This window comes from Pongo pygmaeus, chromosome 3 (genome assembly GCF_028885625.2).
Source record: "Pongo pygmaeus isolate AG05252 chromosome 3, NHGRI_mPonPyg2-v2.0_pri, whole genome shotgun sequence".
Classification (NCBI taxonomy): domain Eukaryota; kingdom Metazoa; phylum Chordata; class Mammalia; order Primates; family Hominidae; genus Pongo; species Pongo pygmaeus.
This window is the reverse complement of record NC_072376.2, coordinates 127,446,764-127,590,942: the sequence shown is the minus strand read 5'-3', so window position 1 is coordinate 127,590,942 and position 144,179 is coordinate 127,446,764. Positions and strand designations below refer to the sequence as shown.

Sequence of the window (144,179 nt, the reverse complement as noted above, 5' to 3'; positions counted from 1 at the left end):
CTGCCCTTCTGGGTGCAGCTGAAGCCACCCTCCCAGGCGCAAGACCCTGGCATCTCTGCAGCCTGAACCCTTAGGGGCTCCAATAAGGACACCCCTAATCCTCCGAGCAGGGTCGTGGGTGTCTGCTCCCGCTGCCTGGCCTCTCTCCACTCCTGGCGTGTGCTCCAATCTCAGAGCAGGGGTTGGGGCCGAGCCCTAGGGGCCATGAATGGCAGTGGGAGGCAGACTGATTCTTGGATGGAAAAAGGGACTGATTCCTGAGTGGAAAAGGATGGGTCCCCAGTAAGGCCCCACCTTCAGGCCTGGGAGGGCCTGAAGGGTGGGGGCAGGCTGCCAGTCCCATGGACTGGAGTGGGGGCTCGTGGTGCCTCTTCCCGCCAGCCCGTGGCCGCGCATGGATGAATCCACAGGCACTTCCTCCCCTCTGAGGTCCATAAAAGCTCTGGACTCAGCCAGAGCACAGGAGAGGATGGCCAGAGAAGAAAAGGGCAGAGAGAGAATGGAACAACCAGTTGCAGAGAGGAGCTACCCTCTCTGCTGAGAGCTGCAGAGATGACCTGAGGGCAGAGAGGAGCCACCCTCTCCCGGGCCTCCTCTCTACTGAGAGCTGCAGACATCGGGATGACCAGCGAGCAGAGAGAAGCCACCCTCTCCAGGGCCTTCTCTTTGCTGAGAACCGAACACTGGGTGAAGGACCTGCCTACAGAAGGGAGCTACCCACTGCCACTGCGCGTCTCCTCTTAGCTGTTCGAACACTCAATAAAGCTCATCTTCCTCTTGTTCATTCTTCACTTATCTTTGTACCTCATTCTTCCTGGATGCAGGCAAAGGTGCCACAGCCACAGAGGCTTCTGGCCAGAAAATCCACACCCCAAAGAGATCCTGTAACAGTAGTAATCATAAATATTCTCAGTGCATTTTTTATTTCCTTCCATAATTAATCTAAACTGGAAATTTTTTTCAGTGTTTTGTTTTTAGTAGAAGAAAGCCATAAGATGATTAAATGTTTGTATCTTTATCTAAACTTCATCATTCATGTCTCTATTATTTTACCATTTTCTGTTATATTACTTCCTGCCTTAGTTTGTGCCACTATGAGAAAATACCTGTAACTGGTAATATATTCTCACAGTTCTGGGAGGCTGAAAAGTCGAAGATCGAGGTGCTGGAATTTGGTGTCCGATGATAGCTGCTCTCTGCTCCCATGATGGTGCCTTGTTGCTGTGTCCTCCAGAGTGGATAACACTGTGTCCTCACATGGCAGAAGGGAGGAGGGCAAAAGGGCCAAATGTTGTGTGAAGCCTCTTTTATGAGGGTCTTAATTCCATTCATGACAGTGGAATGTAGATAACCTAATCACTTCCTAAAAGCCCACCTTTTAATACTATCACATTGGGAACACCTGAATTTTAGAGGAGACACATTCAAACCATAGCATCCCACTTTCTCTGTTTCCTTCCACCAGAAAAAGAAAGGTGAAGATAAGCGTCAACTGCAAGAAAAATGGTTGCAGAAAATTTTGATGGAAGTATCATCATCGATGTTATCCCTATGAAAAGGAACATTTCATTTTTGTAGTCTTAGTATCAGGAAGTTATGGAACTAATTGTAGAGAGTCTTCTGCTATAACATAGGGATTAAAAGCCAGATTCCTAAAGTTAGACTCCTTGGGTTAAAAATCCCTGCTCTGTCCAGGCGTGGTGGCTCACGCCTGTAATATCAGCACTTTGGGTGGCCGAGGCAGGTGGATCACCTGAGGCCAGGAATTTGAGACCAGCCTGACCAACAAGGTGAAACCCCATCTCTACTAAAAATAAAAATACAAAAATTAGCCGGGTGTGGTGGCAGGCGCCTGTAGTCTCAGGCTGTCTACTTGGGAGGCTGAGACAGGAAAATTGCTTGAACCCGGGAGGCGAAGGTTGCAGTGAGCCAAGATTGCACCACTGCACTCCAGCCTGGACAACAGAGGGAGACTCCAAAAAAAAAAAAAAAAAAAAAACCCTGCTCCATCACATCACTTACTATATGTTATCATACAAGTAATATAGGCTTTCTGTTAACTCAGTTTCCTTGTCTACAAATTGTAGCTGATACACATAACTTCCTCATATAAAGTAAATTCATATAAAGTCCTTCGAGAGATGCTTAGATATCCTAAGCACTCAATAAGTAATAGCCAATCTTTTCAGTTTACATGTTTGAAATCATTCCTTCATCTTCTCCATGACCTTACTCAGTCCACTCAAGTAAGCCTTTGGCCAGGTCTCCCACTGGAATAGCCCTTGCCACTCTCGCCAGTGAACTCCTTCTTGCCACAGCTAATGATCTAATGATAATTACTTTTCTTTATTTATCTTACTTTTTTCTTTTTTTTTTTTGAGACAGGGTCACACTCTGTTACCCAGTCCGGAGTGCAGTGACATGATCTTGGCTCACTGCAATCTCTGACTCCAGGGCTAAAGTGATCCTTCCACCTCAGCCTCCCAAGTAACTGGGACCACAGGCACTCATTACCACGCCAGGCTAATTTTTGTGGGGTTTTTGGTAGAGATGGGGTTTTGCCACATTGCCCAGGTTGGTCTCAAATTCCTGGGCTCAAGGGATCTTCCCACTTCAGCCTCTCAAAGTGCTGGGATTACAGGCATGAGCCACCACGCTCAGCTGATATTTTCTTAGCACACATCTTACTAGATCTCTAAGCAGATAAACCATGTGACATGGTTAGTACTTTCTTTTCTATCTTACGTCTACTTCATTAGCCCTTCCTTCACAGTCTGTTTCTTGCTGCATCCCATCCTCTCAACCTCTAGATCTCAGAATGCTCCTATGCTCAGGCCTTGAACTTCTCCCCCTTTACTCACTACAAAGTGACCTCATCCACATCCAGGGCTTTAAATACCATCTAGATGCTGAGGATTCCCAAATTTACACTCTAGCACTAAACTCATGTGAACTGCAAACAAATGTGTCCAGCTCCTACTCACCTCTTGACTTGGCTGTCTAATTGCAACTCTAAACATATTATATCTAGAACTGAACTTGATATTTTACACAGGTGCACACACACCTCACTCACACAAACATATGCTTTTTCATCTTATTAAATAAATGACAACCTTATATTAACAGTTACTTAGAATCACACTGAACCCCTCAATCTTATTGCCCACAGCTCATTTATCTACAAATCCTACCAACTCTACCTTTAAGAGATACTCAGAATTTCAATACTTCTCACCGTGTTTATCATTCCTCCCCAATCCAAATCCTATCATCTCTCATATGATGTATTCAGGTAGCTTCAGGACTAGTGTCCTGGTTTTCAATTTTGTCATTTCTATGGCTTATCCTCCACACACAGCTAGAGTAATCCTTGAAGAAGGAAATCAGGCCATGTCCCCTTTCTGCTGTAAATGTGTAATGCCTTTGTATCTCAGACAATAAAGGCCACAATTCCTAATATGGCCTGAAGACTGTCCCCAATCTGCCTTTGTTAACCTCTAACCTTATTTCTTCATATTTTCCGTATTGTTTGTTGGACTCTAACTGCTCTTATTATTCTTTGAAAACAGCAACTGCTGGGCACAGTGGCTCAAGCCTGTAATCCCAATACTTTGGGAGGCTGAGGCAGGTGGATCACAAGGTCAGGAGTTCGAGACCATCCTGGCTAACACAATGAAACTCCGTCTCTACTAAAAATACAAAAATTAGCCCGGCATGGTGGCAGGCACCTGTAGTCCCAGCTACTCAAGAGGCTGAGGCAGGAGAATCGTTTGAACCTGGGAGGCAGAGGTGAGCCTCCCAGTGAGCCGAGATGGCGCCACTACACTCCAGCCTGGGCGACAGAGCGAGATTCTGTCTCAAAAAAAAAAAAAAGAATGAAAGAAAACAGCAACTACACCTCTGCACTGGGGCCTTTGCAGTGGTGTTTCTTTACTTGGAATGTTCTTCCCCAACCTATCCTCAGGCACCTCATTTTCTTCATGTCTCTGCCCAAACAACACCTTATGTGAGTGGCATTTGTGTCTCCCTGCAAGACATAGTACCTCCAGTCATGCCCATAATACTGCAGCCTCACTGTTCTGCTTTATTTTTCTACAGAACACACCACTATTTCATACAGTATATTATATATCCAGTGCATTGTCTGTATTTCAACATATACTAAAATGCAAGCAGCTTCTAAGAAGAAACTTCATTTCTCTTTTGATTGCTCTATTCCCAACATGTTCAGTGATGTTGGGCACATTGTAGGTGGTCAATAAATATTTTCAGATGAATTTGTAATATTAATCCAGATTTCATGTATATTTGCAAATATTTTCTACAGTTTATTTTATCTTAAATTTATTTTAGATTCAAGGGGTACATATAAATATTTCTTACCTGGGTAATACTGTGTGATGCTGAGGTTTAGGGTACAAATGATCCTATTACCCAGATACTGAGCAAAGTACCTAACAGCTTTTTTAAACTTGTCCCCTCCCATAGCCCCACTTCTGGTAGTCCCCAGTTTCTATTGTTACCATCTTTATGTCCATAAGCACGCAATATTTACCTCCCACTGATAAAGTGAGAACACAGTATTTGGTTTTCTGTTCCTGTGTTAATTCACTTAGTACAATGGCCTCTAGCTACACTCATGTTGCTGCAAAGGACATGATTTCATTCTTTTTTATGGTTGCATAGTATTCCATTGTATCTATGTACCATATTTTCTTTATACAGTCCACTGTTGATGGGTACCTAGGTTGATTCCATGTCTTTGCTATTGTGAATAGTGCTCTGATGAACATGCAAGTGTATGTGTCTTTTTGATAGAACAATTTGTTTCTTTTGGATTTATACCCCGTAATGAGATTGATCAATCAAATGGTAGTTCAACACTTAGTTATTTGAGAAATCTCCAAACTGCTCTCTACAGTGGTTGGACTAATTTACATTCCCACCAACAGTGTTTAAGTGTTCCCTTTTCTCTGCAGCCTTGCCAATGTCTGTTGTTTTTTGACTTTTTAAGAAGGACCATTCTGACTGGTATAAGATGGTATCTCATTATGGTTTTGATTTGCATTTCTCAGATGAATAGTGATGTGGAGCATTTTTCATATATTTGCAGGCCACTTGTATGTCTTATTTTGAGAAGTATCTGTTCATGTCTTTTACCTAGTTTATAATGGAGTTATTTCTATTTTGCTTATTCATTTAAATTCCTTAAAGATTTTAGATTTTAGATCTTTGTCAGATACACAGTTTGTAAAAATTTTCTGTCAGTCTATAGGTTGCCTGTTTGTTAATAATTTCATTTGCTGTGCAGAAGCTCTCTAGTTTAATTAGGTCTCACTTGTCAATTTGTGCTTTTGCTACAATTTGCTTTTAAAGTCTTACTCAATTTCTTTTCCCAAGGCAGATGTCCAGAATGGCCTTTCCTGTGTTTTCCTCTAGGATTTTTATAGTTTGAGGTCTTACATTTAAATCTGCAATCCATCTTGAGTTAATTTTTGTGTATGGTGAATGGTAGGGATCTAGTTTCATTCTTCTGCATTGGCTAACCAGTGTACCCAGTACCATTTATTGAATAAAGAGTCTTTTACCTATTACTTATTTTTGTTGAACTTGTCGAAGATCAGATGGCTGTAGGTATGCTGCTTGATTTTCTGGGTTGTCTATTCTGTACCACTAGTCTATGTGTCAGTTTTGGTACCAGTATCAACCTGTTTTGGTTACTGTTGTTTTATAGTACAGTTTGAAGTTGGATAATGAGATGCCCCTGGCTTTGTTCTTTTTACTTAGGATTGCTTTGGCTATTTTGGACTCTTTTTCTGTTCCATATGAATTTTTGAATAGTTATTTCTAGTTTTGTTTAAAAATGACCTTGGCAATTTGATAGGAATAGCATTGAATCTGTAGATTGCCCCTGGCCATATGGCCATTTTAACAATATTGATTCTTCCAACCATGAACATGGAATATTTTTCCATTTGTTTGTGTCATCTATGATTTCTTTCAGCAGTGTTTTGTAGTTCTCCTTGTAGAGATCTTTCACATTCTTAGTTATATGTATTCCTAAATATTTTGGGTTTTTTTGTGTGTGTGGCTATTGCAAATTAAATTGGGTTTTTTATTTGGCTCTCAGCTTGAATGATATTGATGTATAGAAATGCTATTGATTTTTATTCATTGATTTTGTATCCTGAAACTTCACAGAAGTCATTTATCAGTTCCAAAGCCTTTTGTCAGAGTCTTTAGGATTTTCTAGGTATAGAATGATAACATCCACAAAGAGATAGTTTGACTTCGTTTCTTATTTGTATAGCTTTTATTTCTTTCTCTTACCTGATAGCTCTAGCTAGCACCTTGAGTACTACGTTGAATAGGAGTGGTGAAAGTGAGTATGTTGTCTTGTTCCAGTTCTCAAGGGGAATGCTTCCACTTTTTGCCTATTTAGTATGATGTTGGCTGTGGGTTTGGCCATTATGGCTCTTATTATTGTGAGGTATGTTCCTTTGATGCCTCATTTGTTGAGTTTTTTTTCTTGAAGGAATGTTGGATTTTACTGAAAGTATGTCTGTTGAGGGGGTGATGTGGTGAATAACATTTATTCATTTGTGTATTTGAAACAAGCCTTGCAACCCAGGAATAAAGCCTACTTGATTTTAGTGAATTAACTTCTTGCTAAGCTGCTGGATTAAGTTTGCTGGTATTTTATTGAGGATTTTTGCATTACGTTTATCTGAGATATTGTCCTGTAGTTCTCTTTTTTGATGTATCTTTGCCAGATTTTCATAGTAGAATGATGCTGCCTTTGTAGAATGAGTTAGCAAGGGATTGTCGCTTTTCCTCAATTTTTTAAAGTAGTTTCAGTAGGATTGGTCCCAGCTTTTCTCTGTATATCTGGTAGAATTCAGTTAGGAGTCCCTCTGGTCCAGGGTTCTTTGTTTGTTTGTTTCTTTGATATATTTTATATTATTGATTCAATTTTGGAAGTCATTGTTGGTCAGTTCAGGGTTTCAATTTCTTCCTAATACAATATTGAGAGATCATGTTTCCAGGGATTATTAATTTCCTCTAGATTTTCTAGTTTGTGTGCATAAAGGTATTCATAATACCCTTGGAGGATTGTTTGTATTTCTGTGGGTTCCATTGTAATGTTACCTTTGTCATTTCTGACTGTGCGAATTTGGATCTTCTCTCTTTTTTTCGCTGCTAATCTAACATTCTATTGATCTTGTTCAACCTTCCAAATAATCAATCTTTAGCTTCCGTGTTTCTTTGTGTGGATTTTTGAGTCTCAATTTCATTCAGTTCCACTCTGATTTTAGTTACTTCTTTTCTTCTGCTAGTTTTGGGGTTAGTTTGTTCTTTTTTTTTTTTTTTCTGTCTCCTATGGGTGTGATGTTAGGTCATTAATTTGAGAAATTTCTAACTTTTTGAGGTAGGTATCCAGCACTATAAACATTGCTCTTAACACTCCTTTTGCTGCATCATAGGGATTATGGTATATTGTGTTTCTGTTTTCATTTATTTCAAATTCTTTTTTTATTTCTGCCTTAATTTTGTTGTTTACCCAAAAGTCATTCAGGAGCAAGTTGTTTAAATTCCATGTAATTGTATGGTTTTGAGAGATCTATCCATCATGGTCTAACAGCATGGTTAGTATAATTTTAATTTATTGAGATTTTCTTTATGATTGAGCACATGGTTAATCTTGAATTATGTTCAGTGTGCAGATGAGAAGAATGTATATTCTGTAGTTAATGGGTGGGGTGTTCTGTAGATGTCTATTAGCTCCAGTTGATCAAGTGTCAAATTTAAGTTCAGAGTTTCATTGTTAGTTTTCTGCCTTAATGATGTGCCCAATGCTGTCAGTGGGGTATTGCAGTCCACCACTATTATTGTGTAGCATCTAAGTCTTTTTGAAATTCTTTATTCACTTGGTCCAGTCTATTGATAAAGCTTTCAATTGTTTTTTGAAAATCCTTAAGTGAGTTTTTCAGTTTCAGACACTATGATTGCTTTGCTTTGTTTTGTTTTGTTACAGTGTTCATCTCTGCCTTCATTTCCTACTATGCCTTAGAAGTCTCTTTGTGTTTATTTTCAACCTTGCCATAGATCTCATTGAGCTTCCTTGCAATCCATGTCTTGAATTATTTCTGATATTTCTGGGTTTCCATTTTGGTTAGGGAACGAAGGTGGAGAGCTAATGCATTTTTTTACTGGTGTCACTACATTTAAATATTTCATTCTTGTGCTGGTACTTCCTTATCTGGAGACACTGGCACTTCTACTTTTTGCAATTATGTTCATGCAATATTATTTATTTTTCTGTCTTTTCTTATAATGTTATTTTTTTCTTTCCTTTTCCCACTCCCCTCCCCCATTAGGTGGTGCAACTGTAGAGAATGTTGCGTAGGGTCTTCTGGCCTTCTTTCTATAGAACTATGCGTGTCTTTTGGCAGGTTTTATATTGGGCTGTGCAGTCTGACCTACAAGCCACTAGACAGAACTTACAAGTAGGAGCTGGCTGGTGCCAATGTGGCTAGGTATATACTTGATCCTTGTTCACTGGGAGAAGCTCTGTTGCCTCAAGCAATAGAATGATTCATGGAATGCACACAGGTCTGAGCTCCTTGCTCAGTCCCAGGGGCACTGGGGTCACAGTGGACAGGGTTGGATCTGGTAGGCCCACCTAGAGGTCCTCCAATGGCTGGCACAAGCACCAATGCTGAGGGAGAATCCAGTAGAGAGCCACCAAGTACCAAGAGGTGTGCCTAGGTGTAGAGCTGGGAAACCTCCTGCCTCAAGTTTTCTGTGTGGGGATGAGAGTGGCCTAAATTCCTAATCCAGGAGAATGGGCCCTACGGATGCCTGGAGATCTGCCTAGACCTGGAGCAGAGAGGGCGCTGATGTACCAAGGTCTCTGCACAGGGACGGTAAAGTGACCCAGGCTGCTAAAGTAGGTAAGCAGGTGCTCTGAATGCCTGGAGGTATGTCTGGACATGTAGTAAATAGTGACCCCTTGCAACAGGATCTCCATACAGGAGGGGAAGGCTGTTAATGCTGCTGATCCAAGAGAGCTGGTGCTCTGAATGCCTAGAAACTTGCCTTAGTGTGGACTGGAGAGGGTCCCGCTATACCAGGATTTATGTCCCAGAAAGGTGGGGCAGCTCAGGCTGCTGACCCACACAAACAGATGCTCCAAATGCCTGGAGATCTGTCTGGGTGTGGAGTGGAGCTGGCTTTGCTGCACCAAGATCTCTGCACAGGAAGGATAGGGCTACTCAGGCTGCTGAACCAGGTGAACAGGTAATCCGAATGCCTGAAGATCTGCTTGGGTATGGAGTGGAGAGTGTCCCATGGCACCATGATCTCAGGGGAGCAGACTAGAACATCTAGCAATGGCACACACAGTCTAGTTATGGGTCACCAAGCTGCTGGCTGCAAGTCTAACCGCCCAGGAGAAACTGCAGCTATAGCTGCTCGCTTCCTGCCCCAAGCTTGCAACAGAGGCAAGCACAATTCCAGCATCTACTGCTGAGGCGCTTTCCATTGTTCTGGCTTTGGAGGACCCTACCCTACTCCTGAGCAGGCACTTCAATGTCTGCCCTGAGCTTAAAAAGCTTTCATGTCCACACTGCCAGGTTACCAAAGAGTAGCTGACTTCGTATGCACCTGCATTAAAAATTGGCATCCTGTTCCCAGTTTGAGTGTGGGAAAACGCCTACAGCTTTTCCCAGTGTCTTTCCCTCACAGTGTCTCTAAGCCTCTCTGCATGTTAGTTCCAGAGCTTAGGGAAAACAAAGTGCTTTCCCTTGTCCTGGGTTGCCTGGTTCCACAGTGCAAAGATGAGTCATAGATGGAGTCTTTCTGCCTCTCTCATGCACTCGGACTTCACTCACTTTTATCAGCTGGACACCATCACTGGGCCTGTTTGTCGGTATTCTTCTCCCCAGAATCTGGGATGTTGTTTCATGATCCAGTAAATTCTCATTTCCTTCTTGAATTAAAGCTTATAGAGTGGATCTTTATTCACTATCTTCCTACTTCCAGGTGGCTGAGGCACATTAAGAGCCTCTAATCCACTATCTTGGTCCTTTCCCAGTTTCTAATCTTATAGTTTATTTTTGTGAAATTCTATGTCTCTGTGATGTAGCATTTCTAGAAATGCCAGTTCCCCTCTCCAGGTCAATTATCAGTGAAATCCAGAGGGAATACGGGATGTTCTTCAAACAGTATTGAGTTTTTATGTCAACTGCAGCATAAAGTCAGAATCTAGTTTAAAATGTCAGAACAAAGTAACATAAATCGAAGGTACAGGATCGTGGTCTAGACATAGGATCTAGGGATTACAACATGAAAATGCAGAAAAAAATTATAAGAAAAATAATCCATGTACAAACACTGGAAGAGTCTATTAACTCAGGCAAAACAGACTGAGTTTTTCTTTCATGAAGCTATTCTCTATGGCTGGGTAAGCATAGTCATATTTCATAGCATCTAAAGTTACTGCCCAATATCTTCTGTGTAAAAGCTCTGAAAACTTTTGAAATCTAGTGCTTAGTGGAGTATTCTACACATAGTGCACACCTAATGAGTATGCAATAAAGCTGGTGATAAAAACATAGGAGATTTACTACCCCCACCTTATTAAAATGCATGTGAGATTTTTAGCAGGTGAATACTATCAGGAATGTGTTTCTTTAGCAGATAAACGACTTTCCTTGCATTTTTTCTTTCCTGTTGATGTTCAGAGTACTGAATGCCAGCTAAGCAAACAGAGAAAAAAAAATTTACGTCACCTTTCTTGTAAAAAGTTGTAAAATACATACGAAACTAGATGTCAAAGAGGAAAAAGGATTCTGTTTTAAATTCTCCCCAATAGTGACGAGAACCTTTTAACACTGTGCTTATTTAGTTTTTTTATACTCATCATCTCATTTCCTCCAAAGAACACTCAGTAACTCCTTTAACTTGACATGTGTCTTCTTATCTTCACACAAATATTAAAGGTAACCCTGAAATTTCTTTATTGTCTCAAAAGCCCAAAGGACTTTTGGGCAGCTGGGTGTGTTATAACTTACCTATGACCAGCTTTGTCCTGACCACACTTTAAAAATATCCAAACTACTCCTCTACCTCATTAAAATTAAATTATCTATGAATAAATAATTGATAATTATGGTTTTAATATTCTGGTTACGTTTGTCACATATATCATAATATCTAGCAAAGGTAAGTTTAGCTTTATCTAAAGGACAGCGACTGACTTCAGTGTTTATTTTAATGTTAGACGTCTCTACATTCAACGTTTTGCAACCCAACTTTTTCAATCTCACTCAAGATAAAAATAAATTGAACTAACTTGGGGGGCAGAAGGAGCTTTTCCAGCAACTAATCTCATTTATTCTTATTGTCTCTGCATAGTAATTATTAATTCCTCTTTCATTCCAAAAAGTGTTTGGATAATTAATATTCATCCTAACCATACAACTACATCAAAATGTTGATGTTTCTCTAAATACTTTTAAAATGATCTGTTGAAGTTGTTTTCAAAATTAATCATCCAACCTGGCTTATCAGGATATTTTTCATAATTAAATCTCATTTTAGATCAAAATAATATTATAAAACTTTATCACTCATTTAAAAATAAAGTAGCCTAAATCATTTTCAGTTGTTTCTTTTTTTTTTATTTTTTATTTTATTTTATTTTTTATAATATGTTTGCAGCCCAGCCTGGGAAGCTGCAGAGCATGACTGTTCCAGGAAGAGCTATCTACATTTTAAATTGAAGTTTCTTTTTATTGAAGTATAACGGTTCTTTTTTTTTATTATTATTATTATTATTATTATACTTTAGGCTCTATGGCAATAACCAAGCACACTTTTAGAAAAACAAATATTTGTTGCTGAGAATTTCAAAACATGTAGCAACTAAACACAAAAGGAACTACAGCAGTAGTAAAAATAGTAATAGTAGTAATAACAGTCATAGCCACAGTTAAATAGGTACCATATATTATTTAGTATTTTCCAGTTATTGTGTGAATGAATATCATATTTATATATAGATAATCTCGTAGATAGATAGATAATCTTCATATCAATCCTGAAAAGAGTGATATAATCTTCATTTTATAGATGACAAACTGGAACTTGGATCTTGATTATTTTAGGTAACTTGACCAGGTCTCCATACTAGTAAATTGCAAAGCAGAGACTCAAGGCCTCCATTTGAATTCATTCCAAAACTTGTGGTCCTCAACACTGAGCTATACTTCCTCTTTAGTCTCTTATTCCAAGAAGATTATCAAATGTATGGATAAACTTGGTAATTTCTGGGAATACTGGTGATCCAGTATGCCTGGATTATAAGATAATGAAAGGGTGCATGCTATAGAAAAGAAGTTTGTGTCCCTCCAAATTTCATATGTTGAAATACAGTCCCCAGTGTGGTGGTATTTGCATATGGGACTCTGGGAGGTGATTTGGTCATGAGGATGGAGACCTCATAAATGAGATTTGGGACCTTATAAAAGAGACCCTAGAGAAATCCCTTGCCCCTTCCTCCATTTGAAGTTATAGTGAGAAGATGGCCTTCTATGAAAAAGGAAGTGAGCCCCCACTAGACACTCAGTATGTTGGAGCCTTGATCTTGGACTTCTCAGTCTAGCACTGTGAGAAATAATTTTCTGTTGTGTATAAGCTAGCTAGTCTATGGTAATTTTATAGCAGCCTAAAGAGACTAAGACAAGGAAGTATAAGAAAAGCAACATGGGGCTTCCTTATAAAAGATCTCATGAGCCAAATTCAGAAATTTTTATACTATCCTGTATATAATAAGGATTTAATGGAGCTTTTCAAACAGAATAGTGAAAAGATCAAATTATTTTCAGAAACACAAGTTTAGGGGAAGAAAAGGGGTAAAATTAGAGAGATACTAAATACAGTAAGCCTAGTTAGGATGCTAGTTCTAGAAAAAAGATAACAAGATTCTGAATAAAACCACCGATAGAACAAGATGAAAGAAACTTATAAGAGATTTTTAGGAGACAGACAAGGCTTCAGGACTTACTGGCTGAAGTAAACGGAGAGGAATAAGAAGGAAAGGGTGATTTAGGTATGGCTTGGGTTCCTGAACAAAAGGTGGTATTACTGACCAAGAGAATGTGAATCAGTTGCAGGTCAGATCTTTTTGGGGGCAAGATGGTTTTAAAGAGTTGAGTTTAATAATTGTTAAGTTTGTAGTTTTTAGTTTCTATATCAGATTGACAAGGCAAGATTTAAGGGGAAGTCTGGAAGTGCTGTAATAGAAAAGATCATGAATTAAAATAGTTTGAAAACTTGAGTACAACAAGTAATTAAGGCTTAAAGAAGAATGTGAAAATCAGGCTGTGAAATTTAATACCAACCTTCACCTATCTGAACTACTATTTTGTATCAGAGACTTTATAATGATTCTTTGCTGTTCCACTTAGAAGTAGAAAAATGATCTAACTTTTTTCTATTTTACCTGATACAAAATATAGAGGATGACTCAACATCCAGCAGCATTAGTGCATTGACCCTTTAGAGCCAGAAATAGTATGCTTTATGTTGACTTTTGAGTATTACTGTGATTTCTGTTTTATCAGTTTTTAAAGCCATTTTAACATTTCAAATAATAATAGTAACCTTATGACTCTACCATGGCTATCCTTATATTTTTACATTTGTGTGTTATGGTATAGCATCCCCAGAGTAGTAATATTTAGAGTGGGAAAAAACATAGAGCAACTGAGGCTGACTTTTTTTTCTAATCATTTTTTATCTTTTTAAAAATGTTGTTGGGGGGAAAATTAAAGGCTTCTCATGTACTAGCATCAGATGGATTTGATACCAAACATTGTACTCTTTTTCACTTCAGTGCTGCTGATATTCTCTACATATTCAACTGCTGGCAATAGGCAATAGTAGATGCTGGGAAACTGTAATTCCAGGTGTGTGTTTTATGGCTTTATTGTAGTAAGTATATGGCTTAGCTGAGCTAATCTCTCACATTTAAGTTTATGTTTGCTTAAAATGCTGACATTTCAAATAGTCATGTAAAATTTGGAAGTTATAGCTTGTAAGAATTTAATCATAGGTGCAAAAGATAGAGACAACTAGGTCTATTGTCAGGTATCTATTAGTTTATTGATCTTCACAAATACAGAAAAAAATGACAGCTGTAATTTAAAGGTAATCTAAAATAGAACACTTAATAAGAGTTCTGTCCCATGTATTAAGAAAGTATATACTAAAAAAAATGAAAACAGGAACATATAGAGGCCTTAAGTGATAAACTCATAGCATTGTGGTCCACTCTGGTTGTCTTTTTGTAATTAATTCTGATCATATTATCCAGAAATAGATTCAGATGTGTAAACAGAATTGATCTGATAACAATATTATCTTTAAGGCATTTTCAATACAAAGAAAATGAGCTATTTACTTTAAATCTATGTTTCTGTCACTGCATCTACACAGTGTGGTATAATAAAAATAAAACCTGTTGAGAATTCAGTTACTGCAATACATCTGATTCATATTCTTGATTTTCAATTTTGTTAACTATTATGATAGATTTTAAAGTAGAAGATTCTTAAAAATCATACAAGTGAGTCATACATGAGCCAACCCGGTGGAAATTAAGCTTTCTGTGTAAGTTGTGTTCCGTTGTTGATATTGGATCTGAAATAAAACATAATTACATTTTTCCAAATTATTTTCTCTCACATTTGGAATTCATCTGTGGAAACAAAGATTTCTATGCAGTCATAGAAGACCTTAAGAAAAGTGTCGAGAAACTTCTACAAAAGACCAAATTGACTGCATTTTAACAACCTACACTCAGCAAAAGCCTAGGGAAGCCTGAAACTCTACTCTGACGGAATGGAGATAGCACTCAGATCATCGAGTTTGTGAATAATTAATGGATTAGTGTAGAAATAATTAAAATCCCTTCCTAACCTGAGGTGAGTGGGAAGAAAAATCTCCATTATAGCATTTTCTATCTTCTTCCATCAGGGTCATGACATTATTAGAATTTCCATATACTGAAACAGACAGATAATGAGTTCTATTTGTTCTAAAGTTGAATCTGTTTTAATAAGGTTTACTTTTAGACTGTATTTTTGTTCAACACTTATTCAATATATATTATATATGCTTCTTATAAAATATTTCAGTAACTTTGATCACATGAGAGTATTATTTCAATACAATTTATTTTGTTCATTTGGATACCATGTATTGTTTACTCTGTGTGAGGCATGTTAGATACAGGGAAATAAAGTAAATTTCTGCTCTCTATGATTTAACTGTCAAGAAGGGAAGATTGTGCAAATCTTCTATTATTCAATTATGATTGATTGTGCAAATCAATCATAACTGAATAATAGAAATACAATAATAGAGATACATGAAATTTTTAGTTATTCTTGGAAAGGGAATAAATAACTGCCTAGGAATAGAGAAAAGCTCAGTGAGTAGTTAACATTTGAGATGAGTTTTTGAAAGTTAAATAGGAGTTTTCAGGAGAAGAAGTCAGAAAAGGGTGCTCCAAACTGACTATATGGAAGCAATAGAGATATAAAGGAATATGGCCCGTTTATTATTTAGGATAAATGATGAGTGCTGTTACAAGAAGGTTTAGAAATGCGGCCAGGCACAGTGGCTCATGTCTGTAATTACACTTTGGGAGGCTGAGGCAGGAGAATTGCTAGAGCTCAGGAGTTCAAGACCAGCTTGGGCAACAAAGGGAAACCCCATCTCTACAAAATTAGCCAAGCGCGATGGTACATGCCTGTAGTTCCAGCTACTTGGGAGGATGGTACATGCCTGTAGTTCCAGCTACTTGGGAGGATGGTACATGCCTGTAGTTCCAGCTACTTGGGAGGATGGTACATGCCTGTAGTTCCAGCTACTTGGGAGGATGGTACATGCCTGTAGTTCCAGCTACTTGGGAGGATGGTACATGCCTGTAGTTCCAGCTACTTGGAACTAGAGGTGGAAGGATGGCTTGAGCCTGGGAGGCAGAGGTTGCAGTGAGCCAAGATCGTGCCACTTCACTCCAGCCTGGGTGGCAGAGCCAGACCCTGCCTCCAAAAATAAATAAATAAATCAATAAAAATAAATTTAAAAATTAAAAATTAAAAAATTAAAAAAATAGATATGCATATAAGTAAAAACAGAAATTCGCTTCTTGTTTACATAAAATGGTGGTTTTTTTCCACACAATGATTTGGAATTAGGCTCCTTTATTCGTGGGTTTTTCTGTGTCTTCAGGTATGGTTGTTTTCCACATCCTCCCAACAGAAGGGGCAAGATATCTTAAAGGGTCATGTCTACTAGCCCAGAAATGGCACGCTAAACACCTATTTATATTCCACCAGCTAGAACTCAGTCATATGGCCACAATTGACTTCTGAATTACTCACACAGAGTAGACAACACGTGGTTTCCAAATGAACATAGTAAGTTGTACTGAGATACAGTCTCTTGTGACCAAAGTTACTGAAATGTTTTTGTAGGAATGGAATATATATTGAATAAGTGTCAAACAAAAAATACAGTCTAAAAGTAAACTTCTAGGGGAGGTTGGGAACTATAATGTAGCTTAACTACTATGAAAAAAAAAAACTCTCGGTGATTTTTCACAGTTGTCTTTCCTTCTTGCTTATGTCACTACAGTGAAAGTTGTCAAAAGGGCTTTGTTGCTTGCAGTCATTTAAGGATCAGCTTTTTTTCCATATGATGCTTCGACAATATCCTAGGACCTCAAAGCTTCTGCATGATCCTCTACAGTGGCCAGAAGACAAAGGGAGAGAGAATTATTTGAGGGACGATGCCTGAAAGTTGTAGACAACCCCTCCAATCACATCCTGTGAACAGAACTTAGTCATATGACTCCACTAGCCTCTGCTTCCCCCAGCTCCAGCTCCAAGATGGGGAAATCCTTCACCAACTTCATGTGCAAGAAGGACTTTCATCCCACCTCTAAATCTAATATCAAAAAAAATGGAGGGCAGGATAGAAAATATCATATTGTAAGAAGAAATAAGAAGAATTAATGCAACAATATCTTTAAGAACAGGAATCGTACGATAATAGCTTGGTTATGGGATATGAATCTGTAAAGAATGGTCTTAATTTCATGTATGAAGCCCCACCAGGAGTTTAAAAAGTAGACAAAGAGAAAGAAGAAACAGAGGAGACACTGAATACAAATTTGAATGGCAGAAAGGAGCCCTACAAGAAAAATATGCCAAAGATGACATGAACATCCCTGACACTTGGTAGAGTTTCCAAATTAGACCCTGACCCTGTTTTCTGGGAGTAACCCTTCATTTCCCATTATTCTCCACTGGGGATGTTGCCATCCTTTGGGGATGCTCAGCTTTTACAGCTCATTTACTTCTGGAGAAACCTTGATGAACTGAAATGTGTTTAATAGCTTGAACATTCAAAGGTTTTATTTTTTTCTTTGACATTGTCTCATTGGCAACAGAAGTCCCTCAAAATTTTAGTGGGTTTCTGATTTATTTGCTTCAAGTCACTTTCATATGACAGTAACCATACTTGAAGTATTTTTCCAGACCTAGTTTTATCTCTGCTTGCTCATCCTCAAACCTCTTCTCTCAACTTGATAGGGTATCATGATGGCAGCTGGATAGACCTTCATGGAAAGGTACCTTTAATTTGATTTCTAAAATGTGGCTGAGTAAATCACTTCAACTGAAAAGTCTCACTTGAGTCTTCAGTGCTCAAAGCCATTTTCTCAATCTCATCTTTTATGTCTCTTGTTTTGGAGTTCAGAATCAATTGGCTTTCCCACCTTAAAGAAGCCTCTAAATTCCTCCTGTTCCTTTTTGCTACAAATAAACCACTTATTTCTTGTGATCTCTTTCTTGCAATGCCTTTCGAAACTCATCCAATAGCAACTTATACTCATGAATAATGTTCCGTTTTTCAACCTCTCTTCATAGTTAAATGTGTATGCTTGTGGTCTGCCTTTCTAGTTATCATATTTTATTTTTACCCAATATTTTGCCATAGTAAAGGATGGATCTCAACTGTCAGCCTTTTATATCTGCTTCTTTGTAGCTCATTACCCAACCACTCAGCCAATGACACATTCTTTAGGTTTTATTGCAGCAGCAACACCCCTCGATATCTGTGTTAAAGTGGCAGGCTAAAAGTTATTAGAATCAACAACAAAATATCAACGGATTTTCACATACACACGCAAGACATCATTCTTGTTTACATCACAGTACAATGGAAATTGAGGGTGGGGGAGCTGCTTCATGTAATCATTTAGGGATCCAAATGCCTGTGATCTCATGGCTCTATCATCCCTCAGAGGCTCAGAGTCCTCCATTGTATAGTTCACATCTGGCCTGCAGATATTGTATTGTTCACATCTGGCTGCCAGGAAAGAAAGGGAGTGTGGAGAAGTAAGTCGGGCTTTAAGGACTAGGCATGGAAATGGCACGTATCACATCTATGTATGTTCTGCTACCTACACTCAGAAACATAGCCCCACTTAACACAGAGGATTAGATCATACAGTCTAAATGGGTATATGGAGAAAGATAACACAGATATTGTTTACAATTGGCAAGTTTCTGCCACAACAAAAAAGAAAATGGATTTGTGGTAAGCAACTGGCAATGTCTGCATTAGCTCATTTCCAGGATGCTGTATTACTTAGAAGTTGAGCCTTGTGGGTTTTGAACCAATGGAGTTACTACTATAATTCAGACCCATCAACTATGCCTAAGAGTGGAAGGAGATTAAAAAAAAAATAAGTCAAACCATTGAAGGCCTTTTATGCCATGGTAGAGAATTTGCTTTCTATTCTATAGTAACTGAGAATTTTTTGAGATCTCTTCTGTTCACAATAGAGTGAAACAATCAAATTTTTGTTATTAAACTACAGCTCTAGAAATGTAAAAGAAAGAAGGAAACTAACATTAATTGGACATTATTTAGTGCCAAAAATTACCTAGGTTTGATTTCATTTAACTCCAGCAGCAACCTTATAAATTAGATAATTTTATTGTGTCCCATTTCTACAAGTGAGGAAAGTCATAAAGCTTTATCTTTTGTCTTACAATAAGTCTCAAAGCTGATATGCCAACTGAGAAATATCTGATTCCAGAATCCATGTTTTTTTCAATAGATAAGCAGATTAATTGGAGGTGATACTAGAAACATAAAAGCCTTTTAGAAAATTGTCTAATTTTCTAAAATCTCATGCTCATGCAAGTAAAGCATCTCATGCAAGTAAAGAGAGTATGTAATAGGCCAGCAGTGTGAGGACAGAAAAAGCAGCAACCCATTGGGGACATAACTTGAAAGCATAATAGACAAAGCCTGGGCATCTATTGAATGTGAGAGGCAATGGGGAGGGAAGAATTAAGAATGTCTCTAGTCTCTTGTTTAGGAAAAAGGACAGTGAAGAGCAGAAGCACGTTTATCTAGCTGAAAAAAAAGATCTTAAAATAAGAAAGAAGTCAAAGTGGAAATTTTACTACTGTGCTATGAAATTTAAGGAAGATCATTAGCAAATTCTCTAATATCTTCAATGTCTCCAAATTGTCCCTTCACCTTCTTGCTTTAGTAAAAATGCAGATGCCTTCTGTGAACTTCGTTTTCCTTGAAACCCCTAAAGTAAATTCTGATTTTCCGCTCACAGTTCTTGGACCAGTAAATAAAGTAAGTGTCCTTGTTTCTCACAGTGGATCCCAGATCATTTCCCTCCCTCTTCCCTGAAAGAAAAAACAAAAAGCTTTAAATGATTCCATATCTTCAGAGTAGTTCACTACTAGCCCTGCTTATTACTGTCATCTACTGTTACCTGGTGTATTAAGCAGCTTTTGCTGCATAATGCTGCATGACAAACAATCTCAAAACTTAACAGTTTACAAAAACAATCATTTATGTTCCATCTACTGGTCTGTGGATTGGCTTTAGCTGGACGGAAATGAGCTAAACTCATTTGGGCTTAGAACCAGGTTATAGATTAGTTTCAGATCTGCTTCACATGTCTTCACATTCCAAATCCCAGGCTGAATGAGCAGCCACCATCCTAGCATGCAGTTCTCACAACAGAGGTCAGTAGGAGCTCAAGAGGAATGGCTAAATCCTGTAATAGCCTTTAAAGCCTCTGTTCAGAACTAGCACATTTTCACTTATCGCTACATTCCATTGGCCAAAGAAAGTGACATGGCCAAGCCTAATATTTACTAAACAATAATAAAATCTGCCACAGTGGGTCATGACTCCTCATTGATTAAATATTTTATCTCTTGGATCCCCAAAACCCTCTTATGTTGATTTCTTTTATTGTGCATTAATTCCTGGGATACATGTGTAGAATATGCAGGTTTGTTACATAGGTATAAACGTGCCATGGTGGTTTGCTGCACCCATCAACCTGTCATCTACGTTAGGTATTTTTTCTAATGCTATCCCTCCCCTAGACCCCCATCCCCCAACAGGCCCCAATGCGTGATGTTCCCCTCCCTGTGGCCATGTGTTCTCATTGTTCAACTCCCACTCATGAGTGAGAATATGCAGTGTTTGGTTTTCTGTTCCTGTGTTAGTTTGCTGCAAATGATGGTTTCCAGCTTCATCCATGTTCCTGCAAAGGGCATGAACTCATCCTTTTTGTGGCTGCATAGTATTCCATGGTGTATATGTGCCACATTTTCTTTATCCAGCCTGTCATTGATGGGCATCTGGGTTGGTTCCAAGTCTTTGCTATTGTGAACAGTGCTGCAATAAACATATGTGTGCATGTGTCTTTATAGTAGAATGATTTATAATCCTTTGGGTATATACCCAGTAATAGGATTGCTGGGTCAAATGGTATTTCTGGTTCTAGATCCTTGATGTTGATTTTTAAAGTAATGGTATGGGCTTTATAATTATCCTTTCAAAATGATAATTTCAAAACTGAGGTCTATCAGTTTTTCAGACTACTCTCTTCCTTTGGAGTTGGTTCATTCCCATAATCAATCTCTAGACCCACTACAAAATAATAATTTCAATTTCAAGCTTCCTATTCTTCAACAACTTCTTTCTATATACATTTTCTCAGTATACATATATACATGTATACATTTTCTCTCATCTCCTCCCATAATTCCTGTTACTACTTTCAGTATCTTGTGTTGGGCAGAATAATGACCCCCAAAGATGTCAGTGTCCTAATTCCCATTGTTACATGACAAAGGGCAATTTAAATATTAGACAGAATTAAATTTACTAATTAGCAAATCTTAAAATATGAAGATTATCCTGGAATATCCAGATGGGCTCATTGTGTAATCACAAGAGACCTAAATGAGGAAGGCAGAAGAGTAAGAACCAGAGAAAAATATGAACAGACATTGCTGGCTTTGAAGTTGAAAGGGGGCCATGAACAGGGAATGGGGGGAACCACTAGAAACTGGAAAAAGTACAAAAATATATTTTTTCCCTAGAGCTTTCAGAGAGAAACTCAACTTTGTCATCACCTTTATTTTAGCCCAGTGGGACACATTTTGGAGTTCTGACATCCGGGATTGTAAAATAATAAATTTGTATTTTTATAAACTATTACATTTGTAGTAACTTGCTACACAAGCAATAGGAAACTAATAGACATCCTAACTCAAAACTCCTTTAACCCCAGAAAAACAATACTTTGATATTATCACATTTTTACTGTCCCTCACTTTCCTTAGGGCTTCATTTTATTCACGCAATTCATCAGCTTAGATTCTATGGCCAGACATTATAATAACGCCGCTCTGTTGCTTTGTGATACCTCACTCAGTAAAACTGAAAACACTATCAGCCCACTCTAAGTCTGCACTCACATGTCAGAATGTGACAATGACAGTGATTATGCAGAACACAATCACCTTAAATTCATTGCGTCTTTCATCAAGTGGGTCTCCAATACTCTCCAGCTAAAATACTGTATTTCCCTAATTCATTCACTAATCCATGTTCTGAATAACTACTTTATATCTATTTCTCCTCAAAACTCCCACACCCATTCTCCCATTACATTCGGTCAATGACCTTGTTTCATTAAATAAAAGGAAACATCTGAAGGTTACATCCACACTCTCCCACCTTCCCACATGTGTGCCCTGTGTTTTTTCTCCTATTGCTATGGAGGGTATGACTGTGCTTTTAGCTAAAGCCACATCTTTCACTTGTACTCTATGCCTTGTCTTCTTTAACCCACTCAAGGATATCAATCAGGAAGTTCTCCAGTCTCTCTCAAGTCTTAATTTTCTCTCTCTACAACCATTTCACTTCATATATGAACATATCATTTCTTCTGTATTAAAAATATTTACTTGCGCCCCCAGCCTTATCCAAGGCCTCCCATGTCCTTTCTCTTAGCTAAACTTCTTGAAAGTCTTGCCTACAATCATCGTCCTCTATTTCTTATCTCAAATGCCTCCTGCATTCTTTCTTGAACTCATGCCATTATTTTCCTCAAACACTAAAAAACAGTAGGTTTTGTTAAGTCGCCAATGGCCCTGTATTCCAAAGTCCAAAGATAGTTATCAACCTTCATTTTGTTTGACCTATGCATTTGATTCTTCAGATACCTCTTTCTTCTTTAAAGTAATTTTTTCACTTGGATTCCAGGTCACCATGTTTTTCTGGTGTTCCTCTTTTCTCAGGGAGAGCTCCCTCTCTATCTCCTTTGTTGTTTTCATATTCCTAATCCCTAGAGTGTAATGTCTCATATCGAACTCATGGGACTTCTTCTCTATTCATGCTCACTCTCTTAGTGATCTCATCCAATCTCTAAGACACCAAGCTGAGAATTTTCAAATTTACGTGTCTACCCAGGAACTCTCCCCTGAACTCCAGCCTCTTATAGTCAAGACTGTCTACACAACATCACAATTTGGATTTTTAATAATAATTTCAAACAAAATATTCCTCTTGACTCTCCCTTTCCCTGATACAAGCACACACATACATGCACACACCCCCCAAATATGTTTCTTTTGAACTCTTTACATATCACATCTCAATAGTAACTCCACTCTCACGGTTTCTTGGCCAAAACTTTGTGTGGTAATATCAATTCTTCCCTTTTGTTGATATCCATATTCTGTTGTTTCTACTTTCAAAATATGTTCAGATTGTGACCATTTCTCCTTTATGTCTACTGCAATCTCCCTGGTCAGAGCTTGCTTGGACATGGCAGTAACCAACTAACTGTCCTAAGCTTGGCAGCCATCAACTGGCTTCTCATTCTACTCCATGAAAGTCAAAGTCAATGATTTTGACTGCTTCCCCAAAGCCAAGTCTAGCCCATTTGAGCCTTTGTACAAAACATTATAAAGTTCTCCCTCCTCTAGTGAATTCAGCTGCATCTACCTAGCACATGGCAGAATAAGAGTCTTTCCCATCTACCCAATTTATGTTTGTGACTCTTCTCCCATCCCCACCTCACCAGAACTCACTTAGTCTTTTCCTCACTTTACATACATAGCATAGTATTTGTTTTTTTTGTTTTGTTTTGTTTGTTTGTTTGTTTTGGTTATTTTCTCTTCTAGAATGCAAGGCCCATGAGGATATATACGCTTCTCTGTCTTGTTTAATACTCTATTCCTAGTGCCTAAAAAAAAAGTCTGATACATATCAGGTGCTCAATTATGTTTCTTGAACTAATGACTTGAATTAATTGTATTTCCTGAGCAAGAAAACCTAACATAGTTGAAATATAATGAATAAGATCACTCCAAATATTTAGAATGAGAAAACTTTTCCATCAAGACAAGGAAGCACACTGAGAAGGAATAAATATAATAAAATATGTGACTTGATTCCAGCTCCCCAAACTCAAAATAAATCAATTGCTTCATGAGGTAGCATAAATCATGCCAATAATTATTAAAGTCATCAAATTACTTCTAAAATATATTATACAAGGACTGTGTATGTGTTATTGTGTATATGTTTGATGGGGAAGTGAAAAAGGGAAAGAGACACTAACGAATTTAGTTTTGCCTTCAAAGATCAGACACTTTTTGGAATTCATTCCAACTGATAGACTAGCACAAACATTTGGAAAACCTCAGACTAAAGAAAACTTAAAAAAATGCTCAGTTTTATTCTTGTTTATCTTTTCTCTGATTGCTGTGAATTTCTCACAAAGTAGAAAACCACAAGTAGTGGAAATATATGTCAACAGCTCAAAAATCAAAGCAACTAGTGCTCATTTTGAGAAACAAAAAATAACCCCTGCCATATCATTTTCTAAAATCTAAAATTTGAGCTATATTTACTTTACTAAAATTTTATTCCTGTGCATCAGGGGATCTTTCTGGTGCTTAGTTCCTTTTTAGATGGTTACTTCACAGAATATTTTAGTAAATTCACATAGAAAAATCTATGCTTTCAGCCGGGCACGGTGGCTTGTACCTGTAATTCCGGCACTTTGGGAGGCCTAGGTGGGAGGATCACCTGAGGTCGGGAGTTCAAGACCAGCCTGAGCAGCATGGAGAAACCCTCTCTCTACGAAAAATACAAAAATTAGCCAGATATGGTGGCATGTGCCTGTAATCCCAGCTACTCGGGAGGCTGAGGCAGAAGAATTGCTTGAACCCAGGAGGCAGAGGTTGCAGTGAGCTGAGATTGTGCCACTGAACTTTGGCCTGGGTGACAAGAGTGAAACTCCGTCCAAAAAAAGAAAAAAAATCTATGCTTTATGCTTTCACCACATAGGAAGTATCCTGTCTTTTTGAATGTGTTTACAACCTGAATATGTGGAACTTCATGAATCAAAAGGCAAAATTATCCAGTTACACAATGGTATGCATAATTTATCAGATCAGCTTCTTTCTATGGAGATAGTCGTGGATTCTCTGTTCTGTACTGTCAATTCCCAGGTTTGTATTATTGGCCATTGTGTTATTATTTGCTGAAATGAATTTTAAAAGTATGACTTTTTATCCTATGACATTATAGTCCAACTGCAAAAATACCAATTGGCATGAACAGCATGCTCTTGCTGTTTATTCACATAGAACAGCCTGCTCTGGCCAGGTCTTTTCCTTGCCCTTTCCATTTGTCTAACATTTGTCCTCTTCTACTAGCCAACCTGCATAAAATTAATTACTTAGAAATGGCCAAATGATGTTCAGATTATATAGAGAGAAACCCAGTAATTGTTTTTCTACTTAAAATTGTTCATTGGACAAATGCATTAGAAAAGACATTATGGGGATAACTGGCAAAATTTACAAGTGGATAGAGTATTGGAAGACATCAAGAAATTATTATTTTCAGATGTGATAATATTATTTTAGATGTATGTGTTCTTATTTAGATGCACATCAGAAGTACTTGGAGATAAAATGTAATGATGTATGTAATTTATTTCACAATAATTAAGCAAATAAAAATGAAATTATAAAGTGAAAAAGCTATCAGTGTCTGAAATATCACTGATGATTTATATTAACACTTATATTGGCATATATTATTCCTGTTATTTAAAAAATTACTAAGTAGCAGTTATTGAGTGCTTATTACGTGCCAGGCACTCTGGTATTTTATATGCATGATCATATTGAATTATCCAACAAACTTATTTGTTGGGTAATAATATTTCCCTTTTAAAAATGAGAATATTACCTCAGAAAAATTAAGTTATTGTCCAATGTGACAGTGTTTAAAATATCTTACACAGAAGCAAAAATACATTCTGTCAAGATAAGGCAAATTAAAATAATTGTAGAAAAATAAATGAAGAAAATTTAGTAATAGAAAAATAAAGTAGAGCCAATAGTGAGTTTGGCAAGATAATTTAAGGCCTTGAAGTGGTATATACTTGTGAAATAAACACCATAAATTTGATTATAAGTTTATCAGGAAACCACACAAAAAAGAAAGTACTACTAGTTACAAAATTCACAGCATTCTGAAAGTTAAGAAAAAATGTTTAGTAAAAGCCTAATTATCACTGTTTCCAAGATGAGCTCAGAGAACAGTTTCTATTGATTCTGAGGACACAGGTTAATAAATAGAAAAGATCCTTTGGACCAGTGATATTCAAACTTCATTGTTCATAATAATTATCTACCTTTTTGCATTAATAAACTTTTTTAGAGCAGTTTTAGGCTCACAATAAAATGGAACAGAATGTCCATTTTACTTTTTCCAGAATGTCATATAGTTGAAATCATACATTATGTAGCCTTTTCAGTGTGTCTTCTTTCACTTAGTTATATGTATTTAAATTTCCTCTGCATTAATCAAATAATTTTATGTGTAGAATTCCAGGCTTCACTTCATGCTGGAAATTATGCTTTAGTAAGTTTGAGATAAGGCCAAGGAATGTGCATTCCAGAGGATTCTAATACAAAGGTACATTTATCAGTTTTTGAGAAACACTGTTCTAAATGTCCTAATAATAAACACATGATGCTCTTTCCTATAGAGTCAGTCATGCTCATGGCAATATGCCAAATGCAATCAAGCAAAATAAATGATGTGTTACATTTATATGTAATATAATACAGTTTCAGGGCATAATTTTCTGATAATGTGGCTATTTAAAGATAGATTTTAGAGTATCTGGGTGTGGAAACTAGGGCCCAAAGGATAAAATGAGAAGCGCACATGTGCCTTCTGTGGCCAGCACAGTGTTTTACAAACAAATCATATTTGATAAATGCCCTTGGGAATTATTCATGCTCTTGATATATATTTTGTGTGTATATGTACATGTACATGTATGTGTATATGTACATGTACATGTATATGTACATGTATTTGTATATGTATAGAAATACAGACTCATCTACCTTTACTTGAGTGGGCCCCTAAAGGCCTTTGGGCTTGCAACCTCAATTATAGCAATGTTTTTCAGATTGTTCATTGCACACCTGTGGGTTCCACTAAAGACAACAGGGTTCAACAAGAGTCCCTGGAGTAAATCCATTTTATTATTAAATTGTAAATTTACATTTTATTATTAAAATGTAAATAAATCCATTTTATTTACTGGACTGTGTGAAAAGTAAAAAGGTTCTGCTACTTTAAAAGATGTTTGAAAAATATAGATTTAGTTGAAAGAATGGAAGATACAATCTTTATGCAGTCTTCTGTAACTACTGTTTATCTCAACCAAGTTTTTGGTAGCTATTGACAGATAGCAAGGTCAAGAGTATATTCTTAAGAAGGAACTTGCATATAGTCACTTTTACTGTGGGAGTTGAGTGCAGTGCTATATGCTTCAATAGGCAGTTTTCCCTTCTTGTGTCCATGTGTTTTCATTGTTCAGTTCCCACCTATGAGTGAGAACATGCAGTGTTTGGTTTTTTGTCCTTGCGATAGTTTGTGGGGGGAGGGATAGCATTAGGAGATATACCTAATGTTAAATGACGAGTTAATGGGTGCAGCACACCAACATGGCACATGTATACATATGTAACAAGCCTGCACGTCGTGCACATGTACCCTAAAACTTAAAGAAAGTAAAAAATAAATAAATAAATAAAATTAAAATAGGCAGTTTTGCTGGGAGTAGGCTGCCATCCTCTTGTAAAAATTAAGAATCCTGAAAAGGATATGTAGCTGACTAGGTGAGGGCTGCTCACCTCTAAGGTGAGCCAGGTAATACCTATTGGTAAGAATAAAGTTATTATCAAGCAGCAATTCCAAGTATACTCTTACACAGCAACAAGTGAGCAAACAAGCCTTCACAATTCCAAGCTATGAAGCATAACTGCAACTTAAATCATATAAAAATGCCCAATAAGCCATGAATAGTACAAGATGAACCTCCTGCTAACTGCTGCCTGCTAAAAGTTAAATAAAAATCTTGCCCGATATGATAATTTTCATTTTGGAATATTTTAATTGTAGCTCCTCTTTCTGCCAGGAAACAGGCAGTAGGAGCTACTTTCTCTTAAGACCCCCTATTCTGTCCTGGTAATAAAACTAATTCATTTTCATACAAGAAAATGCTTATCTTTCAATTTTCTCTATCTGGGGATATTCACTTAAAGATGTAAAATATTTGTAGAGTGTGTCAAAAAAGCGGGAAGAGAGAGAGAGACTGACCAGGACACATCTCTATTTTCTTTCCTCTGGAAGGCATTAATAGGCTATTCTGATTGACTTCGATTTCCTTAGTAGTGTGTCCGGAATTGGTGGGTTCTTGGTCTCACTGACTTGAAGAATGAAGCCGCGGACCCTCGCGGTGAGTGTTACAGTTCTTAAAGGCGCCGTGTCCAGAGTTTCTGATGTTCAGATGTGTTCGGAGTTTCTTCCTTCTGGTGGGGTTCGTGGTCTCGCTGGCTCAGGAGTGAAACTGCGGACTTTCGCCGTGAGTGTTACAGCTCATAAAGGCTGTGAGGACTGCCAGCACGCTGTCACCTCTCAATAGTACTGTATTACAATGTAAATCTTTATACATTGTTAATCAGTTGATATTAATCAGTGAGATATCATCCTTAATAATCTTTATCCACAGATTTAAAGGCTGAAAAAACATCAATGAAGGCTATAGTCTTGGATTACTATGGAAATGTTTGGCGATAAAGTGATATAAAATGTAACAGAGGTTAGCCCTGGAACAGCAATACATACACACAGCCTATCGTTCCTACAAAATGTTGGCCTGAGATATCCAGAGGTTTACTAAGCAAGAAAAGAGCATATATTTTACATTGAAATCTTAATGGATCCATAACTTGTGTGAAATAAAGAGCTACCTTTTAAAAAACTAGGATGATTTACATTCAGAGTTATACCAAATAAGAAAAATAGTGATAAAAGCAACACAGTTATGAAACATCCTTAAATAGTCATTAAAGAAAGAACACCAGCACCACCAGCACCTCCCCGACGCCGCACATATGAAATGCTACTTGGCTCAATCTTATTGTTTCTACTCAGCTGCTATGTAAGTAACAATCAGAGTGTAGCCAAGAATCTGGCAATTGGTATGTTATACTGAGAAAATTAAATCACTCCCGTGTGAATTTGTATCTGAGCTTCAACAGCTTACTCACCAAGTCTGTGTTTGGATGACACGAATCCTCATCTGTCTTCCTAACTAGATATAGCCACTAAGTTTGGGTTTTTTCCTACAAAACTATTTGTAACTAAATTACATAGTAAACATGTACATTTTTACATTTAATCAGACCCTGAATGATTGCTTCCAGTTTTTATCTTTCTCCGGAGTTTACTAATCTGGTTGGAAGTTTTTCAGCTGCCAAATGTTCGTCAAAAGCAAATACTAAACAAAAATTTCCTAGTTTCCTGGGATATTGAACAGATAAAATGAGTTTAGGTTATTGACTCTCTATAGTGGTGAAAGAAGGGAATCTACCTCAAGTTCCTAGAGTTTTCAGTGGTCTTCACCGAAGAGTAGCAGTAAATCTCAAATACGACCTGAAAGCACTTGTCCCTCTTAGTATTTTCTGTGCCCCATCCCTGTCTTTCTCAATTCAAATCTGTATACAGAGAGACCCAAGATTGTGAAAAAAATGTGCTAATTAAAATTATGCTTAAAACCACCCGAACCCCTTCACCTGTTCTGTCTCAAATAGGTCAGTGTCAATATTTTTTGTTTTTCAAAATAATAGAAGAATATTCTTGCCAAGTGTTTAGCACACCATAGTTATTCAATAACTATGTGTTGATTAATTAAGTTGCTGAATACATGAAAAAATTGCACTTAATCTGATTGTCCACATTCCAGTGTATGCAAGATTTTCTTATATTTTAGGGAAAAAAGACAAATTCATATTCCTAAACTTCACAAAACCCAAAACATTGTTTGAAAAGCAAAAGGCAAAACTAAGAACAAATGAATAAACTCTTTGGTGTAGGTGTTTTTATAAAAAGAAAACAAAAGTGTAAACAGATTTACTAGGGGTATTAAAGCCTCATACATACATTTTGTTTCCAGTTTTATGTTTGTTAGTGATTTCTTTTTTGTTTGTTTTTGTTTTTGTATTTTTCCTGATTCACTTTGTGTTGGAGACTATCTGACATTGGAAGATATAGTCTTTCTGCCATCATAATAGTCAGGTATTCAGTATGAGCTAGATTTATGTTATGGAGTTTAACTCCTGCATCAAACATATAAGGAAATTAAAAATGTAAGAAAGTGATCTGTTCCAGATCACTGAATTTATTCGTAAGAAAATTATTGATTTATTCCACCCTATCAATAGTCTAGTGCTTTCTATTTTTTAATGATTTTTAAACTTTTTAGTAAAACTATTTTTATTAAAACTATTTTTTCCCTTCATGGTTAATAGAGAAGTTTCATTTGATTTAACCTCTTAGTGCAATGACTCTGTGAAATAGTGATATGTTCTGGTAGCATAAATCTATTGTTGCAGAGAATTATATTATAATTTATTTCAAAATTTTCATGCCAGTCACCAATACTGTGTTCACTGCATTGCTCAGGTTTCTTTCCCTTATAAACAACAATCATAATAATAATAACAACAATAATCATAAGCCTATCTTAAACTAACTTAAGTACACAAATGAATGGATTAACTCATGCACCTAATAAAGTCAGATCAGGTGCAGCTGGATCCAGGGAACCAGAGCCATTGAGTCTAAAGCTCCTGTCCTATAACTTTAGCAATCCTAGCAGAATCTGAAAAAATAGCTCCTGCTTGGTTTGTGTTCTGATCCCTGCACTTGTCACTGTGGGCAGGAGATGAATTACTCAGACTAACCAGTCTTGGGTCACATGCAAATCCCTGTCACTGGAGGAAAGAATTTAACCCACCCAAACTACATAGAACCACCCAATAAGCAGGGGCTTCAGTGTCAAAAGAATGAGGAGGTGTGCTGAGTAGGAAAACACACACACGTGCACACACATACATGCACACACAAAGGTGTCTATCCCAGTCCCTTTTCAAATTTTTTCAATATGGGTCAGTCTAAATTATCAAACTTATTTGGGTTTTGAATAAGAATGCAGTCAATATTCCTTGGCAGAATACACATTGTCTTCTGCTGACAGAAAAACTGCAGGCCCGAGGTTCTAATTTCCACTGACATTAATGGCTTTTTAGAAACATTCATTTACACTGGCTATGATTTACTATACCAGCACTAATAGCTCTTTAAGTTTCTTTTAATTGTTAAAACACATCTAATTATGCAATATTAGAAAATCAACCAAATATTGACTCAGCTAAACTCTAAAATATTTTGGGGAAATATCTGCAATAACTGGTTATCTTTACTATGAATAACATATCTTTTATGTTCATTTTAAGGTCTTAAATATAGTTATGTATAAGCAAATGATATTTATTTACTTAGTGATTATATCCTGATGAATTAAGAAACAAGTATTTTCTTGCAGGGAGAAACCTGCAACCAAACAAGCAACTACAACAAAAAGATTACAACTGAAAATTTTTGGCATATTTATACAACTATGTTGAAAATTATAATACTATTTTGAAGGGACGATACAGAGATACAAATTTACATGGCTTAAAATGGAATGAATTCTTCAACGTGAAAGATCTCTTAGAAAGAGCATAAATGATAACTCTTTTTTAGCTCTTCAAAGGAAACAAAATTTAATTTGTCTCTCCATTGGATGTCAGTATTGTACCACTAAAATATCACTGCCAGCTTTACCTTGCCAAAAAAAATGAACTGGACACCTTACTGATGAACTCAAAAGTCAAGCTGTTTTACGTAATTTTACTTACAACTCAATTAGTTATATCATTGTTGCTGCCTGGTGTATATGACTTTGTGATATTCTCTTTCAGCAGCTACAAAGTCCTGTTGGTTCAAAAATGAATGCATTTAAAAAACAACTTGAAAATGTCACTACCACTTTGAATAACCTTCAAAACTGCTTACAGGAGGTCAGTACTCTCTCTAGGTTGGTGTACAAGTGAGGATGATTAATTTTTTAAAAGGATAATAATTCAATTTTAAAAGATACACAGTTACTCACCTTGTGTGCAATAATAGCATATTTGTACATTTTGGAGGTGGTTGGCAGGAAGTTACACAATGATTTCTAAAGCTGCAAAGGGAGGTATATAGCATATCATAATATATTTATTAAGGACTAATGCAAACCACATTGAGTTATAGGAAGGAAAATGTATTCCCCAGTGCTTAGAATGTACTGCACATGAAGAATTCGAATGAGATTGTTTAGTGAGAAGGGGAGGAATTTCCATGCCTACCTCCCCAAACAAATAAATCACTGCTTATATCCTGGGAATGTTTCCAAATAGTCTATGTTTAATGATATAAGGAGTATTTATAACTGAGTTTATATTCACGTGTCTTTTCTGTCTTACTTTTCAAATGTATACTTCAGACTGACGCTGCGAATACCAAATATATGTTCAAGATAGAATACTAGGGTACCAAGGTCAGTTGTCCTTGCATTGTTCCTTTACGTTTTAAGACAACAGCAACATTGCTCCACTGATTGTTTACCTTGTATTCATCCATAAACAGCCCAGAATAATTCATAGAACAGCGTAAGAGTAACTTTGAAATCATCCTTATTCCATTGCAGAAAAAAAAGGATCAGTGGACTAAACAGAATAAAGAAGACTTCCTGTCTTAGATCAGCCATCTGTTCAGGCCATTTCATTGAACACTTTTTTTGTTGTTTTTGTTTCTGAATCAGTGTCTAGTTGCTAATTGATAAATGTTAAAAGCCTCACAAAATATGCGCTTGGAAAAAGTGCTACATTGTAAAAGTGAAGCTGGATTTTCAGAAGTCCTTGCATGGTACATCTGAGATCAAACATATTTAGGAGAGATTTGAACACAATTACATTGAAATGAGAAAAGGAGTAAGTAAAATGTAAAAAAAGCAGATACCTAAACTTGATGACAGGAGGTTTGAATGTCAATTAGTTTATCAGGTGATAAAACATATTAAAAATTATAGCCATTCATTCTACTAATATTCATCAAAGTCAGGATGGGGAAAGCACGCAAAAGTGTAAAACCTAAGCAAGAAGAAAAATGTCGCCCTAAACAAGATAAGGGTCCTGCTGAACATAAAACTTTATTTGACAAAGAAAATATCACCATGATAGAGTGAAGAAAGCATTATATAATAAGCAGTACTGGGATAATTATTTAAAATTTGGGAGCAAATTAATTCAGGTAAATATTTTACATCAAACACAAGTAAATGTAAGTGGATTAAAAGGTAAAGTTTTAAAAATGAGATAGCATACAACTAAAAGAAACTAGACCCAAATATTTACAATATCCTGGAAGAGACAGAGGTGCCTTTGTACATTTGAAAACAAGGGGAGAACTCATAAAGGAAAAGATGGATAAGAAAAAAATTAAACTATCGTGCAAAAACAGTAAAAGGCAAATAATACAGTAGGAGATGTATCTGCCAAAATTTTCAAAGTTTATATACATTCTGAAGACAAATTTTAAATAGCAAAACACATACAGATATCTTTTTCTATTAAAGAAATGAAAATTCAAATCAAAATGAGATACAGACTTCACTTAGCAAACAAGCAAAACAAGAAAAAACAAGTTTACTTCCCAATAATGATGCATGGTAGAAAAACAAGTACTAGTGATATTGTAAACTATTAAGTCTTTTTGGAAAGCAGTTTGGCAATGCCTACCAAAAGTTATAAAGTACTCTTATACTTTCATCAATTCAATTTCATTTCTAGGACTCTAACCTAATAAAACAATGTGAATTTTGCAGAATTAACAAACACAAAGATATTCCTGAAAGCATGTTTTCAAAACAGTCAACAATTATGTTTAGCTGATGTGATTATGCTCCATTTCTGTGTATAAGCACCACACTTGTTCTGATTAGGTGAATTTCGGTAATGTATGAAAATATATTACATGTAGTAATATATGGTAACATATATAGTAATATATAGTAAATATATACATATAGTAATATATGGAAATATATAAGAATATTTAAATGAAACTCAACAGAAAACTTGTGTATATATTTTCCATTTATGATAATCTATCATTATTTATCTTTTTAAATGACTGAATAGACATGACCTTACAATTACTAGCAGCAAATTTTGTTAACCTAGGCTTATTTTATATGCGTTTTAAGCAAAATAACATCACAAACAATGAAGTATGATTTTTGCTAGGTTTTCAGGAGCAGAATTATCTATACTTTTAACAAATCAACTCAGACCTTTAGTCAGCACGTTTCAGTGGCACAAACGTGCTGGAGACTGTTAGGGAAAAGATACCACAAAACAAATTCTATCAATATAAAATTTTATGCTGAGCACATAGTCGGTACTCAGTGAATATTTTTTGAATTAATAAAAATAACTATAACATTTTGATCATGTATGTCAAATACTTTATTGCTCACTTACAGTGTGATTAACACAATAGAGTTTATCTAGTGTAAAGAAAACATATTTCCCCTGAGAAACTATACTAGTTTACTTTGTTATGTACTCTCTTATTTCTCTGTCAGTTTACAGGCTAAGTCAACACAGCAAAGTGCAGGCTAAACATTTAATTTAGTCCATATAGACACAATAATGTAGGTAAATTAGGCTATGACAAATTGAGTCTGGATTTAAACACTAATTAAATTAACTGGATAATTAACAAAATTCCCATTTCACTTGTAATTTGTAAACAGAGTCTTAGAAATACAATTGTGACTTTCCACCTGCTCCTTGGTAGAATTTTGTTCCAAAGAGTAAATAAAGCATATAGATGATCACATAAAAATGAAAGAATGTTTGGATTCAAAGAGAGCCTGGGGTTTAATCCAATATATTCATTCTGAAAATAAGTTTCAGGCTTAATGATATCAAATAATTTGCCCCAATTTCTGCTAGTATATATATGTCTGAAGACAAGCATTGACAGTCTCCAGCATGTTTGTGCTGCTGAAACATGCTGACTAAAGGTCTGAGTTGATTTGTTAAAAGTATAAATAATTTTGCTCCTGAAAACCTAGCAAAAATTAGAATTCATTGCTTGTGATGTTATTTTGCTTAAAACATATATAAAATAAGCCTAGGTCAACAAAATTTGCTGCTACTAAGTATAAGGATATGTCTATTCAGTCATTTAAAAATATAAATAATGATAGATTATCATAAATGGAAAATACATACACAGGTTTTCTCTTGGCTTTCTTTTAAATTTTCTTAAAAGTCCATATATTACTGAAATTCACCTAATCAGAACAAGTGTGGTGCTTATACACAGAAATGGAACATATTCACATCAACTAAACATAATTGCACAAAGAAATATATTTATAATATAAGCTACAGTTTTGAATTTTCTTCTCTACACAAATTTCTCAGAATTAAAATGTAAAAATATTTACTAAAGCTTGTTTATCTCTTTTCTGCCTAACCCTTTGTTCTTAACCATTTTAAGGTATCTTTGCTGAAGACAAAAATTACCAAATTTCTCCATTTTATTCAATCTCCAACTTATCTCAATGTCTCTCAAGATATATACAACATTGATATCTTGAAACTTTGAAAACAGTGAATAAATAAATCTACATTTCACCACTAGATGTCACCAAAGATCTGTTCATCAAAACATCAGCCATCCAGCTTTTGGCCATTTGACCTCTGCCAGAAAAATTATTCTATTTCTCAGCATAATCCGGAAACGATAATTTTAGTAAAATAGTCTAATTCCTCAATGTTTAAATAATGAGTTTCCATATGCAACAATATCTTAAAAATACATAAAAATAACCCAAATGTATGTTAATAGAGAAGTTACTTTATCATTTCAAAACTCCTAATAGATCTAATTAATAGGCATTGCCAGTGTGAGAGTAATTTTATAATTTATATATATATTTATCAGAAATATACACGCATGTAATTTCTCTGCCATTTTTATTGGAAAATAAGTACAAGTTGTCCTCTTTCACTCTAAGATAACTCACCAGTTGGGAGGATTATAACACCATTAGCAGTTGAAACTGTTCATATCATTTGTAACTATTATTATCAGCCCCAAGATGGAGAATCTGATAATTGATTTTACATGTTTAATTAGTTTAAATAATTTTAATATATACTTTTCATTCATTGTATTTATTCCCACAAGAAATAATAACAAAATAATTTGCTTCATATAGCTTTATGGTAGAATTCCTTTAAAAAGCAAACTTTCATGCAACATGTATAATTTTATCTGAAAAACCCAATCTAATAATCTACTTTTGTTGCTTAGAGTAAGTAAGTTGATGTTCATCTGAATTGGCATACTTCCAAACTGAAAGAGAGCAGGAAGGAAAAATTCATAATAAAATAAATAATGAATACATTCTCTTCCATATAGACTTTTTCTTCATAATGTGCTATCAAATATCACTTTGGGTATTCAATATTTTCCCTGAATGTGCTTTGTAGTATCTTTTTTTTCAAGATAAAATGTAATATAATTGGAACCATTTTGATTAAGCATTTTTATTCTTCTTTTGAACACTCATTAATTATACTTTGCTTTCTAGGACCTGAATGATGTTTTTATTGCAAATTTCCCAACTTAAAGATAATCTCTGTTTTGGAGGATACATTGACTATGACCAGGATGGAACATTTAAATTCATATACTAAATCACCAACTCAATCCTTCCAAGAAAAAGAAAAGAAATCATATATTCCAAGGCTGTCATATATAATGTCGACTCAAAATTATGATATTTCTGATAGGTTGATCATTGGTTATACTAATAATTTACTTTAGTATGATATTCAGAAAAGGGTGGGCATGGTATATATTTAGTTCACTGCATATCTTCAGCTATATTTCCTGGCACACATTAGATATTCTGTATGTATCTGTTGAAGAAATGAATAAATGCATGAATAACACATGGCAGTAATCATGAGAAGAGAGACTTTGGCTTTTTCTGTACTAATCTCTAATTCTGCAAGTAATACCTGTGCCACTTGTAATATTAATGATAGTAATATATTGGCAAATTTTAGCATAGGGACATATCTTATTTTTGCAGCTTATACTTGCAGGTAAGCAGAGATTATTATAAACAATTCAGGAGTGAAAAAAATAAGACAATCGACCAACTAGTCACAGCAACCTGAGATAAATTGAGAAAATAAGTTACTGTTTTTAACAAACCTTTCTTAGAAACTTTCATATGATATTCCATATTCCTTATAACCCAAATATTTTATAGTATTCAAGTCCATGTTGACAAAATGTAGGGGATGGCATGCTTTTATATTGTTAACTTATATTTAAGGAAAGGATACCTATAAAATTCAGTTTTACCAACAGAGAGGATATATGAATTGCCCTGGCTTGCTCTCACACTTTATCGGGAATATCCCTTCTTAAACATTTACTTATTCAACAATATTTATTTACCAAGTACCATGTGCCAGGCATTGCTCTGGTCACTGAGGACTCAGCGTTCAAAGATCTCTGCCTTCGTGGAGATTGCCTTCTCATTGAGAGAAGTAAACATAAAACAAGAAAGAAATACATAAGTAACATGATTTTAGATAATAGTGAGAGTTATTAAGAAAGGGTGATCCGATCATAAACCACTGGAGAAGACCAATTTAAATTGGTTAATCAGGAAAGGCCTCTCTGAACAAAAGGCATTTAGACAGAGGCCTGAAGGAGAAGAAAGGGCATCCACATGAAAAACTGAAGAAAAAGTATTCCAGGAAAAGTGAACATGCACTGCAAAGGCCTCTCAAAGGAAACTGGCTTAGCATATTTGAGAAAGAAAAAAGGTGCAGTAAGGCTGAAGATTAGTGAGTAAAGACAAATATGGTAGAATATCAGATTGAAAATACAGACAGTGGCAAGAACAGGTAGACACCCGTAGGCCTCGGTGGGATGCTTAGAAAACCCAAGCGTTTTGAGAGAGAAGTGAAATGACAGGTTATACGGTTTTTGAAGAGAGCTTTGGTTGTTGAGTAGAAACTTAATATTAGAAAGCCAAGGATGGAAGGTGGGAGATCCTCTAGGAGCTTTGTGCAGTAGGCCAGGAAAGAGATGAGCATGGCTGGGGGTGTCAAGAGATGAAGTGTTTTAGGAAAACTTATAGTGGTAAAACCAACAGGACTTAATTATTTGATTGTACGTGAAGACCGAGAAAAATACAGCAGTTGAGATGTTTAAGTAACTGGAAAAATATTGGTATCATTTACGACATGGAAAAATCTTGGGGGAAATTATGGATTCTGTTATGGTATTTTAAATTTGAAACCCTTATTAGACTTAAAATAGAGATGACAAGTAGTTAAGTTGGGAACTTGAGAGATAGATGAGAGGTAGAGATATAAATTTGGGATATTGTATGTACATTAATACAATGTACATACAATAATCAAAGACATGAGGCTCTGTGAGATTATACAGGGAGGAAATTAAGACAGACAAGAGAAGGGGGCCCAGCCCTAAGCCCTGCTCCGTTTATAGGTCAGGCAGCAGAGGCACAGCCAGAAATCAAAACTCAAACAGTCATCGAAATATGGAAATAGGAGGGGGAACAGGAGAGTACCTATTTTAAAAACCGTAACAGCTTTCATTTTTTGAGAAATATCATGTGCTAGGCACATTTAATACTGTTTATGTGTTAGTATTAACTCCTCCATCCTCACAACAGCCACATAATGTAAGTAAACATAGGTATTTACCTCCTTTTATAGAAGAGGAGACTAAGAAAGAGAAAAATTAAAAGCATTTTGAGAAAGGAAGCTATGTCAAATATGCTGCAAGGTTGAGCTTGACTAAGACAAAGACATAAAAACGAACCTTTTATTTAGCAAGAGAGGTCATTGGTGATTTCAGAAAAAACGGGCTCAATAGGATGAATGTGAGAGTTCCACAAAAATGTGCTTTATAAAAAATAGTAGTACCTTATTGAGAAGTTTTACTATAAAAGAGAAAGAGAAAACATAAATTTGTTGGAAGGAGACACTACATTAAGAATTTGTTTTTAAGATATGAGAGATACCAAGAAATATTTTTATTCTTCTATTATCCTATATATGGAGATAAATTACATAGGAAAGATAGTGATTAATTACTGTAGCAAAACCTTGAAAAATCAGAATGTGATTCAAACTATAAATGGAGAGGAACGAACTTTTTGTGGGTGTGGAGACATTGTGTATTTTAACAGGAATCTGGGCAAAAAGAATATAAATACTGAAGCAGGGAAGGTGGGTAGGTTTGATGGTGAGTATAAGAGGATGTTCATGACTATTTCTATTGTCTGAAAGAAATATGATGGTCATCATTTGAATACGAGAGGGAAGAGTGTAGAAAGATTAATGGAAAATGTTGGGTGCAGTGGCTCACACCTGTTATCTCAGCACTTTGTGAGGCTGAGGTGGAGAATTGCTTGAGGACAGCAGTTTGAGATTAGCCTAAGCAACATAATGAGACCCTCATCTCTAAAAATGGTTTAAAAAAAAAAAAAGTTGGCCATGGTAGCACATGCTGGTAGTACCAGCTATTCAGGATGCTGAAGCAGGAGGATCACTTGAGACCAGGAGGTTAAAGCTGCAGTGCACTATGATTGCACCACTTTATTCCAGCCTGGAAGACTCTGTCTCAACAACAACAATTAAAAAAAAAAAAAAGTAATGAATTAACGAAAGAGAATTTAAAAATAGCAATCTATTAAGAAAGGGTAAAGAGATGGATAGCAGTGTTGAGAGGCCATTTAAGATTGCAGTCATAGGTATAATGAGAAAACCAGTCAGCACTGTAGTGTTCTCTAGCAGTATTCAGCTGTTCTGGTGCAGATGTACAGTAGGCAGATAGTTGGGTTTTCCCAGGGAATTTTGATGAAGAGCCACACCTGGGAGTTGGTGCAGTGATTAGCCCAATGTATAATAACTAGAAGTGTGCCTTTGCTGAACTAAAGTGAGATTTTCTTGTCTTCACTACCTGATCTGAGCAGGAAAAATTACATTTTGTATGCATGATGCTTATAGAGCCATGACTTTCCCAAAGTCTGGCATTAGAGTAGTGTTGTATTTAACAAAGTTTGGGATTTCAATTTTAACTCATATTACATGAAATGAACCACAGAAAATTGTTCTTTCTTATTCTCTACCACTCTTAAAACTCCAGGGGGTCTTCCTTTCTTCTGGCCTAATAGGACTCTTTCATTCATGCCACATGGTATTTTATATTTAGTCAAAATTTATCTTAGGCTTCTCAAATGATTACCTGTTGCTTGATTTCTTGAGTACTTAAGGTAATTATTTTTATGTTTTTCATTGTTACCATGGCTCTTTTATCAGAGAATTGGATGAAACTACCTTTGAGAATATTAATTGTACTAGAAATCTCAGCCTGGGCATTTTCCACACATCACACCTTCAAAAACCTCTTGTTTTCAAACTTACCATTAGACAGTAGGGTCTTTGTGCCAAAGCCCATGTCTTTTTCAGCTTGGTCTCCCACAACACATAGTCCTGTGCCTAGCACAGAGTGGGTGCTCAGTACATGTTTCTCTGAATGAACAAATAAGTGTATTATCCTGCTGAGAAGTCTAAATAACATACACAGACAAGCACTAAGCAAGAAGAGAGAAGAAAATGAAACATTAACATGTGAAAATAGGTAGGTTTTTAATTGTGTTTATGACAAAAAGAGCATGGAATTAAACATTCTGTTCCAGATTACTTGGTGAGATGATTATAAAGTGATAATGCAGACCTACAATTGTTTGCATGGATATACTATACCAAAAATGTGACTATTCATTTTCTCACATCTCTTGGACCAGGGTTACTGATCGTGTTGTTTTCTTTATAAAAGCTGTTCCAGAACCAGCATCATAAGATACTAAAGACATAGATTCTACAATATTGAAAGAGAAATCCAAGATAATTTTTTCATTCATAAAGAATCTTACAGGTAAATTTCACGATTTAGTAACAAAGTGGAATGTCCAAGCATAGCATCTGAAAATGATTTAATAAGTATGAACTAGTGTCTCCACATGACTTGCCTTATTCTAAATAATATTTATCCTTTAAATATTATCAAATACTATTATTATATAATGACTGTATGTTGCCTGCTTTTGACAGGGATACAGGTTATTATTTTGAGCTTTCTCCACTGTGTTAAAATAACATATTTGTATGTGTTTCTGGTTTTGTTTTTAAAAATAACATCCTTGTTGAGCTCTAGTTCACATCCCATATATTTTAACACATAGGTTATATATGTCATATAAAATCAGTGAATTTATGCTTTAATTTGTAAGGGCAACAAGAAAGGCAACTACTTGACAAAGATTCAGAAATAAGTTTATCTATGAAGGATCGAGAACAACTATTCCACTAGACTTTCTCCAGAGGAGAATCAATTATTTAGTAAATCTCACAGCCTCTACTGAAAATATCCTGTGCCAGACACTGAGGATAGGTCACTGAGCCTGACAGACGTGGTTCCTGATGTGGAAGAATTTAAAGCCCAGAAGGGGAGCGGGGAGATATATGTATATGCTTAGTACTCAGAGAAAGCTAGCAAGGGGGTCTTATTTGGGTCAGAGTGGCCAAGAGTTAACAGTTAAATATATTTTGTCTCATCTTACATAAATTTAGCTTTATTTCTACCACAAATTCTCATCCTAAATCCTAACATATACAGATACAGAAGCAGTAGGATAAATAATGAACCAAAATGCTTCTTTTGTTCATTCAGCAAACATTTTATGTGTGCTTCCCATATCTGAGGTCTCTACTAGGTGCTGGGAATGAAAATTAAAGTCACTGACATGGTTTCTTCAGTGGAGAAACTAACGTGTGAGCAATTATAATAAGGAGCCATGAGCACAGACAACCAGAAGAAAACTTGGGAGCAGGGAGCATAACTCAGACTGAGAAGTCTTTCTCTAAAACATAATATTAGGGTTATGATTTGAAGAGGAAACATTTGGTCAAGGAAAGGGTGATGACAGAAGTGGGAAGAGGTGAGGAAAAAGATGGTAGGTAGTGGGAACTCAAGAAAGAAACAGAGATACTAAAGCTTATGTTTATTAAAAATAGCATAATACATATGAGAAATTGCAAATGACTATATCGAGCAGGTAGGAAGTGTAGAAAGTAAAAAGAAATGAGTTTGGAGGTGCAATTAAGCACCAAATAATGAAGGGTGTTATATGCCAGTCTAGGTTTTATCTTACTGTGACTAGGGAACTACTTAAAGACCTTGAGTAATTATAAATAGAATGATCACATTTGCATGTGTACACAGATAATTCAATAAGTGGAAGGAAAATAGGTTGCAAGAAAGACAGCCTGGAAGCAGAGCAAACAATTAGGGAACAGTGGCAATAAGCCAGGAAAAACATGCTAACCAGCTGCATGAAGGCAACAGCAACAGAGCAGATACTCCAAAGATATCAGGGAGGTAAACTAACAAGACTTCGCTAGTGGTCGAAGATGGTGGGTGTGGAAGGCACCTAAGGTGACACAAGGATTTACTGGCTTGAGTGGTGGTATTAATTCTGGTGACACTACTTAAGAAAGGAAATGAGGAAGAGGATGAGATTAGGGAAACAGGGACAAGAACAGACTGATATTATTGAGCATATTATATGTGCCAGCCACTGTTCTTCTGCCACAGTTTTAATTCATCTTTATTTGCTGCTGAATTTCAAACATGAATCTCCAACCAGGCTTTCTTTCTTGAGTTCCAGATTTGTATATCAAAATGCCTCCTAGATATTTTCACTTGGATAGCTTGATAAAGAACTGCAGAGTAGAATCTGAAAAATGAGATTGGATTTAGGCACTAGAAGAGAATGTGTGTCGTTAATTTTTTGCTATATTATTATTTTTCACTGAAACTATAGAAAATAAGAAAAATAGAGGTATGGATACAAATAAGTTAGGAGAAGTGGCAGCAAGATGAAGAAACATCTTTGGGAATTATTTCTTTCAGTAAGTAAAAAAAGATAATCTGCTGAAACCAATGGAGGTAAATTGGCAAACTAAAAAAAAAAAAAAAAAAAAAAAAAAAAAAAAAAAAAAAAAAATACTGAGGGGAAAATGGTGAAGGTTTGAAATAGCTACAGACAATAAGAGAGGGAGCCAAAATGGAACATATAAAATGGTGTGCAGGTATCATTGACAGTTCAACTAAGATGAGGACCTTGACCTGTGGGATTTCAATTTTAGTAGCACCAATCCATGTGGCTATTTGATTTCTATAAAATTTCTTATGAGTCCAGGTACAGGAGTGGAGAACACAGGTGGTTATCCAGGATTGGACTTTTGCTTCATGAGTGTAGCAGGAAAGTAGAGTCAAGTTTTGTGGGTGTAGACAATAGAACTGCTTAAGTTACAGATCAAAGGCCCAGAGTGATTATCAAACAAAATGTAACCAGGAGGAATCTTTTAGATTGACAGGGAAAAAAAGGAGCAGTTATGAGCTGAACATTAATAGAGTGTAGTGGGAATGGGAACTGGAATGTTAAGAAGCTAAGAACAGAGAGGAAATCTTAGAGCAGAGTATTTCAGAAGTGGGGAGACCCTGGGTGATGCAAAGACCCAGGTTTGGAATGGAGTTGCTGACTGAAGAGGAAGGAAGGAAAAGTCAAGGGCTTGGACAAAACCAAGGGAACCTGATATTAATTTGTCAGATGGCCCACCCAGTATTGGAAGGAGTTTCAAGGCCACTAGTCCAACCTCCTTAAACAGAAAAGTATATTAAGGTGTGACCTTCAATAAATGTTGGCCACAGAGCAGGCATCCTGAGCATGAAATAGTCACCCATCGTAGAACATCCTATGCAAATGATTTAGCTTAAGTTCTCTAAAGCAAGTATAAAATAAGTCAGTGATAACTTTCCGTTTTTTTATTTAAATATTATTTGCATACAGTAGTTTGTATTTCTTTTGTTTTTAGAAGAAAATGGTTGACATGATTTGAAGGGAAGGAGCTTTTGATTCCCTCTTGGACAAAAGAACTTCAGCAAAAATCCTAGAGGGAGAAGCAATAGGGGATGTAACAAATGTTCTCTTAAGAGTTGACATCTAAATGACTTTTCATTGTAGAGGCATGGAACCAATCTAAATTCTCCAACTTCATCTTGTGTTACCTATCAGTTAAATACTATTTTTTTAATCTTCATATAAATGTAGCTCTGGGCTTAATATGGAAACATTTTTTGAATATGGATTTAAAAAAAAATCTATGTTTGCAGTTTTTAATTTATTTGATTATACTATCATCTGCCTCTAGTGGAAGAAAATTCAAGGTTGTTTGCTTTCCTGGCCTCCTTTTCTCACTTTCTCTCCAAAATGCATCAGGATCAAGGAAGAAAAATCATTTTCTTTCATCCCTAAGGAGGAGGGTATTGGTTATTGCCAGCTCCTAGGATATAACAGACTCAATGAGCTAAAACAATCTAATCAAATCTTTGTAAAAGGGGTTAGAAGGTACTGTATCTGTAGGGGCTCCACACACAAACCTGAAACTTTTCCTAATTCTATTACTTTACAGTCTGTGTTATTTACCTGTTGGTAGGGAAAAGATAATGAATCTGAGAAGAGAGCTATTAAATTAATAGTCAAATGTCATGATTACTTATTTTACCACACTTCATTATTGCTCTCAGTTCCTTCAGCCATACAGAAGTTTGGTTTACCTATCCCTTTCCTTTCAAACATTTGGGAAGCTTTAGAAACCACATTTGATATAATTCTGGGATGTGGGTTTGGTATTTGGAATGCATACTTTTGTGAAATGGAGATTAATAAAAATAGAGTAATAACTACTCAAGCAAAACCAAAAATTGCAGGAAGAAGCAAGTGCTAATTGAATAATGTGTATGGCTACAGTTAAAATCTCTAAAAAATATAATACATGACATTTGGTTATTATATTTCTTGTATAGTAACTCCTTAATGTAGTAATTTCTCTTTCTATATCAAAGACATTATATAGTAACCCATGCACACCTATTTAATTCATGACTGCCTAGATAATTGTAATATTATACTTACTCTGTCACAGTTATTTTTCTTTTTTTTTTTTCTTTTTTTTTTTTTGAGATAAGAGTCTCACTTTGTTGCCCAGGCTGGAGTGCAGTGGTGCGATCTCAGCTCACCACAACCTCTGCCTCCCAGGTTCAAGAGATTCTCCTGTCTCAGCCTCCCAGGTAGCTGGGATGACAGGCACCCACCACCATGCCCAGCTAATTTTGTATTTTTAGTAGAGACGGGGGTTTCACCATGTTGGCCAGCCTGGACTCGAACTCCTGACCTCAGGTGATCAGCCCGCTTCGGCCTCCCAAAGTGCTGGGATTACAGGCGTGAGCCACTGCACCCGGCCTGTCACTGTTATCTTGAACACGCTGTCAGTCAGTACTCTTAGGCATTTATATTTATTTACTATGTTAAGTAAAAAATGGTTTATAAATTGTTGCAATTGCTGGATTCTTTTATTACCAGATCATATTCCTTTTCATATTTTAAGATGAAAAAATTATCATTTCTCTTCTGCAAACTAGCTAAGAAGGTGTACACACTAAAACTGTTTTGCAGATTTCCTAAGCCAAGCATAAGTAAACTTGAGTGCTATCCTTTTGTCTATCTACAATTTAGCTTGAATAGAGAGCCTTTACATTACATCAAATCATCTGTAACACAAGAAGCTTAACACCAGCTGTTCTGAAAGTTGTGCCATATGGCCAGGTATCGAACACTCAGGAACATAAACAGGTATCTTGGGGAAAGTTACTGAATAGTTAATGCAAAGCAGATTGTGTTACAGTAACAAACTAAAGAGCCAAAAGTAAGACTGAGGTCAGTTAGAAAAGTTTTTTGTTGGTTTGTTTGTTTTTGCTCAGCATAGTGGTCACATCTGTTCATCAAGTATACTCCTATCAGAGCAAACTACCTGCAGTTCCCGAACGTATCACACTCTTCCATAACTCGATGCCTTTGACCATAGGGTCATGCCTTCCAAAAATTATCTCTATGTATTTCTTTATCTGGTGAGCTTCTATTTTTTCTTTTTGACTCAACTGAAACAATCCCCAGGTGGAAACTTCTCTCACTTTCCTCTGTTTCAATAGCACATTGTCTGTACCTATATTACAATATATATTCCTTTGATTATTGAAACTGCTTACTTGCTGGTTTTGTCCCCTGGAAGTCAGAAACTATGGCTTCTTCATCCCTGCATTTCCAGTATTACATACAAAGCCTGGCACTTCGGAAACAGAAAACAATGTTTGTTTGTGTTTTAATAAAGGCAGTACTTAGAGCAGTGAGATCAAGAGAATAATAAGAACACTGACAAAGGAATATTATTTGGTGGTGTTACAAATGAAGAAACATATGATTTTGTATAAACTAATAAATTTTACTAACTTAGGAGTGTAAGAGATATCAGTATGTTCAGAATTGTTAGCAAAATAAGTAGGTATCTTTTGATGTAATATTAAGAAATATTAGACAGAAGGCAGCAAATGAATGTAAACAAGGGAAGTGCAAAGACTGTGATAAAAAGGCCATTAAAATGTAGCCAGATGGAAGTTTTTGTAACAGTTTTAGGAGAGAAAGAAGATTCAATGAATATATCAAAAACTAGACTACCAGTGAAGAAGAATATTCCATTACAGTGCTTATGTTAAGGAATGAGGCAAACAGAAAACGAAAACACTAGATTAGATATAAAACATCATGAGAATACAGATCACAGAAGAAAAAATTATTAAAGTAAATGATCAGATAATTCAAGTAGAATGAAGAAAAGAGGTAAACTGGATGTGGAAAGAAAGGAAAGGAGCAACTGAAGTGGTAAAGCGATGTGCAATGAAAGCCAAGGTGGAAGCAAAAAATGATCGAGGTATGTTTGAGGACCAGAAAGAAGACCAGCCCCAGTAAGACAAAATGCTGTTCTGAAAGGTGTAGATGTTTGGGTTAACACTGAAAATTTGAGTTGAAATATACCAAACTTTTTTATTTTCATAGACCTTCAAGTCTTTTTCTATGGGCTGACAACAAAGCAAATGGTTATTTAACTTACAATGAAATCCAGAGCCCTCTAGGAGCAGACACCCCAACAAGAACAACTGGAGCTATTTAATGCTGATAATAACAAGATGTACTCCTACCTGGAACTAATAAGAGCATTTGGGCTGACTGGTAAGAGGATTCAAGGGCCGGAATATCAATAATGGTCAAGTGACAAGTAGTCTTGAACAGTGTTCTGCATTACAGCCCAAAATTAACAGGCAACCCACATTTTCAATTGTTAGTTTATAATTGAAATCCAAAACAAAAGTTTATAGAAAAACCTGAAAAGTAGCAATAAACATGGCATCTCAAGCCATACATAATTAATTGCTTAATTGCACGAATAAATGGGTTATTTATTTGCAGGCTATGGAAAGGCATATTATTTAGTCTCCTTTTGTACTTGATAATAGGATTTTAGGATGACACTCTTAATACTGTTAAACTTTTTTTTTTTTTGAGATGGAGTCTTACTCTGTTGCCCAGGCTGGAGTGCAATGGCGCGATCTCGGCTCACTGCAAACTCTGCCTCCTGGGTTCACGCCATTCTCCTGTCTCAGCCTCCCGAGTAGCTGGGAGTACAAGCGCCCGCGACCACACCTGGCTAATTTCTTTTTGTATTTTTTAGTAGAGACGGGGTTTCACCACATTAGCCAGGATGGTCTCGATCTCCTGACCTTGTGATCTGCCTGCCTCGGCCTCCCAAAGTGCTGGGATTACAGGCGTAAGCCATCACGCCCAGCCAATACTGTTAAACTTTAAAGCCTGAGTATTATAAAGTGGTGATGTAAGGCTACTACTCATTTAACAGAAATAAGAAATTAAAGCAAGATAAATTGCATGAAATTTTAAGGAATCTAAAATACCTTTTAAAATTGTACTATTTCCCCCATCTGCTTCTTTTCTATTTAGTTTTCACAGAATATGTTGCGTAATTTGAACAGATTTACTGTACATATCTAGGGGCAGTTTCTTAACCAGTGAGAAACAGCAAACATACTAGACCTGGCATCTGAAAGCTGGTAGATGAATAGAACACACAACTATAAAATAAAATTCCATGTCACCTAATGCTAAATTTATTTATGATTGGAGAACAAAAAAAATTTAAATTTCTAACATTTACCTCTGATATAAGAAATGATAGCCAGCAGAGAGATGTTCTGCACCTTCTGTCTTGATATGCACAAACATGTGAGTTGATGCCACCTACACTTCCAGTGGTATAGCCACATTCTCAGGTAGGACACCCATTTATGTTGAAATCTGCATCACTAGAACATGTATGACATAATGTGGCCCATATGCCTATAGATGCCTAGATATTGCCAAAGTCTTGCACTTGCCAAATTCCACTGACATCTTTGTGTCTTACATTCAAGATCTTTAAAGGTCTTTGCTTGATTTTTGCTCCTTCCCACCTTATCTCTGATGAAATAATAATTTTAAAAAAGATGGATGACCATTCCAAAACATAGATTGCATAGTTGGGGGACCCACCTATCCAATTCAGATAAGCTTCTCCAGAACATCACTGAAATATACCAGGTGGAATAAAAATACATTTTGAAAAGTATGAGAGGAATTCTGAGGTAGTGTTGGATCTGTAACCACTCACTGCTGCTTCCTTCCCAGGCTGTCCTTGCCTTTGCTATCCACACCTTTCTGTTCATTGTTACAGGAAAGATAATTACTGCTGCAATCCTAGCTTCAGATACATTTTTGAGTACCTGCCACCTCTCTGTCTTGGGCTTTTCTCGTGCTCTAACAGACAGGTGGCTGCAGTTCTAGCACATTTTAACATTAGAGATATGAGTGATGTTACAGAACCAGAGACAGTACTCATTTTCTGGTACAAAAGGATCCTGTTAGGAGCACCAAGAATGAATGTTTGAGACAGGCTTCCACAGGGGAAAGCCGATGTCTCTATTTGTACAAGGTAGTTGTCTAAGAATTTTAGCTGACCAAGTTGGGGATAAGAAGATTATATATGGCTTGATAGTTTATTGATCACTGAGCTATGCCCCAAACAGTTCATTCAGTGCCATATCCAGAGCATCACACAGTGCCCTGAGGGAGTGCAAACTCATTCAGTGGTAGCCCTCCTCCCAATACCCATAAGAAGCACCACATGCACATCCATTGTTTTTGATCTTACATCCTAAATGGCATTCATCTAGTACAGATAAAACATTTTTTTAAAAAAACAGCTAGATATTTTCTTAGCTTGCCTTTGTAAATTACAATGTTTGAGTTTATTTTATTTCCATGTGGTTAAAAAACAAAAGCATCCGGCTGGGCATGGTGGCTCACAGCTGTAATCCCAGCACTTTGGGAGGCTGAGGCGGGTAGATCACTGGAGGTGAGGAATTTGAGAAGAGCCTGGGCCTGGCCAACATGGTGAAACCCCATCTCTACTACCTGGGCCTGGCCAACATGGTGAAACCCCATCTCTACTAAAAATACAAAAATTAGCTGGGCGTGGTGGTGCATGTCTGTAGTCCCAGCTACTCAGGAGGCTGAGGCAGGAAAATCGCTTGAACCTGGGAGGAGGAGGTTGCAGTGAGCTGAGATTGTGCCCTCCAGCCCGGGTAACAGAGTGAGACTCTGTCTCAAAAAAAAAAAAAAAAAAAAAGTCATTAGATACACATTAGATAGATAGGCACAATCTATGCACCATAAACTTGAAAAGGATAGGGCAGCTTGGAAAATACCTAAGGGTAACAGAAAACCCAAGAGAGGAAACTGAAAGCTGGGAAGCAAAAAGATGGGAGAGAACAGGTAAGGAAGGTTATGTCATGTCAGTAGTATGAAATCTGGACCTGGAGTATGACATATTCAAACTCAAAATTAATTGCACTTTCTCAAATGGTGCAACTGGTGTATCCATTCTCTTGGATTCATAAAATTTATTCAGAGGTACCCAAAGTAAATTTCTTTCTTGCCTTCATCTTTGAGATTGCAAATGAGAAGTCATTTGTCAGTTGTAAGAAAAATGTTATTTATACTATAATCTAAGTGTAGTTTAAATTTCTAAATCCCAAAATGTTTTCCATTTTAGAGTAAGAAGATGGAAGTACAAGAAAGAAAACATTCAAAGCCGTGACTTGATTTTATTTTGTAACAATTTCATCCTATTTATTCCTAATATTTTAGCAAGAAGTGTTCTGGAGGGTACATCTGACCAAGTTTCTAAACTTACTAGTCCTTTTGAATTTTATTTAGTTTAAAAAAGATAGTTTTTGTTTCTTAAAAGACTTCAAAAAGTTCATAATACTGTCATTCTTTTAAAAAAATTGAGAGACCATTTTAAATTTTTTAAAAATCAAATTTCGAAAGAATTATGAGGATAATTTAAATGCTAACTACACACATAAATATATATAAATGCTATTAATAATACATATTTTTGTTCTACTTAATATATGTCTTTAACATTTGTTTTTTCTACTAAAAATACAAAAATTAGCTGGGCGTGGTAGCACATGCCTGTAATCCCAGCTACTCTGGAGACTGAGGCAGGAGAATTGCTTGAACCCGGGAGGCGGAGGTTGCAGTGAGCTGGGATTGCACCACTGCGCTCCAGCCTCAGCTACTGAGCGAGGCTCTGTCTCCAAATAAATTAAGTAAATATTATATTGACACAGTGGAACTGAAGTCACCTCTGCTGTCAGGAATATGGAATAATCACTGCACAAAATAGGGTTACCGAAAAGTTAAAACTAATTGTAGATAGAAACTAACACAGAAATAAAATACTTTCAATTCTATAAAATTCAGCAAGAACTTCAGGTTTTATTGGTTAATAAATGAAAACCTGAGATAATATATTACCTGAGATTAATGTTGATGTTGGACTTCTTTGAGTAGACAGACATTATTATAATTGTTTTATTTGAATAACATAATTCTACAAGTAGTTCTGATTTTTCAGAGTCTGAACCTGGATTATATACTACTCTATTGAAAATAATCTGCTGGTTTTATTTATAATAAGGAAGATCACTAATCTTGCAGGATACAATATAAATGAATTCTCTCTTACATCATGTCTGCCTTACCCAAAAGTGAAGGTATGAGTCATAAAAGTATTGTGTGCCTTTGGTTTCCATATTTTAAAAGTTAGGAGTCTTGGTACCAATACCCCTTAACTGTCCTGCTAACCCCAACTCAGCAACCCAAACACCCAAGTGATCGGGGACTTTTAACACTTTGCAGGACTTGTAGAAAAATGACAATATGAATACTTTAATTGTGTGGACATCTAAGACCCTTCTAATTAAATTTGTTGGAAAAATGTTTTTGCTGTCAAAAATATCAATAGTATCTTCACATGAAATACATGTCTTCAAAAGCTGGCTAAAATGTTACCATCTTGGAAGCATGATAAGCAGCTCTTTAATGCACATTTTGGAGAAGTTTCAATAATAGAACTCCTATAATTCTCAAACTTCATCATATGAAATGTAAAATTTTTGTGTTTCAGACTGTTTTTGATTATATCGACTGCAAATAACCATTCTCTAATGTGATTTTATATTTACAAGCCGGCTGAATTACTTAGAAGCTAGAATGAAATATGAATTATACTTTCAGTAAAACAGATTGTTGGATTATCCCTTGAGGTTTTTCTTCAACTTATTTTGGTTCTTTCATTTATAAACCTTTTATTTTTGAAGTGGAGTCGTTCAGTTTTAGTAGCATTTGAGACTGAGTAAGTAGCTGAGTTTTGAAAAGATCTCTAGCTTCAATCATAAACTATTACTTTAACCCAAACATTAGCTCTTTTCAACCCTGGACATCCAAATCCTACCCCTATGTCTATGTGGAGGGATATTAGAAGCTGCCACTCTAGAGGAAAAATGTCTTAATTCTCATTTGTGTTTGACATGATGATAACCAATTATGGGAATATTTTACTAGTTGCAGAAACTCTTTCTAAATAATAAATGAATAAATACTTTCTTGAAAACTTTACTTTATTATAGAATCTAGCCCAAGTGTGGAAAATTTAAAAATCACCCTATTTACCAAAACTGTCTAACAATAATCTTACTAGAAAAAAAAAAACAACAATGATCAGTAAATACCTACACTTAACATTCTTAATTCTGGAACAGAATTTTAAGATCCATGTCGATGTCCTTGTAAGGTAAATCCCTCTGTTTAACAACAACAAAAAAAGTCTCACATTTAACACGTTGTTTCCACACTCATAAATACATACAAAAGTTGGGAGACCTGTCTTAGAAACATGTTTAAAATGAATATATATAATGTTATAAAATAAAATCTGAATAAAAATTTTATTCCAACAACACTTCTCTATTTTAAATTATGTTTATTATTTAAGTTTTTATCACAGTGGAGATTAACTTATGTTTAATCATCCAATCAGTGCCTACTGTCAACTTAATCAAATTCCAAAAAAGTAAAATCAACTCATTCATACACTCTAAGTCCTCTTACTATCCCACCATTCATTGCCTGTGTCTTTTTTCCCTTTTAAAGGCAACATCGTAGTAAGATTGTGAAAAGGTATAACTAATAAGTTTCTACGTATGTATAATACCATTTCTTCAAGTATTCAGAGAGCAGTACATTTGTCTGCATTGTACATTAGAAAACTACTTGTGACATTATTTCTAAGTGCAGGAGAGCAGCTCCTGGTGGGAGAGTAATGAAGTTGTTTGTCATAGTGTATGCCAAGGATTTACAGCACTCTAGAATTTTCACAACTCTTCCATGTTAGTGAATGACATTAGGTAAATGTTGTATTTGCCTACTCTCAGCTATCAGATGTGGGATTTAAAACAAGAAACAAATAAAGCATACACTCAACCAACAAGGGTAGTGCAAGTGCTAAGTAAACAGAATGACATGGAATAAATTCATAGTTGCCAACTAGTGAATGCTTCAGCAGGGAGGCCCTGATTTTATGATGTCTATGACTTGCATCCCTGTTCTCAAATGAATACTGTCACTGCTCCATGTCAGCCACAATGACCAGAAAAGGCTGCTGGGGTGAGGGCTGAGGGAATGAGGAAGATGACAGGAACTCATTTTCACAAACAAGTGGTTCAATTTATCTGTCATGTCTATATATAGTGTAAAGTCTGATTTGTTAACAAGATCTCAAACCTCTCCAGAAAAAGCAGGTACCAATATGGAAAACTGCAAATGTTCCATTTAAAAGAATTAAATGTTGGCACCTATGTAATATAGATTGTATGGCCCAGACAATAAAAGGGATCAGAAGATGGTTTTTTAAAAGTAAAACTTTGGAAACGTAACACCTGAACATTCAAAAGTTACATTATAGAAAAGCCATCGGTTACATAAACATTCAACAATACAATGGTGCTGTTTAAAAATGCCCTAGAAGCAATAATCTTCAGTACTTTGAATAAAGTCAGAATTTCATTGCTTTGTCTTAATTATGCATTTAACATATTGTTACTCATTGAAATGAAATAGAAAAAACTATAAAATTCTTCCAGAGGAAAATTATTGGTAGTGGGAAAACAAAAGTAAAATGTGAAAAACAATGTATACATTTACTTAATTACATGTTTTTCCCCCAGAAGTGGCCATACTCTATCAGAAAAGAAAAACAATAAAAACAACAACAACAACAACAAAAATAACTAAAACAAAAAATACAAAAAACTGTGCCTTTTTTTTTTCTTCCTCTGCATCCAGTTTTGGGGGAAAGTGTTCTTTCATAGTAGTGCTCTGAGTTCACACATATTAAATGCTAGAAAAGAAACATTTGGATCCTGACTATCCTTTTACTTTATTCTTGAGTGTGTTGTACCCTCAACAAATGTAACAAGCAGCCAGTAAAAATTCTCTTAATTAGGACACACACACACACACACACACACACACACACGTTATTAAGAAAAATGAAACCATTCCTGATCCGGGTCACACACATATCAAGATTTAAAACTAAGGTCTGACACAGTCACTTAATTGATTTAAATAATTAAGGCTTCTAAAAGGTTCAGTGCCAAAACTCTACACATCAGTATTTGAATAAAATACATTTCTGCATTTTAGGTTTGTGCTTTTTACAGCCATCTTAATTCCACAGAATTTCATTAGTAGATCTCATAAGGGCATGTTAGAATTGTTTACTGATGTTTTACTTTTAGTAGCTGTTAGACTAAATAATAGCAATAAAAATTCAATGAGTGAACCAATTTATTTCTATCACCTGGGCTGTTGGCTCATTTCACTTTCTTTTCATGTTTAATATGGCCATTTCTTTTGTACTTGCCATTGAGGATTCCATTGTGGTAATGTCCATTAACTGTGCTATGCTTATTTCTAGACCACAGGCTTTTGATTTTTCTGTAGATAAATTTTGTCACCCAAGACAAGAGAAAGTATAACAAGGCAGCACCAAGCAAAAGCACAAAGGCAATATCCAGTAAAAAATACTGACAAAAGGAGATCTGATGGACAGCGGCACGTAGGTGATGGGCTCCATTGTGACGAATAATATAATCTATCCAATAGATAGTTCGATTGACAGGGTGACCAGGTTGATCCTTGTGAATTTCCGAAAGCTTCTGGGCCCTCTGACGGTAGCTATGGAGAGGGGACAAAACACAGAATGATGACGCTTATAATAAAGTTCTATATTTATGCATATCTTCATTTAAAAAGGGGAAATAATTAAAACAACTATTCTTTAGTAAGTACCTTGCATGTACAAGCACTGTGTTAAGTGCTTTAAACACATTATCTTATGTTAACCCAATAAAATGAATTTTAAATTGGTGAGAAAAATGAAAATCAGAGACTAAGTAACTTGATTGTTACAAAGTTGAGACCCAGAATTTTCTGACTCCAAACCCTATGCTGTTTCCACACTACATTACATGTAGTTCTTCTCTCCACATACTTTTAAATAGTATAAATCAACAAGTTTCAACCAGGAGAAACTAAATTTATTAGATTCTAAAAGAAAGATGGAGAAAAAGATACAGAACTTCATTCTACCACTTTTTTAAGCAATAATATTTAATTTTGTTTTAATTTAAAATAACATTAAATATGGGGTGAAGATATATTATTAAAGAGATAAAAAAGAGTTGGGAAACACCATGAAGTCAGATTTGATGTTATACGCAGTATATATGTATAGGTAATGTATGCATGTATAAAGAAAACACTCTCTTAAATGATTAAAAGACCAAGGAAAATGGGGAATCACAAAGTGATAAAATACAAGCATTTTATCTGAATCTAAAAACATGTGACTGCACATTCGTGTGCCAATATTTGACAAATGGCTAAATCTCCCTTGCATGAATTCATGACTGAAGTTTGTATTGTTTAGACATAAGAAATAATTTCCACCTTGACAGATACAATACCTATCATGGAGGATATAGCACTACTGAGTTGTGCATTATAGAGGAACAAAAGATTGGACATGTGTGAAGACTTGATAAATCAAGAGAAGAGTGTAAACTAAATCATAAAAGTGGGAGAGTGAGAATATACCCAGAACAAATTCATTTGGAAAAAGTATGAAGTTTAGTTAGAAATTAGATTGGAAGAAGATGAGTCTTCCCCATGGGTATTCTGAATGACAAGATATAATAGCTTCTTTCTTAGAACCAAAGAGCCATTAGATCAGGGAGACTGGCTGTTAAAGCAGAGGGAAGATACTCGTGATGGAAAGTCAGTTAAAAAGACCTCAATAATGGCCAATGAGAGACTGACTAAAAAAATGGTGGTGGGATTAGACAGATAAAGGGAAGGGAAATGGTGTAGTAGAAGAGTTGGCAGGAGTTGGTAAGAGTGTGGATTAAATGTGAAGGGAAAGGGAGAGATCATATGTAACTGCAATGCTTCCAGCTTGAATGACTCACATGGCAGAGTTAATTAACAGGACACAGTAACACAGAACACAGGACATGCTGCTGGAAATGATTACAGTTTGGGATGTAATGAAAGGAAAGGTCGAGAGAGCCACTAGAAATGTGAGGATGGAACTATGAGATTACAAAGCCCAGTGAAAAATCTACTCAGATATTTATGAGTTGATTTGATGAGCCTTTATTTTTTATGATTTCACTCTAGACCTAAACATTAACAATTATGCAAACAAATTGAGAGGCAGTGAACAGAAGGTTGCTAGGAGTGAGACAAAAAACAAATGAAGGCTATTACATAAGAGTATGTAATTAACAGGCACGTTTTCTCTCTCATCAATGCCTCATAAGAAAATTACGACCAGATAATAAATCTAGTTGTATTAAAAGTACAAAAACCTCACCAAATATTAAAAGGCCATCCTCAGTTGCTTTGTAATTTATCGTAATTTCTAACTGATGACAAAAGGGAAACTAGAAAGTTTCTACTACTCCATTTTATGCGAAAATGCTTATGGGGCAAAGGAGTGTCTTTAAAATACAAAAATGAAACGTGACATCTTAGAAAATAAAATCCAATCTTTTATTTTAGCAAAGATGGAAAAGAAGGATAAAAACAATCTTAAGTCTTCAGGTACCTTAATGTCACTGTGTATATAACCCTTTCTCTAGTGATGATTAAACAGATTAAACAGATGCTTTAATGGGAAATCTGACTTCTTGTACTCTTGAATAAATTATTAACTCATACGGAACTCCAATATGTTTACTTGGTCCTAGATCACTAGGACTCTTGAAATCTGACTCAGCTTATCTGAACTGACATCAGTCAGACTCTTAGTTCCACCTAGGAGTAGACTTATAAAGCTGGATTGCTTACTAACCAATTTCATTTTGTATGACTATTCTGTTCAGAGGAGGTCCATGGATCAACTGGAAAGGAATATTGGAGAATTCACAGATAAATTTTTGAGGGGCAGGTATTTTCCACGCTGAAACTGGTCTCAAATTTAGTGTAGTGGCATTGTCCCATGAGCATAGTTTATTTTACAACTCAAAATTCCTTCCAGTAAGAATATGAATATTACAAAAAAATAGTGTGATTAAAATGGTCACTCCAGACACCTCTAAGTCATTCCAAGGGATCTCTTAGATAAAGCCCCTTTTAATAAAACAATTACCTTGTAAGGGGCTCACATGTACATTAAATTTTACAAAAGTATAAATATCTTCTATTAAAAGTTGACCACAGGTTGGACATGTGCTAAGTTAATAATGATTGACTCTCCATCTTTCTTTCTAACTTATTTTGTAATAATAAAAGCTCCAGACTCAAAAGAATCCTCCCAAACAAAAAAACAATAGGCTTTTATTAAATGAATCCAAAGCATTAGGAAGCAGAGATGTAAGATGTGTAATTTTACTTAAGTTGTGGATTAAAAAAAGGAATACTTTTTGGGGTTTTTGTTGTTGTTATTTCTTCTAAAAAAAAGAAAATGGAATACATGTGCAGAATGTGCAGGTTTGTTACATAGGTATACATGTGCCATGGTGGTTTGCTGTACCTATTGACCCATCCGTTAAGTTCCCTCCCCTCACCCTCCACCCCCAACAGGCCCTGGTGTGTGTTCTTCCCCCTCTCTGTGTCCATATGTTCTCATTGTTCAAGTACCACTTATGAGTGAGAACACGTGGTATTTGGTTTTCCGTTCCTGTGTTATGTGCTGAGGATGATGGCTTTCAGCTTCATCCGTGTCCCTGGAAAGGACATTACCTCTTTCCTTTTTAATGCTGTATAGTATTCCATGGTATATATACCACATTTTATTTATCCAGTCTATCACTGATGGGCATTTGGGTTGGTTCTATGTGTTTGCTATTATATAATTGGATTGCAATAAACATACGTGTGCTTGTGTCGTTATAGCTGAATGATTTATATTCCTTTGAGTATATACCCAGTACTGGGATTGCTGGGTCAAATGGTATTTCTGGTTCTAGATCCTTGAGGAATTGCCATACTCTCTTCCACAATGGTTAAACTAATTTTCATTCCCACCAACAGCGTAAAGCATTCCTATTTCTCCACAGCCTCACCAGCACCTATTGTTTCCTGACTTTTTAATAATCACCATTCTGACTGGCATGAGATGGTATCTCACTGTGGTTTTGATTTGCATTTCTCTGATGATCAGTGATGTTGAGCTTTTTTACATATGTTTCTTGGTCACATAAGTGTCTTCTTTTGAGAAGTGTCTGTTCATATCCTTTGCCCATTTTTTGATGGGGTTGTTTACTTCTTGTAAATATGTTTAAGTTCCCTGTAAATTCTGGATATTAGACCTTTGTCAGATGGGTAGATTGCAAAAATTTTCTCCCATTCTGTAGGTTGCCTTTCACTCTGATGATAGTTTCTTTTGCTGTGCAGAAGCTTTAGTTTAATGAAATCCCATTTGTCAATTTTGGCTTTTGTTGCAACTGCTTTTGGTGTTTTAGTCATGAAGTCTTTGCCCATGCCTATGTCCTGAATGGTATTGCTTAGGTTTTCTTCTAGGGTTTTTATGGTTTGGGGTTTTACATTTAAGTCTTTAATCCATCTTGAGTTAATTTTTGTATAAGGTGTAAGGAAGGGGTCCAGTTTCAGTTTTCTGCAAATGGCTAGCCAGTTTTCCCAACACCATTTACTGAATAGGAGATCCTTTCCCCATTGCTTGTTTTTGGCAGGTTTGTAGAAGATCAGATGGTTGTAGATGTGTGGTGTAATTTCTGAGGTCTCTGTTCTGCTCCATTGGTCTATATGTCTGTTTTGGTACCAGTACCATGCTATTTTAGTTACTGCAATCTTGTAGTATAGTTTGAAGTCAGGTAGCATAATGCCTCCAGCTTTGTTTTTTTGTTTTTGGTTGTTTGTTTTTGCTTAGGATTGTCTTGGCTATAGGGGGTCTTCTTTGATTCCATATGAAATTTAAAATAGTTTTTTCTAATTCTGTGAATAATGTAAATGGTAGTTTGATGGGAATAGCATTCAATCTATAAATTACTTTGGGCAGTATAGCCATTTTCACAATATTCATTTTTCCTATCCATGAGGATGGAATGTTTTCAATTTGTTTGTGTCCTCTCTTCTTTCCTTGAGCAGTGGTTTGTAGCTCTCCTTGAAGAGGTCCTTCACATCCCTTGATAGCTGTATTCCTAGGTATTTTATTCTATTTGTAGTGATCGTTGAATGGGACTTCATTCATGATTTGGTTCTCTGCTTGCCTATTGTTGGTGTAAAAGAATGCTTGCGATTTTTGCACAGTGATTTTGTATCCTGAGACTTTGCTGAAGTTCCTTTCAGTTCAATAAATTTTGGGGCTGAGACGATGCGGTTTTCTAAATATAAAACCATGTCATCTGCAAACAGAGACAATTTGACTTCCTCTCTTCCTATTTGAATACCCTTTATTTCTTTCTCTTGCCTGACTGCCCTGGCCAGAACTTCCAATACTATGTTGAATAGGAGTGGTGAGAGAGGGCACCCTTGTCTTGTGCTGGTTTCCAAAGGGAATGCTTCCAGCTTTTGCCCATTCAGTATGATACTGGCTATAGGTTTGTCATAAATACCTCTTATTATTTTGAGGTATGTTCCATCAATACCTAGTTTATTAAGAGTTTTTTACATGAAGGGATACTGAATTTTATCAAAGGCTTTTCTGCATCTATTGAGATAATCATGTTTTTTTGACTTTGGTTCTGTTTATATGATAGATTACCTTTATAGATTTACATATGTTGAACCAGCCTTGCATCCCAGGGATGAAGCCAACTTGATCGTAGTGGATAAGCTTTTTTTTTTTTTCTTTTGAGACAGAGTCTCACTCTGTCGCCCAGGCTGGAGTGCAGTGGTGCGATCTCGGCTCACTGCAAGTTCCGCCTCCCAGGTTCATGCCATTCTCCTGCTTCAGCCACCCCAGTAGCTGGGACTACAGGTGCCCACCACCATGCCCGGCTAATTTTTTGTGTTTTTAGTAGAGACGGGGTTTCACCATGTTAGCCAGGATGGTCTCGATCTCCAGACCTTGTGATCCACCCGCCTCATGCTGCTGGATTCAGTTTGCCAGTATTTTATTGAAGATTTTCACATTGATGTTCATCAGAGATACTGGCCTGAAGTTTTCTTTTTTTGTTGTGTCTCTTCCCAGTTCTGGTATCAGGATAATGCTGGCTTCATAAAAGGAATACTTCTTTTACAGTATTAGTTATTTGGTTTAAACTAGAATATCTCGGACACAATATTAGTGAGGCAAACTAATATTTTCAATAATTATCACCTGTTAAATGCAGAATATTATCACATTTGAAACAAAGAAAGATAAATGACTTCAGTTTATATAATGACTTTTAGCAAAGGACATGCTACATAAATCACTGGCATTTTTACATTGACTAAGACATCTTTCTATGCACAAAATCCTTTCAGTTAAATAATTAAGGTTTTCAAGTTACATGCAATTAACTCATTATCTGATATGCATACTTTTGGGAATGATATAAATTTATTCACTGCATTGAATAATTCTTAAATTAAGCACTTACACGTCTTCAATATTCTATAGCTGGAATTTAATTGCCATGTGACCTAAGATTGCAACCTGTTCTTGCTCTGATTCAGCCTGGTTCATGCCTCGCGAAACACAGCTGGACTAACTTCCTGTGAATAACCTAGATTTTTGCTCTTTCCTTTTTATCTGAGCCAATCTCAGCAGTTCTGCAACTGTTTCCCCATAATTCTACTTAGGGCTATATTTTACAAACTTTCCTGAAAGACTGCAGATAGATACATACATACACAAACATATATGACACATGTACGATGTATATGTATGTGTGCATATATATACATATATATATGAAATAACATCATGTTTTGAAAAGCACACTTTTAAAGAAAAACTATAGATAACAAAAGAAGGGATATACTTAGGCAACCCTAGTTATGGAACACATTGCTCCAACGGCAGAGCTGTATCCGACACTGGATCCTTTAAGAGTCCAGAGCATGAAGGTCACCCCTGTGCTCACATAAAGGCAGCATAATGAACTTCAGTTGAATTCAGCATTTTATATGCAAGCTGCATCCTTTTATATGATATAATTTTTCTCATTATTGGTTCTTCCTTAGAATGTGGCAGTGTTTCTCAAGTGTTTCTCAAGTGTTAAGCCATATCCCCTAGGCATAAAAAGAAAAAGCTTATACGCTTCTAATATTTAATGCTATTGGAAATGAAAGGTACATTAAATATAATGTCTACAAATGAAGAAAACTGCTGCTTTGTTTTAAAACTACACAGGCCAGTTCTTCATCCTATGAGACTCATTTGTGAACTAGCTTAACTCAGGACCCATCAATAATTTAAAAAGCAAAATAAAGATTCTGCTTCATCATTCACCTGTGTAAATAAATCTCCGTATTTCTGCAATACTCAGTGCTAGGGAAACCCAGCAACACCAGGCTTACCATGCAGTACAAAGAGCACTGTCTTGGGAATCAGACAGTCCTGGCTTCTAATTTCGACTACAATTGCTGTGTAAGCCAAATTACTTAAGTTCTATAAATATCAAGTGCCTTGCCTCTATAATGTGGATAATAAAAACTGTAATATACAGCTGTTATAAGTATGAAAATGAAATAAAGCACATAACATTTGACACAATGTAGATATCCAAAGATTGTTCCCATTGTAGTTTCTCTCTGTTTGGAAGATCCTTGTAGAATATTATCTGGTGTCATAACATGGCTGGTCAAATGACTGCTGTTTTCATTTTCTAAATAATAGAAAACACGCACAAAGCATTATCACAGGAATCTAAAGGATATTTCCATAATTTGATAATTTATTGACAATCTATTGAAAATAATTGGCTACTGACAATATACTGTGGTATGTACGTTCATCAGCTTTAATGTTAATTGAAACCTTACCTGGGATTATTGATAACCTTCACTAGTGCTTCATAGAGCTCTTTTTCAGTAACTGTCTTCCATTCTAGCAATATCCCCATGCCTTTTGCCTGTACTCTGGTCATAGTATCATAATGGTCTCCAAAGAGTGGAATTCCTACTACAGGCACACCATGATACATAGTTTCAAAAATACTGTTCAAACCACCATGGCTCAGGAAGGCTTTAATCTTTGAATGCCCTGAAGAAAGATGAAAAAGAAAACAACTTACAACATCATTACTCTACAGAAGAGATTTTTCCCAGAAATTTATTAAAAATCGACACTACAGTAAACATGCATTTCAGATAAAGGATTCCTAAAGGTGTAATTTCACTGATTCCTGCTCTACACCAATTAAAATATTTGTTATATACATAATTGTCAGATTTTGATATATCAATTAAAAGCCATTTTAGGTAGTTGAAATGTACATTACTATTTTTAACACAAACATTGCATGACTAACAGCACATATTTAAATGGCCAATAATTATTATGAAGCCAATGAAAGCAAGAAATGCCAAACAATACCAGAGTGAAAAAATAGACATCTACTTTCTGGCTACTCAAATGTTTATCAATATTAAAGTCAAAAACACCTTTTTAAAAAATGTAAAAAAAGGCTGGATTCCAAAAGTCCATGAAGAGTTTGTGTGCTTCTCCAAAAAGAAATGTTGTAATCACTATTTACAACATTCAAGTTCTATCAGCATTAGTATTTCACAATTTTAGGGTTTAATTTTACATTTATGTGCTCAAACATGTAGAGATAAACATTTATAATCATTTATAAGACATGAGATATCACATAACATTTAGTTGTTATGGGAATAAAAGAGATAATTTGTCAAAATTAATATGGAAGTTCAAAACCTAGATTTGTTCTCCTGGTAAATGGCCTACATTTCCATAAAAGGGATCAAAAGTTGGCATAAGAGTTGTAAAAACAAAACAAAACAAAAACATTGTACTTAGGATATATGTTATTGGCCAGAAAGAAATTATAGCTAGCTGAAATGTCAATCTATCTTTTAAAATACACATGTGCCAGGTACAAAATTAATATGTGTGGGAACCATGGTCTCAATGGTGCTCCCAGAGCTCTTCCATTCTGAAGTCTAGTGGAATTGGTTAGTCAGTGTCTCTACCCCTTACCCACAAGTGGCTTTTCTGACTCTTAGGTCCAACTAAAGGATCTGCCCTAGAAGTGGATTTCAAACTTTATTTTTAGCAAAAACCCCTCTCTTTGAACAAAACCTACCACCAAGCTCAACAGTCAAATAAAGCAGAGCTGCTGTGTAAAGAGGAGAGGCGGCTACGAGGGGAGGGGAAAGACATTGATTTGGTTCCTACTTCTCATCCCAGAAGAATCTTTTGATCATAGTTAGAAGCTAAGGACTCACAAGGATCGTGCCTATTGTTAAAAAAGATACTAATCTTGAAAAAGTCAGAGTTCTGACACTGAGAAGCCTAGAGCAGCTATGGACTCGAGGAGAGTTTTCAGGCATGGACCTTGCAGTGGAGCCTCACAGCCAAAAAAAAGAAAAAAAGAAAAAAAAAAAAACACTAACAAATGGAAAACCCATACACAATAAAAGTTTAGATGTTCATACATAACAGTGTCACACTGTCGCACTGAGATAGTTGATAGTTAGGTTATCTTACTTAAACTTTCTGCTTCTTTCCTATCTTCTAAGGAATCTAAGTCATAATAGTAAAGCCATAAAAGATTTAAAAATAAAAAAATACAAGGATCAAGAAAGGTAAATTGCCTTGTATTCTTTTTTCTTCAGTTTTAGCATTTATAGAATAGTATTATAATAAGCTACTAGACAAAAATAAATTATATACATAAAATTCTTTACTGGTTTTTAGTTAAATTATCTAGATTCAAACACACTTAAAAGATATGCATATACCAATTACTATTTTAATTTTGAGAATCAAAATCCTCAAGATTAAATAATATAAAATGCTTCAAAAATGCCCAATGATTTAGGACTAAACAGAGCAGATAATCCAATTAAAGTTAAAATAAATTGACTGTTCCCATGGTCTTCTGCTTCTCTTTGGTTTCAGACAAATGAATAACTTCTAATTTCTCTTGGTTCTCAGACCATCTGTAATAAACCTGTAACCTAAATCTACATTCTTATTGTTTTAACTGTTCTACTTTCATCTGATTACTCTAATTAGGTATAATCTTATTCACTACTAATTTATATAGTCCATTAAGTACATAATTTCCAGATAATTAAAATTGATGGCTGGTCTAAAAATTTTAATATAGAGGCCCTAAGGTTTACATTTTATAAACTGTTTTCCAATAAATAAAGACTTAAAATTTTGGCCTCAAATTTAAGACTTGAGATACTGGATAAAAAACATAATAACTCTACCATATACTACACACATATCGTATGAACCTCTCAAGTTAAAAAAAAAAAAAAAGGCACATTTATGTAATTAAAACCTAACAGCCAAGTAAGTAACCACACATCATTGACTTACCAAGCAGGTCATTTTGTGGTAACCATTCTATGAGTTTAGTGTTGTTTCCTAGATTTTTTGGTTTGGGTCCAGAAAACCTAAAATGTACACCAGACAATTAGTCTTTTAAAAATCAAACCTTACTCATAGTATGGGCTCTCTGATTAAAGTATGAGATTTAAAATAAATGTTTGATGAGCTTTTGTTGATATTCTTAAGAATGAAACCATGCTTTCGTAAAAACAAATATTTGATTAAGTTTCTTTTTAATAAAAACTTTCACTGGTTGGAGGAAAAACAAGAAATAATTTGCTTACATAGAGATCTATTTTCCATTGGTTCCTCATGCCTATACACGTACAGAGATGGGAAAAACAAACAAACAACAAACAAATAAACCTACACTAGAAGTTATTCCCCACAAACAGCCAGAAGCTGGAACAAGATGGGGCAGGGAGGGCTGCCACTGCTATGGCAGTCAATATCCCTAAATCCTTAACACCCTGAGTCTGAGGGAAGGCACAAGTATTGAAAAAAATCAGAAAGTTCTCTTCTTTAGCTTCACCAAAAATAAAAGTTTTGTGGGGCAAAGCACATAATTAGGTTGTTTCCTGTCTGATCTTTAAAAGATAAAACATAAATATGCTTAACAACTAAGAGGGTGACAAAAGAGTCTGAATGGAGTAGATATAAACTGTCCTAAATGAAGCAGAAGAGGTACTTTCTGGGGTTAAGCCTAACAGAGGAAACCCAATGGGACTGGAATCTGAAGGGAAAAGTTCTGAACAATTAGAATAAAATAAATATCATTGCATAGTTCAGCCAGGAGAAATGGGAGCTAATCCTTACTCATTTGCTATAAAGGGAAAATCTCTATTACTCAAAGCCTACTTGCAATGGCTTAAGGGGCACTTTCTTCCACTCATGGTAGTAACTATGGGACCAACGTTGCATCCCTAGAGTTCAACAGTGGTAGTACGTGCTCAATAAATACACGCTAAATAAAGTGTTCATGTCTGATTTTTCAGCATTGGGTTGGAAATTCCAAAGACAGTCATGTGTTGGCAATGCCTTCCAAAAGAAGCTGGGGTCAATCTATGGTTCTGTCTCAAACTGTGTTAAATGGTAAGTGATTGTGTTTTTAAAGGCCAGGTTTCTTAAATAAAATAAATCAAAAACATAATGTAAAGGAGACGAAGTGGGAGCCCAAAAGAGTCCACGGTATTTTAGGTATTCGTTAATCCATCATTTTCTTCCTCATTTCAAAACTGATTTGAAGGAGTATATAAAAAGGCACGCAATTAAAACTAATTTTTAAAATCATAATAAATAATAAAAGAGTAAACGAGGGTAGAACTCTGAGGGAAACATACGTATCCATCTGACACAAGGAAAAGTCATTCTGAATCATATCTTCTTTCTGTGCTATAGGTCAGAGGTTTCTTTATCCATCATAGAGCCTTATGAATTAATTCCTAGATTTCAATATGCTAAGAAACAAAATGAAAGTCAAGGGCATCTTGCTAATCTTGTCAGCAAAACAATGTGCTGTGCTTTACTGGGACCTGTGGACTAAACAAGGAGATATTGAATGTCAATAGCAAAGAAACAATCTACATTATTACCTTACCTCCAAATCACTTTTTGAGGCAATCTCCCCAGAGCTCCTGCCAGTTTGTTAGCAATGTCTTCTGACAGATACTTGACACCAGCTCCAAAAGACACCAAGACAAAGCCATGTTCATTAGCACCATTTACCCATCTTTGGAGATCCTGTAAATCAAACCATGGCAGTAAGTTTTACGAAGACCAATCTAGTTTATAATTGGTGTTATTAACAACCCAGTTAAAAAAAAAACCTTTTAAGTAATTTTCTTAAACAATTAGAAAGTAAAGGATATGATATTTTCTTCTAAATAACTGCTTTTGTTTACAACATTTCATCTGATAATGCTAACTGAAATGAGGACATGTGGTTTATTTGGTAAGATCAATAAGTAACAAAAACAACTTAAAAAATCAGTAGCTAAAGGCTTAAAATCTCAGAAAAAGGGCAAAAATTGGAAATGACAACTGATGCATGGTCAGAAAAAAATTTGTATGCAGACACAAGCAAAAGATGTGGATTAAACATATGAAAAATCAATCATACTGGCAAAAATTTGTCAATGCATCATTTACAAATTTTTGCCAGTATGATTGATTTGTGTTGAAAATCAAAGCAGTTCATTTTAAGAAATACCACCCTTACTTCATTTTATTCTATAGGCACAAGCTTGTTTTTAATGATGTCATCCCTTTGAATAAATCTTTGCCAAAGACACCCAGCTTCAGTTTCCCATAGGAAAACAAATAGAGCCACGGCATGTTGAGGAACACATTAATTCCACTGTAAGAATGACACACTTGCTGTGCATTGATGACTCCTACGCCATAATGCAGTCATGAAAGCAGAAGCCTGACCCATTCTGTGTTCATAATGTCTAGAGTGAGCTGCCACAGTTATATCTCATAGACCCTGCAGGTCTCTCGCTCAGGAAGAATGAGTTATTGCCATGGCTGTGTCAGCCATGCTTCCGCATTTGGCACCACTTTGTAGCATAACCTGATTTGTAGCTAAGGAGTACTGCACAATAAGAAGTATCATCACGGCCAGGCACGGTGGCTCACGCCTGTAATCCCAGCACTTTGGGAGGCCAAGGCAGGTGCATCACGAGGTCAGGAGATGGAGACTATCCTGGCTAACACGGTGAAACCCCGTCTCCACTAAAAATACAAAAAAAAAAAATTAGCTGGGCGTGGTCGCGGGCACCTGTAGTCCCAGCTACTCAAGAGGCTGAGGCAGGAGAACCTGGGAGGCGGAGCTTGCAATGAGCCAAGATTGCACCACTGCACTCCAGCCTGGGCAACAGAGTGAGATTCTGTCTCAAAAAAAAAAAAAAAAAAAAAAAAGCATGGTCACAATGGCATCACTGCACAGCTTAATTAAGTATTTAATGGAACATTAAGCCTAAGTTTTCCTTCTTTTCCCTTTTTCCCTTTTCTATTCATTTTATCACCTAAAGAGATCTGTATTAACTTTCTCTATTGTACTCAGCAGGGAACAGAGAGACCACATTTTATGTCCCTCAAAAATTAGCAAATAATGTCACTGCATGACCGAGACTGATGACAGAAAGGAGGTACATTCTTCTAGCTACTGAATGAGTAAAACAGGCTACCATTATTTGGTAGGGAAGAAAACCTTACCAAAACATCGTATTTTCCAGGAAGCTCTATTTATAAATACAGATAATCCTTGACTTATGATTTTTCAACTTTATGATGCTGTGAAAGCGATACTCCTTCAGTAGAGACTGTACTTCAAATTTTGCATTTTGATCTTTTCCAAGGCTTGTCATATGCCTGGGACAGTGACAGTGAGCTGTAGCTCTTACTTAGCAATGCAATCATGAGGGTGAATGGCCAAAACACAACTGTGTACTGTCTTGGCAGATGATTTTCTCCAAGTGTAGGCTAATGGAAATGTTCTGAGTACGTTTAAGGTAGGCTAGGCTACGACGTTGGTATGTCAGGTGTATTAAACACATTTTGACTTAAAACATTTTCAACTTATGATAGGTTTATCAGGACAGAACCCCATTGTAAGTCAAAGAACATATGTATATAAAAGAAATAGAGACTATATCAATTTTGAATTAAAACTTTTATATTCTGCTACATTTACCAAGTATATGTAAGATGCTGAAAATTTAAGTGTTATCTGTAGATTGAAGTAATAAACAAGGGCAGAATGATTCAAAATTTTATGTACAGTCCTAAGTTAGATGTACTTAAATATAAATGCCACATAGTAAAATCATATGAATACATATGATGTACGTAAGCACCATATATAGCCTTTACTGATATGTAAAAGAGTAGAAAAAATTATATTCATCATGTTTCCTTCAGAAAAAAAAACTCAGTACTTTTAGAAGATATTATTCCACTTGGCTTAGAAGGAAGAGTGGGAACCAAGGTGACATGCAAACTCCTATTTCCTGAGTTAGAGATGAAAGGCTAGAGCAGAGATAGTGAGCAAGCAGATGCCTTACTGTCCCTCAGTGTAACCCCTCCCCATGATCGCTAATCTTCAGCTTAAATTCACAGAACATTTGGTGTGATGGATGCTTTATGAGAACATTGAAGGGGTTGGATTTTGGATTCGGTTGACAAGCAGGTGATTCTGGAGTCATGAACAGATGCAAGAGCCAGAAGTTGAAGCAATCTTAAATTTGCTGAACTCACAGCAAAACTTTGAAATTGGAACTTCACGAAAAGTATACTGATACTTTCCAGTGGTTTGGGAGGCCCTCAGGATATCTTGGCCATATATAAAAATACAGGATTTTTTGGAATTTAAGACCCAGTTATAAAAGGTAAATTTATTTAATAACAGCTCTTAGAAAACAAACTCCATGGTAAATGTGTTCAACACACACACACGCACACACACACACACACACAAATCCTAACTCCAGAAATGTAACATTTTTAGAAGTAAAAGTATGTCTGCTCCTGGTCAAATATCTTCTGCTCCTGGCCAAATACCAAATTTTAAAACTGGACTAAAGAGGGAGGAGCCAAGATGGCTGAATAGGAACAGCTCCAGTCTACAGCTCCCAGCGTGAGCGACACAGAAGACGGGTGATTTCTGCATTTCCATCTGAGGTACCGTGTTCATCTCACTAGGAGTGCCAGACAGTGGGCGCAGGTCAATGGGTGCACCGTGCGCCAGCCGAAGCAGGGGCAAGGCATTGCCTCACTCGGGAAGCGCAAGGGGTCAGGGAGTTCCCTTTCCAGGGGTGACAGACGGCACCTGGAAAATCGGGCCACTCCCACCCGAATACTGTGCTTTTCCAACGGGCTTAGGAAACGGTGCCCCAGTAGATTATAGCCCGCACCTGGCTCAGAGGGTCCTACACCCACGGAGTCTCGCTGATTGCCAGCACAGCAGTCTGAGATCAAACAGCAAGTCGGCAGCGAGGCTCGGGGAGGGGCACCCGCCATTGCCCAGGCTCGCTTAGGTAAACAAAGCAGCCGGAAGCTTGAACTGGGTGGAGCCCACCACAGCTCAAGGAGGCCTGCCTGCCTCTGTAGGCTCCACCTCTGGGGGCAGGGCACAGACAAACGAAAAGACAGCAGTAACCTCTGCAGACTTAAATGTCCCTGTCTGACAGCTTTGAGGAGAGCAGTGGTTCTCCCAGCACGCAGCTGGAGATCTGAGAACGGGCTGACTGCCTCCTCAAGTGGGTCCCTGACCCCTGACCCCCGAGCAGCCTAACTGGGAGGCACCCCCCAGCAGGGGCAGACTGACACCTCACACGGCCGGCCAGGTACTCCAACAGACCTGCACCTGAGGGTCCTGTCTGTTAGAAGGAAAACTAACAGAAAGGACATCCACACCAAAAACCCATCTGTACATCACCATCATCAAAGACCAAAAGTAGATAAAACCACAAAGATGGGGAAAAAACAGAGCAGAAAAACTGGAAACTCTAAAAAGCAGAGTACCTCTCCTCCTCCAAAGGAACGCAGTTCCTCACCAGCAACGGAACAAAGCTGGACGGAGAATTACTTTGACGAGCTGAGAGAAGAAGGCTTCAGACGATCAAATTACTCCGAGCTACGGGAGGATATTCAAACCAAAGGCAAAGAAGTTGAAAACTGTGAAAAAAAATTTAGAAGAATATATAACTAGAATAACCAATACAGAGAAGTGCTTAAAGGAGCTGATGGAGCTAAAAACCAAGGCTCGAGAACTACGTGAAGAATGCAGAAGCCTCAGGAGGCGATGCGATCAAATGGAAGAAAGGGTATCAGCCCTGGAAGATGAAATGAATGAAATGAAGCGAGAAGGGAAGTTTCGAGAAAACAAAATAAAAAGAAAAGAAACGAGCAAAGCCTCCAAGAAATGTGGGACTATGTGAAAAGACCAAATCTACGTCTGATTGGTGTACCTGAAAGTGACGGGGAGAATGGAAACAAGTTAGAAAACACTCTGCAGGATATTATCCAGGAGAACTTCCCCGATCTAGCAAGGCAGGCCAACATTCAGATTCAGGAAATACAGAGAACGCCACAAAGATACTCCTCGAGAAGAGCAACTCCAAGACACATAATTGTCAGATTCACCAAAGTTGAAATGAAGGAAAAAATGTTAAGGGCAGCCAGAGAGAAAGGTCGGGTTACCATCAAAGGGAAGCCCATCAGACTAACAGCGGATCTCTCGGCAGAAACCCTACAAGCCAGAACAGAGTGGGGGCCAATACTCAACATTCTTAAAGAAAAGAATTTTCAACCCAGAATTTCATATCCAGCCAAACTAAGCTTCATAAGTGAAGGAGAAATAAAATACTTTACAGACAAGCAAATGCTGAGAGATTTTGTCACCACCAGGCCTGCCCTAAAAGAGCTCCTGAAAGAAAGGCTAAACATGGAAAGGCACAACCGGTACCAGCCACTGCAAAATCATGCCAAAATGTAAAGACCATCGAGACTAGGAAGAGACTGCATCAACTAATGAGCAAAATAACCAGCTAACATCATAATGACAGGATCAAATTCACACATAACAATATTAACTTTAAATGTAAATGGACTAAATGCTCCAATTAAAAGGTACAGACTGGCAAACTGGATAAAGACTCAAGACTCATCAGTGTGCTGTATTCAGGAAACCCATCTCACGTGCAGAGACACACATAGGCTCAAAATAAAAGGATGGAGGAAGATCTACCAAGCAAATGGAAAGCAAAAAACGGCAGGGGTTGCAATCCTAGTCTCTGATAAAACAGACTTTAAACCAACAAAGATCAAAAGAGACAAAGAAGGCCATTACATAATGGTAAAGGGATTAATTCAACAAGAAGAGCTAACTATCCTAAATATATATGCACCCAATACGGGAGCACCCAGATTCATAAAGCAAGTCCTGAGTGACCTACAAAGAGACTTAGACTCCCACACATTAATAATGGGAGACTTTAACACCCCACTGTCAACATTAGACAGATCAACGAGACAGAAAGTCAACAAGGATACCCAGGAATTGAACTCAGCTCTGCACCAAGTGGACCTAATAGACATCTACAGAACTCTCCACCCCAAATCAACAGAATACACATTTTTTTCAGCACCACACCACACCTATTCCAAAATTGACCACATACTTGGAAGTAAAGCTCTCCTCAGCAAATGTAAAAGAACAGAAATTATAACAAACTATCTCTCAGATCACAGTGCAATCAAGCTAGAACTCAGGATTAAGAATCTCACTCAAAACCGCTCAACTACATGGAAACTGAACAACCTACTCCTGAATGACTACTGGGTACATAACGAAATGAAGGCAGAAATAAAGATGTTCTTTGAAACCAACGAGAACTAAGACACAACATACCAGAATCTCTGGGATGCATTCAAAGCAGTGTGTAGAGGGAAATTTATAGCACTAAATGCCCACAAGAGAAAGCAGGAAAGATCCAAAATTGACACCCTAACGTCACAATTAAAAGAACTAGAAAAGCAAGAGCAAACACATTCAAAAGCTAGCAGAAGGCAAGAAATAACTAAAATCAGAGCAGAACTGAAGGAAATAGAGACACAAAAAACCCTTCAAAAAATCAATGAATCCAGGAGCTGGTTTTTTGAAAGGATCAACAAAATTGACAGACTGCTAGCAAAACTAATAAAGAAGAAAAGAGAGAAGAATCAAATAGATGCAATAAAAAATGATAAAGGGGATATCACCATCGATCCCACAGAAATACAAACTACCATCAGAGAATACTACAAACACCTCTACGCAAATAAACTAGAAAATCTAGAAGAAATGGATAAATTCCTCAACACATACACCCTCCCAAGACTAAACCAGGAAGAAGTTGAATCTCTGAATAGACCAATAACAGGAGCTGAAATTGTGGCAATAATCAATAGCTTACCAACCAAAAAGTCCAGGATCAGATGGGTTCACAGCCGAATTCTACCAGAGGTACAAGGAGGAACTGGTACCATTCCTTCTGAAACTATTCCAATCAATAGAAAAAGAGGGAATCCTCCCTAACTCATTTTATGAGGCCAGCATCATCCTGATACCAAAGCCTGGCAGAGATACAACAAAAAAAGAGAATTTTAGACCAATATCCTTGATGAACATTGATGCAAAAATCCTCAATAAAATACTGGCAAACCGAATCCAGCAGCACATCAAAAAGCTTATCCACCATGATCAAGTGGGCTTCATCCCTGGGATGCAAGGCTGGTTCAATATATGCAAATCAATAAATGTAATCCAGCATATAAACAGAACCAAAGACAAAAACCACATGATTATCTCAATAGATGCAGAAAAGGCCTTTGACAAAATTCAACAACCCTTCATGCTAAAAACTCTCAATAAATTAGGTATTGATGGGACGTATCTCAAAATAATAAGAGCTATCTATGACAAACCCACAGCCAATATCATACTGAATGGGCAAAAACTGGAAGCATTCCCTTTGAAAACTGGCACAAGACAGGGATGCCTTCTCTCACCACTTCTATTCAACATAGTGTTGGAAGTTCTGGCCAGGGCAATTAGGCAGGAGAAGGAAATAAAGGGTATTCAATTAGGAAAAGAGGAAGTCAAATTGTCCCTGTTTGCAGATGACATGATTGTATATCTAGAAAACCCCATTGTCTCAGCCCAAAATCTCCTTAAACTGATAAGCAACTTCAGCAAAGTCTCAGGATACAAAATCAATGCACAAAAATCACAAGCATTCTTATACATCAATAACAGACAAACAGAGAGCCAAATCATGAGTTAACTCCCATTCACAATTGCTTCACAGAGAATAAAATACCTAGGAATCCAACTTACAAGGGATGTGAAGGACCTCTTCAAGGAGAACTACAAACCACTGCTCAAGGAAATAAAAGAGGATACAAGCAAATGGAAGAACATTCCATGCTCATGGGTAGGAAGAATCAATATCGTGAAAATGGCCATCCTTCCCAAGGTAATTTACAGATTCAATGCCATCCCCATCAAGCTACCAATGACTTTCTTCACAGAATTGGAAAAAACTACTTTAAAGTTCATATGGAACCAAAAAAGAGCCCGCATCGCCAAGTCAATCCTAAGCCAAAAGAACAAAGCTGGAGGCATCACACTACCTGACTTCAAACTATACTACAAGGCTACAGTAACCAAAACAGCATGGTACTGGTACCAAAACAGAGATATAGATCAATGGAACAGAACAGAGCCCTCAGAAATAATGCCACACATCTACAACTATCTGATCTTTGACAAACCTGACAAAAACAAGAAATGGGGAAAGGATTCCCTATTTAGTAAATGGTGCTGGGAAAACTGGCTAGCCATATGTAGAAAGCTGAAACTGGATCCCTTCCTTACACCTTATACAAAAATCAATTCAAGATGGATTAAAGACTTAAATGTTAGACCTAAAACCATAAAAACCCTAGAAGAAAACCTAGGCATTACCATTCAGGACATAGGCATGGGCAAGGACTTCATGTCTAAAACACCAAAAGCAATGGCAACAAAAGCCAAAATTGACAAATGGGATCTAATTAAACTCAAGAGCTTCTGCACAGCAAAAGAAACTACCATCAGAGTGAACAGGCAACCTACAGAATGGGAGAAAATTTTCACAACCTACTCATCTGACAAAGGGCTAATATCCAGAATCTACAATGAACTCCCACAAATTTACAAGAAAAAAACAAACAACCCCATCAAAAAGTGGGCAAAGGACATGAACAGACACTTCTCAAAAGAAGACATTTATGCAGCCAAAAAACACATGAAAAAATGCTCACCATCACTGGCCATCAGAGAAATGCAAATCAAAACCACAATGAGATACCATCTCACACCAGTTAGAATGGCAATCATGAAAAAGTCAGGAAACAACAGGTGCTGGAGAGGATGTGGAGAAATAGGAACACTTTTACACTGTTGGTGGGACTGTAAACTAGTTCAACCCTTGTGGAAGTCAGTGTGGCGATTCCTCAGGGATCTAGAACTAGAAATTCCATTCAACCCAGCCATCCCATTACAGGGTATATATGCAAAGGACTATAAATCATGCTGCTATAAAGACACATGCACACGTATGTTTATTGCAGCATTATTCATAATAGCAAAGACTTGGAACCAACCCAAATGTCCAACAACGATAGACTGGATTAAGAAAATGTGGCACATATACACCATGGAATACTATGCAGCCATAAAAAACGATGAGTTCATGTCCTTTGTAGGGACATGGATGAAATTGGAAATCATCATTCTCAGTAAACTATCGCAAGAACAAAAACCAAACACCGCATATTCTCACTCATAGGTGGGAATTGAACAATGAGAACACATGGACACAGGAAGGGGAACATCACACTTCGGGAACTGTTGTGGGGTGGGGGGAGGGGGGAGGGGGGAGGGGGGAGGGGGGAGGGGGGAGGGATAGCATTGGGAGATATACCTAATGCTAGATGACGAGTTAGTGGGTGCAGCGCACCAGCATGGCACATGTATACATATGTAACTTACCTGCACATTGCGCACATGTACCATAAAACCTAAAGTATAATAATAATAATAATAATAAAATAAATAAAAATAAAACTGGACTAAATAATTCATTTATAATAGCAACAAAATTCATAAAGACCTAAGAATAAACCTAACAGAAATATACCAAATATACCAAATATACATGAAGAAAACATGAAAACTTTACTAAAGGACAAAGAAGGAAGGAAACCTGAATAAATGGGGACAATGGTACATGATGACAGAGACAATCAGCTACTGACTGAAGAAAAAATATGAGGTTCTATCCCTCTGCTAGTAGAAGTCAAAGAGGGATTAAAAGTTAAATTGAATTTTATATATATATATATATATATATTTTTTTTTTGAGACAGAGTCTCGCTCAGTCACCCAGGCTGGAGTGCAGTGGCGTGATCTCAGCTCACTGCAGGCTCCACCTCCCGGGTTCACACCTTTCTCCTGCTTCAGCCTCCTGAGTAGCTGGGACTACAGGCGCCCCCACTACGCCCAGCTAATTTTTTGTATTTTTACTAGAGATGGGGTTTCACCGTGTTAGCCAGAATGGTCTCGATCTCCTGACCTCGTGATCCGCCCGTCTTGGCCTCCCAAAGTGCTGGGATTACAAGCGCAAGCCACCACGCCCGGCCTAAAAGTTAAATTCAATTATAATTTTAAAAAGATGTTTTAAAAATCAACAAAATAATTAATAGACTGGCAGAAACATTACAATACACAATATTACACACAAATATTACTGGGACCTGTGGACTAAACAAGGAGATATTGAATGTCAATAGCAAAGAAACAATCTACATTATTACCTTACCTCCAAATCACTTTTTGAGGCAAAAAGTGATAATACTAATAAAGGATTATCATAATAATAATAAAGGATAATACTAATAAAGGATAATAAAGGATTAATAATAAAATAGAATAGGGGGAATAAAACTACAAACACCAGAAAACCAGAAAGCACCCAATTCACAGAAGACAACTAAATGGCATAAACATTAAAAGAACCTTTGTTTCACATGAATAATCGGAGAAACAAATTCAAATTTTTTTCCTATTGTCTATATAGTACTCTGTCGATATTTAATATTTCATTAATATTTAATTCATTTTAAATAATAGAATCTAGAATTTACCCTTTAGATTTTTTTTTTGTAATTTTCTTGTAACTTTTTGTTTGTTTACTGGAAGGATAAATGTCTTTTCTTAAATGGCCTCTGGGTTTACTGTTATTAGCAAGCTTTTCCCACTTCAAGATTATCTTTTAAATGGTCTATATTTTCTTTTCCTAATTTTACAGCATCATTTCTTTAATGTTTTAATCTTTTATCCAATGAGAATTTATTCTGAAGGAAAGAATAACAGTGACATCCATCTTTATTTTTAACCAAATGGTTAGCCAGTCTTGTCAACATTAGTTTTTAATATCTCATCATCTCAATTATTTGAAATGCCACCCTCACAGTCTGTTTCTGAATTCTATTCTGTTCCAATGATCTATCCATCTCTGTGCCAGTACCAAAAAGTTTTATTTTACATTTTTATATTTGCAATGTTAGATTTTATTACTTTTAATTTTGGGGATTCTGTTACTCTTATACTTAGCATATTTTTTAAGGACCCATCTTTTTTGGTAACTCATCAATGGCCATTTACTACCAGTACTACTACTTAAGTAAGTTATGAATATTTGTGGATAAGGTACAGAATAAGCCTTCCATTTCACTCAATACAGGAATTTAGAAATTGCATCATCTTGTACAGTAGACCAGCACTGCATGTACATTTCTCCACTAGATGGCAGGACAGGAACGGAGTGACATCTGGGCTCAACCTGCTTACATGCCCAATCCCGGACTACCTCTATGGGTATAGGGGAAAAACTGACATTTTCAAATTGAAAAGAAAATGATCACAATAAGGGACCAAATACTGAACCGGAAATCAGCAACACTCATAGGCACTCCCCTCACTATATCAGAATGAATAATTCCATTCCTATGCAACTTAAGTAACAGATATCTACCTATACTTAGCTATAAAGTAATTTTCTATGTCTTTTGAAAAGACAACCTCACAATAAAAATAATCATTTTATCTTCTTGTAGGATTAAGTCATCTGTTTGAAGTCTTTTATGGGAAAAGGTAGCATAATAAGGAAATATGGATAATATACATTCTATTTCCTATAATCAGATGCTATATGTTAAGTATTTGCATTTATTTTAATGATCGTGATCCGGATAGACACTGATTTGTTTCTAGTATTGCCAGATTTCTTATCCTAGAGTAATTATATACCAAATGCCTTGACTGGACCACAGGAAGAATGAAGTAGTGAGGGGTGTGTTGTCCTCCCATGTCCCTCCATGTGGTGCTGTCCAGCTTAAGCCGGTAAAGCAGCCTGGCTCTGTGAGGCTGGAGACGGGGCAGAACAGAAGCTAAGCAATGTACCCGAGTCAGACTTGGGGAGCAACTACTCCCAAAGTATAAAATTTTCATTATTTTCAGGTAATGTTTTGATATTAGGTATGTCAAACAATGGAAGATGGTGAAAAAATATTCAAAGAAGTGGAAAGTAAGATCTTGAAACTTTTAAAGAAGATGCTCATTGGGTAATGCCTTCTTAAAAATATACTCATCCCCCTATCCAAAAATAAACAAATTTTTTTTACTCATTGTGGCCAATGTAAAACACATCCCAATGCAAGAAAATCATAAGTAGCTTCTTAAAAAATGAGCTTCAGAAACAGTGCAAGAATAATTAAAAGTTGAATGGTGCAAGCCCACCTCCATCCTTGCTATCCTGGATTCTGAGGACATCAGAGTCTTTTAGACCTCTAGAGAGGATAACAGGTCTGAGGTGTGGGGACACACTAGGCTGTCATGTTTGCACTCCAGATCTCTCCTGATACCAGGCTGCAACCCAAACCCACTCTTTTCTCTCCTCCAAGAATGGGAGGCTTGAGAAGGGGCCAGCACAGTAGAGAAACCTATAACACTGCATCCTTTGTTGGCCCCATCCATTCTGAGGAAAAGAATGCCTGGACTGTGAGAGAATCCTACACAGAGATGATAATGGGAGATGAGGGGGGTGGGTATTGGAGTTCCTTTTCTTATTCCCAACACCAACATCAATAGGCCTCTTTTCCCATTTAATGTTTCTGATATAAAGAATGCTCTGCTTTGGTCAGGTGGGTTGCAAAGAATTTCATTCTGCAAAATTTAGTAGGTAAAATGATAGTGAACATTTTGATAGCAAATGCTCTTAAAAAAAAATCTTGGGATATCAAATGTGATCTCTGACTACTGCTAATATAGTTAACCAAGACTTATTAAACAACAACAACAAACAACACTGAAAATATAAAGGTCACCATTCAAAATAAAAATGCACCAATCATTGTTTTCACTGATTTGTTTGGCAAGAGGCTTGCTTCAAACCCCAGTTCCACAATTTGCTGTATGATCTTAATGATGCCACCTATTCTCTCTGAGGCCCAGCTTCCTTATCTCTAAAAACACTTATGATACTTTACAAGCACATTGCAGAGATTAAATGAGATTAAATATATGAAAGTGCTTTCTCAACTAAAAATTATGCTGTTCTTTTCCCTGGCCATGATATCTGATAAGTAATACACAGATTATGGACTGAAATGACATCCACATCGAGAAAAGGAAAAAAAAAGGTCATTCTGCACCAAGATATTTTCTCTCAATTGTATTTGTTCACTATGTTTTAGATTTTTCAGAATAAAGCTGTTTAAAATACATAAATGAAAAGTAGTACAAAAAATGTTTACATGTAGCATCAAATCTAGTTTTCAGTTTTTCAGAAAACTCAAATGATTTCCCAGATCATCTAGAAGGGTATAAACTACCATTACCCTACAGAAGCAATAGAGAGATCAATGTCAAGGCAATGGTTCTATTTTTAAAAATCTCAAAAGATGCCTTCAACACAGTGAAAGTTCAGGAGAATGAAATAAGCACCCAGAAGGGTGTATTCATTTCCACTGAGATTCTGCAGTATCGGTTTTTCTTCATTGTGAGCTTGATTAATTTTGCCAGTACAGTTACAATTAAAATAAGTAAGCAAAATTTGAAACCCTGATTTGACTTTGAAAAGTTAAATTTTCAAGGTTCTTAAGACCTTCAAGGAACTGAACACAAGCAGCAGGACATCCCGAGGATATGATGATGGCAAGGTACTGAGGAGATATGGAAAGTAACCACGAGATAGAAGAAAAGGACAGAAATAATAAACAGAGGTGAAACTCTCACCAGAAAAAAAAATCACTACGGAAATGACATCTAAATCTTTCTTATGTTACAAAAGAAAATTGATTAATGGACTTGGAAACCCACCTAATTTGCTGGGTCACTATTTGATAAATGATTATTTGATAGCCATGACCAGCTGCTATGTACCATATCTGACACTTGGGACATATCAAAGAATAAATAAACAAAATGTTCTGTCTTCAGAGAGTTTATATTTTTTAATGAGGCCGTACCTACAGTAAGTAGATATGGGGAAATGAAGAGCAGATAAAGTATTGAAACCTGGCCTCAGATTCATCAGGTACCAATATTTTATCTACTCTTCACTCCCCCAAATACAGCCTGCCTTGGGTGCCTGAAACTTCCCCCTCAGGTCACAGTTATTTACCAAGATAGCAACAAAGTATCTCCTCTATTGTTCTCCCCTGCCAGACCTGTTCTTTCAACAGGGCACCTACCACACTTCTTGTAGCATGTGAGTTTATTCACAAGACTTTTCTTCTCCTAGGTGTAAGATGCAGTAGGTGCTCAATACTTACTTCAATAAATCAAGAAAGCTAATAGTAATCTAAGTCTTTGAAAGGATAAACAACAAGTACACTGCTTTATTTTGCCATTCAGTTAACAGGATAAATAACACTGTCTTTTCCCTAGAACTTAAAACAAACTATTGAGCACTTGAAAGAAATGTCTCCTTTTAAAAATCAAGCTTAGCTACTAAATTATGTAACCTACATAAACAAAAGAAAGACAGTCTTGCTAGCTAATCTGTCTGCCTTCTTTCTTTCCAGAAAAAAAAAAAACAAAAAACACCCAACTTTTTTTCATGATAATCAGTATTATGCCATAAAGACACAGAGATTGATGAGAAATATTTACATAGCTTCCAGTTCTGACTACCAAGGTAAAATTAGTAACGTGACAGCAAAGAAGTCTTGTACGTAACACCTTAATCAAACGATTAAAGTGGACATCATCAATAATGAAGCAAGTCAAAATCACGTACCACCTAATCAGATGCAACATGGCAGAATATAGCATCCCTTCTGTGATATTCCTGTAAGGATGCATAACCTGAATCCAATTATGAGGAACATATGATAAACCCAAATTGAGGGACATTCTATACAACAGGCCGATATCCTTCAACAACATCAAAATAATGAGAATCTAAGAAACACTGAATAAGTGTTCAAGAAGAAGGAGCCTGAAGACGTAGCAAATAAAGGCCACTGATAATTCTGAACTGGATCCTTTCCTTATTAAGGACATTATTAGTGGATCTCACAAAACTTCATTGAGGTATAAAACTTAGATGGTAGTAATATATCATTGTTAATTTCCTTATTTTATGGTTTGTATTGTGATTATGCAGAAAAATGCTCTCGTGTGCACAAAATGTATATCAATGTTTTGGAGGGTGACAGGGTATCATATAGAAATCTTATTGTCAGATGGTTCTGGTAAAAAAAGAACTCTGAACTGAGTTTACAAATTTCCTGCAGACTTAATATTGTTTTAAAAATAATGTATTTGGGGATTGTTATATTACAAAAGAAAAATTAAAAAGAATACAGCTTTCAATTTAACAATTCCACATGAGAAACATGGTTTACTATCAACAAGCATTACCACCAAGTAACAAACACCACCACCTAGAATAAGCCCCTGTAACCAATAATCTTTGTTTCAAAACAACTTATGTGGACTTCTTTTTGTCTCTAAAAGCTTCCCCTTACTCCAAACCCCTCACAGATGCATCCATGGTCTGCAACAACATGCATATCCAGCATTGCAGACCCTTGCTATTCCCAAATAAACTGTTTTAGAGAAAAAACACACAAAACAAACAAAAAAAATCCCAGGATTCTGGATGATGCAAACTAAATAAATAAAAGTTTATTGTGGAAAAATCTAGATAATCGATTAATTTTTATTTTTAAATTTAAACTTCCCTCCATCAATTTCAGCATCTAAATAACATAATAAGCTGCAAATTACTTTACAAAAAAAAATTAGGTACTGGGAATTGGTAAGCGGTCTATTTTGTAAAAACAATGTAGGGAAATATAAATTATCAGTCATACTTGAAAATTATAAAGCCATTGCAAAAGACATAGGAATTATATTGTGTGGCAGACTGTATGTTCCCATAAACAGCTAAATTAGTATTTCCAGTCCCACATGTGTTTTCAGAAAGTCCCCATCAAGAAGTGCTATGTCCACACTGTATAAACTTGGGCAGGTAAGCTTTGGCTGACTCGTGACTTCTCTGGTCAATTGATCACAGAAGACGTAATCCTATGTGACTTCTAAGGTTAGATCATAACAAAAGATACACTTGACACCTACTTCTCTCTCTCTTGCAAAACTCACCCTTCTTTTCCAAACACTATGCTATATCAGTAAAGAAGGCAACATGAAGACAAGAGAAGGTGTTGTAGCTAATAGCTCAACTAAAGTCTCAGCCAACAGCTAATTTTAACTGCCAAACATGAGACTGAACAAGCCTGAGGATGATTCCAGCCTCTAGCTCTCAAGTGTTCTAGTTGATTCCCCAGACAGTATAGAGCACAGAAAAGTTGTTCCTGCTATTCTGTCCGAATTCCTCACCTGTAGGTATAATAGGTGGTTGCTTAAACGTTACTAGGGTAGATTTTGCAGCTCTAGGGGCTGAAATGTCTCAATGCATCTTCATTTGGTCTCTTTCTCAAGAGTCATAAATGTAATCTGAAAAACAGCACTAAGAGATCCACATGAGGTCCCTAACATTTTTTTTTTCTCATAAAGATCAGGGAGAATAGAACATAACCAACAGTCACTGAATACCTACTTTGTGACTTTAAACCCATTAAGTTATCTCTTCTAAGAAAATACGAGAGTGGATAAAGTTGAGGCCCAATAATACCAAATAACCTACTTCTAATCCATTAACCTATGGTCTTCATTAATACTCCAACAAAGAAAATTTAATACTTACTACATTTCCAAATTAATTTCCAAAATAATTCTGGTAGCTATATTCCCTTTTGAAGTCCACTGATATTACCAACAAAGACAGAGTGCAGTGCAGATCTTGTTTAACCTGCATGCATATTCATTTCATCAATAATTCAATATCAGTTAACAAACTTTTACTGGTCACCTTCTATGTGCCAGGCATCAGGTGTCAGGAATATAAGAGAGCAAGATATGGTTTCCTCCTCAGAAGTTCATAGTCCATTTCAGATTCATGACCTTCATTAACAGCACATTAACACTGCCTCTGCCCTACTTCCTCCCTGAAGACTGGGGAAATAAAGAGCCTGAAAATAAATAATAAATTTTCTAAAAATGCACTTATATTAAATCTCTGTAAATTATAGCCCAGTTTTCTCTTGATTTCAGAGTTGAATTCCTAAAGGAACAGTTTAGTGACAGGCAATTAAAGGTTGCACACCAACATTTCCAAACCAATTAGAAATACATTTATAATCAGTTAAATTATATGTCAAAAATTCATTGGCAACTAAATCCCTTCTTAAAGAAAATTTCTCTTTTTCTAATGTAATACTGATATTTAGCATTTCTAGATTATACATCTATATAGAGAAAGACAGTAAGTGCAGGACTTGGCTAAAACAGGTCAAATTCACATAATTTCCAGGGTAAATCACTCAAATAGATCCTTCCAGGTCAATGACAATATCAAAGTATACTTGAGTCAGCTTCTCTCAAATGCCTAATGTAGTATGTATAAAGCTAGGCAAAGACCACAATATGCAATAAGGTCATATCCTATGACTATAACCTTATGGATATTTCCATTAGCTCTAGTGTTTCCATCTTATGAGCATGAATAGCATATATGTTCAAGGGAAGAGAAGTCTTTAACTTTTATGGGGTAAGTGATTATATAGACTAGAAAACTAGGAACTTGATCACCCCTTCTCCTTCATCTCACTCCCCACTTTTCATAATCTATTTCTACAACTATTTAGGAAGTAAACTCGTTTGCAACAAAGTAAATGATCCAGAAGGGTATGGGCAATGGTGCACTAATCCTGGGATGAGTGACTTGGTCATCTCAAGGAAAGATTTTGTACCTTGGGCAGAAACATGCAGAGCCATGATACAGTGCCTGCTAGACTGTGTACTCTTCCATGTACTACCTTATATAAAAACAATTTAAAAATAAATCTTATTCTTTTCCTGCATAAACAATGAGATCAGAATAAGATAAAAATCCTAACTGGGCCCAGCAAAGACTCCAATGTTAGAATAAACATCAGCTATCAAACATAGCTATTTGGGGTTGCTATGACCCTCAGCCTCCCCTAAAGGAAATGACCCGCCAAGAGCACTCTTTCATCTCAGTATATTCTATGCAGCCAATTCTGTGGAACTAAAATTTGGATTTATGTGCTCTTCTAATCCTTCAATACCATAACTTCTTTCCATTAATACAATTTATCACTCACCGAGAAGTCTGTAATAGAAGTATATCTTTGAATAAGCAGCCCAAAATGTACTTTCTCACCAATTTCTTTTTATCTTAACTCCTAGACCCATCATAAAAGTGCACTTCCCAATGCCAACCAGTTTATTTTAAAAGTCCTATTAAAATACTCTCCACTCAATGCCAATGCTCAAGTTCTCTACACTAGTTACTTAAAAAAAAAAAATACCCATGAGAAAAATCTTGAAATTTTCATTGGTCTAACTACCAGCTGACATCCAAGGTCCTTCTGTTTCTTATTTCCTACTTTGATCAACACTACATGGTTCCACATTCCCTTTGCTTATCCCATCCCTGACCACTCTGGTGACTTTATTCTTTCTGATTTCCTTTGTTAGAAGTACTTCCATCTATTGAAATTCAACAGGTCCTTCAAGCTCAGCTCAAATGCTAACTTCAACAGATCCTTCCAGGTCAGTTGAAATGTCACTTACTATATCAATTCATGTCTAATTATGCCAAATTTAAGAATTTATCTTCTTTGAGAGTACTTTATAGCTTCTTTGGTTCTGTTCATATCTGAACATGTGATAAAATTATTTGTACACATATGTCATTTTTTTTTTGCAGACTATAAATTCCTTTAATTTCAAGGCATCCCAAATAGTGTATTCCCCATAATTTGTGTACACTCAATAGTCATCTGATAGCTTATAATTTTCATTGTTTGCTAAATCAAATCCATAAAAAATCCATCAACTCATAAGAGTTTATTCCAATAACTCATTTGTAAATCTTTTCAGAAATCTATGCACATTTTCCCAAAATATTATTGTTATACATGATAATTTAGGATAAAGTTACACTTCAGTATTTCAGACATATTTTGGATTGATGATTACTTCAAAAGACTTCTGGAAGATAACTTAAGGTCCTGGATACCACAAATTAATATTCTCTACTTCTAATCCTGGGTGTCAGAGAATGACAGACTCTCTGCATATGCTTAACAGTGAGCATGTTAAAGAGCTTATGAATCTAAGATATGTTTGTAACAGAGAGGGCAGGAGGAAAACCCATATCAGTGTATTTCAGCAAAAGGGCAGAAGTGGTGTATATACGGAAAACTAGTTTGTTCCTGCTTTTAATCTTGAAATTGCCTTAAATTTCACATAAAATTAAAATGAGATGTGAGACTTCTATATTTATAAAAGAGAAACATGTATAAAGAAAAAAGCTTAAGTAATACTTACCAGAAAAGAACACTTGAAGTATTCCCAATTGTGGAAAAATGGAAAGAGCCAATCATAACTTGTCAAGTCTTTTCAAGTCAAACTGCCTATTTTCTTGGTGTACTTTATTTTACTATGTAACTTCACAGGAAAATTGGTAAGAGACACTACTCAATAGAATGAAAATTGAAAAAAATGGGGAAGTAATTTTTCCCTGCTAAATTAACAGCTACAAAGGAAAACTATGCTGGCACAGGTCTCAAATATCTTGTCAAGTTCTAAAAACCTGAGTCTAAGATTAGGCAATTGGAGAACACAAGTACAGAAGGAATGTTAAGTAAAGTAGAGATAAGATCTTTCCAGGATCAATCAAGTAAGGAGTTTTTGAAAGGGTGAGTTTCAGGTAGGAAAGTCTATATTAGAGACAAGAAATGGCAGGATGAAAAAGGACGTTTTGGGCAAAGGAAATGACATATTCTATGAAAAAAAAAAAAGGTGTTGCAGGATAGAAAAAAAACTTGCATATCTGTAGAATCAAAACCTTTGTATGAAAAAGCAAGAAAGAAATGCATCAGTGAAAGAGTAGGTGCAAAAGTTTTGTTTGTTTTTGTTTTGTTGTTGTTGTTTAAATTTAAACAAAGCCCTGAATTTATGAGTTTGTTCTGGATTCCTGTAACCTGAAGACTGATTGTGACAAACTGAATATGCCACAAAATAGATTAAAAACCAATGACCAAAAGTCAGAAACATCCCCAGGAAAACAATTCTTTCTAAGGAATGGAAAATCATAGTCATAATATTGGACTAAGTATCTCATAAAATCTAAGAATACATATATTACACTTTAAATAAAAATTGACAAATCAACTTTATTTGTTCATTGTAGTAATAGACTGCTTCAAAAGATATGAGGCTTTAAAAAATAGCTCACACCCACTTATGGCTAGTGTTCCATTATTGGAATGCTACGCATGTGGGAGTTATTTATATCCTACTGCTCAAGTCATCACCAAGTTCTGATTTTCCAATCATGCAAAAATTCAAAAAATTGCAACCTCCGGCATAAATGGGTTAAATAGATACAAATGTGGAAAAATTCTTTAATAAGTGCTATTTGCAAAACGTTCCAGGAAGACAACATGCAGATAAGATGCTAGGAAAAGGTCTCCAAGGCCAGCCAATTGCCAAGCATTCTGAAATAATGCAACTCCAAAGGCAACAAATGTGACTACACAGCTGGAGTCACCGCGAAAGATTTAGCACCTGAGGAGAGGAGAATCAACGATCCCAATACACTTCAAGTCCTCAGGGCAATTGCAGAATCACCATGTGAGCTCAGGGTGGGTAAAATCTCTGCATACCAATGAAAGTGGTTTAAAAACCCACTGATCCAAAACATTGCTGCTTTTAATTAGCAGCTCACATACAATTTTATATCAGTGTTTATTGAATTTAAATAATCACATAAAAATCAGTACTACTCAAAGTGGAAAAACACCAAAGTGTACCAAGGAATTAATACTATAAAGACATAAGATGAAATTTTAATTTTAATTCATAAAGTTTAAGGTTTTTTTTTTTAAATAAGAAAACAAACATAGGTAGATCACTGTGGAAGACACTTCCTCCACTTCCTTAGTAACAACTTCCAACTTTTAGCTGGGCATACTGCAGCCCAGCTAAAGACTACATTTTCTAGTCTTAGCTGAAGGTAAGTGTGGACACGTAACTAGCCAATGTTCTGGTCAATGAGATGTAACAAAAATGCACCATTTGATGGCTAGAATGCAGCAGCCATCTTGACCGTGGGGTTGAGTGTTGCACAGGGGGACGGTAGAGCAGAGTGTTGAAGGAGCCTGGGTCCCTACTGATTCTCAGCATTGTCATACAACCCTGGACTGCTTATCTCAGAACTTCCTTTATGTGACACAAAAATAAACTTCCACTGTGTATAGCTACTTACTTTTTTTCAATTATGTGTGTTAAAACATAATCCTAATTGATGCAACCACAAAGAAGAATACAAAACAGGAGACTTCAAATAAATCAATAAATGTTCACGCTTCTGATTGACTGTAAATATGGCTAGGCCAGTATCATTCAGATAGGCAAACTGATTCCTCTGTGGTGTGCAGGTTTGAGAAGGACTGCAATGTAAATTATTAGTATAATACTAATCTCTGTGTCATTTGAGTTGCTTTAAAACTAGAATACTCTACCCACACTATATTGGCAACCTCTAGTACCCTAGGGATCAGAAATTACATATCCAATATGCAATCCAATATTATCCCCAGCATCATTAATTTTAAAGAAAAGCTAAAATCATATTGTGTTAGTAATTTATTTTCCAGCTGAATAAACTGAAGCAAGATATTAACTGTTAGGAGGTAATCAGAAGCAGAGTTAGAATTAAGCTCCAGTTCTATGTTCTAGTCCAGTGCCCTCCATCCTAAAATATTAGCATGGCCTTATTATACTCTGTGAAATAATCTAGGCTATTTAAAGTTCCTCAGAAGGATAAAGTTAATAAATTGAAGCAATTCATATGTTTTTACAAATTTGCTCAATGGTAAGAAATTATGTTATATTATATTCCCCAAAGTTACATTTCTTTTTCTTCCCTTATGCCATATATTTGAAGGGACAAACAATGATATACATAAAGAAATCTTAACCAATTTCGCAACTGGTAAACACTTTGTAGTTGCTGGTCATTCTTTTCTTTCCTTTAAAAGAATTTGTTTTATTGCATAGGCATTAATCTACCCTAAGCTCTGCAACTGAAGTTTTGAAAACATGTCAACAGCTTGTTCCTCATAAATATATTCTTATTTAATTATAATCCATGACAAAATTGAAATAAATTATATATACCCAAAGTCTCATTTTTGTGTCATAATTGCAAGATTTAAAAAATAATGCCTTTCCCCAAAACTATTACAATACAGCCTAAATACCATTCACTAAGTATCCTGAATCTGATTTGACTAAAAAAATAAATAAATAACAGATTTTCCGTGTGTCTGAGATCACATATTAATGATACTACTGAACATACATGCTCATGCTCACAGCATTTACAAACCCTCCTTCCTCACCACAGGCAAGAAGTGAATACTGCTCATTTCTCATATGCTTTTGAGTATTAATAAAGCACATAAATGTTATCACATACTGATCTGCTCGGAGTAAGCTCAAATATGTTGGAATGGCATTCTATCCTATACAATGAAGAGAAATAAAGGGAATCAAAACAAGGAATCTTTTATTACATATGAAAAGTCAACTAGGCAGAGGACCTCAGAAGGCAGGCTGAATTAAGTGGATTTTAGAGTCTTCAGGAAATAAGAAAATCTCTCTGGCAAACAGTGCACTGAACTGACATCAACTAAACATAAAAATAAGCAAGAACACGACATTGTCCATGAATTGGAATATCTATGTTCACAAAATGTCTTCCACAGTTATGTCAATTAACAATCAAGAACAAGGACAAAGCAATAACAGGATATAAGGGACAGAGGCATGGTGACGCCTCAGAGCCAGCAGCCTGAGTTCAAATTCTGTCTTCTGCCCCTCACTGGCTGTGTAATCTTCGCAAATTCCAGTACCCTAGGGTCACTTAGCCTCCTTGGACCTCATGCTCCTAATCTGAAAATGGAGATACAAGCAGTCCTTACCTTCTAGGGATGTTAGGAGGCTTGCAAGAGCTAATTCTGGTGGCTCATGCCTGTAATCCCAACACTTTGGGAGACTGAGGTGGACGGATCATTTGAGATCAAGAGTTTGAGACCAGTCTGGCCAATGTGGTGAAACCCCGCCTCTACTAAAAACACAAAAAAATTAGCTGGGCATGGTGGCAGCTGAGTAGTCCCAGCTACTCAGGAGGCTGAGGCAGGAGAATCGTTTGAACCTGGGAGACTGAGGCTGCAGTGAGCTGAGATAGCGCCACTGCACTCCAGCCTGGGTGACAGAGTGAGACACACACACACACACACACACACACACACACACACAAAAGCTAATTCATGTAAATTGTTTAGAATGGTCACTGGTATATAAAAGCATTCAATGAGCATTGGCTATTATTATTTAACTGTCATTGTAAGTAATGACATAAAAGAAAATCAGAAATTATTACTATAAATCCTCAGGAAGGAAGCAGTTGACATCTTTTATAACATCTCAGGCAATACTACTGGAGACTACTTACAAATTAAAGTTATAATTGATATATTTTATAAAATCTCTACAGGTGTCAATATGACTTTCTAAAAAGAATAAATTATTTACCACTGAAATTGTCAATCTGTTTCTAGTTGCGTATACCTCTACAAACAGAATCAAACTGCTTTAGAATGAAGAGTTCAGACTAAATCCCAGTGACGGAAACATGCTTCTTTCCCTAGCTCAATAGTCACGCTTCTGAATTCCAAAAGATTTAGCTCTGTCTCAATATCTGAAACTTCACAAAAGCCTGTCCCCAATGACTGCAGAAGTGCATTTCTGCGGGACTGTGACTGCAACATGAACGTGGCAGTGGCCTCAACAATTTGACCAAATTGAAACAAAAAATATTGTCATTTCTAGGCATGTCAAAAAACACTACATCATAATCATGAATTATTAGCATCACATAGCATGGAAATCTATTTCAAGAGACTTGCCAATTTGCTTTCTCATCTCTGGTTTTGTGAGAGAATTAGAACTAATGCCCTATCTAAGGTGTCCATTGTGTACAATGAATTAACTTCTCTTGAATGCATCTGGAAATGGTACTATCTCTGTGTCTTTCTGCAGGGCTCAGTTCTCCTGTGAAACCCCAGTTGTGAAATGCTACTTTTGGAAAATAATTTTTTTCATTAAAACAGAAATTATGCCCATGATACTCTTGATGATTATTATCATAATGATGACAACTTCACTGTTTATCACATTGTTTCTATGACATTAAGGCTGAAGTGTTTTATTATGCATATATATATATATATACACACAGATATATGTATGTGTATACAGATATATATATATATAATGTTCATCTGATATACCTTAAATTAGCAGCTTTTTTTTACATTGAATTTCAAATGAATAAATAGTTTATGTTGCTCTTTTGTTCAAATAAAGATATCTGATTCAGGGTTCTTTTAATTAGCAATGAAAACAAACTAGAATTTTTTCCCTGAAAGGCACTTTTGTTTTGTCACTAATCAATCCTGTGAAAGTTTTTCTTTAAGTATCATATCACACATAAATCTTGCAAAACAGTATATCTAAGTATATCTCCTGAGCTAATTCACTTTGAAAGATCAATAAATAGATACTCTGCAATACTTCTTATTACATATACTACATAATATGGAAAAAGATATTGTGTCTCTGTGCAGTTATCTATTTAATTGCTTACATCTGACTTCGAGCTTAAAAATGTACATTATTGTTTCATTCTCTCCTGTCCCTTCAACCTAGACAAGCTCTATCACAGTATGCACTCAATAAACACTTGCTAAATCAACAGAGTCCTGAAATGTGTAAAATCTACCTATTTCACTAATCTATCCCTATACAATTCAGATAAATAGAAGCCATACACGTGTATCATATCAAGGCACAAATCTAACAAATCTAGCCTTTGTGAAATTGTCTTTTCCCAGATGACATGTCAACTTAAGGTCACTGGTATATATACAATGACTACTTCTTTAGTATAAGCAGGTTTTTCTATGATGACCATAAGAGAATTTTCCTTCTTGTCTCTATTTCTCTTTTCATCTTGTATAAAATATTAGAAATGTTAGTACACAGTTACCATTTGTGGTATTTTTCTAACAATGTGATACAGAAGCACAAAAAATATTATGTGTAATATGGCGTGATGAAAAAAAAAATTAACTCTATAGTGTCCAAAAACAGTGGTTAGAAATACAGGCATTCAAAAAGACCTGAGCTTGATATATCGCTATGCGACTTGAATGAAATTACTCATCTTCTCTTACCTGATAAGGAAAATTGGGTTGTCAATACTTCTTACACCTCACAGGATATCATGAGGATAAAATGAAATAGTACATGTAAAGAACTCAACACTACACTTCTTCATGGTAAGCACTCACCAACCAATCACCACTGGGATTGTTTTAAAGAGAACTTGGTAGTGAAACTCTTGATGCTTATCCTCATTCAAGAAATGTTCCCATGGCTTGCTAACAACTTTTAACCAATATTTGGATTTAATTTTTTTTGCTCATTGAATGTTCTTCAACATAAACACAGCCTGAATTCCCCCTCAAAGTTTCCTTATATTTTCCAAACCTTGAAGATGGTTAGGAAGTCTGTCTGTCTGTGAACTGCATGTGTAGAGTGTTATAATTAATTATAGTAGAAGAATATAGCAGAATTAATTATAGTAGAAGAAGCTGAAGGTAGCTTTAAGGAGCTAATAACCAGATTAGGAATATTAAGACATAAAGATTTGAATGTATAACTACACGTAAAAGTAGTGCCTAAGAATGATAACTTAAGAGGCAAGTGGGCCACTTTCAGCTGTAGAGGGACCATGCAGAGATGTATGCTGACAACTCCATGCTCAACACACCCTGCAGATATGAGGCACTCAATAAGCATTAACTGAAAGAGATGAAGGATAGGTGGGATTTTAATAGGCATAAAGCAAGGGATAGAACATTTTAGGCAGCAAAAGGTTTGAAGATGCATAGATCACAAACTATAAATTGTATCAATTCATCCATTCAGTGTATGATTATGAAAGGACTATAATATACCAGCCTCAGGGAGACAATGAGTGCCTATCTCAAGAGGTCCAAATGAGGGGCCAAGAACTCATCACAGTCCAAGCAGGGAAAGGTGAGTAAAAGAATCATTGCAATTCAATGTGATATGCTAAAATAGGTTATGGGATTCAGATAAAAACATCAAAGGGTCCAGGAAGCCTTTCAAATGAAGTGATGTTAAAAATGGGAAACAGATCAGTTTACCTGAAGTGAATAACTGTGAGGCATAAAATGAGAAGGATACCAATGAACAGGTAGGTCTGACTGCCAGCATCAGATACTCCTAATCTGGTTATTAGCTCCTTAAAGCTACTTTCAGCTTCTTCTACTATAATTAATTATAGCAGTCTACACATGCAATTCACAGACAGACTTCCTAACCATCTTCAAGGTTTGAAAAATATAAGGAAACTCTGAGAGGGAATTCAGGCTGTGTTTATCATCATTTACACATGGGGCCCCAAAAGAACTATTTCTCAAGAGAGAAATGGCATACAAATGCTGTGTTATTTGCAGATTATTCAGTCATTGTTTTCAGTGTAGATTAGATTTAGAGAAAAAAGGCACCATGGCTGAAGGGTAAAGCCTGGAAAACAGGTTAGTAGGTGCTACAGTTGTTCACACGTGAGGTCACAGCAATTTTCAGAAAATGGGAGCAGAAATAAAATGGAACAGAAAAATATAGATGACATTTCTAAGGAGGAACCACCAGTATTTGTTGAAACCAGAAAGAAAGAAGCATTGAGAGTTTGAGAAATGTGTATTTCATGTTTGATGTGTCATGGCTTTTAAGGGATCCAAATAGCATATTAAAAAAAATGGCTATGTTAGCCAAAGTGATTCCCTTTCTCTAACTCTTATGTAATATGCTTAGTCTTAGTTTTTCCACCACCTGAGAAACTGATGTAAAAATTACAAATGCATTTATTTGTCCAACAGATTCACTGAGTACCTACTGTGCATAATGCCAAATACATACTGTGCTCAGCACTATCAGAAGGAAATACAGTTGGAGTGATTTATCTTTTTTGTGTGAAATACGATCTAAAACAACGCCCTGAAGCTATTTAAAGGCTAACTAGTATTAGCTTCACTCAGAAAAATGTGATAATATAACATTTTTTCTAATCCCCATAAGTTTCTCTTTATCAATACCAAATGGAAAAGCACAAAACAAGAACAACTTCTTCTGGTTACTATATGGTTCGGTGCTATTTTTTTAAAGGACAGTCCTGCCTAATTATTAGTCCCAACTGTAATTCAAGTGGCTTATTTAGGTGCACTATCATTCCCCAAACCTGTGTAACTATTAAAATTTAAACTTCTGTTTATAGTATTTCTTTCTGTTCTCCTGAATATGAGTGCCTAATTACCTAGAAGCCACTGCCATTGACCCGCATCCAGACATTGTTTTTATAACTTAATATAAACAAAAAAGTCAGAGAGTATGTGACTGTGCATCTTAAGTCCTGGGCACTACTGTTTCATAGTTTTTACCTTGGACCTTCACCTACAATTATACAAACTAAAACAACATTAAAATAATAAGAAACAAAAAAGCCTTTGTTCTTCTTTCAAATATCTAAAAAAGCTATTTCCCATTGTGGACAAAAATAATCCTGTAAAGGAGTAGTTGTTTCTAATTTTGTTCTGATTGAGGTATGATACTAATCAGAGATCACATAGCTGATCTCAGAGACCTGTAGATAATAATTCAGAAAATAAAAATACCATATTCTGCATTAAAAAGAATTTTTCTAAAATATTGTCATTAAACAATTCCACCCTATTTATTTTCTATCACTTTCCCCTTAAGGGCCTTTAAAACAACAATTTTTTTGAAATACATTTTTCTCATACACCAAAAGAAAGCCAAATGACAAGTGAACAAATCCTATTGCTTACAAACTAAAACAGCTACAAGAGAGAAAGATGGAATAAATAAAATGAGCTTTTATTAACTGCAGTGATGAGTGCTAGTTTATTCAGCTGTCCATGCTGGGTGATTCAATATACAGCTGCTCATTCAAGTGAAAATATAGGAGGATTCAGGAAGCAAAATAGTCACAGCCTGAGAAGTTAGTTGGTAAAAAATATCAGGTTTAGCTGAGCAGTCTCATATTGGAAGAACACATCAATAAAACTCTACCCCCCAAAATTATAATCATATGTTAATCTTGCTACAAGCTAAGTAATAGCTACTGCTCATTGAGTGCCTAATATGTGCTGAGCATGGCAGAAAATAGTGCTTTCTCACTTTATTATCCCATTCAAACTGCAAAACAACACTATAAAATAGATCATTTCCCTTAAAAATGAGAACAGAAGACTCAGAAAGTCCCACTATCTCAAAGATATAAATGGCTAAAAAAAAAAAAGTCAACAAAGGTTAATATACGTTGAAAAAGCTCATCATCTTTCAGCTACACGTTGCTGCATCTGACCTTACAATTCTATTACATACATAAGGGTCCTGTTAACAATTTTAACAAGAGGAGGCTGTTACTCAAGCATCTAGCATTAATTCCCATCTCAACTACTTTACAAGGATAATAAGCCCCCTTTCCTCTTTTTATTGATATTTATTTATATCCCTTTAACGTAAATTTCCAACTTAAAAACTATTGAATGTCATCTTGTAACATCTCAAATTCACTTTTAAAACTATCAGTCACGTTGATTTTATTTTCAGTATGCAGATATATCGAAAAATATAATGTCTACCAACTTTTCCTTTTTCTGTCAAAGTGTAAAAAAAAATGAGAAGATTAATTCAGGCAATAAAGAAATTTTGATCTTATAATTTATTCAAGTTTGTTTCTGTTTCAGGTTCCAAAAATCTAATAAATTTTTTTTCTGTTCCATTCTCCTCTCTCATTTTTCTCCAGTTTACTACAGTGGTTTACTACATGGGTTACTACAGTCACTTTACTACAATGGTTAATCTCTCACTTTATGAATCAATAAATATCATCAATAGATTAGAGGTCTTTATATCACTGTAACGCTGGCCAGATAAACGTATATGAATAAACCTGTGTCTAGCATCCAGCATCCATTAGGGTTTACAGATACCACAGTTTTTTAAAAACTAACATATTATGAAAACTTTCTAGGTCTAACATTTTAAATTATGAAATAACTCTCTCTTAGCTTCCATGAATTGGAGGCTATGATTGGGTCATTCAGGGCAGTTACCAAACTCAAATTTAATATAATCAAAATTCCAAGTATTGCTTTGATTGTGGGAATAAAAACAAAGTGAGACCGAACAAAGAGAAACAGATTTCTCCCACGGATGAAAGGGAAGGAATCAGCTCCTCATGATGCTCTTATTTTAGGGTAACCTTGTCTATGAAGATAGTAATGCCACCAATAGTAGAGCTTTTGTGGTTCTTTTAGCAGCAATTGATTATCAATTGATAAAGATTCATTACAAATTATTAATTCAGGCTTTAGCTTTAGCCTTTCTAAAGGCTATTAATTTTAACTATTAAATTTAGACATTGCCTGCCAGCTTTTTTTGAACACAGCACATGCAAAAGTTTAGTAGAACTTCTTCACAGAAATACTCTATAACTGATAACAATGACTAAAATGCCACAAAGATCAGAGATTCACATAAGGTAAGACTAGCCTGTCTTTTTGGTGATATTTTCTAAGATAGGTCCTGATATGGTTTGGCTGTGTCCCCACCCAAATCTCACCTTGAATTCTCATGTGTTATGGGAAGGACCCGGTGGGAGGTAATTGAACCATGGGGGCAAGTCTTTCCCGTGCTGTCCTCATGATAGTGAATAAGTCTCACAAGATCTGATGATTTTTTAAAACAGGAGTTTTTTGGCACAATGTCTCTCTTTGCCTGCCACCATTCGCGTAAGATGTGACTTGCTCCTCCTTGCCCTCCACCATGGTTGTGAGGCTTCCCCAGCCAAATGGAACTGTGGGCTCTCCATTAAACCACTTTCCTTTGTAAACAGCCTAGTCTCAGGTATGTCTTTATCAGCAGTGTGAAAACGAACTAATACAGGTCCTTTGGTGAGATCTCCTAGCATATGTCTTTGAATTAAATAAAATCCAGCTACCTTAGGGTATATCATATATATATTTTAACTTTAACACTTAAAAAAATCTCTTATTTTATTTTGGATGTCAGCTAGGGCCTACATGAGTTAATAGCTATAAATGTATTCCTCCTGGAAAATATAATAGAAGTAGAAACCTGAGAAACTATTTTCTTCTAAAAAACATATTTTTACATGAAACTATCAAATCTGTAAGACCTTAACAGTAAAAAGGGAAATGCACTAAATATGACACTAAACTGAAGTCAACAATTGATGTTCCCTGCACCCAATAAGGCATCCATCATCCTGATTCCAGTTCATTGCTTTCATATGATCCCCTTCTCCTCCAGGCAAGCTCTGTTTCAGGAAGACAACGCTAGGCAACTAAGGAGAAGTAGGTTTACTGTGTGCCAAGTACTTAACACAATTTATTTTGTTTATTGTTTTACATTTCATGGATAAGTTGAAGTTCTGAGAAATTAAATCATTTTCCCAATGACTTAAAACTAGTAATAGTAAACCCACGATTAAAACACAGGTTTGCCTTGTGTTAAAACCTGTGCTCATTCTAGTACCAACCAACCTCCTTAAGTCATCTCAAAGATGGTTTCCAAAAGGCACCATGCTCAGTTGTTATGGAAAAGTCAAGAGACAATAAAAGAAGAAAAGGCAAAGCAAAGTAATGGGAAAGATTACAAAACACAGATTCTTCATTACAAATTAACTAAAGGCCAGTAAGGCTACCTTTCATGGCACCACTTTCTGGATACATAATCCCATTCCAACTCTTGGCTTCAACTATGCCTAGGTTTAATGAGAATGTGAATGTTCTTATGTTAAACAAGAGAACCAGGGACATCAGAACACCTAGAAGATGAGGCTTGTAGTGGCAGGTTCTTCGAGTATCTGACTGGAATAGGTCCTGATACTGAATTTATATTTGCTGAGAGAATTGATGAATGACTGAAATGAGTGAATGGAGTCTGATAATGAGTGTGGAAGAGAGTCAGAGACTGCTATTCTTTATTTCCATTTGGGTGTTCTTTCACAAATGGAAAGGACATTGGAATCACAGTGAGCTAGAAAACTTACAGATTGCCTGAAAGATCTTTGAGGGTTTTAAGGGCTACGGCATTTTATTTTGTATCTCCAGCATCTAATGGAGTCTCTTGCAGTTGACAGGTACTCAATAAATATTTTCCAATAAGTAATAGAATAAGCCAACGATATAGGTATGAAAGGCTGGGCATTTTCTTTTACAAGGATAAATATTCTCTACTAAGATCCCCACCATATTAGTAAAGTCTGTGAGAAATCCCCAGTGAGCTTGGAATGGAAGCTAGAAAATCTTCTGCAGTAAGAGATATGTAAAAATATCAGTCAGGCCTGAGTATAAATGGGCCACAACAGACCTACAAAACTTAGTGGAATCACAAAATGATGTAGAGAATTCATCACCCAAACAAGTAGCCAGTGGGAGGAATTAAACTTTCCAATAAAGTAGAGAACATTCAGCATAACCAAAGATCAGAATGACCTAAAATGTCAGTCATGTTAGGAGGAAGGAGCTCCTTGCTCTCTGTCACAGGAGATGAGTTTAAAAGTGAGACAGTGCACAGTGTCTTACACGTGGTGACCTTCAATAAATTATTATGGAAATAAATGAAATGAGCAAGGAAAACAGATGGAGGGAGGACAGATGAATGCTCCTAAAATTTGCCTTGTCTGTTAATGAGCTTTAGTTACTGGGTTCTCCAGAGGGTTTTGATGTCAGTTACCTAATAAACATTTTCTTAGCACAGATCCAAAAGTCAGGGATGGAAAAACTATGGTGGAACACCCTTGGAACCCTCATGTAAAAAGCTCATAATGACCCTGTTCCTTACTCCCAGGCCCTAATGTCATATACTCTTCACCACCCTATGCTTTCCTTCATAGCACTTCTAAATGTTGAATAATGGGATTCGTAGTTTAATGAGGGCAAAAATCAAGTGTGTTCTGCTAAATCTTGTCTTCTCAGGAGCTAACACAGTCATTGGATTTAAATGAATACATGATTTACTATTTTTAAGTGTCATTTTCTGGTCTGATCATAATGATAAAAGGGTATTTTTTGCTGTTTTAAGTAAATAAAACAAGCATCACATGTCATTCTAAATGTGTATCATATATGTATTCTATGGTAAAGTTAATTTCAAAAAAAAATCTGCCAGAGGTTTAAAATATATTAATCTGGTAGAAAAAATGTATGAGGTTACATATTTTAGCCTGTAATTCTGAAGGTTAGTTTAGCCCAAACTCTTTATTTTGCAAATGAATAAACTGGGCCTATCATGATGAAGTAGTTCTGGATCTCTCTGTTCTGTCAGGTTATTAAATTGTCAGTATTCATTGCTTTCAGCATGCCTGCCTCAAAAATGTACTTGCTGTTTTTAACCTTCATAGGCTTGGAAATAAAATAACCAAGCTGTTTAGCAGGTATATAATTGGAATAAATTAACTCTGCGTGATGAAGGCCTAAGGGCAGCTACTGTGAGTCAAGTAAATAAATGTTAGTTCCTGGAAATTTTGGCATTTATTTTGGCCTCTCAAATGTCTTTGTGACTTTCTTTCTAGCTCTTAGTGTCATTCAGGTAAATGGGACCTCCAGAAAAAGTCTGTTTATTACTGGAGTTAGTAGAAGAAATGACACCAAAACTCTAGATCTTCGGTTTTCCATTAAATGTTCTCTTAAAAATGCAGCTCATTTAAAACTAAGTGTGTACTTACTGAATTTCAGGAAATCGCAACTTCATTACTTCCCAAAATGTATATTTCTAAACAAGAACACATACTCAATAAAATATGTACAGTCTAAACAGCAACATGGGATGTGTTCAGCCTATTTTATTCTCAAATCAGAAAAGAAGTAATTAAACCTACAGGAGGATGTTAAGCACCATGCCAGGCATTGTAGCACTGTAGAACTCACAATGACCGTGAGACGTGAAATGCAGATGAAAATGCTGCCTTACCTCCTTCCTCAAAGTTTGAGCCATAATCGCCCGTAGGAGTGGACCATAAAACTGGTATTAGGGGCATTCATATTGTGTCCTCCTAATCCTCTGGAACCATCACCTCTCTGACTTTTACTAACCAGATTACGCTGCTGGTATTGATTCTTCTGAATAATGCCTCACTGTTAGTAGACCTCCAATTTCAGTATAAAACATTCACTACTGCTTGAAAGGTAATATGTTAAATTGCTATCAGCCATTAACACATAGTGCTGAATGAATGTCTTTTCCCTCATTCTTTGCTGCAGCTAAGTGTATCTGAGGTTTAGAAACAAAGCGGTTTAAATTTAAGAAAATAAAAAGAGAGAGAAGGGAATAGGGAATTTTGGAGCCTGAGCCACAATAAGGTTAACTGAGGATGCTACAGTTGGTTTGTGGCCACAGGGTTCCAATGTAGGGTAAAACAAAGCAGAGTGGAGAAGGCAGCGGGAAGTTTGGGGGAAGGGAGAGGGGGTAGCAGAACGCTGAAATGGAGCAGAATAGAAGAAAGTGAAAAATAGAGAAATCAAAGGCTAAACAGAAACTTAATTTTGATAAGGCTGGCCATATTTTAAAGAGATTACGGATTTCTGTGAAAGAATAATATCAAGAAATTATTTCTAGTGAGTTAAAACATTTTGTTAAATATTGCCTGCTTTACACATTCAGCACAAATGCTTATAATGAAACACTAACGCGTAAAGATTATTTATTTATGGTTCTCAAACAGAAATGGTATTGTATCAACTCCACTGGGTACGCTTTGTCCGGTTTGATTTTCTAATTAGCAATTCTTAGCATGATTAAATGCTAAATACACAGCTGTGTAAGGCTTCAGCTGGTAGTAACCAGTAGTGCCTAATACTGACTTTTTAAAGAGAATAACAAAAGTACTCAAATACTGGATATAAACCTTTTGAGGCCTTATTCCCTATTCAGCTGAAAGAAGTAATACAACATACAAGATTGTATACAATATGTGAATAAAGCTTGTATCTATGTATTATTTGACATTTCTGTTAAAAAGTTATGTGGACTAGACGGAAAATAAGCCCAGCTTAAATAATGTATTCAGTTGAAATCACATATATAATGTATTACCATGATTTCCATTAAACTGTAATTTTAAAAGACTAAAGTTATTACTAAGCAAGTCTAGAGGGATAAACTATACCATCCATATCAAAACATTATCAGAATCCCATATGTTCTGAAAAATGAGCTTTTTTGTATTCATATGAAAAGTTGTATATAATCTAGTACATAAATAACTTCTCTTTTCATTTTTACATTATCTCTTCTTGTAACATCTAATGCTTCTAAAAATTGGAAACAATGGAGACTTTTCTGTCTTCATAACAGGAAACTGACTCAAATTACACATCAGAATAAATTTCTGCTCTTTAAATTTGTAAAGATCTGGTAAACAAGCCTCATTTGAAGTTTTATTTACAAAGCAAGTTACTTAAAACTTGACTGAAATAAATGGATCTTTTTTATGAGGGGGGAAAGCATTTGAACTTTACCAAAATAAATTTGCAAAAGCTTGAAGCATTTTTCTATAATTTCAATTTTTTCCTTAAAATGTTTCTAAATAAATATTTTACAAAATCTTTTCCACAAATTCTCTATCACAAAAAGCTGAAAGGTATAATTTTTAAAAGGTAAGAAAATTATGTATATGGCTTGATGCATTTCAAAATTCTCTTTAAGATTATAGTTGAAGAAAAAAAGTCTTTCAATAAAAATGGTAATTCAATTATATTCCCTGCGGAAAAATATGTACTTTCTGTATTGTACAAAATCAAATAATATGGTGGCTTGAATTCTTTTTTTTTTTGAGACAGAGTCTCACTCTGTCACCCAGGCTGGAGTGCAGTGGCACAGTCTCAGCTCACTGCAACCTCTGCCTCCGGGCTTCAAGTGATTCTCCTGCCTCAGCCTCCTGAGTAGCTGGTATTACAGGTGCGTGCCACCATGCTCAGCTAATTTTTGTATTTTGAGTAGAGATGGGGTTTGATCATGATGGCTAGGCTGGTCTCGAACTCCTGATCTCAAGTGATGGTGGCCTGAATTTTTAATCATTGGTTTTTAAAAAACAAATATTACTTGTCTTAGGGCTATTTCTAATTATTGTTCATGGTTTACTAAAAAAAAAAAACAGCTTCACTAGTATACGAATTGTAAAACTGATTCTTTTCTATGCCTCTCGCTTGTCCATCCTCTGCAAGACTCTATCTTTATGAATTATCAGAGATCTGCCAACTGCACTAGAAACAAGAATGATTTAAGAATGGAAGTCGGTATTTTAATGTATGTATAAGGCTCAAAATTTTCTCTTTCACACCATCACTGAAGTGGAAGACACTTTAAAGACCATCTAAGCCCCATCACTGACCCACTCACAATTTAGTGATAAAAAAAGGTAAAGTGATCTTGTCAAGGACTAGATATTCACCTGGTTCCCAGTGAGTACTCTGTCACCTCTACCAATGGTCTGATGCCACAAATGTAAGAAGATTGTTAAAGGAGAGTATAAGTTTAGTCATTTATTACTATATATCTACTTAGCAACAACTAAAATTGTCCAGTGACTCAGGACCACAGGTATACATACCCAACTAACTCATGGAAACATCCAATTCACCAACACCAATAAAGGATGGACCTATGATATCACTTTTTCTAGTTATCCTTTATCCTTTCCTAGTCATGACTTCTCAGAATTCTTGGAGACTCCTCTTCCTTCCTCGTCTTCCTTGGAGAGTCAATAAGCCACTGCATTTATTTCCATGGCTTTACTATAATCTCTTGGAAGGTAACTCCCACAACTGAATACCCAGCATTGACCTTTCCTATCAACTCCATGCTCACATGTTCAAACATCAATTTGACTTTTGAATCCACTCATATACCCACAGGTTTCTCAAATTCAATATGCCCCCAACTAAACAATGTATTTTCCTAAAGAACTTCTTCATCCCTTACTCTTTCGCATCAAGGAAATGCCATCCACCAGTTGCTCTAGCAAGAAAACTGGGTTTTTTAGAACTGCCCATCACTCAACTTCACCCCATTCAATTCTACCTCCCAAATATACTTGGAATTATCCCACTTCTCACCATCTCTGCAGCCATCAATGCACCTCTGAACTACTGCAACATTCACCCAATTAACCCTGCCTGTCCCCTCTTCCCCTTTTATTGTTCTTTTTCCACAAAGCAACCAGAGTGATCCTTTTTTTTTTTTAGACAGAGTCTCACTATGTCCTCCAGGCTGGAGTGCAGTGGCGCCATCTGGGCTCACTGCAACCTCTGCCTCCTGGCTTCAAGTGATTCTCCTGCCTCAGTCTCCTGAGTAGCTGGGATTACAGGCGCACACCACCATGCTTGGCTAATTTTTGTATTTTTAGTACAGACGGGGTTTCACCATGTTGGTCAGGCTGGTCTCGAACTCCTGACCTCTTGATCTGCCCACTTTGGCTTCCCAAAGTGCTGGGATGACAGGCGAAAGCCACCACGCCTGGCCCAGAGTGATCCTTTCTAAAAGTAAATCCAATCATGTTAAAGCCCATCTAAAGCCTCAAAAGGAAATCCAAACCTTGGACAGTGAACAAGGCTTTGCATGATACCATCTCTGTTCATCTCTCTAAGGTCACCTCAGTCACTCTACCCTAGCTCCATGCCATCAGCTTCTCAGCCCCCACTGATCTTTCTCAGTTCTTCAAAATGTAAAGTCCTTCCCACTTTGGGATGGGTGTTGGTTGCCTGGAATACTCTTCTTCCATCAGCTGTCTCCACTTTCTCAGGAGGCATTACTCTGATCGCCTGAGAAGACTCCTTATTTTCTATCACTGCATTCTTTTGGCTTCTGTTACAGCAGTTTAGCTTTGGAAATATGCAACATATTAATTTGTTTATATCTTATTTCCCCTATTAGACTAGACGCAACACAAACAAAAAAACTATGGATTGCACTTAACATTGCTAGCTCAGTGCCTGGCACATATTAGGTACCCAATAAATCTGCACTCAATGCATAACTAAATGGCCATCTATCCTTTTTAAGTGTGGCCATCTCTTTGTGGTTTGTAAAACCTTTTCAATGTTATACATGTGAAAAAGTTCTAAGAGGACTTTGTAGTGAAAAAAAAGTCAAGTCGGTTTATCTGTTTCTCATCATGGCCTGAAAATGGTAGTCAAGGAATTTAGTTAGCCTCAAGGTTTTAACAATATTTATCAAGTCAATTAAGTTGCTTTTTACTGATAAAAAGTCTGGAAATTTATAGTGTAATAAAAGTTTTATTCCATTTTTGCAAAATAAATTAGGCAACTGTATTGGCTTTTGCAACTTCGGATTACATTAATTCAAAACATATGTATTAAAGCCCATACTGTGCAAGCACTGTAGTACTAGGAATGAAAGTGGGTGTGACATAAAGGTTGACTGACCTGAGATCCCTCAGTATTGCTTCCTCCATTATTTGTTTCTGAAAGATTTAAAATTCTTTAGAACCTAATGTTTTTCTTACAGATCTGTGCAAATCAAATCTTTTTAAATGCTATCAGAAGACCTTTTCTCTAAATCTAATTCAGTATAAAATGATTCAATAGACATTTATTAAGTAGTTACTATATTCAATGAAGTGTAGAACCAAGTCAGCTTACTTTGTAAAGTTTATTTTTACTCTATCACATATCCAGGGAGGAAAAAAGCAGAAGAAAATCAAGGGAAGTTAGTATCCACCACGTGGTCTTAAGTTTCCCCTCCTGTACTTGAACACCATAATTTTTCTGAAAATCCACCCTGTCAAAGGCCACCCATATGAAATACTATATGCAAATGACCACTTTTATAGGAACTTCTTTGAAGTTTTAGGACAAAGGAAGACATGCCTGTCTGTCTCTTTTTCTCTCTCCTATCTAATAGCATTTTCATCTCTCACAGCTCTTCTAGAATGGATGCTCTGTTAACCAACTAATTAACTCTCTATGTTTATCAGAATTCTTGAATCTTCTCCTAAAAGTGGTTCCTACAAACAGCAATAAATGCTGCTTTACGAAAATATACCCGAAGGCCAAAAGCAAATGGTGAAGATGAATTAAAACAGGGAGAAGAGTTGAAAGTTATTAGTTCTGAAGCCCTTACCTATTATTGACATGGCTGTACATGGCCATTCTATTTAGATCTATATCTTAAAGCAAGAACTGATCATTCAACAGCATCATCTTAGTTTCACAAAATGGAACTGTAAGGTAATGAGCTGTTCAGATCTACAATGTAATCCAGGGATTTCTAGTTCTTGAAATCTAGATACATACCCATTTGTTTGGGTGCAATTTACACTGAAAATAACTTTCTGAAACAGAGAAAATCTTTAATTACCAGAAAAAAGATTCTCATACAAAATACATCATTCAATGCTATTAAAATTTATGGATCACATGGATTGTATGAGTTTAAATTAACGGTTCTCAAATAGTGGCGGTCCTCTGACCAACAGTATCAGCATTACCAGGTAACACGGTACAAATTATTAGACCCACCCCAGATCTACTAAGTGGCCTACAATCACGTGCTGACAAGAATTTCATGGAATTCTGATCTAAGCAATACTGAAAGAGAATACAATACTGAAGGAGAATACAAAGGATACAATGGGACATTACTTTTCTTTTATTGTTGTTTTTGTTGAGATGGAGTCTCACTCTGTCGCCCAGGCTGGAGTGCAGTGGCATGATCTCAGCTCACTGTGACCTCTGCCTCATGGGTTCAAGCGATTCTCCTGTTTCAGCCTCCCGAGTAGCTGGCACTATAGGCATGCACCACAACAACGCCCTGCTAATTTTTTTGTATTTTTAGTAGAGATGGGGTTTCATCATGTTGGCCAGGCTGGTCTAGAACTCCTGACCTCAGGTGATCTACCTGCCTCAGCCTCCCAAAGTGCTGGGATTACAGGTGTGAGCCACCAAGCCCTGCTGGGATATTACTTTTAATGACAAAAACCACAATTACTTTTGCACCAACCTAATAAATAATATAGGAAGAAGTCAGTACAAATATTGGGGTTGGTTGCTGAGTCTGAACCTTAGATCTTAGAAGAAATTACTAAGGCTTTTTTGGCATTTCTAGGTTACTGAGTCTAGTTCTTCAGGGTCTGAGTGTGGAGGAGATTCAGTACAATGTTGGGCTAGAAGGAAGGCAATCATTTATTTGCCTAGAGTTCTCCCCTAAGCTCCCTCAAAAATGAGAATCACGGAGTCAGGAGAATGCATAGGTGTGAAGTCAGCAGAAGAGGGGCTGGAGTCCCAGTTCCTCCACTGAAAGGCCTGAAAAATCAGTGTCCCAGAGGTTAAAGAAGCCAGCATTCTGATGAAGCTACTCCCTTAATTCTTCTTTCTACCCTAGAGAAGATATATCTATCAATTTCTGTTCATTTCTTAAGAAACTCCAGGTGATCTAAGAACCATGTATCTCACACAATTGTCATCGTCCTTCTACTTCAGTAAGAAAAATAATGGAAGAAAGAAAAAAAAATCCCCAAGATGGAAACAGAAGTACCAGTGTCAACTGCCCGAATGAAGAGAGGTGAAACCATAGATGCTCCACATCCCTCCTACATCTCTATCCACTCTCCTGAGAACCATTCTTCTCCTCAGCATGTGGAAAATAAGAAGTGATCAGTGATTCCATACTCTTGGCTTACTGTAAGTTACAAGGGTTATTACAGCAATAATAAGAGTAATAGAGTAATAACTGCCACCACCAGGTATTGTCGTGGCTCTCATATACCAAAAGTCCTCTGAAGTAAGTACTGACATGCTATCCTCATTTTAATTAGCTGATTCCTTTATCCAAAAGAGTCATATGAAGATAAGACTAAAAGTCAGGGCCATTTGACTAAAAAAGCCCCTGTTTTTCCACTTTGGTATTTTGCACAACAACGAAAAATACCTGGAAAGGTGAAATACAATTTTTCATATACAAAGCCAAAAAATAGGTAGTTTGTCTTCAGTGCCACTGATTTGTCACAAGCTCATGCTTACACCACAAAATCTGAGCTCAGAAATAGATCTGACAAACCCTTTAGCAGTAGCAATTTAAATTTCATAAATAGACCTGTTTGGCTTAGAATAAGAGTATTTGTGAAGAATATCATCCCCCAAAACTGGTGTCAACAGTAATTTAATGAGAAAATTGTCATTTCTAAAAATTATCAGTTAAAAATATTTCCCTTAAAAATATTGCCAGTGTTTGACTTAATACCTAAATGAACAATTCTCTAGGGCTTATTAAAGCTTAAAAACTTAACAATGTGTGCTGGGGTTAAAATCATGTCAGATCTTGCAATATCAATTCAAAACAAGTTTGTTTGATTCCGTTCATATATTGGATCTCCAATCATATCAGGAAATCCTTGTAAGCCCATAATGCTTATAGAAGCAGATGACAAGCTATTCAAATCTACAATGTTGCTTAGAAAATTTCTGTATCAGTGAACTGAACAGTTAAGTCATTGACAGTTTCAACAGTGCTTGATTTACTTACTTCCTGGATAGATTTCTTTAACAAGAAATTTGGTTTCTTACTACAAATTAGGTTTCTTACTACAAAATAATAAGAAAATACATGATTAACCTATAAAGCATCTGCAAAAACATTTTACATTAATGAGTTCCCTTAGAGAATTTATTTTTTCTGCCAAACTATCATTTAACAGTTCATTAAATATTAAACTTTTATTGAGTGCCAACCACTTTTCAGGCATTCAGGCTATAGAGTATCAACCTTTTGAGGTATTCACATTCTAGTTAAGAAAGCCATCCAACAAACAAACAAACAGTAGTTAAAGTACTATCATTTCTGAACTCAGAATTAGTAACTGGAATGAAATTATTAGTCTCTTCTAAACATTGTCATCCTCAATTTTCTGACCTCCACATAGCTAACAACATAGCATAGTACTACTGTATAGATGAAGCTTTACATCTCCAGCTTTAAATTTCATAAGACAACAAATTGCATATGTAATTATTAATAAAATGGCCTTAATTTTCCACATCTGCTGCAACCCTGGATCAAGTCTTTTACCCCCAAGGACCCTGGTCCCATATCCAAGCCTAGAGACTTCATTCATTAATGGTGAAATCAGCTTTCAATCACCATATGTAATAGGAAGTAATGGCTTCTCTGTTAATCAAGGAATACCAAGTATGGAAAGTCACTATTTTGTTTCTTCATTTCATTTTTCTTCTCATAAACTCACCTGCTCACAAGTGACTAATCTAATAACTCTGTTGCTCAATCTCTCATTGTCCCCAAGATCATTCTCTGAGGGAGTTCCAGCAAATAACAATATGACAAACAGTGAATATCTCCTGGTCTAGTCCTTGGTCCCATGTGCTTTCTTATCTCTGTTTATCTCTTATCTCTCCCAAGACTATGCTTCCTTAAATAAAAATGTCTCCACAACTGGTGAACTTAAGATGCTGTAATACTCCTAATGTGGAAATACAGCATCTCTGAAGAGCACCAAATGAGTGCCATGCTGCCTCAAATCATATTTCAAGACAGAAATAGCTGGCCTGACTTTCAATACTGTCCCTGTTTATATGCATATTTGGAAGAGAGAAAAGACTATTTTAGTTCACAATTGGGTAATGGTATGGTTATCTTCTTTTCTCACTATCAGTAACATTAGAGTAGTTATTCTAATTCATTAAAATAACTTAGTACCAGCTGGGGCAGTGGCTCATGCCTGTAATCCCAGCACTTTTGAGAAGCCAAGGTGGCCGGATCACTTGAGGTCAGGAGTTTGAGACCATACTGGCCAACATACTGAAACCCTGTCTCTGCTGAAAATAAAAAAAATTAACTAGGCGTGGTGACAGACACCTGTAATCCCAGCTACTTGGGAGGGTGAGGCAGGAGAATTGCTTGAACCCAAGAGGCAGAGGCTGCAGTGAGCCAAGATCATGCCACTGCACTTCAGCCTGGGTGACAGAGCGAGACTCCATCTCAAAAAATAAAAATAAAATTAAAAAACTCAACAACCTAGCATGGATTTTTGGGTTGCTTAATGGCTGGGACAGTATACAGACACAAATTTAGAACAAACAGATGATAGTTATAATATTAACATTGTTGCACTAACTGAATCACCTATTTTTGGCAACTATTTCTATTTGATACAGTTCATTAAATATTAAAGTTTTATTGAGTACCAACCATTTTTCAGGCACTCAGGTTATAGAGTATCAACCTTTTGAGGTACTCACATTCTAGTTAAGAGAGCCATGTAAAACAAACAAACAAACAAACAACAAAAACAGTACACCAACAACAAACAGTAGTTAAAGTGCTATTAGGTGCTATAAGAGTTCAAGGCTGTAGAAGTTGAAAAGTGGCAGTGAGCAACTGCCTGGCGGCCTAGGCCATTTCAGCCAATGGGAAATCACCTAAAAAATATCACTTGAAACATTTACTTTTTAATAACTATTAGATTCCCTAAGTAAACATGTACTATTCTTTGGTGGATTCTCTGCTAATAAAATTAATAAAAATTAAAATCACTTTCCAATTAGATGTCATTATTTCATTCACGTTTAATATTTAAAGGATCTATTTGGCCAGGCACGGTGGCTCACACCTGTAACCCCAGCACTTTGGGAGGCCAAGACGGGCAGATCACAAGGTCAGGAGATCAAGACCATCCTGGCTAACACGGTGAAACCCCATCTCTACTAAAAATACGAAAACTTAGCTGGGTATGGTGGCACTTGCCTGTAGTCCCAGCTACCTGGGAGGCTGAGGCAGGAGAATCACTTGAACCTGGGAGGCAGAGGTTGTAGTGAGCTGAGATCATGCCACTGCACTCCAGCCTGGGCAACAGAGCAAGAGATTCCATCTCAAAAAAAAAGAGAATCTATTCAAATAGGCGTCTGTCTACAGACCTCCTTCTTGATCAAAGCATTTTTATTTTTTAATGTTTATCCATGTTCCCTACTGGCCTGCAATGATAGAGTAGGTAAACCACTATATGAATGTGATCCAACTCAGAATTCTTCCCCTTAGTCCGCATCATTTAAAGACTCCTATTAGAGGCAGCCAGGTAGTAGATGATAAGTTGTCTTTCCAGGCACATTTCTAACATGAATTTTAAAATGATTTCTACTATCAAGGCACACAATTTCTTCACTCTACACTGACACAACATTTTGTAATCAAAAGCATTTGAACTTAGGCTGATTTAGTTTATCAAATCTCTAAAGCATAAATAAGAGTCCATATGGTTTCATTTGACTTGAGTATTAAGCCCTGACAATCTTTGAGAGACATAAAATAAATAAGATTCAAAAAACTGCTGTCTCTGCATGGTTTTATACACAATTGTAAGTAAGTAAATGACTAAAATTAGTGACAAGAGATGCAATCACCTTGAAAAAACACCTAATAAATAGCAAAACAACCCACATTACACCTGACTTTGCCACAGACTATCTGTGTGGCTTTTGATTAAGTCTTTGTATCTACTATGTGAGAAATGGATGGACTATTCCCCATCTCTCTTCTACCTACTTTAAAGGAAAGAATAAATAAAATGAATGGAGCCGAACTATATGCTCTCTGCAGGATTTCTTTAGGATCAAACATTGTGAAAGCTTATTTAAAATGTCCTTTATAAATTTTCTCTGCCCTTTCATCCCAGGTTGTGAAATTCAGTCCCACTATCCAATCATTTACAGACATCTGGAAAACCTAATCTATGCCCAGTGTAAGATACCAGGGCAATTAACAATTAAGCTGCTATATGTGAATCATGTGTTCTACGCAGCTACTTTCTCAGCCTTCCTGTGTTACTGTCACAACAATGCCCTGTAAATAATACAGGCATTTGAGAAACTCATTAACTTTTAGAATGAAAAGGTACAGTTTATTATCTCAAATAAATCTACTAGAAAAATCTCACTGGGAACACGTGTTCATAAGCATATAAAACCACACCAGAATAAGGAATACCTGAAAGAGTACTGCACATCATTCTTCAAAATACTCCCTGCTCAAAAACTATAAATAACATTCTGAAATGAAAACAGCCCTTCACAATGATAATCTAATAGACTTCCAATAATAATAATATACTTATCTATGTCCACATACTATATATAACACATGCACACATGCCATGCCTGTGCATGCAACCGAACTAATTGGCACAAAGCAAACTTTGTAAATAAAAAACTCATTTCAAAAGAACCACTACAAATAGCCCAGAGGAAAAAGAAGAACTCCACAAAGAAAGTCAAGCCAGTGTCAAATGAGAAATTATGGCAAATTAAAGGATATTTTGAGTAATGCCTTATGTCAAGCACCAAAAACCACTAAAAAGATGTATTTCATGTAAAACAAAATAGTGACACTAGTAAGGACATCTGTGTGCAGAGGAATCCAAGACAGAAAAAAATCTTTTGATGGTAGAAAAAAAATTCTCACATGCCATGCATCTTTTTGAAAGGTAGAGTATTGAAAATAAAACATAAAGTATTTTCCTACACTTATACTGTGTCATTCAAGTTGCTGCAACTCAAGACAAATATACAGCAGGAACTGGAAGGAAAGAAAAGGCAATCAGGACAGAACATTCCTTTTTTTTTCTTTTTTAGACAGGGTCTCACTCTGACACCTAGGCTGGAGTGCAGTGGTGTGATCTCAGCTCACTGCGGCCTCGACCTCCTGAACTCAAGTGATCCTCCCACCTCAGCCTCCTGAGTAGCTGGGACTATAGGCATGCATCACCATACCCGGCTAATTTTTATTTTTTGTAGAGACAAGGTTTCACTATGTTGTCCAGGCTGGTCTCGAACTCCTGGACTCAAGTGATCCTCCTGCCTTGGCCTCCCAAAGTGCTGGGATTGGCATGGGCCACTGCGTCCGGCTCCTTTTCATCATATACTTCTCCTTCAATCAAGTGACTGAAGAAGAGAGACATCACCCAGATGAAAACCAAAGGGAGCTGGCAGAAGGGGAGTGTTCTAGCTGGGAAAAGATGATGACCTAAACAGAACAAGGATGATTTGTGTAACATTTTAAATGACTCAGTTAAGGTAAAGACACACCTTGACTACCAAATCTTTTAGAAGCTGCTTCTAAAATCTGATTTTAGCTAGCTTTAGGAAGGTGACTCTGCCAGAGAAGATTTGAGGATTCAAAATGAGCTTGGATAAATTCATGAATGGCTAAGATAAGCTGAGATTAATTCCTATCCTTTACAGTTGAAGTCAGAGAGAACAAGTGTGCCCTCATAGCCTCCAGTGGCTGTATATATTTGAAATGCTGTGGGTGTACAGGCCATTTCTATGTTTCCATGTTACATGAAATATATCAATATATTATTTATTAAATATAACTCTAATGGCCATATTAGAAAAGCCTACAGGTCGTATATTCTAATCACCTTATTGCCTTACGAAAAAATTCAGCCATGTGATTGTCCTCATCTATATGAGAAAATCTGGATTTACTCTTTATCAAGGCCCTGACACAATTTTTAATATGTAGTACCAGAGCAAAATTGTTTTGAGTGGCTATTTCCAGAGGTAGGATTAAAAGTAATTTGAATAGAGAAAGTCCTGCAACAAGCCCTACACTTCCTAGTAAATGGGATCTGATGTTGAGGTTAAATTGAGAGATTCAATCTGAGGTTAAAAAACTCACTACAACAATAGGTATGTGTATGGCTTCTGCTAATGTGGGATACCTAATAAAAAACAAGGATGGTGAACAGAATACCAAGGGATTTACTGTTGGCTCAACCAATAAAAAGAATTTAAGTTTGACATAGAGAACAGAGTTTCTTAAAGTGCCATTGATTCCATCATTGAAATGAAACTGCAATAGAGCATGCTTTCCTGAAAACTATTACATTTACTTACTAGCTTAAATTAACTGACTCCCTACTTTGATGGAAGTTACCACCTCACTTTCATTATTGGACATAAACTAGTGGTAATAACCTCCCAGAGAAGAACCTCTGTTCACTGACCTGAAGCTAAACATATATACCTGTAATTGTGCTATTTGGGGTAGAACGGAGGGGATTCTGTGTGTAATTAAAGATAAAATCACTTATACTCATTAAAACTAACCATTTAACTATATTCTCCTCACATACTATAACTATTACTTAATCAGAAAACTACTTCCCAGCCAGTCTATTGACCATATGGCATAGTGGTCTTTTCAGTACTACAGAAATGCTCATTCAAAGCAGGAATGTTTCCCAGGGAAGTGGTGGACCCACATAAAGGGACTTTGGAGGCCCCATGTCCTAATCACCTTTTAGGGTACTGTATATATACAATATATATAAATAACAAATCATATCTCTTCCAAAAATCAAAATTGACTTTTACATTAAAAAAGAATTACCAAGGAATTCAGCAAACCTTACTTCTGGTAGTGGGCTGGCCGGTTTGGTTAGGATTCCTCCTACATAAACAACATTAGGCAGAGTGGGTCTTGGGAATTCCAGGGCTACGTCAGTACACAGCATCCACAGGCTGGACCCATGAACCAAATCATACATGGACTTCTCCGGCAGCAGGTTGTACTTCTGCATTATCCTTTCATATTTGGGAAGAACCAGAAAGCTGACCCCTAATCTGGAAATGAGGTAAACACCGGTATTTTTCATCCTTTGCAGCAAGTTCATGCGGTCTGTGAGAAGTGAGTTAAACTCTGGGACGTATGCTAATGGAGCAGGAGCACCCACTTCAGCAGGATACCAAAGTCCAGTTGAAAATACAGCATATTTAACCCCTAAAAGATGAGCTATCACAAATCCACACATATCATTAGGGTCCACCAGCAGCAGGTCAAACTTTTCTTTCTTCAGACCCTGGATCAGGGCATGGTTGCCAACCATCATGTCACAGTTCTTAGTATAGTGATCCAGTATGTCAAACAGTTCGATTGCTGTCAATCTCCCAGAGAAAATATTCCTCATCTTGGACTGTAGGAAAGCATCTGAGGTGGTACTGTTAAAGATCCCTGGGTAGCGCTGGAGGCTGTAATGATTAGATGGGGCGATGTCTCTGCCTTCAGAGAGGAGGAACACTGTATGGTGGCCTCTCTCGTGCAAGGCTGAGGCTAGCGTCTTGAAAATGTACATATGGCTTTCAAACATAATTGGCGGCACGATGATGATTTTGGCAGCCTTCGCTATCCCAACAGCACTCCACAGGAGCATGAAATATGGAGTGTAAGACTTCATAGCTGTAACAACAACCAGAAAACAACTTAAAACAAAATACAATGCTCACCATTCAAAACAAGCAATCACAAAGCATTTTTCCCCAAAAATATCTGATCTAATACTTTGTCTAAAAAAAAAAAAATCACTATTAAAAATTATCCTGATGTTTGTTCTAATTACCTCTTTATTTTTGAAAGATCAATTATGTTTAAGTATAGAATTGAAAGCAAAGTTGACATAAACTGAAATATATTAAAAATGGATCTGTCTGGGAAGAAAATTGAATTAGTAAACTATTTTCAAACATTTGAAATAACATTTTGATAAGGTTGAATGACACATAATATATCTTTTTGGAAGAATATCTATGAAATATCTATGGAACATCTGTTCATCTTCTAATTGAATGTCAATGTTAATCCCAGGAAGAAGAGCTGACCTTTTTAATTTCCAGGTATATCAGCATGTGTCTCTTATTTAAATCATTTTAATTCAATGGTTACATTTGCAGTTATAATCAAAGCATACCAAAGAAAGATTGTTTTAGAAAATAATTATTTTGAATGGTAGTTTGGTAATTCTGCAGAAAAGACTTTTTTCCAGAGGAAAAATGATCTTTAACATATATTTTCCCTTTACCTAAATACCATAATTGTCCTAGCAATCTATATTTATGTAATCTATGTCAATTTGCTGATGCATTTCAGGGCATTATGTAAAAGAGAAACTTTAAATAGAAAAGCTCAAGAGGGCTAATGGATCTCAGTACACACTTACTGAAAAAGGACTGATGAATGATTATGTCTCAGACCACACTTGCTATGTTATGTTGTATCTTTAACTCAGGTGCAAACGTCAAGTCAGATGATGCCTGTACACTTGAGGGCTGGTACTTCTCCTACCTTTTCATGTTAACAGATATATGTAATAAAGTTGTCTTTTATTGTTTTTAGAGATAAATATACTATACGTGGGGACCATATAGTGTGCAAATACACCCACTAACCTATTCAATATAATGAATTCTTAGACTGTAAATTAGGCCCCCAAATAGAAAAATGATCTAAACAACTGCTCATGCAAACTGGACACATTTCAAAAATCTCAAAATAGATTTATACACACATCACCAACACACATATAACCAAATTGATACCTATTTTTACTCCTTAGAATACATTAACCGTCCTATTTGTATAAATTTCCAACATCTAAACGCAGTTTTAACAACTATACCTTCTCAACATTCAAACACTGCAAGCAATGTAAAGAAATCAATAGCAGGCAACTAATAGATTCTTCCAATAACAAGACTGAACTCTAAAATACATATATTTCCAGATGCTTTTTTCCTCTCCTACTCTAAGGGAAGTTTCAAACTATTTGAAAGTTGAAATTATACCATTAAGAATAAGTAAAAGTAATGCACATTACAAACATATAACATAAATGTCACTTACATTATTATAAGGGCGTTAAAAATAATTAACTTTGGAGAAGATACTGATTCTATAGTAAAGTTGACTACAATTACAAGATCAGTGAAGAAAGAAAATTAAGGAGCCGATCTTAGAAAAACCTTCCAAATGTTTATTCTACTGTAACCTTCCAAATGTTTATTCTACTGTACTGCCTCACCTATATGTCTCTCCAATGTCACCTTCTCACAAATCTGAAGAAGGAAAAATCAGAGATTTTACAAGGAAATATTATGAACTCCAGGGATAAGACTAATGCCAAAACAGGTAGGTATTCCAGCAGCTACTGCTCACTGCTGTCACTTCTTGCATATTCGAGAGGTGAGTACTTGATGATGGAACAATGGTGGAAAACTGGTCTCCCCACTGGGTTCTGGATCTAGCTGAGCAGACCATAGGTACACTCTGTTCAGCTAGAGTTAAAACTACTTTATCTATCATAAATAAAACAAAAATGATCATAGAGAACAAATCCTTTCACTGTGCTTTTGTTTAATTCTTCCTTTTTAATTTTAATATTTTATTTCAGTAATTACTACAAAGTAAAAAGAAATCACATAATTTTTAATGAACTGCTTATATTTTAGAATAGCACTGTCAAGATATAATTATCTTATATTTTAATATGTTATTATAATAACCTATATTATTTATATTAAAGAAACCTGAAAAATACTCAATAGAAAGAAAACAAACTAAGCAATACAAATAAAATATGCAGACATATCAAATGCACCATAAACAAATATAATGACAAATGATATCTTAGAAATACAACCTGCAACATACATAATAGATATTTAACTTCCCTAAGTATTCTCCTGACTTCATTTAGTGCAGGAGAGGATAACTACCATCTGCAAATCTTGAAGTTATGTTAAATTCTCAACAACTGGGGATTGGTTAAACAGACTGTCATTCATTCATATCATGCAGTCACTAAAATAATCTTATCAAAAGAATATGGCATAAGATATTCAAGATTTAATGTTGACTGAAAATTAGGATACTAAACATTATAAATATTATGTAGCACTTTGCAAAATATATACATGTGTACACATATGGGAATGATACTTGCCAAAACAGTATTGTTTTTCTCTGGATAGTGTGAATTACAAGGGTTTTAACTTTTTCCTTTTATGTATTCACAAAGGAATCCACAGTGGGCATGTGTTATTCTTATTGAAATAAAAATAAATATTATTTAAAGTAACATATGATGAAAAATACCTCATTCACAATAACAATAAAGTGTACAATATACCTTTTACATTACCAACATAGAATATTTGTTGGCTATAACATGGCCAGACTTCCCCTGAAAATATACACGCAGGAATATTTTCTAAATGTATAGAAACACTTTTGTTTTCACAAAAGAAAATATTCTAAAAGTTTATCCTTCCCATGTTATAAACAGATTGATACATTTCTTCCAAATCCCACTGGATGATTTGTTGTGTTTAGTTTGAAATTTAATCAAAGTTATACCTATGTTCATTGGAAAAATATAAAAAGAAGAGAGAATACATTTTTGAAAAAGAAACAGTAATGATTTGGGATATCCATATAAATCTTCAAACATATTTTAAAACCCAGTAATTAAAAACTGGAATTAGCCCAAGAATTCTACATGAAATCAATGCATCAGTGTAGGAAGCCTATTGGAATTCCCTGAATAAATATAAGCATAATAGATGACGAAGGAAGTACCACAAATACATGAGGAAAGAACAACTTATTCAATAGTGTTAAAAATTTGCTTTATATTTGAAAAATAAAATCACTATACTTTTTACCTTAAACCTTCCTTAAAGTAAATTGAATAGCATAGTGTTTAAAGTTTTTAAATAAATCCATTAAAAATGTTTAGCTTTAAAGGATTATCTGGAAAGAGAAAAAAATAAGCATAAAGCAAAGCAAACAATCGCTTTTACAAATATTAGATTTAGTTGCATAATCATTAATATTTTTGCAATGTTTAGAACACCTGGAGCAAGCAGAGGTTTCCAGTTTAAAATGGCAGATTAAAACAAGTGTTTCCATTCCTTTTCTCCCAAAGCTCCATTGGAAATTTGAGTGAAGAATATAAAAGAAAATAAATACACATGAGTTCTGAGAAGTGGTATGAAGCATTTGACAGGGCTACAGTGGAATGACTGAACAAATGAACAAATTAGACTTGTCTCTTATAAAACCGGCAAGGATGCTATTTTTAGTGATAATGCTCAACTCTTGCAAAGGCACAGTGTAGTCTTAAGAAGTTGGTGAAAATGTAAACTGGTGTAAATGTTATGAAATACAACTGGCATATTATTTTATAACACTACAGAGATACCAATACTTATGTACAAAAATGTCCATTGCATTCATAGCCAACAGCAAACAGCCAGAAACCACTATAAAGCCAACAGTAGATTAATTTAATTACAGTATATTTTTATGATGGAAAATTATAGAACTATCAAAAATAATGTTTGAAAATAATTTTAATATCAGAAAATACTTGTAACACTAAGAAGATCAGAAATAAAATTATGTATATGATATATACATACATGTATATATAAAGTGATTATAATGATAACGAAGTAAAGATGAAACTGATAACAATTTTAAGGTTATGGACTTGAACAATTTTCTTTCCTTTTCTTATATTTTTCAGGATTTTCAAAGATTTCTACCAAAAGCAGATAATTCTTATAACAGCTATCAGCTGGCACATCCCTGGAGCTGGAGCCTTACTCTCATCCTCCCTTGGGAGTTAAGCATCTTAAAACATCAGTCTCTATTTGCTGGTCTCCACTTACTCCCCAAATGTTTATAGTCAGCCTTTGAATTCACCACAATTCTAACCAAATTCTTACTGTTAAGGGCACTAACGCTTCCCAAAATTCATACAAATGCCCATTTTCCACTTACCTGTTTGGACTTCCCTTTAACAGTAGCCACTAGTGATTCTTTCTTCCTCTAAATTCTCTCTTGGCTTCTGGGATACTACTACTACTTGACTACAAGATTCTGGCAGTGGAGTAATATGCTGCCAGAATCTTGAAGAAAATCCAAAATTCAAAGAATGTACAAAAATTTGAAGACTCTACACAAACTGCATTATCAGTCTACCCTCTTTTCTTCCTATTAAAAATTATTTCTATGCTTGCTTTCAAGACAGGAAGCCAAAAGCATTTTAATAGGTGTGTCTACCACTCACCACAGGGAAGTCATTTAACATTTCAGTGTGAATTAATTTGGGCAAAACAGTAAGATATCAGGATATTGGGGTGGTACCGTACTTAAATGTTGCACATCCAAAACATTCATCTGTAAAAGTGATTTCTCCAAGGCCAAAGGAAGGGTTTGTCATTTGTTTTGTTTGAGACGGAGTCTTGCTCTGTCGCTCAGGCTAGAGTGCAATGGCATGATCTCAGCTCACTACAACCATCACCTTCCAGGTTCAAGCAATTCTCCTGCCTCAGCCTCCTGAGTAGCTGGGATTACAGGCACACACCACTGTGCCCAACTAGTTTTTGTATTTTTTTTAGTAGAGACAGGGTTTCACCATGTTGGCCAAACTGGTCTCAAACTCCTGACCTTGTGATCCGCCCGCCTCAGCCTAACCAAAGTGCTGGGATTACAGGCATGAGCCACCATGCACGGCCCAAAGGAAGGGTTTTAAACCCTTAGAGCTCCAGAAAACAAGTTAGATTAGCTACAATGCTTCTGTGCCTAGGTATCAATGGTTCATATATGCTGAAATTTGATACAGGAACACCCCAATATACTACTGAAATATTTTAAAGATGAAAATAGAATTTTATAAATCCCTTGTATTTCCCATTTTTCCAAAGATACTAAAGCTAAAATACCAGAATTTAATACCATACGTGGGAGCCAAGATGGCTGAATAGGAACAGCTCCAGCCTACAGCTCCCAGCATGAGTGACGCAGAAGACGGGTGATTTCTGCATTTCCAACTGAGGTACCGGGTTCATCTCACTAGGGAGTGTTGGACAGTGGGTGCAGGACAGTGGGTGCAACGCATCGAGCATGAGCCGAAGCAGGGTGAGGCATCGCCTCACCTGGGAAGCACAAGGGGTCAGGGAATTCCCTTTCCTAGTCAAAGAAAGGGGTGACAGAAGGCACCTGGAAAATCAGGTCACTCCCACCCTAATACTGCACTTTTCCAATGGTCTTAGCAAACAGCACACCAGGAGATTATATCCCCCGCCTAGCTCGGAGGGTCCTACACCCATGGAGCCTCACTCATTGCTAGCACAGCAGTCTGAAATCAAACTGCAAGGCGGCCGCGAGGCTGGGGCAGGGGTGCCCGCCACTACCGAGGCTTAAGTAGGTAAACAAAGCGGCTGGGAAGCTCGAACTGGGTGGAGCCCACTGCAGCTCAAGGAGGCTGCCTGCCTCTGTAGACTCCACCTCTGGGGGCAGGGCATAGCCAAACAAAAGGCAGCAGAAACCTCTGCAGACTTAAATGTCCCTGTCTGACAGCTTTGAAGAGGGTAGTGGTTCTCCCAGCATGCAGCTGGAGATCTGAGAACAGGCAGACTGCCTCCTCAAGTGGATCCCTGACCCCCAACTAGCCTAACTGGGAGGCACCCCCCAGTAGGGGCAGACTGACACCTCACACGGCCAGGTACTCCTCTGAGACAAAACTTCCAGAGGAACAATCAGGCAGCAACATTTGCTGTTCACCAATATCCGCTGTTCTGCAGCCTCTGCTGCTGATACCCAGGCAAACAGGATCTGGAGTGGACCTCCAGCAAACTCCAACAGACCTGCAGCTGAGGGTCCTGTCTGTTAGAAGGAAAACTAACAAACAGAAATGACATCCACACCAAAACCCATCTGTGCATCACGATCATCAAAGACTAAAGGTAGATAAAACCACAAAGATGGGGAAAAAACAGCAGAAAAACTGGAAACTCTAAAAATCAGAGTGTCTCTCCTCCTCCAAAGGAACACAGCTCCTCACCAGCAACAGAACAAAGCTGGACAGAGAATGACTTTGATGAGTTGAGAGGAGAAGGCTTCAGATGATCAAACTACTCCAAGCTAAAGGAGGAAGTTCAAACCCATGGCAAAGAAGTTAAAAACCTTGAAAAAAAATTAGATGAATGGCTAACTAGAATAACCAATGCAGGGAAGTCCTTAAAGGACCTGATGGAGCTGAAAACCACGGCACGAGAACTATGTGACAAATGCACAAGCCTCAGTAGCCGATTTGATCAACTGGAAGAAAGGGTATCAGTGATGGAACATCAAATGAATGAAATGAAGCGAGAGGAGAAGTTTAGAGAAAAAAGAATAAAAAGAAATCAACAAAACCTCCAAGAAACATGGGACTATGTGAAAAGACCAAATCTACATCTGATTGGTGTACCTGAAAGTGACGGGGAGAATGGAACCAAGTTGGAAAACACTCTGCAGGATGTTATCCAGGAGAACTTCCCCAATCTAGCAAGGCAGGCCAACATTCACATTCAGGAAATACAGAGAACACCACAAAGATACTCCTCGAGAAGAGCAACTCCAAGACACATAATTGTCAGATTCACCAAAGTTGAAATGAAGGAAAAAATGTTAAGGGCAGCCAGAGAGAAAGGTCGGGTTACCCACAAAGGGAAGCCCATCAGACTAACAGCTGATCTCTCGGCAGAAACTCTACAAGCCAGAAGAGAGTGGGGGCCAATATTCAACATTCTTAAAGAAAAGAATTTTCAACCCAGAATTTCATATCCAGCCAAACTAAGCTTCATAAGTGAAGGAAAAATAAAATACTTTAAAGACAAGCAAATGCTGAGAGATTTTGTCACCACCAGGCCTGCCCTAAAAGAGCTCCTGAAGGAAGCACTAAACATGGAAAGAAACAACCAGTACCAGCCACTGCAAAAACATGCCAAATTGTAAAGACCATCGAGGCTAGGAAGAAACTGCATCAACTAATGAGCAAAATAACCAGCTAACATCATAATGACAGGATCAAATTCACACATAACAATATTAACCTTAAATGTAAATGGGCTCAATGCTCCAATTACAAGACACAGACTGGCAAACTGGATAAAGACTCAAGACCCATCAGTGTGCTGTATTCAGGAAACCCATCTCACGTGCAGAGACACACATAGGCTCAAAATAAAAGGATGGAGGAAGATCTACCAAGCAAATGGAAAACAAAAAAAGGCAGGGGTTGCAATCCTAGTCTCTGATAAAACAGACTTTAAACCAACAAAGATCAAAAGAGACAAAGAAGGCCATTACATAATGGTAAAGGGATCAATTCAACAAGAAGAGCTAACTATCCTTATGCACCCAATACAGGAGCACCCAGATTCATAAAGCAAGTCCTTAGCAACCTACAAAGAGACTTAGACTTCCACACAATAATAATGGGAGACTTTAACACCCCACTGTCAACATTCGACAGATCAACGAGACAGAAAGTTAACAAGGATATCCAGGAAATGAACTCAGCTCTGCACCAAGCGGACCTAATAGACATCTACAGAACTCTCCACCCCAAATCAACAGAATATACATTCTTTTCAGCACCACACCACACCTATTCCAAAATTGACCACATAGTTGGAAGTAAAGCACTCCTCAGCAAATGTGAAAACACAGAAATTATAACAAACTGTCTCTCAGACCACAGTGCAATCAAACTAGAACTCAGGATTAAGAAACTCACTCAAAACGGCTCAACTACATGGAAAACGAACAACCTGCTCCTGAATGACTACTGGGTATATAACGAAGTGAAGGCTGAAATAAAGATGTTCTTTGAAACCAACGAGAACAAAGACACAACATATCAGAATCTCTGGGACACATTCAAAGCAGTGTGTAGAGGGAAATTTATAGCACTAAATGCCCACAAGAGAAAGCAGGAAAGATCTAAAATTGACACCCTAACGTCACAATTAAAAGAACTAGAGAAGCAAGAGCAAACACATTCAAAAGCTAGCAGAAGGCAAGAAATAACTAAGATCAGACCAGAACTGAAGGAAATAGAGACACAAAAAACCTTTCAAAAAAATCAATGAATCCAGGAGCTGGTTTTTTGAAAGGATCAACAAAATTGACAGACTGCTAGCAAAACTAATAAAGAAGAAAAGAGAGAAGAATCAAATAGATGCAATAAAAAATGATAAAGGGGATATCACCACCGATCCCACAGAAATACAAACTACCATCAGAGAAGACTATAAACACCTCTAAGCAAATAAACTAGAAAGTCTAGAAGAAATGGATAAATTCCTGGACACACACACCCTCCCAAGACTAAACCAGGAAGAAGTTGAATCTCTGAATAGACCAGTAACAGGCTCTGAAATTGAGGCAATAATTAATAGCTTACCAACCAAAAAAAGTCCAGGACCAGATCGATTCACAGCCGAATTCTACCAGAGGTACAAGGAGGAGCTGGAACCATTCCTTCTGAAACTATTCCAATCAATAGAAAAAGAGGGAATCCTCCCTAACTCATTTTATGAGGCCAGCATCATCCTGATACCAAAGCCAGGCAGAGACACAACCAAAAAAGAGAATTTTAGACCAATATCCTTGATGAACATTGATGCAAAAATCCTCAATAAAATACTGGCAAACCGAATCCAGCAGCACATCAAAAAGCTTATCCACCATGATCGAGTGGGCTTCATCCCTGGGATGCAAGGCTGGTTCAACATATGCAAATCAATAAACGTAATCCAGCATATAAACAGAACCAACGACAAAAACCACATGATTATCTCAATAGATGCAGAAAAGGCCTTTGACAAAATCAACAAACCTTCATGCTAAAAACTCTCAATAAATTAGGTATTGATGGGACATATCTCAAAATAATAGGAGCTATCTATGACAAACCCACAGCCAGTATCATACTGAATGGGCAAAAACTGGAAACATTCCCTTTGAAAACTGGCACAAGACAGGGATGCCTTCTCTCACCACTCCTATTCAACATAGTGTTGGAAGTTCTGGCCAGGGCAATTAGGCAGGAGAAGGAAATAAAGGGTATTCAATTAGGAAAAGAGAAAGTCAAATAGTCCCTGTTTGCAGATGACATGATTGTATTTCTAGAAAACCCCATCATCTCAGCCCAAAATCTCCTTAAGCTGATAGGCAACTTCAGCAAAGTCTCAGGGTAAAAAATCAACGTGCAAAAATCACAAGCATTCTTATACACCAGTAACAGACAAACAGAGAGCCAAATCATGAGTGGACTCCCATTCACAATTGTTTCAAAGAGAATAAAATACCTAGGAACCCAACTTACAAGGGACGTGAAGGACCTCTTCAAGGAGAACTACAAACCACTGCTCAAGGAAATAAAAGAGGATACAAACAAATGGAAGAACATTCCATGCTCATGGGTAGGAAGAATCAATATCGTGAAAATGGCCATACTGCCCAAGGTAATTTATAGATTCAATGCCATCCCCATCAAGCTACCAATGACTTTCTTCACAGAATTGGAAAAAACTACTTTAAAGTTCATATGGAACCAAAAAAGAGCCCACATTGCCAAGTCTATCCTAAGCCAAAAGAACAACGCTGGAGGCATCACGCTACCTGAATTCAAACTATACTACAAGACTACAGTAACCAAAACAGCATGGTACTGGTACCAAAACAGAGATATAGACCAATGGAACAGAACAGAGCCCTCAGAAATAATGCTGCATATCTACAACTACCTGATCTTTGACAAACCTGACAAAAACAAGCAATGGGGAAAGGATTCCCTATTTAATAAATGGTGCTGGGAAAGCTGGCTAGCCATATGTAGAAAGCTGAAACTGGATCCCTTCCTTACACCTTATACAAAAATTAATTCAAGATGGATTAAAGACTTAAATGTTAGACCTAAAACCATAAAAACCCTAGAAGAAAACCTAGGCATTACCATTCAGGACATAGGCATGGGCAAGGACTTCATGTCTAAAACACCAAAAGCAATGGCAACAAAAGCCAAAATTGACAAATGGGATCTAATTAAACTCAAGAGCTTCTGCACAGCAAAAGAAACTACCATCAGAGTGAACAGGCAACCTACAGAATGGGAGAAAATTTTCACAACCTACTCATCTGACAAAGGGCTAATATCCAGAATCTACAATGAACTCCCACAAATTTACAAGAAAAAAACAAACAACCCCATCAAAAAGTGGGCAAAGGACATGAACAGACACTTCTCAAAAGAAGACATTTATGCAGCCAAAAAACACATGAAAAAATGCTCACCATCACTGGCCATCAGAGAAATGCAAATCAAAACCACAATGAGATACCATCTCACACCAGTTAGAATGGCAATCATGAAAAAGTCAGGAAACAACAGGTGCTGGAGAGGATGTGGAGAAATAGGAACACTTTTACACTGTTGGTGGGACTGTAAACTAGTTCAACCATTGTGGAAGTCAGTGTGGCGATTCCTCAGGGATCTAGAACTAGAAATACCATTTGACCCAGTCATCCCATTACTGGGTATATACCCAAAGGATTATAAAACATGCTGCTATAAAGACACGTGCACATGTATATTTATTGCAGCACTATTCACAATAGCAAAGACTTGGGACAAACCCAAATGTCCAACAATGATAGACTGGATTAAGAAAATGTGGCACACATACACCATGGAATACTATGCAGCCATAAAAAATGATGAGTTCCTGTCCTTTGTAGGGATATGGATGAAGCTGGAAACCATCATTCTCAGCAAACTATCGCAAGGACAAAAAACCAAGCACCGCATGTTCTCACTCATAGGTGGGAACTGAACAATGAGAACACATGGACACAGGAAGGGGAACATCACACACCGGGGCCTGTTGTGGGGTTGGGGTTGGGGGAAGGGGGAGGGATAGCATTAGGAGATATACCTAATGTTAAATGATGAGTTAATGGGTGCAGCACACCAACATGGCACATGTATACATATGTAACAAACCTGCATGTTGTGCACATGTACCCTAAAACTTAAAGTATAATAAAAAAAAATGATGAACGCTTATTAAAAAAAAAATACCATATGTGACTCCCGGTTACATTACTTTTTTTTTTTGAAATATGCTAACTCTCTTTATTTTGTATTTTTATTTTTAACTCTTAAGTTCAGGGGTATAAGTGCAGGTTTGTTACATAGGTAAACTTGTGTCACAGGGGTTTGTTGTACAGATTATTTCATCACCCAGGTATCAAGCTCAGTACTCAATTATTTTTCCTGACCCTCTCCCTCCTCCCATCCTCCACCCTTGTTATTTAAAAAAAAAGTGGGGAATCACCTTTTACTACCACTTGAAAGAATCATTCCTCTCATTTCTCCAATTTAAGAGCTGCTCATTTTTAGTAACTCTGAACTGGAAAGCATTCATGTGGATGAACCATTGAACCATGTAAGAAAAAAATGACAAGCACATAAACTACATGAAATAAGTTGATTTTTGAGAGTCTATCATCCCAGATGCTCAGGAATTCGTTATTTTAAACAAGAATTAATCAAAGTATCTTTGCATTAAAGGAAAAACAAAATAAGGGCTTATGGAAAATATAAAATCATGTCTGTATATGGTGAATCATATTTAGAAAAATGAAGGGGATGATTTAGTCTAAAGCAGATTATGTAATCTGAACAGCTGAGGTTCTCAGTACTTTTAAGTTTCCCTGGCATTTACTATTATGTGGACTGCAATAATGTGAGCAAATACACCAATCAATTGCCACCAGAGGTCAAACTTTGTACTATGTAGAATATTGTAAGAGAAACTTCATCTCTCTTCAAAGCACCCCCTACATGTAAGCCTTGGAAAATGCCATCCAGCAAAATAAAAAATAAATAAATATAAATTCAGCAAAATAAATATTGATTATCATTACTGGTGCTTTTAAATAAATATAAATTTTATTTTTAAAAATCTATTTTTCTGCCTTTCCCTAGTATGACTTAAGCTCCATAAAGGTAGGGATTTTAAACTTGGTAATTGCTTTATTCTCATTGCCTAACTATGTAGTAAGCACTCAACATTTATTTACTGAGTAAATGACTGCAATTATTATTTTGAACCAGGACATATAGATAAATCACATGCATCTACACTACCAGCCCCACTTTTTTCTTTAATTTTAAATAAATGAACCTTCTAATTATATGAATTGTCTTACTTCTGAACAAAATTCTGAATCAAAAGCTTTTGCCTGAGGCACTGAAGTTATTTACACAACTCAACTACAGAGAAAATTTCTGGGCTAATGTGTACTACAGGTGGAAGAAGAAAGTAGCAAGTAAAAGTACTGATTTCATTACAGCTTTTCCTTGAATCTGGGGTCTTTCATTTTACACATTCACAGTAGTGTTATAAATGACCAAGATAATTGCCATTACCTCCAGTAATAACAAGAATTATGAAAGGAAACTAGAACTTAGATGCCAGGCATAGGCACATGACAGACAGCTGTAGCCTTTGTTCTTTCTTCCAGTAATGGTATCCCCCACTACTTCAGTTTGGCATATAGCTAAAAAGACGAAAGACAATTTTTCTCTACCTCTCTAATAGCTGGTTTTAGTCACATAAATAAGTTCTACTTAATGAGAGTGAAACGGAAGCAGAATTGCTATGTGCAATTTCTAATGTATGCCCTTGGAGTTTCACTTTTCACCTTCCTGCCAGCTGGAATGAGACATGGTAATGATTAACATCCTAGACCATAGAAACAGAATTATAAACCAGAAAAGGTGTAACAACAAAGACAGTTGGGTCCTGAGACTGTGAAACCATAACACCAGCCCTGCCTGCTTATGCCCAAATTATTGTGTGTGAAGCAACTAAGCTACCTTTTCTAAGTCACTGAAGCCCTAGGGGGACTCAGGATCCTGGTTTGCCTAGAACTGAGTGGGGGAAGTTTCCTAGGATGTGGGACTTTCAGTTCTAAAACTAGGAAAATCTTGGGCACACGGGGACGAGCTGGTCACCCTATAGCTTTGACTTAACATACAAGTATCAATAAACAGCAGCTGTTTTTAATTACTACCTGCCTTCCCCTGCATTACCAGCTTTCTAAACATTATCTCATTTCATATTGAGATCACATGAAGGCAAGAAAGTGGCTCCCACTTTACAGATAATAAGACTGAGAAGATAAAAACTTGACAAAGATCTAGTATCTAGTAAATTAATGTACTCGTATCCCACCATGTGAAGAGAGAAAGAAAAGAAAGCTTAAAAAAAATTGTTAACTGTGGACAAACTGGGAAAAACTAAGCTTTATATCTACTTGGTTGTTAAATAGCCCTCGTTTTAAACATGTATCTTTCATCTGTAGGCAATTCTTGGTAATCTTGTTATTTACGGTGGCTATTAGCAAGTAAACTACTAAAAGCAAAGAATCCCCTAAAATCACTAGAATGGGAACATACTGATTTCAGGTAGGAGAAGAAATAATTCAGAAAATTGAGGCCACCTGTTGTTGGTTAAAACTGCCACCTGCCCAAAAAAAAATAAAAAAGTCTGGCACCTTTAAGAGTACAATCTGAGTGAAAACCTTACACAGAGAGAACTCAGTTTGGCTGTCAGCAGTTAATAAATACAGGTAACTCCAGATTTTCAAAATCCTCCACATTACTAAATTAATGTTTTTCATTCCGTCAGAAAAATTATATTTATTTGTATAGAAGCCCACAGCTTAACTGCAGAAATAAAACTGAAAAATGCTGAATGCAAAGGAAGAAGGAATTTGGTTCCATTTCACAAACTTAATGAAATAAATTAATCCAAAGTTCCCTGTCAGAAGTTTTTGGTCAAAATTTCTAACACAATCACTTTTGCTTTTAAAATACTGCTTTGCCTGATAAACTCATTTAAAAGAGCATAAAGAAAAATATTGTGTTACTATTCCATTCCTTAAACTAGTATGTCATCTTATGAAAAATAAGATTAATAGAAATCTCTACGAGTATTACAGAGGCAGACCTTTCTTTACACACATGAAATATGAAAGGAAGAGACCATTAGGAATACCACTCAAAAAATTCAATTTTGCACCTGGAACATTCATAAGTGCCAAGAGAAATACAAAAGAACCTCTTCTTGAAGGAGAGGTTATAAAGAAAGTTGTTGTTGCTGTTATACCATTCCAAGCTAGTTGCACTTACCACTTCTTCAACACAAGTATCTGCAGTTATCTCTTTTCAGACATCTACAGTACAGGTGGTGAAGCTGTAATAAGAAACTCAACCCTATTCGCTTATCAGTGATAGCTCGCTTAGGCCCACCTGGGGAGTTTCTCTGCAAACATTAAGCAGGAAGGTAAGATAAAAACAAAAATATAGTGAGAAAATAAAAATAAGATAATACTAATATCAACAGACTGCACTCAGTACCTTGTACACAGTATGTATCCAATTGATGGTGGTGATTAAATTTAACTATTTAAAACACAAAGATATAATCACCTAATGAAGTTGTTTTCAAATTCTGGCGTCCAAAAGAATCACCTCAAGTACTTACTGAAAATACAGGTTCCAAAGTCACCTCAGCAAATAAGCTGTTATGGAGTCTAGGGAGAAACCCAAGAATCTGCATATTTAGTAAGCAGCTGGGGATATTTATGCAATTCTCCCACCGAACTGATAGATAGGGATCTAGCACTCGTTACTTATGTGCAATAAGAGAAATACAGGTAATACAATGAAGGTAATATGGATCCAACTATCGAGACCTGAATTAAAGCTCAATTATCTTGGGAATTTAGAAAAATATAATGCACGTAGCCCCAGATTCCCAGGAGCTCAGAATAAACAATTCCAAACAACTTTCTGTTTAAATTTCTGTATACAAAGTACCAGCAGTCTCTCAGAAGCACACGACTATTTTTAGTACTTAGTAAGTAGTAAACAGACATAGTAGTTCCTTTCATTTTCATTTTAATAGTCAACTTCCCCATTATTAATTAATTAAATTCTAAACTAATTTGAAGTAGTATGTTAGAAAAGTATTATCAATATCAATTTAGACAGATAATTAAAATAATTGTTAATGTATATATAAAATGTTGAGGTTTTTTGGACATGTATGGTACTTGGTAACCTAAGACTATCTTTTCAGTTAGCTCACAGTTCAAGTAGTTTAAATTATAAAGATATCATTTTAAGTGACATATAATGAAAAGAAAAATAAAATGATTGCAGCATGCATCTATGGATCCCCAAATCAGTAGCCTTTGATTAGGCCAAGTCATTTAATTTATGTCCCTAATTTTCTTCACCTGTCAGGTGGGGCTACGAAATTTGATAATTTAAAATATTCCTTACTATTCTAAAACTTACTGGGAAAAAAAGGGTTTAAGAATAGGTTTAATGAGATTGATATCTTTGGTTCATAAAAAGTAGTTAAGATCAAACCAATGAATTCTAAGAAACAAAATGAAAAGAAAAAGAATTTACCTTGATTTTAAATTTTAAGTTATAGAGGATCATTAATGTGAAGACACACTAAATTGTGGTTCAGTAGACGTAGGGTAGGGCCCCATCATACTTATTTATGAAACAAGCTCTCTAGTAATACGGGACTACTGGTGCTTGGAGTGCATTGTGAATAAGCAAGGATTTACAGCAAAACCAGGAGGCTGAATAAAGAGTAATAAAATGATCAATAACATGGTTAAGCAAATCAACAATACCAATAACCTATTGGAAAAGAAAATATTTTTAAATTAAACATAAATGAAAGGACAATTTGCTTAAAATAATAAAAGAACCTAATAGATCTAATGTGCAATTTTTTTAATGGACCTATATGTGGTAGATGGGCCAATCTTTGAACATATGGCTATAGTCCAACTGCACATAATAATCACCTGGGAAGCTTTGGAAAAATAGAGATGCCTGAAAACCTGCCATCTACAACACAGTTCAATCAAATCAGAATTTCTGAGGATGAGGCCTAGGACTAAGGGTTTTTGGCTTTTTTAAACCCTCCTCCCCTTTATTCCCTGTGATTAAAAATTAAGAAAATCTAGGCTACACTTATACAATGTCATAGCAAAGTATACCAAAATAAACAACTAATTCAACCCTGTTTTTTTAAATAAACTGAGAAATGTGTGGGTTTATCTGAACTAAGAATATTTGTTGATGCCTCAATAACCAATTAGTAACTAAAATAAGATACGAGTTTAGGTTATAAAACTAACCTGGAAAGCATTTTAAAATCTAAACTGAATTTTTCTTTTGACCTTAAGATGATCAGAATTTTTTCATTATGCGAAAAAAGTGAATTGACGAGATATTTGGTATCATAGATAAGTGGGTCTCAAACTTCAGCAGGCATCACAATCACCTGGAGGTCTTGTTAAAACACACACTGTGGGGCCTGCCCTCATGGTTTCTGATTTTACAGATCTGGGATGAGCCCAAGAATTTCCATTTCTAACAAGTTACCAGGTAACACTGATGCTTCTGTTCCAGAAACCAAATTTAGACAATAAGGATAGAAGTTTGTAATTTTTAAAAAATGCCATTTTCCTTTTTAATAAAGAAAACAGTGGTATTAAAACTTTCGTCTTGATCACATACCTCATTTTAAAAATATATATGTATACATTTTATATATATGTAAACATGTGTCTTCCAAGTATCTATGATTATACAGGTAAGAATCTATGACTTCCAAGTATCTATAATATATGTCTTCCAAGTACCTATGATTATACAGGTAAGAACGTACAGTTTTGTGTCTTCTAATATCTATGTGTGTATATATATATGGATATATACAGCTATCTTATTATATATAGATAACTAATATATAATATAGATATTATATATATTTAATATCTATGTGTGTGTGTGTATGTATATATGGATATATATGACTATGTTATCCTACAGAATAAGATGTGGGTTTCTATTTCTGCAATTCCCCAAGGCTAGCCTGGTACAGTTATCTCCACGCATCTGCACCATGTGATAAACATTCAGCAAACAATATGGAAATTAATTGTTTTGATTCTGATCCCATCTTTACACAAGTGGGAAAAGTTTCATAAATCATACAACTGAGATTATCTGAGGCTTTACAGTCTAACATGTATACATTTTATTTTAAAAAAATACAAAAACAATGATTGACATTTTAAAATGTTTTGTTAGGACTCTTCATAATTCTCTTTTATTGGGATTTTAATTAGTAGAATACAGCAAGTGAATCTGGAGAATATCCAGTTCAAATTTTCATCTTCTCCTGAAATGAAACACATTCACATGTAGGAGAAACAGCTTTTCAATACAACATTACTAGAGATTCTTAAGGCTACAGTAATGTTGTAGAATCACAAAAGATCATGGTATTATTTCCCCCACTAATTAAGATATTCTTTCTTTACTATCACTAGTTTAAATGTATTTTTAACATTTATATTAAGAGTCGCAAAATGAATTTTCATGTAATGTCTCAAACATATTTTCAGGACAAAACTGACCAAATATAAACAAGCAAATCAGAACAAGAAACAAAACTCTAGGTATTTTCCTATTCAATTCCTTGAAGGTCTTCACAGGTGAACAAATAACAAACTTCTCTATTTTATAAAATTCTACCATCATCACTAGGACAAGGTTGTATTAGATAGGTTGAGTATTAGATAAAAAGAGCAGTTATCTTAATCCCCAGAAGTGGAAAAATTTTTATAGTTTCTGCAGAAAAACAGAATGAATTTCTTTGATGTTCCTTTACTAACAGGTAAGAATGTACAATTTTGTGTCTTCTGAGTATCTATGATTATAACCGATATTCACAATGAGGCAAGTCCAGAGAAAGTCTTTTGTATATCATTGCCATTGTCTTGTGAAAATAAGATAAATATATTTAAACATTGACACAATATATTTGTGCCAAAATGATAACAAAATTTTAAAAACCATATATTTTCATTAAATAAATGAGTCACAATTTAAAAACTAAAGATAGGTGATTTCAAACCCCTCATTTGTAGAGAAAGGGGCAAAATCTCTGTGGGGTGGTTGTCTTTGCATTACACAGCTAGTTCAGTTATTCGCTGGCAGAGTCGGAACTAGCATTCAGGTTTCCTAGGTCCTAATCCAGCATCTTCTATCTGTACCATATAAACACCCTCCAAAGTTGTCACTGTCATATGTCAGATAATAGTTTGACTTTTTATTGAATTCTGTGATACATGAATCAAAATAGCAGTCTTCGTAAAGCCTTGGTCATGACTTTATTAAATTTTTATACTGTAAAGCCTTAGATACTTACACTATGAAAAAATTACAATACATTTTGGCTCTAAGAAGATTTCTAGCATATATTAGGTTACTTATTAAATGAATGACTGAATTAATTCTAAATGTTACAAATACTCACTGTACAGGCTACCAGGAAATCAACATGTCTGGTTCAAAATGTCTCCCCTTCAGTCTCCCTTTGGATGTAGTAGGGGTAGAATAAGGACAGGACTGCATTTAAGTGGTATTAAAATAAGCTACATCATTTTTGCTGGCAAAAATAATGGTCAGAAAGTATAAAGCATTTAGAGCCCATATAGAGGCTGGACAAACAATCAAATCCTACCGATGGGCAGATGCCTATCCCATCTCCACTCTATCCAATCCCTCCCCCACACAAATTTGTAAAGCCAATGACTAGGATCCCTCCTCTGAATTCCCTACAAGAGGCAGAAAAATTGTCTCCAGAAAAGCAGAAGGGAGAGAAAAAAAAGCAAGCAGAAAGCAGGACAACCAGAGGACCTTGTTTCTGTATATTGCACATAGTTTAGAAGCTTGAAGAAAAAGTATATTCCAAAGCATATATTCAGATAAAGTCTAACTGATTAAAGGAATATAATGACTTCTCAAATGCCTTCAAGAGTTATTTAAAACTGGCAAATTAAACAGACAAGCATTACTTCTGATTAATAATCTTACCTAGCTTATCTCTTTTTTTTTTTTTTTTTTTTTTTGCTCTTCACTTTAGCTGAGGAATTTTCTTAAAATATATTCTTTTTTTAAGAGACAAGGTCTCACTATGTTGCCCAGGCTGGAGTGCAGTGGCTATTCACAGGCATGATCTCCACAGCACACTACAGCCTGAGCCTCAACTCCTGACCTCAAGCAATCCTCCCATCTCAGCCACCACAGTAGATGGACCTCAGACCTGCACCACTTCACCTGGCTTAAAATATATTCCTATTCCTATTGCTCTGCTCAGAGGGAGATGGAAAGGGAGATATTCTGACCAGAAGAATTCAGCAATTATCAAAGGAGGAAATAGGCACAAAGAATGGAAAAAAGAATTATTCCTGGGCTGGTGCTTTGATTTAATTGCTATAAAAGGTCTATGGGGAAGTGGGGAGTTGGACAATTAGAATGCTTCCTAAGTTATCTTCCTCATGCATATAATCATTATTTTCTCCAACTATGGTTTCATGATATTAGGCATACTTCTATTGAAATGTAAACACAGAATAAAAACTAAATACAGTTAATTATCACCGTGACTATTTTCTTTTATTAACATTACCTAGAATTAGTTGTGAATGACATCCATCTATTAGAAGCCCCAGGTAAATCTAAAAAAGAAAACCTACTAAACCATTATAATTTTATAGTAGAGTTCCATGGAACTATTATATAATCTTTCTATATATCAAACTTTTTTTTCCATTGTGACTAAATAACGTAGCAATCCCTATAAGATATGTTGTTCCTATATAGAACACCTTGTTAAAAAAAAAAAATAGGGGAATGTTTCAAGTTTGAATGATGCAGTTCTGGAAAAAACAACAGGAAAAAATCAAAATACGTACAGAAAATTAGGAAACTTACCCTTATTGCCTCATGACAAACTAAAGATACCATTCAATCATGTTTGAATATCTTCTCTCTGATCAATAGTGTTTGTCCAAGGTGTATGAGGAGACAAGAGACTCCACCATCTAAGAGTTCATACTCTCCTTAGAGGGAGAATGAAACCTAATTGCTAACATCAATATATGTACAAATCAAAGTCACAGAAAAGTGATAGAGACTGGGAAGCCACAGTCTGAGGTGGGACTTGAGTGTCAAAACCTTGGGTGAGAATTTGGAAGTGCAGAAGAAAAAAAAGGCAGGACATCTCAAGCGGGGGGATATCCTGAAATGAATGCCCCAGTGGGTAAACAGAATAGAATCCTATTGAGCAGTATGAGAAAATAAATAAGTCTTATCAGAAAGCAGCTAGACAACAGACAGCCTTGACAGCCACGCTAAAAATTTTGGATCCCCATGTGAAAATAAACGCATAGTCAAATCACACTCAAAGAAGGCAAGTGGGTGAGTAAGGACAAGTGACTGATGGCTATGGGCAGTAGGAGGTGATGGAAGGCCCAGGTAATGGTGAAAATGAGTCATTTAGTACCATTGGTGAAGAAGTGATGTGGGACTACACCAAGACATCAGGAGGTGAATGGAAAGACTCAGGCAAGGGAAGAAGGTCTTCATGAAGGACATAGTGACCAAATTAGGAATAGATTAAAGGGTAAAAAAGAGTGAATTCCACAACACCACAATCTGTCTTTGAAGACTGAGGCAAATGGGGATGTCAGATCTGAGTTAGGAAGTTGAGCTGGGAAATCTAAGCTCTTGAGAGTATAGAAGAAATCACAATTAGAAATACAAATTTTTGAATCATCTATATATAAATAAAAATCCAGTCTATGAGCATGAATAACTACACCAAAGGAGTGAGAATAGAGGAGAGGTGCTGGGACAAAAGATGTTAATAAAAATGCCAGGAAGGAAGAAGACGCACAACCAAAGATCAGATGGGGAGTTACCATTACAGATGAGAAAGGGGAAGGAACTCTCAAGGAGCAGGGAAGAAGCATGGAGCAAAGGAGGAGATTACTGAGGACTACAGAGAGACTACTTAAAGGTAATTTCAGTGGGATCAAGGTTCAGCATTCCCAGAACATGAGGCAGGTGGTGAGCTATAGTTCAAAAACTTGTTCTAGGAAAGAAGCTTTAGTTTTAACATCAAATTCCTCGGACTGGATTGTCATTTTGACTTCAAAAGGTTACTTGGGACTCTATCAAGTTATGAGCTGTAAAATGCTACTACCTATAGGGCTATGCTTCAGGGGCAGAATGAGGACTAAACAGTAGAAATATATGTGTAATAGATTTGCAAACTACAATAAAGCTGTATGACTCTAACACTTTACTAGGGGAAACCAAGTAGCATCTCTAATATAAGATTAGTGTCAGAGATGGTTAACTGTAACATTTTCCCACCAATATTCCTAGTAAACTTCAGCCCTGACCTGGCAAGACGTTCCCTATTTTGGACATTGAGGATCACAGGCATGTGGGGGTTTTTGTTAAATTCATTTTGTTTTAATTAAATTCATTCTCAGATCAATGCCATGGTTTCCTGCTATAACACACCCAGTTTACATAAAGCCCAGATATGACACTGAAACACTATTCTTTTCTTCTTGAGCTTTTTTTTCCCTCCATTGTTTTTCCCTTCCTTCTCCCCACCTTGTCCTTATCCCCTGCTTCTTACTTCCCCTTCCAGTTTCTCTCTCACTTTATCTCCATTAAGATACATTCTCACAAATGTCTACAAAGTATTTTCAAAATCAAGAGTCAGTGATTAGCATGAATATTCCTTAAAACAGTTTTACTCTTGGCCTTTATCCATACATTTCACCGTTCTTCCCTCCTTTTGAATAGACATGCAAACCTGTTTGACTAGTTTTCCCCTAAGAGCTGCTCCCCAGATTGGCTTGGTGAGAACAACTCAATAGGGACAGCAGCACAAATGCAAAATCTATGTAAAACACAAGAGCCTTCTTCATAAAGAGAACCCAGTGGAAGCGCCTGCTGCGGAGCACTAACTGCCTAGTCTTAGAGCAGCTCTCTCAAAGCAGGAAGACACCACCACTGAATCACTCATTCCGTTGCTAGTAAAAAATTTTTATTTAAGTAAAATTGAATTCTTCCTGTTGATGCCTCTCCTCTAGTAATGAATATTATGAGGATGAGGGAGTATCAGATTAAGACTTAAGTGTAGAAGTTTAAAAAATTCCAACAGATGAGACTATATTCAAGATGTGTTACAGAAGTGTGTCCAAGTTTGTGGTTGTTCTTGTTGTGTGTGTGTCTGCTTAATTAAACCCATTAAAAATTTTGAATTTGCAAAACAGGTATTAATAAAATCAGAATAGGATTTTTTCTATGGTAAATTGTATGTTGATATTGCTTTAAATTTCGAAGTCCCTGAGTATATTTAATATATAATGTGCTTTAATGTCACTAACCACAATTTTTTTTCTGTAAACTGTTTCTAACATACATAAAAATATAAAGATTAACATAACAAACATCTGTATGCCCATCACTTAATATTTAAGAAGTGTTAAATGTTTTCCCTATTTTCTTAAATTCTATAACTATGACTCAACTTATAAAAGCCGAGTTTATATACAGCTTTTCAGGAACCTATTACAGAACATATAGCATATTTGCACACTTGATTCTATTTTGTAAATTCATGTGCACATTATTTAAACTTAATGTTTCACTTGGAAGAAAATTAGCCCCATAGTTTTTACTTATTAAAGCAAGTTATAGCTTAACGTAATAACTAAAAAGTCATGATTTGGTGTCTTGAAATATTCTGAGTATTAAATTTCTTCAAAACAATTAAAAAGTACAAAATGATTTCACAAATATTTTGTTATATAATATTCCCAAATCAAGCAAATATTTACCAAATCAGATATGAATGTAAATTTCTTTAATGAACTGGACTCCTTGCAGATGCATTTCTGTTATTTAAATCAAGTCAATGGAAATAGATTATACCTTCAAAATAAAATCAATATAGTGATTATTCCAAATTAACAATTCAGATAAATAGTACAACGCTACAAGGAAACAGTACCTCAAAATGTTCCTACTATACATCTTTCCATCTAATCTAAATGTTTTAATATTTACATAAATGTCCATCCAGAGAATATGAACTGACCTATACTGTCCTAGATGCCCTGCCATTCATAAACCAAAGGTACCATTTTTATTTTGGCTATGCACTCCTAAACACTTACCTAAGTGGGGCATTCTGTATAAGTCTATTTCAACTTGGCATCTGTTATCTCTGTAAGGGAGTGCTGAGCATGACAATATATAGTCTAAAACTGAGTTGGTGAATATACAACATGGGACTAGAAGAAATCCTAAACTGAAAATCACCTGCTTAGATTACTATGCTTTACAAATAACAGGACCATAAATCATGAAGGACTAAGCACAGTGGGAAAAAAAAAAGCACTGAAACACAACTGCAAAATAGAGAGGTGCTGATAACGAAAAGTATGGCTAGCGATTTTCAGGTAAAGAATATGATCAAATATTAAAACTACAGATATAAAATTCATTTCATCTTAAAAATATGGAATATCTAATTTTGTTTTATTCAACAAACATGTATGGGGACAATAAATATTTATTATATGCCTTATAACCAATTAGTAAACAATATGTACTACGTGCAATTGTTGGTTGATTCCCAAACCACTGCATAGATGTAAACATTTTCTCAAATTATGCAGTAATTACAGAGTAAAAAACTTATATACATGTTAAAATAGAAATCTAATTTAAAATGTTTATTCATCTCTAATATAAAGCATCACTTCATCCAAACAGAAAATCCTAGGAAAAAAGTAGGTATATTTAAATATTACCATAGTAGTCTTAATTGGAGAAAAAAAAAAAAGGAAACAAACCTCTACAAATCAGTCCTTCCCCTATTACACAGGCTAATAATTATTTTTCACATGTTGATTTTTAAGACCCTATGAGGTATAGAGGTGCCTTCGGAATCATCAAATATTAAACTACATTTTGTTAAATTTTGAATCATCTGTATTGTTTTCTGAGTTTGTTTTCAGCTAATACTAAAATGTATAATCAATGTCCTTATAGATTATCTAAGGAACTAGAACACACTTAAAATACTAAGAGTACTTTAAACAAGACATTAGAAACCTGTAGGATTAATTACCAGGTGCTTTTTAAACACAATGCATATGCCACCAGACCCTCCTGACTGGTGGAAGCATGGATTGTCCTGAGAAACCCAACATCTCTGCAACGCTCTTGGGGTAGCTTCCACTCTCTCTTCAAGGACTTTTGTTCAGTTGGCTCCCTCTGCTCCCTTCAAAACTTTCAATGGCTGCTATTCTACTGGCTTCTAACCAAAAAAGTTAAAAGTATGATCAAATTTTCATCTTAAAAATATATTTTCAATTTCTCTGTGAATTCTGAGAGCGAGTACTTGTGAAAGCAAAAATGACTACGGACCTTCTAATCACAAATTCAAGTCCTGGTTTCCATAAAACAGGTAGCATTTGTTAAACACAAATGAGTAACCTCCCAGGCATTGTGCTTGATAGATTTTATCTCATCTGATCCTCACAGTAGCCCTATAAAGTAGGTGCTTCTCCCCCCATTTGGTAAATGAGGAAATGAAACTAAATTGTGAGCTCAAGGTCACAGAGCTATTTGGGGCTCGAGAGGGGGTGGGAACCGAGACTGTCTAATACCCCCTCATTTCAGTACCTGACTTTCTCACTTTCTGACATTTTCTCATTTTTCAGCTGCTTTTAAAAGTTACACCCTCCTAATTCTCCTCTTGCCTCTCTTGTTCTGTACCTTCTCATTTTTCTTTATTGCTTCCTATTTCTCTACCCAACTCTTAAATTTTAGGATCTCCCCAGGCCTCTGTTTCCCTATTAGCTTTTGGTACTTGCCCTGGAAAACCTATCAACTTTCACGGTTTATAATTACCTATACACTGAAAATTCCTAAATGTTTCTGTGTGTCTATCCATTTATCTACCTACCATTTATCTACCTGCCTATCTAGCCCAGGACCTCTGTGCTCAGAACTCACATACAATGATTCACTGGACACACATCTCCAGTTCGATTTTCTATAAGCACTTCATGTTCTACATGTCTAAAACTGAACTCTGTCACTCTTGCTCTCAAATCTGGATCTCCTTTTAAGTTCCTATCCCATCCTCCTATAACACCCACTCCCAATCCTCCAACCAAATTGGTCACCTAATGTTAGAGGTTCTACCACCTGAATATCGTTGTAACCAAACCCCTTTTTTTCATCCCCCTGCCAACACTTTGGTACAAGGACCTCAACCTCTCTTACCAAAGCTACCCCAACATCTTCTAAACTACCATCCAAATCTCACATTCCTCAGATCCATCCTTCTAGATTGCTGTAAGAGCTGTTTTCTCATCACATAGCTCCTCTGTTTAAAACAACCTTAAACTGAAAATAGTCCATACTCCTGAGGATGGCAAACAGCCCTCCATGATCTTGCTCCTGCCTCCAGTGATTCATCTTTTATGTCACCCTCTAAAAAACCCTCGAATCTCCTGTCCCCACACAGAATTGACCACTTCCAAATTTCTGCTCAGGGTACTGTGTGTATATCTCTATCACGGCACTTACAGAACAGCCAGCACTATGCTGTAGATACTGAAAATAGCCTGTTTCCTTGTCTCCCCCTTTTAAACCTAGAGCCCTCCCAGGGCCTTAATTGTATGAACATCCCCAGAGCACAGTGCTTGGCACACAGTATGCTTTTAACAAATATTTGTTGAACAAAAGAATGAATGTTTGTGAAATGCTTCAGATTAAGGAGATACGATTACCACTGTTTTCAAGACCAAATTAAACTATTTTAATCATATTTATTTAATTATGTACCTCCTCCATAAGTAGATTTGCAAAATAATATTTAAATAATTCACGTAGCCTCAAGTATGGTTAGCAGGATTCTCAAATCATACTTCTTATTCTGGACTTCCAGGGTAGAAAAATATTAACTACACTATATTATAGTTAGCAAGTTTCAATGGCAGAAAGTAATATGTAAAATATTCTAGTATACATATTCCTAAACAAAGACAATCTGGGCCTATCATAAAAAAGTAAACTTTTTTTTAAAGGCTGCTTCAGTTTCTCAGAAACACCAAGATATTCCACAAGACTGAACTGTCTGAAATTAAGACACCCTCCTAAAGATCTCATACACAAATTTTTTCTATAACAGGTACATTAAAACCTTTTATATAGAGGTCACCCTTCTGGAAACCTAAACATTTCAGCTCACAGTCCAAACCACAAATAAAGCACATAAACAGAAAGTGTCTGTCACAAAGTCCTCAGGATTTACACTCAGGCAATAGCCCACATCATTTAATGGAAAAAAAGACAACAGATAATATAGCAGCAGGGCCCACTCACAGTCTGACAGCAGCAGAAAGTGATAGCCGATAACAGAAAGAGGACCCAGAAAAAAAAAAAACATAAAAAGAAGAATGGTACTTCTGTCTCCATTCTAGTATTTCAACCCAGCAGGCTGAGACCATTTACTATAAACAAAAACAGCTCTATACACCTCAGCGAATAGCACTATTCAATTCCTTATGAATTCATAAAGACAACCCAACAAGAAAGAATAACTTATATCCAATATTCTCCAAGGGAACAAGGAAGACAGTAGGATTTAGAAATTGCTTCTGGGTTATAATGGCTCTTTTTTTTTTAAGTTTCAGTAATAAACGGTGTGAAGAGTCAGCTACCTAGAAAATGTGCTTATGTAAATAAGTACCAATGCAGATGATGCCAAATAAATGAGATACTATATCTTGCATAAATAATCAAAAGTTCTCACTCTCCAAGGATATCTTAGAAATTCCCAGGTGTATGTTGGAAAATCCTAGTATGAATTAAAAAGCAACAAATTGATATTATTTGATAAACAGGTGCATGATTTTAAAAAGGATTTGAGGATTGAAGGTGGGATTTTTAGCAATATTTACATGGTAATGAAGCTGATAGTTGTTCGTAAGGTGCAATAAAATGTTTTAATTTAAATTATTGGGAAATGTAAACTGTCAAAATCTTTCAACGAAAAGTAGTTTTTATTCAAAAAAATTGTCATAAGCATCTTTATTTACTGCATTGGTTTATTTATTCTAAGATGCATACCAAGCTTAAATACAACAAGCATAGTCCTCTGGAAATCTTAGATTTAAAAAGTCTGAATCTGTATAGCAGCATTACCTGGAAAAAGAAGTATAGTTTCCACTCAGTTATGCCCAACCTCCTAATAGAGTATCAAACCTTTACTAAATATCGGGGCACTATGCTTTATTGTAGTTTTTAACGACTTGTATAATACTAAGTCACACAACACTAGATGTCAACTTAACCTTGTAGGTGGCAGGCAAATCATACAATACTACAGTGTTTTTCTCTGGCATTATCTAGAATAGTTGCTGAACACAGACACATTCCTAAAGCAAAACCTCAAACCACCAAGAGATAGTTTCTATAGGAGAAAACTAAGCTGGCTAAGATTTAATTCAAGTAACACAAAGTTCTGGTCTCCTTTACCATATAATATTAAGATGCATGACTCTAATTTTAAAATCTCCTGGGGACAAAGTACAGTTACTCTGAACACTATTAAAATACTGGTTAAAGATAACTATTGGGTACTGGGCTTAATAACTGAGTGATGAAATAATATGTAAAACAAACCCCCGTGACATGTGTTTACCTATGTAACAACCCCTCACATGTACCCCAAAACCTAAAATAAAAGTTTTTAAAAAAGAAAAAAGGGCACTTTCTATCCTTCCTTCAAATGGTGGTCATTTTTTTCTGGGGATATGTCAGAAGCACGCCAATTCTGAGTGAATATAGACGTTTTTGAACATGAAATTATCAGAAATGATAACAATTTGGCATCTAGCCAAACTGCCTAACATTCACGTCATTGATACTGAAAAACTGGTAGTACAAGGTGACAGCCTGAGGGGACTGAAGATTTTTGGAGTATTTGGAGTAGTGTGGTTTTTTTCTAATTTTTACCAATAGGACCCCCAGAAATAAAAGACTCTATCGTCATTGCTAACACTGGCTCATAATAAAGGTGATTCTCCAGAGCACGCCTGGTTTGATACCGCCACCCACTCCTTCCCTTGGCGACATTTTCTGCTGAGAACGCCTAGTTAGCGCAATCCGGCCATTCGCCTTAGTTCTCAGAACTCTCTCAGAAGTTCTCTACCTTCTCTCCTCTCCCCGCCTAGATGCTGAAAGGTGATGGGAACTCGCGGTACAGGTACAGAGGCTATTCCTTTCCTAAGGAAGTGCTGCACAATGGCAGGTTTACCGTACTCAATTTTATAAACCCTCAATTAAACCACAGAGCTTGCATATAGAGATTGGGTACCCTGCCCACCTCCTCGGATTGTCCTTTTGCCCCGACGCACTGCATCTACTTGCACCCTCCGATGCGGTTTGCCTCCTTCAAATCCAAAACACACATCCCAGGCTCCCTCGCCGCTCCTCCAGTCCATGGAAGGCGCCCTTCTTTTTGCCAGCAGCGCGTCCTTCTCTCCCCGCCCGCAGGCGCTCACCTCTTCTCTAATCCCGGGGGCCCGCACAGGCTTCTCTAATGCAAGGGCACCCCGTACCATTCCCAAATCGGCGCTGTGACCCGTGAAACCCTGCCACCACTGTACACTGTCCATTGTCGAGGGTCGCGCGGGCACGCGGAAACGGCGGGCCCCGAAAAGTCTCTGCGAGCTTGTACAGCCCCAAGACATTCCCCACCCCCAACACATCCCGCTCTTGTTCCTCCTTAGGGGGAAGACGGAGTAAAGGGGAGTTGAAGAGGTCCCGAAGCTCCTCCTGGTCCCCCACCTCCATCCCAGCCCTGGCAGCTGGCTCCGGCCTCTGGGCTCCGCGATGCCCATCCCTTCAGGGGTCAAGTACAAGGTCCTCGGCCGAATCGCCTCCCCGTTATACCCTCCCTCTGCCTTGAGCGCACAAACGCGAGAGAACCCTCGAACGGATGCCATATGGGAGAAACAGGATTGCGGGCGCTATGAGGGGCCAGCCTAAAAAGATCTCCTTCACACCCCCTCAACCTCTAGCCTTTCTCCCTACCCCGCCAACCCCCACTAACCACTTCTAACTTCCTCAGCCCAACCCCGTCTGTGCTTTCTAATTCCCACCCCGCCGCCCCTGGATAGCAGCCATTCGCCCGGCACTCACCTCAGGGAGCAAACAACGCCCCTCTCCTCCACCTAGACCGCCCCCCCTTCCGCCCCCTGGAACGGCGTGGTCCCTCCGCTCACCTCGTCTCTTGGCTGCCCCGCGCGAGTTTGAGTGTGTGTCTGCCGCGTAATTGTATCCGGGACAGAAAAGACCTGTGTTTGTGCGCTGAATCAGGTGTCGCCGCCTTCGGTGGTTCGGGGGCGTAACGGAGGCTTCGGAGTTAGCGTGTTGGCTAAGGAGGGCTCTCTGGGTTCACAGTTGATAGCAATGCTTTAACCGTGTCCTCCCTCGGGTCCGCGGCGCGCCTGCTCGTCCGCAGCTCCCAGCGGGCGGCCAGGCCCCCCGCCCCCCAGCCGCGCCCCGCCCTGCGCGCGGCGAGCAGAGCTGGAGCGCGCCGCTGTCCTTCCGCACTTGACTCAGCGGGGCACCACACGGGCCGCCACGCGCTCAGCCTAGCATCACTCGCCTCTGACTGCGAGCGCCTCCAGCTCCCCTGGCTGGGGCATGGATGCAGACGCGCCTTCGTACCACGCGCTCGCAGGCTGGGCGAGGGGCAGCGCACTGGGATCCGGCCAGTCGCCAGCTGAGCGCGGTTGGCTTGCAGGCTGGGACTTTTCGCGAGCCCTCTGGGCGCTCGAGTTGCGAACTCTGACACCGGCACGTGGCCCCGCCCACTCTTCCCTCTGCGAGGCGTGTCCCGCGCCCTTTCTGCCACCACCCACGTAGTCCCTGTGCCCGCCTTTTATCATCAAGGCGGCTCAGTGAGCTCTGCATGTTGATATCGCGCCTTTTCTCATCTTCCTACCTTTCCTGCCTCACTCCTGCTGAATCCATTCAAAAGTTATACTTGGGCAAGTGGGTGGAGGAGTTAGGAAAATTAAGAGAGGGATGCTTAGGTGAGCAGGTACCTGCACTGCCGCCAACCCAGGCTTCAATTCTGGCTCTCTTGAAGCGGAAAGCCTTAAAAAACGCGAGTTTGGGGATCCTGAAAAAAAGTAAATAGGGTTGCTGGGCTGAATAACATCCCTCCTCTCAGGCTCCTGCTGAAAGGGCCATTCATGCTTTGCCTGGTTGAGCCTGTGGCGACTTTATTCTGACGAATCTGCCTTTGCCAGCAGCATAACCTTGCCAAGTTGGCGTCTTGTCCAGCAAGCAACTGTGCCCAAGGAAGCCTCTCTGTGGCGCCTCAGACCTGACAGGCCGAGTGTCTTTGAGCGCCTGAGGTAGATTGTGAGTTTCATGAAAACCGAGAAAGTCTAAGAGTGTACGTGTGCGTAAGATATTTTATATATATATATCTCATATGTATATGAGATATATATAA

At 36.5% G+C, this 144,179-nt stretch overlaps 1 protein-coding gene across 5 annotated transcripts; it reads right to left on the bottom strand.

The window, feature by feature from the left end:
- Nucleotides 1-52,053: 52,053 nt before the first annotated feature.
- Nucleotides 52,054-143,508, bottom strand: UGT8 (UDP glycosyltransferase 8). Of its 5 annotated transcripts, none has more exons than XM_054486356.1 (6): nucleotides 142,853-143,508; nucleotides 112,388-113,211; nucleotides 66,088-66,230; nucleotides 64,479-64,555; nucleotides 61,946-62,165; nucleotides 52,054-54,685 (listed from the first exon to the last, which is right to left on the bottom strand). In XM_054486356.1, the coding sequence occupies exons 2-6, from the start codon at nucleotides 113,207-113,209 to the stop codon at nucleotides 54,322-54,324; spliced, it is 1,626 nt and encodes a 541-aa protein (XP_054342331.1). In that variant the 5' UTR covers nucleotides 113,210-113,211; nucleotides 142,853-143,508; the 3' UTR covers nucleotides 52,054-54,321. The 5 variants fall into 5 exon arrangements, with proteins under 5 accessions (XP_054342331.1, XP_054342330.1, XP_054342332.1 ...); XM_054486355.2 differs by having other exon boundaries at nucleotides 142,936-143,467; XM_054486357.1 differs by lacking the exon at nucleotides 142,853-143,508 and adding an exon at nucleotides 142,499-142,649 and having other exon boundaries at nucleotides 52,060-54,685.
- Nucleotides 143,509-144,179: the final 671 nt, after the last annotated feature.

Coding starts and splice junctions, on each gene's coding strand:
- UGT8 (XM_054486356.1), bottom strand. CDS start 113,209: ATGAAGTCTTACACTCCATATTTCATGCTCCTGTGGAGTGCTGTTGGG. Junction 66,231..112,387: donor CGGCCAGCCCACTACCAGAA/GTAAGGTTTGCT, acceptor TTTGATTTACAG/GATCTCCAAAGATGGGTAAA. Junction 64,556..66,087: donor CCTCAAAAAGTGATTTGGAG/GTAAGGTAATAA, acceptor TGTACATTTTAG/GTTTTCTGGACCCAAACCAA.